Genomic DNA, 111057 nt, shown 5'->3' on the forward strand with positions numbered 1-111057 from the left:
CCGTGCAGGGTTACACAGGAGGCGGCACCACTGCAGAGGTGAGGACCGGCAGCTGTCTGAAAGAGACAAAACAATACACACAAACACACACAACAACAGAGGAGAAACAAACAGAGAGAGGGGAAAAGTGGTTATCACGAACTTGAGGACATTACCTACATATAAATAATTATAAATTTGTTGTTCTTTTTTTTTTTTTAACAATGTCAGAAGGAGCGAGGCACTGAGGCACCGTCTTCCGCCCCCCACGCTCCTGCTGTGCCTTCTCCTTCTGACAGGAAGTGCCTACATAGCAAGTATGAATGATACCTGGTGGGCGTACACAACTCACAAGTTCCTGGCTCTCTCGGCTCCTCTGCAGAGGGTTTCCCTAAGAAGGTGGGCCTAGCAGGGTCACCGGGGGACGAGGGGCTGTGCCTCACTGCCCTGCCCTCGTCGGAGAAACCCTCGTGCAGAGGACTTCAAAAAAGCCAGAAACTTGTGTGTTGAGTATGTCCTGTGAGCCTCCACCATTTACTGGTGGGTGCAGCCTGGACTGTCTAGAGACAGACCAGACCAGCTGCACAACACAGACACTTCAAACCTCATCTGAGGACAAAAACTACAAGAACAACAGAAACAAGAAAGAAAACAGCTTAGGACCGTGCAGGGTTACACAGGAGACGGCACCACTGCAGAGGTGAGGACCGGCAGCTGTCTGAAAGAGACAAAACAATACACACAAACACACACAACAACAGAGGAGAAACAAACAGAGAGGGGGGAAAAAAGTGGTTATCACGAACTTGAGGACATTACCTACATATAAATAATTATAAATTTGTTGTTCTTTTTTTTTTTTTTTTTTTTAAACAATGTCAGAAGGAGGCGAGGCACTGAGGCACCGTCTTCCGCCCCACGCTCCTGCTGTGCCTTCTCCTTCTGACAGGAAGTGCCTACATAGCAAGTATGAATGATACCTGGTGGGCGTACACAACTCACAAGTTCCTGGCTCTCTCGGCTCCTCTGCAGAGGTTTCCCTAAGAAGGTGGGCCTAGCAGGGTCACCGGGGACGGGGGGCTGTGCCTCACTGCCCTGCCCTCGTCGGAGAAACCCTCGTGCAGAGGACTTCAAAAGCCAGAAACTTGTGTGTTGAGTATGTCCTGTGAGCCTCCACCATTTACTGGTGGGTGCAGCCTGGACTGTCTAGAGACAGACCAGACCAGCTGCACAACACAGACACTTCAAACCTCATCTGAGGACAAAAACTACAAGAACAACAGAAACAAGAAAGAAAACAGCTTAGGACCGTGCAGGGTTACACAGGAGGCGGCACCACTGCAGAGGTGAGGACCGGCAGCTGTCTGAAAGAGACAAAACAATACACACAAACACACACAACAACAGAGGAGAAACAAACAGAGAGAGGGGAAAAAGTGGTTATCACGAACTTGAGGACATTACCTACATATAAATAATTATAAATTTGTTGTTCTTTTTTTTTTTTTTTAAACAATGTCAGAAGGAGCGAGGCACTGAGGCACCGTCTTCCGCCCCCGACGCTCCTGCTGTGCCTTCTCCTTCTGACAGGAAGTGCCTACATAGCAAGTATGAATGATACCTGAGTGGGCGTACACAACTCACAAGTTCCTGGCTCTCTCGGCTCCTCTGCAGAGGGTTTCCCTAAGAAGGTGGGCCTAGCAGGGTCACCGGGGGACGGGGGCTGTGCCTCACTGCCCTGCCCTCGTCGGAGAAACCCTCGTGCAGAGGACTTCAAAAGCCAGAAACTTGTGTGTTGAGTATGTCCTGTGAAACCTCCACCATTTACTGGTGGGTGCAGCCTGGACTGTCTAGAGACAGACCAGACCAGCTACACAACACAGACACTTCAAACCTCATCTGAGGACAAAAACTACAAGAACAACAGAAACAAGAAAAGCGAAAACAGCTTAGGACCGTGCAGGGTTACACAGGAGACGGCACCACTGCAGAGGTGAGGACCGGCAGCTGTCTGAAAGAGACAAAACAATACACACAAACACACACAACAACAGAGGAGAAACAAACAGAGAGAGGGAAAAAGTGGTTATCACGAACTTGAGGACATTACCTACATATAAATAATTATAAATTTGTTGTTCTTTTTTTTTTTTTTTTTTAAACAATGTCAGAAGGAGGCGAGGCACTGAGGCACCGTCTTCCGCCCCAGCGCTCCTGCTGTGCCTTCTCCTTCTGACAGGAAGTGCCTACATAGCAAGTATGAATGATACCTGGTGGGCGTACACAACTCACAAGTTCCTGGCTCTCTCGGCTCCTCTGCAGAGGTTTCCCTAAGAAGGTGGGCCTAGCAGGGTCACCGGGGGGACGGGGGCTGTGCCTCACTGCCCTGCCCTCGTCGGAGAAACCCTCGTGCAGAGGACTTCAAAAAGCCAGAAACTTGTGTGTTGAGTATGTCCTTGTGAGCCTCCACCATTTACTGGTGGGTGCAGCCTGGACTGTCTAGAGACAGACCAGACCAGCTGCACAACACAGACACTTCAAACCTCATCTGAGGACAAAAACTACAAGAACAACAGAAACAAGAAAGAAAACAGCTTAGGACCGTGCAGGGTTACACAGGAGACGGCACCACTGCAGAGGTGAGGACCGGCAGCTGTCTGAAAGAGACAAAACAATACACACAAACACACACAACAACAGAGGAGAAACAAACAGAGAGAGGGGAAAAAGTGGTTATCACGAACTTGAGGACATTACCTACATATAAATAATTATAAATTTGTTGTTCTTTTTTTTTTTTTTTAAACAATGTCAGAAGGAGCGAGGCACTGAGGCACCGTCTTCCGCCCCAGCAGCTCCTGCTGTGCCTTCTCCTTCTGACAGGAAGTGCCTACATAGCAAGTATGAATGATACCTGAGTGGGCGTACACAACTCACAAGTTCCTGGCTCTCTCGGCTCCTCTGCAGAGGTTTCCCTAAGAAGGTGGGCCTAGCAGGGTCACCGGGGGGACGGGGGCTGTGCCTCACTGCCCTGCCCTCGTCGGAGAAACCCTCGTGCAGAGGACTTCAAAAAAGCCAGAAACTTGTGTGTTGAGTATGTCCTGTGAGACTCCACCATTTACTGGTGGGTGCAGCCTGGACTGTCTAGAGACAGACCAGACCAGCTGCACAACACAGACACTTCAAACCTCATCTGAGGACAAAAACTACAAGAACAACAGAAACAAGAAAAGCAACAGCTTAGGACCGTGCAGGGTTACACAGGAGACGGCACCACTGCAGAGGTGAGGACCGGCAGCTGTCTGAAAGAGACAAAACAATACACACAAACACACACAACAACAGAGGAGAAACAAACAGAGAGGGGGAAAAAGTGGTTATCACGAACTTGAGGACATTACCTACATATAAATAATTATAAATTTGTTGTTCTTTTTTTTTTTTTTTTTTTAAACAATGTCAGAAGAGCGAGGCACTGAGGCACCGTCTTCCGCCCCCGCGCTCCTGCTGTGCCTTCTCCTTCTGACAGGAAGTGCCTACATAGCAAGTATGAATGATACCTGAGTGGGCGTACACAACTCACAAGTTCCTGGCTCTCTCGGCTCCTCTGCAGAGGTTTCCCTAAGAAGGTGGGCCTAGCAGGGTCACCGGGGGCGGGGGGCTGTGCCTCACTGCCCTGCCCTCGTCGGAGAAACCCTCGTGCAGAGGACTTCAAAAAAGCCAGAAACTTGTGTGTTGAGTATGTCCTGTGAGCCTCCACCATTTACTGGTGGGTGCAGCCTGGACTGTCTAGAGACAGACCAGACCAGCTGCACAACACAGACACTTCAAACCTCATCTGAGGACAAAAACTACAAGAACAACAGAAACAAGAAAGAAAACAGCTTAGGACCGTGCAGGGTTACACAGGAGACGGCACCACTGCAGAGGTGAGGACCGGCAGCTGTCTGAAAGAGACAAAACAATACACACAAACACACACAACAACAGAGGAGAAACAAACAGAGAGGGGGAAAAAGTGGTTATCACGAACTTGAGGACATTACCTACATATAAATAATTATAAATTTGTTGTTCTTTTTTTTTTTTTTAACAATGTCAGAAGGAGCGAGGCACTGAGGCACCGTCTTCCGCCCCAGACGCTCCTGCTGTGCCTTCTCCTTCTGACAGGAAGTGCCTACATAGCAAGTATGAATGATACCTGAGTGGGCGTACACAACTCACAAGTTCCTGGCTCTCTCGGCTCCTCTGCAGAGGGTTTCCCTAAGAAGGTGGGCCTAGCAGGGTCACCGGGGGGACGGGGGCTGTGCCTCACTGCCCTGCCCTCGTCGGAGAAACCCTCGTGCAGAGGACTTCAGAAAGCCAGAAACTTGTGTGTTGAGTATGTCCTGTGAGCTCCACCATTTACTGGTGGGTGCAGCCTGGACTGTCTAGAGACAGACCAGACCAGCTGCACAACACAGACACTTCAAACCTCATCTGAGGACAAAAACTACAAGAACAACAGAAACAAGAAAGAAAACAGCTTAGGACCGTGCAGGGTTACACAGGAGACAGCACCACTGCAGAGGTGAGGACCAGCAGCTGTCTGAAAGAGACAAAACAATACACACAAACACACACAACAACAGAGGAGAAACAAACAGAGAGAGGGGAAAAAGTGGTTATCACGAACTTGAGGACATTACCTACATATAAATAATTATAAATTTGTTGTTCTTTTTTTTTTAAACAATGTCAGAAGGAGCGAGGCACTGAGGCACCGTCTTCCGCCCCCAGCGCTCCTGCTGTGCCTTCTCCTTCTGACAGGAAGTGCCTACATAGCAAGTATGAATGATACCTGGTGGGCGTACACAACTCACAAGTTCCTGGCTCTCTCGGCTCCTCTGCAGAGGTTTCCCTAAGAAGGTGGGCCTAGCAGGGTCACCGGGGGACGGGGGGCTGTGCCTCACTGCCCTGCCCTCGTCGGAGAAACCCTCGTGCAGAGGACTTCAGAAAGCCAGAAACTTGTGTGTTGAGTATGTCATGTGAGCCTCCACCATTTACTGGTGGGTGCAGCCTGGACTGTCTAGAGACAGACCAGACCAGCTGCACAACACAGACACTTCAAACCTCATCTGAGGACAAAAACTACAAGAACAACAGAAACAAGAAAGAAAACAGCTTAGGACCGTGCAGGGTTACACAGGAGACGGCACCACTGCAGAGGTGAGGACCGGCAGCTGTCTGAAAGAGACAAAACAATACACACAAACACACACAACAACAGAGGAGAAACAAACAGAGAGAGGGAAAAAGTGGTTATCACGAACTTGAGGACATTACCTACATATAAATAATTATAAATTTGTTGTTCTTTTTTTTTTTTAAACAATGTCAGAAGGAGCGAGGCACTGAGGCACCGTCTTCCGCCCCCCGACGCTCCTGCTGTGCCTTCTCCTTCTGACAGGAAGTGCCTACATAGCAAGTATGAATGATACCTGAGTGGGCGTACACAACTCACAAGTTCCTGGCTCTCTCGGCTCCTCTGCAGAGGTTTTCCCTAAGAAGGTGGGCCTAGCAGGGTCACCGGGGGCGGGGGGCTGTGCCTCACTGCCCTGCCCTCGTCGGGAGAAACCCTCGTGCAGAGGACTTCAAAAAGCCAGAAACTTGTGTGTTGAGTATGTCCTGTGAGCCTCCACCATTTACTGGTGGGTGCAGCCTGGACTGTCTAGAGACAGACCAGACCAGCTGCACAACACAGACACTTCAAACCTCATCTGAGGACAAAAACTACAAGAACAACAGAAACAAGAAAGAAAACAGCTTAGGACCGTGCAGGGTTACACAGGAGGCGGCACCACTGCAGAGGTGAGGACCGGCAGCTGTCTGAAAGAGACAAAACAATACACACAAACACACACAACAACAGAGGAGAAACAAACAGAGAGGGGAAAAAGTGGTTATCACGAACTTGAGGACATTACCTACATATAAATAATTATAAATTTGTTGTTCTTTTTTTTTTTTTAAACAATGTCAGAAGGAGCGAGGCACTGAGGCACCGTCTTCCGCCCCCCGACGCTCCTGCTGTGCCTTCTCCTTCTGACAGGAAGTGCCTACATAGCAAGTATGAATGATACCTGAGTGGACGTACACAACTCACAAGTTCCTGGCTCTCTCGGCTCCTCTGCAGAGGTTTCCCTAAGAAGGTGGGCCTAGCAGGGTCACCGGGGGACGGGGCTGTGCCTCACTGCCCTGCCCTCGTCGGAGAAACCCTCGTGCAGAGGACTTCAGAAAGCCAGAAACTTGTGTGTTGAGTATGTCCTGTGAGCCTCCACCATTTACTGGTGGGTGCAGCCTGGACTGTCTAGAGACAGACCAGACCAGCTGCACAACACAGACACTTCAAACCTCATCTGAGGACAAAAACTACAAGAACAACAGAAACAAGAAAGAAAACAGCTTAGGACCGTGCAGGGTTACACAGGAGACGGCACCACTGCAGAGGTGAGGACCGGCAGCTGTCTGAAAGAGACAAAACAATACACACAAACACACACAACAACAGAGGAGAAACAAACAGAGAGGGGGGAAAAGTGGTTATCACGAACTTGAGGACATTACCTACATATAAATAATTATAAATTTGTTGTTCTTTTTTTTTTTTTAAACAATGTCAGAAGGAGCGAGGCACTGAGGCACCGTCTTCCGCCCCCCGACGCTCCTGCTGTGCCTTCTCCTTCTGACAGGAAGTGCCTACATAGCAAGTATGAATGATACCTGAGTGGACGTACACAACTCACAAGTTCCTGGCTCTCTCGGCTCCTCTGCAGAGGGTTTCCCTAAGAAGGTGGGCCTAGCAGGGTCACCGGGGACGGGGGCTGTGCCTCACTGCCCTGCCCTCGTCGGAGAAACCCTCGTGCAGAGGACTTCAGAAAGCCAGAAACTTGTGTGTTGAGTATGTCCTGTGAGCCTCCACCATTTACTGGTGGGTGCAGCCTGGACTGTCTAGAGACAGACCAGACCAGCTGCACAAACACAGACAAAACTACAAAACCTCATCTGAGGACAAAAACTACAAGAACAACAGAAACAAGAAAGAAAACAGCTTAGGACCGTGCAGGGATACACAGGAGACGGCACCACCGCAGAGGTGAGCCGAAAGTCACCGCTTTTCACCCCTATTCATGGAGTTAGAGATCAAAAGATCAAAAGATTGTAAGATTCTAAATATATGTGATGTCAACATCCCATTACATTTGTGGACCCTGGTATGTTGTTTACTATGAGAATTTATCAGTAAGTTTCAACCTCTGTCACCCCCCTCGTCCCCCCCCCCAAAATAAAAATAGTGGTATTGCAATAATTAACGTTTTCTACAGTCATTGGTGCTGGCAGATGGCGGCAGTTTAAAGATGGGTCTTACTCTGCCCAGGCTGCTACCTAGAAGAATGTAGACCAATGGCACGTAAACTATCCGCTGATAGTTTTCTTGTAAATCGTAGCATTGCATTAACCGTCAAGCTAATAGTTCAGCTTCACATAGTATTTTTTTTTTTACAATAACGACACATTAAAAAAAAAAAAGTCCCAATTTCAAACCTCACCTGAGGACAATAACTACAAGAAGAACAGAAACAAGAAACAAAACGTACCTTAGGGTTACAGGAGACGCCAGCCGTGTAGAGTGATCCTTTGTGAGTCTTTTTTCTGCTGCGATTAACGAACTAAAGGTCGTTGCTTTTCACTCCTATTTATGGATTTAAGGATCAAAAGATGAAAGGATCACATTTTTTGTAAGATTCTAAATATATGTGACGTCAACACCCGTAAGCCAATTAGGTTGTCATATGACATTTTTGGACCCTGGTATTTTTTTACTTGGAGAATTTATCAGTAAAGTTTCAATTTGTCACCCCCCTCCTCCACCCCAAAATAAAAATACGTGTTATTGCAATAACCGATGTTTTCTACAGTCATTGGTGCTAGCAGATGGCGGCAGTTTAAAGTTGGGTCTTACTCGGCCCAGGCTGCTACCCTAGAAGAATGCCACTTAAATAATATCTAAATGGTCTCTAGGTGACGCTGTGTTGTAGCTGATTGGCTGATGAGGTCGTGCGGCACGTCCTGTACGTCTTCTGCTGACACGTGACAGTACCCGGATTTTGGTGACGTCGCAGAACAACAAAGATGGCAGGAATAGGAAGCAGCACGTACTGGGAAGGTAAGGCAACAATTGAACCAGTTTACAGCAAACAGTATTATAACAGCAGTTTTTACCGTTTTCATAATATCAGCAATTAATTTGCCCCTGTCACACCACGTCTGGCTCTAAGAAACATGGTTTAAAAACATACATGCCACTACAATAACAAGTTAGCTCCCAACAAGCTAGCGAACTAGTCGCGGTGTAAGTTAAGTTAACGCTGTTCCTTATGCGCTTTAAGCCGTGTCGTTGATCTAAACGGCTTATCAGCCTGGCGCATCGAGTGTGTCAGCTGCTTCGTTAATTGTCGGCAGTGAGCAGATAGCGTTTTCATATTTTTCCCCCCCTTGGTTAATGTAGTGTTAAGACAATGAGCTTTGTTGCTATAACGGTCCTGTTGCTTTAGCTTTCGTCAGCACAGGAATTTTTTGTTGTTGATGTTTGATGCAGAAAAAGAAATGGCATATTTTTTTAACCCCCCCCCCCCAATCCAGTGACAACTGTATCAGTTTTGATGCATTCTCAATCATCCAGGAAAGTAAATTTCCAAAAGTTGAATCTGTTCATCTGGACGCTACGTCCAGATGAACAGATTCAACTTTTGGAGAACTGTATCAGTTGTATCAGTTGTCACTGGATTAGAGGCGGGGTACTCCCTGGATAAGTCACAACTAAAACAACTAAATTGCTCATGGGACATTTCACCTTCGTAGTACCGTGTTGGACCCGCGTTTGCCTTCAGAATTATTTTAATTCTTCATGGCATATATTCTGCAAGGTGCTGGAAACATTTCTCAGAGACTTTTGTCTATATTGGCATGAAAACATTACACAGTTGGCGCCAATTTGTGAATCTCCTGTACCACTACATCCCAAAAATGCTCTATTGAGATCTGGAGCTAGTGGTAGCCATTTGAGCACAGTAAAGTCATTATCATGTTCAGGAAACCAGTTTAAGGTGATTTGAGGTTTGTGGAATGGTGTGTTGTACTGCTGGAAACAGCCATCAAAACTGTGGTTATAAAGGGATGGATATGGTCAACAACAAGACTCTAGTAGGCTGCTGCATTTAATTGATGCTCAGTTGGAGATAAGGGACCTGGTAATAGCCAGCACACCATTACAACATCACCATCAGGTTGAGCTGTTGATTCAAGGCCGAATGGAGCCATGTTTTCCTGTTTTTTTAGGATCCTGCTATTTTAATGTTGCAGCAGAAATTAAGACACATGTACCAGGCAACGTTTTTCCAATCTTCTACTGTCCATCTTTGGTGAACCTGTGAACTGTAATCTTACTACCCTGTTTTGTCCTTAGCTGTCAGAAATGACACCCAGTGTGCTGTAGGTTATCTGCTTTAAGGTTTGATGTATAGTGCATTCAGTGACGTTCTTCTCCATACCTTGGTTGTTACAAGTGTTTTTTTTCTATTTAAGTAGTTCTTGTTGCCTTCCTGTCAACTTGAAGCAGTCTGCCCATTCTCCTCTGTCTTCAACAAGGCATTGTCTGCCAGGGAATTGTTGCTCACTTGATATTTTATGTTGATATTTTATGTTTTTTGGACCATTTTCTGTAACCCCTAGAAATGGTCATGTGGGAAAAATCCTGAGTCTGAGTTTGTGAAATACTCAGACCACCCTATCTGCCATCAACAACCATGCCACATTCAAGTCACACAAATAACCTTTCTTGACACTTTGAACAACAGGTTGTCTTGACTATGTCTTGATTTGACTATGTCTTGACTTGACTATGCCTATACACCTAAATGCATTGAATTGCTGCTATTTGATTGTCTGAAAGTCACCATCTACTGGAACCAAATTTCTTGTATGTGTTTGCACATATACTTGACCAATAAACACGATTCTGATTCTGATTCTTATTATTATGATATTTGCTTTAATGAGCATTTGGATGTGTGTATTAAACAAAGTGGCTAGAAATTGTTTAACATAAGTTATTCCTCTGTATAGGTTTCGGTGTTACATTTTTTGGATATCTGATATAAAATATTTTTAATAGAAGATGCACAAAAAGATTTTCCGTTTTGAAAATCTTGTCATGGTGAAATTTTGTTCTGCATAGCTCTCATACTCTACTACACACTCTCTGCACTGTCAGCAACAGACAAAATAGACATCACAGCTGAGCAGTAGAGTCAAGTTGTCTTCATGTTAAGTTGCTAATTAAGAAAATAGCATTACAAGAAAGTTGAATGGACCATCTATCTATCTACCATCTATTTTCTACTCTGGGGTAATACTTAATCAATGGTATTTTAGTTATTTTTAAGTATTTTACTGGGTTGTGTGCTTCTGTTACAGATCTGCGAAAGCAGGCCAGACAGTTGGAGAACGAACTTGACCTGAAGTTGGTCTCTTTCAGTAAATTATGCACCAGCTACAGCAGCTCCAGAGATGGACGTCGAGGAGACACGTAAGATTAAGGCTTCTCACTCAACTGCAGAGTTAATAACTACTAAAAAGCTGAAACAATTAATATTCTTCTAGCAATAAATCTTTATCAAATGTAAAGATGTATTTATTGTATTTTATTGTTGTCATATTTAATCACATATTTAATATTATTCTTATAAACAAAGATATAGTGAAAAGATATAAAGATATAATGAAAGCAGAGATTGGTTCCAACCCTTAAACTGAATGTTTTTGTTTTTGTTTTATTTTATTGGAGTTGAAAATGGGTTAGTAGTCAAAATTTTATTATTTTTTAATTATATCCGTCATTCAGAGTTTGCATATCTAGCCTGAATTGTAATAGTCAAAATGCATATTTGTTAATCAGCAAAAAAAAAAAAAGGATTAAGTCTCCAAAAGCACTCAAAGCGCTTTATACAGCATGCCTCATTCACCCATTCACCAAGCACTTTTCTCTATGCCTAATTACTTTCTGTCTACTAATCACTCACCTATACTCTGATGGATGCGACGGAGAGCAAATTTGTTTAGTATCTTGCTCAAGGATATTTTGCATGCAGACTGGCGCAGCCAGGGATCGAACCACCAACCTTCAGATCAGTGGATGACCTGCTCTCCTAAGCTACAGCCACCCCTAAAGTAGCTTGAATGGAATATTCTAACACAAAAACTACATGTTTCTTTATCGCAGACCTTAAGGATTTTGAGACCAAGTAGACTTTTGAAACATTACCAATCAAGAAAAAAAGCTTGATTACTTAATTCAGGTTGATTACAGTTATTTATTTTTTACTAACAGCTTTAAATTCTTTATTTGATGAATGTGTAATTTCTGCTATGAAATAAAGCACATTTCTTGTCCATTAAACACAAGAAAACATTAAAAGATTTTTTTTTAATGTGAGTTAAAAACCAATTACAAATAAACTGCCTTAAATAAAAATTCTTAATATTCTCCCATCTTATTTTTCCTTTCAGGTCAGACACCACACCTCTGCTAAACAACTCTACCCAGGACAGGATGTTTGACACCATGTCAGTGGAGATTGAACAGTTGCTAGCCAAAGTAAGTAAATTGTCTCAGGTCAGTGGAAAAGGACGGCAAAAAGAATATAATAAGAACAGAAATTGATATATGCCTCGTCCTTCGTGTCCATCCATCCATCCACTCTGTTTCCTTCTCTCTCTCAGCTGACTGCAGTGAATGACAAGATGGCGGAGTACACCAACGCTCCGGGCGCAGCTGCTCTCAACGCTGCTCTCATGCACACGCTCCAGAGGCACAGGGACATCCTACAGGTTTGCTGTCTTGTTCCTTTTTTCCTGTCTGTCTTCTATACTTTGTTTTTTTTGTATTTAAATGAAATCATTTTCTTTCATAGCCACTTCTCAGTTATAGTTACTGAACTCAATGAAGAGCACAAGAACTACTTTCTAAAGCACATACTGAGTCTTAGTGGTTCAGTTTTGTCCCGCTTACCACTTGTTTGTTTCTCTGTCTTTCCTGTATTCCTTTTTTAAAATTTTTTGTATTTATTTTCCTCGAAGGACTACACACATGAATTCCACAAAACCAAAGGCAACTTTTTGGCCATCCGGGAAAGGGAAGACCTTCTAGGGTCTGTCAGGAAAGACATTGAGTGAGTACTCAGTCACAGCACCTTCTAATTTCATTTAGCTTTTATAGCAGCATGGGAATGTTTTTATTTATTAATTAATTATTATTGTTATTAATGTTGTTGTTGTTGTTTATTATATTATAGTAAATGATAAGATCCTATACACGCATGCTTTCTTGTGTTTTGATCTGAAAGGGTGCCAAGCAATAAAAACGGTCAAGGTCTTATGTCATAGACCTTATTCCTGAGAGGAATAATTGAAACTTCACTTCCATTTGGCATGTTCTTGAACAAATAGAAGATTCGTGCTTTCTTTGGCCTTGCATTGAGGAAGTGCGTCCTCCCTTCAGATTTGCACAGTTTGAGGGAATTTATTGAAACGAAGGTCTCCCTAGACCAAGAGTCTTCTTTTTGCAGTGGCTTATTGATCTGTGAAGGCACTGATGATGGCAAACAGTGAGCACTGCAGGATTCTTATTGATCCTTCCCTGTCCATCTAGAGTACAGAGAGAAGAGTTCTCATGCAGAGGCGTCTTGCAGGCAGGCATACATGTTCAATAGGAATACACTCACTTAACTATATATAAATATACAAAATTAGTATTCAATAAGTAATTTATAAAGCTCTTAAGGAGCTTACTATAAATTTAAAATAGTTTACATTCTTTCAGAATGACCTGAATGTGAAAAAACAACAGATTAAACAGCGTTGCCTGCAGTTTTTGAAACTGATTCGAAATTATGAAACTACGGATATCATACAGGATACTAAGTAGACTTTTGTGTAATACTAATTTGTGTCACGAGATGCTGTATCAAGTCATTGGAGCCTCGAGTGTGTCTTGAGTCCAGCACAAGAAGAAGGTAAAATACCGATGGAATGACAGATATTCTGGTGAATCAGACACTGCTAGAAAATGATGCCTTAACCACCAGCAGCAGTAAAGGAGCAGTCAAATGCATGATTTTATTCTCTCTGTGTTTTAACAGAGGACGGGAGAGGTTATCAAATAAAGTATGAGTTTTTACTTAATAAAGTATTAATCAGGGTTTTCATTACATTTGAAATCACTGAAAGTAATATTTTTTTAAGGACGCAAATGTATCTCTTTATATTAGGAGCCACTTCATTACATATGACATCGGTGGAGCTTTTTTTTTTTTTGGCCATTTGTTTTTATTTGGGGTTTTTTCCACTTTAATATTTGTTCTGCTTTGTCACCACTTTAAAAGCACTTTTGTCTGATCTTTTAAGTGCAAAAGATGCATTTTCATACAGTTTTCTAGCATGATGTGCCAACTTATTGCCTAGCAACCGGAAAATGACTTTTAATCAAAGAGACCACTCCTCATCTGAATGATCCTAAGTATCAATACTGGCAAATAATAGACAGAAAGCAATAAGATGTGACTTGAAAATATATGACAAAATTCTGTTGTCGAAAACAGCAAAAACAATTTCCTGATCACAGAATTATGGGCTTTGTGTTTTTACGTTGTCTTCTTGGCAGCACAGTTTAAGCTTTGGCCTATCTGAACACTAACGTAGTTACAAGATGCTTTCATAAAATACAATTTTAGGGTCAGTACAGAAATGTGTAAAATATCATGACATTAATACAGTGATGCAGCTAAGCATTTTCTCTTTTGTCAGGTAGAGGGCAGTAGAGCTCTTGGTTGTGAAGTAAATGGACCAGCACACTTTTCAGAATATGTTTTCCATGTCCATACTGGTAACAAGAAGGAGTCCAAACTATCTAATTGATACAAGCACTCAAATGAAACAGTAAGGCATTTATCAAACACCATATCAATAACTTGCATTGTGCTTACAGACTACTGAAGCACACACACCACATTCATAGTAATAGCACGCTGCAGAGCTGAGCTCAGATGTAACAACCCTTCTTCTCCTGCTTTGATTTTTAAATGTCAGCAACAAAAATGACAGTTTTCTGTGATTTACATTGGTGCCCTTTTAAAAAGCCTCGCCGGAGTGATGAATTGGTCTGTCAGTACAAAGAATTCTGGTCCCACAGAAGCATCAGCCCAGTTGCTAGGGTGGTCAGATTGGGCTCAAGGCAGTCACTCTGGGGTGTACTATATGTGCTCATAGCCTTCCTCCTCCCCTGCTCGACGAGAGGGTGGGGCAGTGTTAAATGACCAGAAACCAAGAAGACATGGGAGTCAGCAGTTCAGGGCTGCTGATAGCTAGAGATTCATCAAACAGAAAAGAATGGGTTTGTTGTGTTTACTTTGTGAGTGGTGCAACGCCCATTCATCACTTCTGACTGCTCAGTCGAGGAGAACACTGTTCCTTTTCTGTTTCTTCATTAACCATAAAAAATCTCTTTTTTCTCCTTTTTTTTTTTTTTTTTAAGGAACACAGTTCTTTGAATTTTGCTTTGTTCACTGCAGCAGCTTTAATTCAAAAGGTCTGACAAAAATGACACATTTAAGGAATCATTATTTTTAAATTTCCCTGCAGTTTCTCAGACTCAGACCTACGTGGGCAGTTGACTAATCATGGCCTATAGTTTTATGGAAACTCAATATTTAGTCTGAAGAATTATTATTGCAAGGGTGACATCCTTGGTGTGAAAACACAAAAAGGAAATGAGTTATTTGATGCAGTGTTAAAAAGAAAGAATGGGTTAGAAACACAAAAAGAGCCATGAAAGACAATCAAGTCGTACAAAAATGTTCCTCAAAGCATCAACATTTTATGTTTAAAAATGCTTACCTTCTCTGTCTGGTTTTTCTGATTAATTAATCATTACGTAATCACTGTATGCAATAGCCACATATGCTACAAATATTAGCAGTTTGTGTGAATTAGTAAAGCGCTACCATACCAGTAAAGCGATTAACACCTTTAACGATGTTATCACATTGCTAATGTGCAGTTTAAGGAACAAGGCCTTTACATTTTTATATTCCTTGTATATGCTGTGTTTTAGTGGGAAGAGTGAGATCTGCAGGATAAAACACGGATCGTCACCTCACTTTGAAAGTTAGCCAGCCTTTGGTACCCTGTGGCAATCTGCTTGTGAAAATTACATTGGCAGCCTTACAGATTGCTCCTGTTTGATTGACTTCTGATTCTGATGTATGCAAAGTTACAGAGACGAGAATTGGGATCAAGGCTGTCGCCTGTTAACTTGGGCTATCATTTTAGATTTATTTCTTATCTACACTTTGAGAACTTGTTTTTGACACACAAGTAATTCTGACATTGCCTAAATGTTGAAAATTACCATTCATTAAAAAAAAAGAAGAAAGTATTATTCACGAGTGTATCTGCCTGCCTTTTTAGGACATACAAGAGCGGTTCTGGGGTCAACAACAGAAGAACAGAGCTGTTCCTAAAGGAGCATGAGCATCTGAGAAAGTAAGTTCCCAAAGCATTTGTATCATTTAACCATAGCAGTTAAAAGTAGAATAAGGTTGCCACCCTAAATGTGGAATAGTCCGATTTTTCTTTTAGGAAAGCAAGCTGGAATAACCTTGATGGCGCAGGTCCACGATTTGGGAAAAACAAATAAAAACATGTCTTTTTCTGACACATTCATTTGTTCTCTTCATGCGTTTACTTCATAGCAGATGTGAAGTTCTTCTGTTAATTCATAACTTAAGGTCTTATATGAGCATGCATGACATAGAAGATCAAATCCTGATCTCTAGCAACCTTAGCATCCCACAGTCTTTTGGCTGACTCTCAACCCCTGCAGAACAGCATGTGGTTCTTTTTTTATGCGTTTCCCTTGTTTGTGCCAGAGGTGTTAGATGCACACTGCATGGAAAGTAAAATTGGATAGCAGCAGGACACACACACAAACACACCCACACAAAGAAACAAAACACAAATTTACCACAGAGCTATTTACATGGCCAATACATAGCAGTGTGACTGATTAGTATTTGCATTTGTTTCCCATATCAAGTTCTCAAAGGAATAATGCCGCAATTATTCGCTCTCAAAGACCTCTCCATTCATTTTCTAACAGGCTTTACCTGCTCCCACAATACATGGCTAATATTTATATACTGAAATTGATGTTTATGTAATGACCCTTTAAAATACGGTGCGGTCTAGTTAAATAACTTTAATCCCATAGCATTTTATGGATTTTTTTATGTCTTTGAAATAAAGCAGTAACACTTTTACTATATGTGCAGTTAAATATAAATTTGCTAATTTACTAATTTAAATTAGTAACTAACACAAAGCAACCTAACTAGGGATGGGTGGAAGCATGACAGTGGATGGATTTGGTTGCATTAAAACCACATTCCTAGCTTGTGTACATTAGATTGGGGGAAAAAAAAGATAACAACATGATAATTGATAATAAAAATTAATGAAAGATTAGAAATTCAATTGAAACAGTATTAGTAACATCAGTGCCATCTTTGCCTCCTCCAGGCTCACAGCCAATAGCCACTAAAGTAGTTAGCAGCAGTAACAACACTAAACAACACTTTTCAAGAAGCAGTCCACTGTTTTTTTTTTGTTGTTTTTTTTTGTTTGTTTGTTTGTTTGTTTTTGAGAGGTCAGTAACGCTCCTGTTTCAACAACATTAAATTGTATTAAACAGGTATCTTAAATGTTAATCTAGCCACCTCCTCCAGCTTGTTTGAGGAAACACCAAGAGATTCCCAGGCCAGCCGAGAGATATTATCTATCCAACGTGTCCTGGATATGAATATGAGAAAGCTCAGTTGCGCCGCTAGCATCCAGAATCTCATTCTTTTGGTCACTACCCAAGGCTCTTGACAATAGTTGAGGTAGGGACGTCGGACGACCAGTAAATCGAGATCTTTGCTTTTTCGCTTTGTCTCCCACTCCCCTTGCCCATCACTCCTAAACAAGACCTTGAAATATTTAAACTCCTCCGTGGGACAATAACGCATTCCCGACCCGGAGTGGGCACTCCATCTTTTTCTAGCTGACGACCATGGCGAAAAACTTGGAGGTGCTGATTCTCATTCCCGTTGCTTCATACTCGGCTGCAAACTGCTCCAGTGTATGCTGGAATCCACCACCCGATGAAGACAACCGAACCACGTAATCAACAAAAAGCAGAGACGAGAGTCTGAGACCGCCGATATGGAAGCCTTCTGCCACTTGGCTATGCATTAATCGTCTGTCCATAAAAATGAACAGAATCTGTCACAAAGGGCAGCACTGGCAAAGCCCAAAACCCACTGGGAACGAGTCCGACTTATTGCTGGCTATGCGGACAAAGCTCTTTCAACAGTTTCTGTGGGATTGAATGGGTCTTAGCAACGGGTCAGACCACGCATACTCCCGAAGCATTTCCCACAGAATATTCAGAGGGTATGGCTTCTCCAAGTCCACAAAACACATGTAGATTGCTTGTGTTACCTCCCATGAACCCTCAATCATTCTCAAGAGGATAAAGAGCTGGTCCAGTGTTCCATGACCAGGGCAGTTATTTGGGACAAAAACCACATTGTTCCTAACCATCTGTTAGTCGAACCTCAGATACTCTACTTTCCAACACCCTGACATAGGCTTTGGGAGGCTGAGGAGTGTGATCACCCTATAGTTGGAGCACAACCTCTGGTCCCCCTTTTTAAAGATGGGAACAACCACCCCAGTTTGCCAATAAGATCTTTGGATTGGCAAAGATCTTCCACCGTCCAACAATATTCTTAGTTAAAGTCAGCAGCGCTCCACCCACACTATACACAGTGCAGGTAGACCACCACTTTCCCCTCCTGAGTCGACTGACTGTTCCAGAAACCATTCGAGGCAGTCAAAAAGTTTTTTTCCATGGCCTCTCCAAACTCCTCCCACAGCCCAGTTTTTGCTTCAGGCACTGCCAGAGATGTGTTCTGCTTGGCCTGTTGGTAACTATCGGCTGCCTTCAAAGTCCCACAGGCTAACCAAGCAAGATAGGACTCCCTCTTTAGCTCGATGAGGCTCTTCACCTTCAGTGTCGACTATTTGGTTCGGGGGTTACACCCATGCCAGACACCAACTACCTTGCGGCCACAGCTCTGTGCAGCAGGTTCAGCAATGGAGGTGCTGAACATGGTCCATTCAGACTCAATGTCCCTAGTCTACCAATGGAATGTTATCGAAGCTCTGCTGGGAGTGGAAGTGGCCTAGGGTGTACCATATGTCTCTGTGTTTTTTGTTTATTTGTTTGTTTGTTTTTTGACGGTATGTCTTTATAGCACCTATTTAATGGTACTGATAAACAGTATCAGTAAATTTAATACTGCAGTGAAAGTGTTCAGGGCTCGCTCATCTCTCACCTGGGTTGTGATTCTGTAGGCCTATTCAGTTCCATTTTTCAAGTCAGTTTTATTTAATACAGTGCCAAATTACAACAGCAGTCACCTCAAGGTGCTTTATATTGTAAGCTAGACCCTACAATAATATAACAAAGAAAACCCCAACAATCATATGACCCCTATGATCAAGCTGTTTGGCGACAGTGAGAAGGAAAAACTCCCTTTTAACAGGAAGAAACCTCCAGCAGAACCAGGCTCAGGGAGGACGGCCATCTGCCGTGACTGGTCGGTGTGCTGTCTATTTTTCTCTTTGTGTTCCCCCAATTCTTTTGTGTTGTCCAAAAGGGCACACATGTACTTCTGAGTTATGGACGAATGCGGTGCTGCAAATGCTGTGACTCTTCTTTACTGAGCTAGAGGTGGCAGCAACATGTCAAGATATACAGCAATGTGCAAATAAAGACGAAGAAGAAGAGGACTGCAGGCCAAAAGAAATGGATGTAAATAATTGAGAGGAAGGAAATGGATTCAACACATTTGTTAGAGCTCAAGGATATAATCAAAGGTATTGCTGAGTTAAACAGAATAAAAAATGAGGAGAGGTATTCTAGCATTCACAAAACACCCAATAGGGCATTTTAAGTGGACTATTTGCTCGTTAATTGCAGTAAAATTCAGCCTGTGTAAGTTCAGTGGTTTTCAAGAATCACATAGGTACTGCTGAACTGTATAACTTAACATTTCATTACCATGAATTGTTCAGGTGGGAAACATTTGGTCCTAGCATTCATATGGATGCTAATCTAACACATTACTGCCCATGTTATTGGACACAGAGCAACCCCCTGATGGTGGTGGCGTCCCACAGAGAACAGTGTATCTTACCACACCACAGAAGCTGCTCAGTGGATGTATCATACAACCCACATAACACAATGGATGCTTTAACAGCATCCCAGTGCTAGACAGTGCTCCGGTGACACAATAGCTACATAATAATATGGAGATGGCTTCAATTTCATGGCTGGTCAGTGAATACTTAGGTATGCTTATTTTGGCACACGAGGGAGACAAGTTAATGCTTTCAGTGCTTGAGTGGGTCGAAGAACATTTTTCTATGAATATTATTTATTCACAGTGGCTCCAAACAGCTTAACTCAATATGCAAGATAAATTATTTCAAATTTAAGATTATTTAAAAAAAACAAAAGACACATTCTGCTAAACATTACTATCTTGAGATGCTTTCTCAGCAGTCGTGCTGTTTTGCCTGTGACTTACATTTGATTAGGATATTGTTAATTAAATTATGTTATTAAACTACAGCCCATACTATCTATAGGGCTTCCCCTTACCATTGGCATAGATGGGAGGGAAAGTGGATATTGGAGATGAGGATTGAGTTACGCTTGATTGATCCTATTAAAGCCATAAAACAGGAAGGGGAAAAGAGAAAAAAGGGATGTAATGTGTTGGTGAGTATTACTGTTATCCACAGATACCCGATAAAGATGAGAGATTTCAGTGAAAATCTTCCTTTCCTGATTCCTGCCACAGTCTGTGATCTCTTATCAAAGTTGACTTTTATAGAAAAGTAGCATGAATAATGAGATCTCTTTTATGTAAAGCTGCATGATCTGTTTTAATTTATTGAGCTTTTTTTGCTTCATCATGCTGCCCCAATAATTTAGTGTGGAAAATGTAAGTAGGAAGTAGGAGGCCTTGTGTAATGACTGTGTTTGAACCAGTTATAAATTGGCAAATGATGGCTTGAGGCTGCCAAACTGGTCAGCTAAGACTAATCAATTCGCAGCCTATAAAACAACTCTCTTGCAGTTAATCTACAAACTACTGCAGTGAGTGAAATGCCTGCAAATCTCTATTGTTTCTTAAGAGAACCTACTGAAACAGATATCAGTGATCACCTTTTATTTATTTCATGACTGCACCTTCAGACTCAAGATATGAAGATACATACCTATGTTTTATCATCAGAGAAGGGGTCCCCTTTACCATAGAAGTGAAAATATATATATAAAAAAAGAGAAAATGTGGCAAGCATCTTAAAAAAATGTCATCCTTTTTCTCCTCACCTCAAGATTCATCACCTAAACTGAAGTCAGGCCTCTAACACATGAAAATGTGTGTAAACATGTTCATGTGTTCTACATATTGTTGCAATTACTTATTTTCAGCAGCTAAAAATGAGCCGGTTTTAACAACAGTAGCTGGATATAAGTTATTATGCTAACGTTAGGCTTCAGTGTCTTATAAATCAAATTTTCTCTCTGACGAACAGTTTGAGACTCGATGAATTAACTCTCATATTTACTCTCATGTAAGAATATAATTTGAGTTATGAGTAATGTTAGATCCACTTAAAAAAAGTTTCATTAATGCCAGCTAAGAGTGGATAACAGTAACTAATAGCGGTGCTTACTGACAGAAAAGTTCAGTGTATCCTCAGCATCTCACCTCAGTATTGCTGTCCTCAGGAAGAAGTGAGCTTCTCTGACTCCATGACTTGTATCGGATTCTTTTCGCAAAGATTTACAGCCTCCTCCAGAGTAAATGGTTACGTAAGCTTGTCATCTGGCATATAAACAGTGGACTGCTTAAACTTTCTTAACCAAATCTAGTTGTTAAGTGATGACGTATGAACCCTGCTTCCAGGTTCCAAACTACTCTGCTTTTATTAAGTGATCACTGTCGGCCTCTCTCGGTTTTTATTACCACTGTTCATTTTAAAGCTTGGTTTTGTAAAACCTTACGATGTAACTACAGCCTAGCCAATACAACAGTATTGTGGATGGATTATTTCAGTTGTTCTCCTGACCTAAGTTTGGTCCATTTACAGCATCCTGCCATGTGATTGCATTTATCCCTAACCATCGGGAAACCTCAGGTTAACTTTTATCGACTTGAAAAAAGTTTGCGTTCATCCTTCAGCTTTACCATGTTTATATTATGCTAACCATAGCTGTGTAGCTAGCCACAATGTAGCACATCATTATATACCAGCGTGCCCAACTTCAGTAACCCTACAAATGTCACTGCTGTTTAGTTTTCTGTCTTTGTTTATGTCAGAAGTGATAGCAGAACTGTACATTTTAATTTCTCAGATATCCCTCAGTCAGAACATCGTATAGCATCTTTAGATGGAAACTAGCGAGCAAACTCTCTGCTAACTTCGAACTCCGTTAAACTTCATTAATTCTGTTTTCGTGGATGCCTGGATGTTAAATTTAATTGTTACACCTGGTAGAACAGCCACACTAGTCATTTTATTTAAGATCAAAGAATTTAGACAGTTTGTAACTCTCAGTGATGCTGTAGCATTCGTTTGACTTTGGGACCTGAAGTGGAGTTTAGACCCAGAAACGGCTAATGATGTCAGACTTAAAGACAGGATAGCAAACCAAATAGTGAAAGACTATTATTTGTTTGTTTGTTTGTGTGTTTGTTTTTTAACACACAAACAGTACCGGTAGTTGAAACACACTGACTGGCCACAACTATTATTGGGTACAGTCTAAATTTAATGTTTTTGATCTCTCTTGGTTGACTACAGCGGTGACTATAGCTAGGATTATGCACTTGAATTGGAAAGGGTAAGAAAAAAAACTTGAATGAAGTTGAATGCTGTCTATAATCTACTGACATCTAGTGGTAAGGTTTTATACAATGTACAGTGGCTTGCAAAAGTATTTGGCCCCCTTGAACTTTTCCACATTTTGTCACATTACAGCCACAAACATGAATCAATTTTATTGGAATTCCACGTGAAAGACCAATACAAAGTGGTGTACACGTGAGAAGTGGAACGAAAATCAGACATGATTCCAAACATTTTTTACAAATAAATAACTGCAAAGTGGGGTGTGCGTAATTATTCAGCCCCCTGAGTCAATACTTTGTAGAACCACCTTTTGCTGCAGTTACAGCTGCCGGTCTTTTAGGGTATGTCTCTACCAGCTTTGCACATCTACAGACTGAAATTCTTGCCCATTCTTCTTTGCAATACAGCTCCAGCTCAGTCAGATTAGATGGACAGCGTTTGTGAACAGCAGTTTTCAGATCTTGCCACAGATTCTTGATTGGATTTAGACACCAGACAGGTCAGGGATAAAGTTATTGAGAAATTTAAAGCAGGCTTAGGCTACAAAAAGATTTCCCAAGCCTTGAACATCCCACGGAGCACTGTTCAAGCCATCATTCAGAAATGGAAGGAGTATGGCACAACTGTAAACCTACCAAGACAAGGCCATCCACCTAAACTCACAGGCCGAACAAGGAGAGCGCTGATCAGAAATGCAGCCAAGAGGCCCATGGTGACTCTGGACGAGCTGCAGAGATCTACAGCTCAGGTGGGGAATCTGTCCATAGGACAACTATTAGTCGTGCACTGCACAAAGTTGGCCTTTATGGAAGAGTGGCAAGAAGAAAGCCATTGTTAACAGAAAACCATAAGAAGTCCCGTTTGCAGTTTGCCACAAGCCATGTGGGGGACACAGCAAACATGTGGAAGAAGGTGCTCTGGTCAGATGAGACCAAAATGGAACTTTTTGGCCAAAATGCAAAATGCTATGTGTGGCGGAAAACTAACACTGCACATCACTCTGAACACACCATCCCCACTGTCACATATGGTGGTGGCAGCATCATGCTCTGGGGGTGCTTCTCTTCACCAGGGACAGGGAAGCTGGTCAGAGTTGATGGGAAGATGGATGGAGCCAAATACAGGGCAATCTTGGAAGAAAAGCTCTTGGAGTCTGCAAAAGACTTGAGGCTGGGGCGGAGGTTCACCTTCCAGCAGGACAACGACCCTAAACATAAAGCCAGGGCAACAATGGAATGGTTTAAAACAAAACATATCCATGTGTTAGAATGGCCCAGTCAAAGTCCAGATCTAAATCAAGAATTTCAGTCTCTAGATGTGCAAAGCTGGTAGAGACATACCCTAAAAGACTGGCAGCTGGAATTGCAGCAAAAGGTGGTTCTACAAAGTATTGACTCAGGGGGCTGAATAATTACGCACACCCCACTTTGCAGTTATTTATTTGTAAAAAATGTTTGGAATCATGTATGATTTTCGTTCCACTTCTCACGTGTACATCACTTTGTATTGGTCTTTCACGTGGAATTCCAATGAAATTGATTCATGTTTGTGGCTGTAATGTGACAAAATGTGGAAAAGTTCAAGGGGGCCGAATACTTTTGCAAGCCACTGTAACTTTAACGTAGCTTTCACTAGTTTTCAAATATGGTTCCACAGCAGTCAGATGTTTCTACATATTAGAGCTCAAAGCTGTTTTCAGTTCTGTCACTGATACTCATTGCTTTAGTTTATAATAGTGTTTGACAAGTGTAACTGGATGCCGTTTAGTTATTAAAGCCACTATAAATGCTGCTGATCCGTTATTTCGCCACATCATTGCTTCTTTCCATCCTTGTACATCTGTTTTTCCATTTCTCTCCACCATAGAGGTTAGTCTTCATAAATAAACAAGAGGGAGGGAGGGGTAAGTCCATTAAACGTTCATGCTGCAACAGTTTTAATGGTAGTGGACACATAAGGACTTATAGTTCAAACTCACAAAGAAATCCAGTGATGATTCTCTGGATGCTTTTCTTGTCACTCACAAAGTTGAGTTATTAAGCTTTAAGATACTCTCTGAGTCTTTATTTCAGTAAATACTGTCAAAACTCATCATTTTCTTTCCATGTGGACTCTATAGTCTGTCTGTTTCCAAATGTATAGGCTCTGTTTGTCAAGCTCATTAGAATTGCATGTGGTGCTTTGCTTCAAATGAAAACCATGTAAATATCACGTACACATCAAACAAGACATTTTAAAATTGTGTATTTTCATAACAAATAAAAAAATGAAAAAGTTATAATGAACAAGGGCATTAAAACCGCACGATCCATGAGCCACTTCCCAACAGCTGCAAAGAACCTGCAATTTGTGAATGTTTCTGTTTGCTAATCATTAAGACCAGCATGGTTGCTGAATAATTGTGTACTTTGCTAAATTACCGCAGTAACGTAGCAAAGTACACAATAGTAATTTGGTGGGAGTTAGCTATTTTACAACTACAGTGCTCAGGCTGTGTGGGTTAGTTATCTTCACAGTTGTCCAGTTCACCTGTTTTCATTTAACTAGGACAATTTATTGCACATTTTAATAATGGAAATACTCAAATAGCCAGGGCTGGCACTTCTAAAACTGTATTGGCCAGTATATCATGCTCATATCTCTTTTTTTAATTTTTTGCAAGGTCTTGATCATGGTGAACTGTCATATGTTATAGAAGCTGCATTGTAAACTGTGGTGGATAGAGTGATACAGAGATGTATGTGCTTCGGGTTTTCCACCCAGCATTTTAAACAAGTGTTCTAACTCTCTCTGTCACTCTGTCCTTTTCAAGATGCCTGCATTTAGTCTGCCTAGCCTGTTGCAGATTTTTAAGTTTGCACCATGGATACACGATAAAGTGCCTGCCTCGTATTCTTTCTATCACATTACAACTTACCATAGAACTAGTTAGATTTACCCAACAAGAGTGTTTGTGGACCAATTTGGGTCAGTTAATTTATGCTTTTTCACACTTTTGTAATGATATGAGGATAATACCACAGCTTATTTTAAGTCTTTCAACCATATTCACTGCATAGCTCACACAAAACAGTCCATTATGATCCATTTCACGTCCATTTCCCTGTAAAAGCAATTTCAACATTAAGATTCTTTACTATTTGGGAAAGAAAACTCATTTCAGTGAGTTGAAAGTGTTTAGCTGTTTACTGGCATGTTCTTATTGTCCTCTGGGTACTTAATGTTGGTAATGTTTTAGTGGGGCTTCTTAGTAGCAAAATGCTTACCATAGCTTCATTGACAAATGTTTCTCCTACCAGAAACGCTACATCCAGATGAATAGAATCAAATTTCTGGGATTTCCTTACCAGGATGATTGAGCGTTCAGTTTATATTATCTGTTGTTGTTCAACTAAAATTTGATGTAAACTTTGGAGGTCATTCAAAGCCCTTCTTTGGATGTTGGCTGCCTTTTCTTCTGTTCTCTGTCAGGATGATCCCACACTGCATCAATAATGTTGTGGTCCAGGCACTGGGGAGGCACACCATGCTGACATAGGCCAGGTTTTTGGCTAAGAGCTCTTTGGAATCATCATGTTGATGCAAAAGTACCATTTTATGTGTATCAAACTTTGTTATCTTTCGCATCTGTCATAGACCCAGCTGAAAAAATGATGTGTATTTGTGACAAGTCGCTAGAAACCAAGTGCTTTGCTAAGTCGACTGTTATGTGTAGACACAACACTGATTCATATTAGGTTAGCTAGGTGCCTATTTATCTTGAGTGGCTTAAAAGACAAAAAAACATTGCTCTGAAAAGGGTGAGGTACAAGGATTTGACTGAAGATGAGTGAAAAAGCAGCCAAACAGAAACTATGAAAGACCTTCAGAAAGCCTGAAGAACTTTTGGCTCGAGACCACTTTAAAGGTCTGGCCCTTTTGAAGCAAAATAGAAAGAAACGAGAGTGGCTCAAGACTTGTGGACAGTACTATGTTAATCCTTGTAGCCATGGTTTTGCCAGTGCATGTAGCATTTTTTAACATACTGTTCAGATGAAACCAAAGTCTGTACATGATTGTCAGTAAGAATTCTGTCTGCGTGGTCATTTGTTTGTGAATCGCAGCAGATCGTGTGGATAGTATGGGTTGATTCATCAAAATGGAAAGGGCAATTAGCTTGAAGCTAATGAGTGACTTAATGACTGCAGGAAATCAACTGACCAAGGGAAACAGAAAGAACCCCACTCAAAGCTGAAACCACAGAAATTCTAATATACATAAATGGCACAATCAACCTCACCACTATAGCTGCAGAATGATTATGGAGGATATAAAGCATAAATCTTTTGCCACATCTCATCTCTGCATATAAAAACTCCATAAATCAAGGCGGATCCTGAGCTTTCTTTTTCCTCTTCAGCTCATGATTTATATGCAGAACAGTGTCAGGTGAAGGACAGTTAAAGGCTTCGTTTTCTATGTTGCACCTCCCCCTTCCATCATTGAAGCAGTCTCTGTCCATATTGCATTCTTCTTAAGTTGCCTTTTTTGGCCTCTTTCAGACATACGGTGTTTGTTTGCACCAAGTAATTTAATATTTTATTAACCAAATACTCATTTCAAGTTTTTATACATTTTAAAATCTCAGATCCCAGAATATAAATTTTGACCTTTTTTATGCTATAAAGTCTTATTCCTACTTCATAATTGCCTAATTGCAGTGTTCTGCCTCCACCCAGCATCTCCCACAATACATTTATTAAGTGAAATGGTAACTGGCATCTAACTAATAATGAAGTTATATGCCAGTTATCATTTCACCTCCTGTAACTGATTCCATTCAGTCAGACAAATCCAGTTACAATCTTACAAACTAGTGCCAAAAAGGCAGATTGGTGCCAGTGTGGGCAGTTGTGATCCAAGAACAGAAGGATGCACAGCCCACACTGTATATATGCATTATAGTGCAATTGGTCCTGCCCACTCGCTGTCTAGAAGACAAAAAGTTAAATAAGACATATTACCTTTGAATACTACAGATTGTAGGGAGCTCTAGTGGAAAAAGGTCCCTTGCTATGTCTGGGCTTGGCTTTCTCTACCACCTTTCCTGTAAACACTCACTGCAAAGCAAAATAAAAGTCAACTGGAACAGAAAAGAGTTATATCAAGTCACAGATATAGAAATGGACTGCTAATTTGTGCCCAGATATCTGAGATTGAGTTTAGCTCACAGCATTCCATAATAATATTCAAATAAAACTGTGCATTTTTCTTTTTATTCTGAGTAAATTCATATGTTTCCTAGGTCAATATATTTAAATTGCTATAGTACAAGATAACAGGGTGATATTTGCAGGTCAGGTACTGGAGCCTAGAACGGGAGGTTTGCCCACAGGAAGCGTAAATAAAAGTTATAAGATAATTGATTATCTACTAGTTAAAGAAAAATTGGCAGATTAGTCAGCTATCAAAACGGTCTTTAGTTGCCCTAATTGCCAGTATCCAGTATGCCAGTAACCTAGAGGAACTATAGTTTTTGCCACATTTTTCAGCTCTTGGTGGTTTTCCCTTATGTTTGCCCACCAAGAGAGAATGAGAGTATCACAAAAACTGTGTTGCAATCAGGAAGATCTTGCCTTCTCTTACTTCATCTTAACATTGTTAAGAGCTTAACGGAAACCACACATTGAGCATGCAGGTGGAGGATGTGGAGCTGCTGAATGGAAGATGAATGATTGTTGAGCTATGAAATACAATCCCTGCAGTTTTGTTTGTTTGGTTGACTTTAGTTCTCTGGAACATTATCCAAATTGATTGCAATTAGAAGATAAACCGCTGAGAGCTTTTTTGCCTATGAGCAATCTGAGACACAAAACAAGTGTTACAGCATAAGAGGTTTGTGTGGGATTGGGAGTGTAGCAGTGCCTTCCACTTTTCCCTCTTTTATGCAGTGATGCAGAATGTTAACCTCCGGGCATCTGAGTTGATTTATCCATGAGGGGAAAATGAACAAAACAAATTAGAAAAAAAAAAAGATTAATATGTGATTAATATCTTTTTTTGTGCAACTCAGTCACTACTACATGGGCCCATTACACTGGCTGTTGTCGCCCCCACAAACAGCATTGGACCTGTTGCACTTGGCGCACAAGTGTACAATTTGCTGGATTTTGCTGCCATTTTAATGACAAATCAGTAAAGAGGTTCAGAGACTCACAGATTATACAGGGGGAGACCTTAAAAGACAATCAAAACTGTGCAGGTTTATTTATGTTTTATTTTTTAATTTAACACAATCTACCACAACTCTTTTTTTAAAGTGAAAAAGTATATCAGTCTTCCAACAGCTTGTCCAGACTAAACCATACTGTAGCATGCCCTTTGGTTTTGTGTCAGGAAGTATAAAAATTCTGCCAAATCAAGCATGCAGAGCTAAACACTGGGGTGACCTTTGTGAAAAGGGAGCAGCTGGAAGTAGCTTTTATGTCATTTGTTTATTACCATTACTTGTTTATTCTGCAGTGCTTGTATCAATATCTAACCAGTGCCCTTCCCCTGCGTTTTTCTCTCCTTCTCACTGTCTATAGCTCAGATCGACTGATGGATGACACAATAAGGTAAGCCCTTCTTTCCCTTATTCATCCGAGTCTGGTTCTAACAGAGATTTCTTCTTGTTTTTTGTTGCCAAGTATGTGCTCACACAGCATTGTTTTCCCCTCTATAATGTGCCAGCCTCTGTTTTTTTAATATAATTTAAAGTCTCTTAAGATGAGTATTGTTCTGGTTTCTGGTTATAGTTGGAAAAAAAATGGGGATGAAAATTTGAATTCTCTCAGGTATGACGGATAACACGTTATCTTTTTAAATATAATGAAATGTAGGTCTAGCCTTTTAAAAAGTTTTGTAGATGTAGTTTAATCTTAATGGCCTCAGTCCAGGGAGAAGAGGCGTTGTGTGCTGCACATATTGTAAAGCATTAAGAGGCACTGTCATAATTTGTGATTTTGGCTTTTATTTACCAGTTTGCTGGACAGTTTAACATTCCTCGTTTAGGTCACCAAAAAGCAAAAACTGACTGATCACAGAGTGCACTTCTGTCCTCCAGCTCTGATTCTCATGAGCCGGTTAACACTGACTAGTCGAGGTTGCTGGTATCAGCAAAGTGGTTCTTCCTGACTGAGGAAAACATGATCCCCAAAACACAGCTCCAGACCAAGACTGCAGACTGTCCCCTCAGCAACCTCCAAACCACAGGAGATGCCAAGACCCCACCCACCCGTGCTCACACATCACACTCTCAACACATTCAGACAAACACAGTGGTCATAGTTTCTCAGTGCTCAGTCGAAACACACGCACCAGGCCTTCAGCTCATCTTCTTTACCAGCCAAAAGAGTAAACAACTGGTGATTTCGTTTGCTTTGTTTTCACCAGCTTCCTCTGGGGATCTTTTACTCTGAGATGGGAGGAGTTGGTCCCCTGTGACTAGTTCTGTTTGTCACCAGTCTGAATGCTAGCATAATCCTATATGTAATGAAAAGTTAGAATAATTGAACATTTTATGCTTGAATCAATGTTTTTCCATTCTAATAATATAATGGCATATGTTCAAATAGTATATTATTCATTATGTCATATATAAGGGGTGTGAATGGGTCTAAAAGCTTTTATAATTGGCTGATGTCACATCATCTTTAAACGGAGCACTGCTTTATTTCTACCAAGTGGATTAAATGAATTAAAATGGACAACCCAGGGAGGCTGTAAAATTATACCTCTCAGCATGCCATGTCTTTTTAAAGTAATTTCTCTCCTTGCATGAAGCAAACCAGTACCACTCACAGCCACTGCTGCTGGCATCTAGCCATTAGTTATTGTTTATAGAACCTGTGTGTGGATCGTTTTTAGTACAGCTGTGAAGAGCTTACTGTAAGAGAAATGATTATTGGGGATTATTTCTTACAAGTAAAAGTTTAACAAAGTGCTTGAAGGTGGGCTCTGTAGCTTTTATTGATTATTTTGTGTAACATAGAACCTGAAACTTTTCCTGCCAGCTGCTCAGCTGCACTTTGCTGCTCTGAAGATTCCCGAAGCCCAAGTTTGAGAACAAGAAGGACAATACCACAGCACTTCTGTACTGCCCTTATAGATGCCTAGTCATCTCATAAAGATACTGCATGTAGGAGGGAGGAATAGATGATCTGTAAATCCTATGATGTTCAGTGTAACATGGTGCAACTATTAGCAGTGTTTGAATGGGCAGGAATTATCACAATTTTAGGTTTTACCCTTTAAATCCTTTTCTGTAGATTTGGCTTACAAAAAAGTTTAGAAACAGTAGTGAATGACACAGGGGCTTTACAGCACCGCGAAGTTAGGTGGAGACGACCAAAGTGAAAAAGAAAAGTTAAAAATTACATTTTCCAACTCGCCTACAGTCAGAGGTACTTTTAAATTACTAATAAAGAGCAAAGACATGAAGGATTGTCCCTTTTCTCCACTCATCTGTCTTGCTACATCTTTCTTTTTCTTCAGCATTGCTATGGCAACCAAGGAGAACATAACCTTCCAAAGGGGCATGCTGAAATCCATACAGAGCAAGGTCAATACTCTGGCCAGTATCCTTTATGCTGCACATGTGCAGTGTTGTGTGCGGGGAACCAAATGGAAGAAATCACTCAGTTATCTTTAAAGGATTTCTAGTGTGAAATCAGTATAGGACATTCAAAAATCAGTGGTCACATATTTGATAGAAAATGGTCTGATTTATAGAAATGTAGCCAGTAATAGTGTTACTGAGGTTTCTATATCCCATACTTGTGTATTTTTCCTTAATTTACACTCTTTCAGACCGTTTCCCAGCTATCAACAACCTCATCCAGCGAATCAACCTGCGAAAGAGAAGGGACTCTCTGATCCTTGGCGCGGTGATTGGCGTTTGCACCATTCTCCTCCTGCTCTATGCCTTTCACTGAAACTCAAGCCCGGTGAAGTCTTTAAAGAGGCAGGATTCATCTGCTCTTTGTAGCACGGAAACTCTCTGGGGGCTGAGCTGAGTGATTGGAGGACCCTGGAGGTTCCCGAGCAGAAGGACATTAAGTTGGTCCAGTTTTGGGACGGGAGCAAATTTTGGCCAACATTTTCTACTGAACCTGTATTTAGCAGCGGGGACAGATGGCAGGTTGGTGGTTGGGTGTTCTTCTGCCAACAAGAGAACGAAGACCAAAACTACAAATAAGACTAGATAAAAATATATATTGATAAATCACTTTGAGAGCAATTCTGTGCCACTGAAAGTGTAAAGAGACTGTGAGATTGTGTGATGGATTTATTATTTTTTTCCACAGGTGAAGGATTTTTAGCTGAATGGTTGTTTTTAATTGGTGGAGTGGGATGGATAGTTAATTGTGGGCTGTACAATGTGAATTAATAAATTATTCATATCAGAATGTACATCAAAGTGTGTGACACTGGAAGATGCTCATTTAAAAACATTTTTGAAACTCTATCATTTGAAACTTCATCAACATACTACATAAATTTAATGCCACCACAAGGCTCCAATAATAATAATAATCTTATGTTAAAATTTATGTGTTTTACTCGTGGAAAGTGAATTTATAAAGTTAATGACAGGTGGGATAGAGATTCAAGAAAGTGATATTGAGGTTCAAAGGAAGAGTCATTTGTATCTTACATTTCTACATTCAGAGGTTCTGAGCAAAAGTTTTAAGCCACACCACATTTCTTCATTTTTGTTTGAAAAATGGAAAATATGTGCAGCAGTTTGTTGAAACATTAGTAAGCCTATTGAAGTATAGTTTATAAGGCAAAAAAGGAGTTTGTACAGTTCCAACAAGCTTGAAAGTCAATATCTCGTGTGACCAGCTTTCTTATAATTTCTTTAGTCTTCGGGAAAGGTTCTCCAGACTTCTTGATAGACCTTCAAAACTCTTCTTTGGATGTTGGATGCCTTTTGTTCTTAGCAGAGTGTTTCGGATCAATATCATGCTGAAGGAACTGCATGGTGGATCAGTCTGATGATACTACAGTGCATTCATAATACCATCAATTTTGACAGGAATCCCAACCCCACTGGCAAAAATACAGCCCGACGATTTGAATAAAAACCTGTGTAATGTGGCCTTTCCTCCCGGTTTCTCTACCTTAAGATTGGCTTCTTGATAGCAAACCTTCCATTGAGACCATTTCTGATGAGGCTTCAGTGAACAGTAGATGGACAGAAAATTAGTGAAGAAGAAGCCAATATCCAAATAAAACCTTTGAAAGACCTTCAGGAAGACTAAAGCACTATTGCTCAAGAGCATGTTAAAACATTCAAGCAAGTCTGACTCCGTGGAAGCAAAACATAAAGAAATGAGGGGTGGCTCAAGACTTTTGGACAGCACTATAAATAAATTAACCCACAGGTTAATCAGCAGCCATTACTTGTTAAAATAAGGCGTTTCTTTCCCTTTTTGTATATGCTGCCACATATTTGACTGTTATTGAAATTGTCATTAAAACAATGATAATACACAGTCATGGGATAGAATGAAAACAATCATTACTTGCACACATCCACATTAATATATGCATTTCAATTACTTCTTACTGTAATCTTTTGAACTTATATTAAAGTTTTTGTAACTTGCTTGATCGTCTAAGTTCAGTCCTAAATCATTGAATATAAGAAAGCATTAAATAAATGGCAGCTTTACTTTTTTGGGACAGTTGATCCACAGGTTTGCCTGATTGGCTGTTTTCAAAGCCATGCAAAAGAAAAAAAACAAACCAAAAACAGGTGAAATATATTCAGTCACAAACCTTTTTAAAATGCACTGCTTCAAGGTTTCCATAGCAAAAAAATGAAAGCCGGGCTTGACGACCAGCCTCTGGAGGAGTTAAACATTTTGCACATTTCACAGCAGCACAGTGTACCTGGCAGAGCCAGAGTCGGACTGACTGCGTCTGGTTTGAATCCACTTGGAACTCAATGAGGCACTAGAGGAGCTGAAGCCTTCAGCTGAGAAGGGAATGACTGCAGACGGGCTTCGACTCATTCGATTAAAGTCTTAGTTTGTTGGTGCCGGTGCTGGAAAGCAAAGCAAAGCAGCTGTGTGAGAAACATCAATGCGCTTTTCTCTCACTACTTCAGGCTATCAGTTGACTGTAATCCAGTAAAAATAAAAAACGTCCACTGGTGTGGACTGAAGAGAGAGAGCATTTGGTTTCTTGTCCTCATCCCCTCTGTTTGATGCCTTCCTCACAAAGAAAACTAAAAGATTTTTTTTTTTTTTTTGTCTGTATCCTGGTTGGGCATTATGAAACGAATAGCCTTTTCTTCATACTACAAAAACCGCCACCTGCTCATTAATATCTTATGTCCTTTAAGGGGTAAATCCTGTGCTGATGTCTAAGTATAGCTCAGAAGTGTGTACGTGCTGTCGGAGGACCGCAGAGGTGCAGCAACTGAATATTTTAGCCACTCGACTAAGTGCTAGATTCTCTCAGAAGAGTCCTGCTACAGTAACTTCTGGCTAGCAGATTTGCTTATTAGAAGGAGCTAAGGTGTAAAGACAGAAATCTTGTCTTTTTTTTTTCTGTGAGCCAAGCGAATATTTAAAAAGCTGTTTAAGCATTTGAAACTAAGCCAGGCCTTTATGTGTGAGTGTGAGTGTGTGTGTGTGGTTGAAGAGAGCCATAAGAGCCATATGTTTAACACCCCCCCACACACACACACACACACACAAACAAATTCTCTCCTACTCTACAGTCTGTAACCGTGGTGACCATGATAAATGGTGTTTGTGTTCCCTGCAGTCGAAGTGTGTATGCCTTACGTACAGGGCTTAGATACAATAAAAGCAACAACAGCTGTGCAGTATAGTGCAATCCAATACAGGACTGCAGACAGCAGCACCAGTGCAGAGTTGAATCAATATCAATATCTTCGTCTGTCAGTCTCAATGAAAACTGAACAATACACAAATATTACATTCACAAATGTGCCACAGTGGATATTTTTTTCTTGTCTGTGGGAAAAGCCTTTTTTTATTTCTTTCTTTAGACATTATCATTTTTCGCCAGTGATGAGACTGAAAAACACAGATGTCACGGACGTGCAAGAAGGTTGTTGGTTGATTCAAAAATGTTGTTTCATAGTCTGGCTGCCTAACTTTGGTTGTTGACTGTCTGACCTGTAGTGCCGCCACTAAAATTAAACTTTTAAAGCAAATGCAATGATTATTAGTAGATAAAGTGGAATATGTTTTGGCTTTGACTGTAAATTCTTGCCAAAATGCAATAGTAAAAGTGTCCCCTTCTAAAACAATCATTGAGCAGATAATACCTGAGTTTACAATCAAATACCTGCAATATTAACGATATTCTGTTCATGCTTTAGCCTTAGCAACCAAATTTAGCAAAGCAAATATCTAATTAGCCAGTCACACGGCAAGTCGAGGCATTTAGGTATTTAGGCATGTAGACACGGTCATAATGACCTGCTGAAGATCTACTTGAGCATCAGAACAAGGAAGAAAGGTGATTTTAGCAACTTTGAGAACTCTGAGTTTTTCAGAAAGGGCTGATCTACTCACACAACCGTCTGTACGGATTACAGAGTGGTCCAAAGGCAGTTCCGTAAATTGGGGTCCGACCCATAAAGATAAGTGACGAACATCAACATGTTTGTTGGTGTTTTTATTGATATAATTATTGTAATATTTACATTTATCTGAAACAGCATGCTATCTATAGACTACAGATTGAGAAAGCTGCTTAGCAACACCAAATCCTTGTGTACTGGAAGTTACCATGAGAAGGCACAACTTGGACCATGCATGGTAATGTTTATTCCTGACATGCAAAATGTACACCACAGAGATGTGAACTGGCACATACAATATACTGGAAAGGAAACACATTAATACATGGAAATGAAGTGGAAAAGTTTGAGCTGTTTTACTGACATTTGGCTTCTGGTCACCAGTGGTTCCAGATGAAAACTATAGATGTAAGAAAAACAGCAGGGCTGTTGCCTGCACTAAGTAAACAGTAGGGCATCTTTGGATTTTGCTGCTTTCGGATATTTTGCTAAAGTGACTTTTTGTACAACCATGAGCACAAACAAGGACGATGAAAGTTTGCTCACTCGACAGTTTGCAGTTGTGCATCCTTACGCTGATGATGTTGAGGACTTGGTAGTATCACTTTAGCAGCATAGTATAGCTATAGGGTTTCACTTGTTTGAACTGTATGAGCAAGCGAAAAGAATACTGTAACTTATCAAAATGAAAATTATACAAAATGTAAATGAACCCTGCCATCCAAATAACATTATTGCCCCAAATGATCTGAATAATGCAGCATAGCTTTACAGTGATTTTATCTCTGCTCACAGTCTCGTATATGTCACTGTAACATACTTGTTTTGTGTATCCACAGGCGGATCAATACACTGCATCTCTTTGATAAAATTATGAATACAGACAATTTGTCAGGCTTGAACTTTAAGGAATGCTTTTGTTTTTTGTTTAAATGCTTTTCATTGTTACTAAGTTAAACTTATAGACCTGCTCGTTGTTTTAAAAAAAAAGAACTTTGTGTCAGCCTGTTTGGCCCATAGCATGCGTACATATTGCATATATATTTTCCTATATAAATACATTTTATACCAATACAACAAGCTGGAAAAACATTCCGTGAAACAATCGGTGACATTTAACAGTCAGTGTATAACAATGCAAAATAGGGAGCTATGGTGTAGAAAGGCAGCAAACACACACGCACACACATGTAAAATTAATTATAAGGGAATATGGTGAGGAGAAACAAAACCTGTTTGTGGTAAATAATTAGACGTACACAAAACAGTCTCACATGTGCAAACCTGCTAGTCTCTCAGACTCCTGGAAAAGGTAAGAAACATGGAAATAACAGTCAAAATGAAGGCAGAGATTCGGTGATCTACATTCAGGCATGCACTTGGTCTTGTTTTTTTTTTGTTTTCAATGAAAAATTATAATAAATAAAAAGAATTATGTCCCCTGCCCACTTTCACAAACCTTTGAGTTTCCACTGAGCATCCAGGTACTGACAAAGCAGCCACTATGACAGCCTTAGCAAACCCAACACCGCTTGGCATACAAACATTATATAAAATGTACATATACAATGTATATATGTAATTTTTTTCTATCCACATTTCAAATATATTTGTAACTGTATATGCTTTGAATGCAAAAGTTTGATAAGGAATATATGAGGATTATATGCAGCTGTCCAAAGTTTGGAGACCAAACCCCAAATCCATTTTTCCAAAGTAGCTCCATCTCATACAGAGAAAGTCGCTCTCTCCTCATACACAGATTATTGTCTTTATTGTGAGAAGTCCATGTTCCACAATGGGAAACACACGGGGTTCCTTCTGACCACAAACAAATCTGCATTTTCTTCCTCTTCTGTTTTAACCTGACAGATTTACATCATGATTTTCATTATTTTTGTCAAGCAATTGCTAACCAGATTCTAATACATGCATCTCTGAAGGGTGTTTTTCTTTTGTTTACTTGCTGAAAGATCATCTCTCACGAGTTCATGTGGAAACTGTAAAAAAAAGGGAAAGAGAAGAAGTATGTCACACACTTAGGATTGTAGCAAAAGTAAGTGTAACACACACACATCACGTCATTCTTTCTGTCTGTAAACAAGATCGCTTGAAAGGTTTTGGATTCTGATTTCACTAAAACTTTGTGGGAGTGTACAGGAGGCTTATCGTCAAGGTCAACTTAATGATTTATTGGTTAAAAATTTACAAAAAGCCTTATAACCTAGAAACTATTATTGCTACAAGTGTGGGGTGTGTTGTCAACTTATAGAAAGTACCTTATAAGAAAGTAAAATGTCTCACATTTGACGTCACTTCAATCTAAATCTCAGTGCAGCACACTGGACACCACCATGATAACATCACTGTCCTCAAAAATGTGTCCTGCTCGATTCATCTAATGTACCTGAAACTGAGACGTAGACTATGATGATGACCACGCCCATGACAATGGAGACGATACTGAGCAGACGAGCCAGTTTACCCAGCCTCCTGGCCCCGTCTATATCCCCTGCCTGGAGACTGTTTCTGGACTGGGGACACACAAAAGCAGAAAAACTATTAAACAAATATAATTTATTAGGTAGCAGAACAAGCAGCGCATTTTTAGGAAGACCTGTTGAACCAGCCAAACCAAGGTTACACTTAGGGTGGAGATTTTAATCTACATATTTATGAATTCCTTTATAAAGATGCAAACAGTGAAGTAGCAGGAACCCTATAAAGTATTAGTTGTAATTAGTCCAGTTCGTCTTCTTTTTCTTTATTTTTCCAGTTTGTGTAGGAAAAACCATGAGACCATGACACCACCCAAAAACCTGAGTTACTGCACCCGCACACATTAGTTCGGCAGCATCAGACGGTAATCTGTAGAACGACTTCGGACACCAAGAAGAAGTAGAAGTCAGTTGAGACAAGCTCTGGGTGGTGGGGAAAAGTTACTAGATGACTGGTGTTTTGTGTATATTCTGGGCAGAGACAGGACAAGGAGACTTGGTGGTTGAATGAGAAAGTGCAAGAAAACATTCAAAGGTTAGTGAAGAAACAGTGGGATAGTCAGGAAGATGAATAAAGTAGACAGGAGTACTGGAGGCTAATAACATAAAAAAGAGAGGTGGCAAAGGCAAAGGAAAGCATTATGAGGTCAGGCAGGGGTCTCTGTGGACTCTGTGGAGCCTGGAGAGGTGGAGGTATGCTCTGGAGAGAAAAGGAATGAAAGCCAATAGAAGCAAAACAGAATACATGTGTGTGAATGAGAGAGCGACAGGTCGAAAGATGAGCATGTAAGGAGTATCAAAAGTCAAAGGGAAGGTTTAAAAGATGGTAGTGAGACCTGCTGGGACATGTGGTCTGGAGATGGTGGCACTGACAAAGACACCATGATGGACAGGGTTAGAAATGATTACATCAGAGGGACATCTCATAGTGTTTTGGAAACAATGTTAGAGGCAAAGCTGAGATGGTTTTGACATGTGCAGAGAAGGGATAGTGGCTTTACTGGACAAATGATGAAGTTCCTGGGAGGAGGAAAATACTGAAGCAGCTCTCCAAGAGTTACACTTTAAAATATTTATCATATAGTTAATCAATACTTATTTTAAAAAGAAATTGATAAACATACAGCGCAGTAATGTTGACTTGTGAAATGCAGAGAGTAATTTATTTCAACTGTAAACGGTCAAATTTCATGCCGGCAGATTGGGACTGATGGAAGAATGTGACTTGCAGAGCCAATTGGATGGAGTCGGTGAGTGCAGCAGCATGAAGGGGTTGTATATCATTTTAATGCTGAACGTATATTGCTTTGCTTGTACACTGCAGATACGGGGACAGGGTGATTCATGCGGATGGGAATCCTCAGCCTTCTGCATTGCTTTACGTGAGTCACCGCAAAGATCAAATCTCCCGTCACTGATGTCTCAGGCTTTTCACTGGATTGGCTATTTGGTGTTTTTATTTTGTAATAGGGAGTCCACATAAAGGAACACGTCACAGTATTGCAGCATGTACATGCACACATCAAAAAAAATCCTATGATGCTGTTTTTCATTTATTCAGTCATATAACAAAATTTCATCATGTGTGTTTTGGCTGTAGTTTACATATTTACTCTATAACTGAACAAATTTCGCTTGAGCGCTAGATAAACAACCTGATCAACCTGAATGCAGATGGAGTATAAATACTTCAGCAGGTGCAGGTGATGAGTCTTTTCAAAGCAGGAGTGATACAACAGAAATTGGACCTCTCACCAAAACTTGTCTGGTATTAGATGAAAGAAAGTGCTGCCCTACTGTCCTAAGACTAAACTACATATAAGCTCTACGCAGGTTGGAGTTACAGATATGACAATATGAAAAGTTAAAAAACAAAAACAACACAAAGCAATTCATCAGTTTGACAGTTACTAAACTATCACATTCCTCAAAAGATCTTTCCCCATTTTACATATGAAAGTTTAAATGCTTTAAATATAAACTGCATTGTGTGTATGAAAGTGTTAATAAAATAAATATCATTAACACTGATTGAAATTAAAAGCATTTTAATCAGATTTAAAAGTAAAAGTTGATTTCCTGGTAGAAGAAGGATCATGTGTGACTGCAGCAATGAAACCTGTTTAGCAGCGATTGAGAACTTCATGCTTCATAAGAGAATTTCAGGAAGTAATACACTATTCTTAATTTTACATTACCCTCACAATTTAGTTTTAAATCGTGCTAGGGTGTCTCTCTTTTCTTGCTTCATTCAGTCACTGAATACTGAAGAAATAGTGTCGGGGGTTAGGCGGGGACTGCCTCAAATTCAGATTGAATTACAGAGTATTTCCCCTGATTACTAACTTGTTACTCCATCCTCTCACTCCTGTGAGATGCTCTGCCTCCAGGCTGTCTGGTAGTAAGATACTACTGTGCACTAGTGCACGTGGGTTTGGGACAGTGCAACCTTAGGGTAGAGTGGAAACCTACTTTTAAATATGGCACTCATCTCTTCTTTTAATGTGCCTGATGTTTGGGAAATAATAACAACAACCGAGCTCATGATATACTTTCAAAGCAGAATGTCTTCACGATCTTGCATGATAAAGGATTTCAGCTGCCCAGTAAATAATGAACTCAATATTAAGAAGATGAGGACGTGGTACTAGGCATGGGTGAAATATGAATGTTTTGGATTATTAAAGATGCAGGAAAAAGAGGAGAAATAAATTAAATACACAGCGGTTAACAAATTTATTAGGTCAACACAGCTGCTCTAAGTTAACAGCTCTGGTAATTATGAAAATTATGTTTTTTTTGTTGTAAATGCAAAGATGAAATACACTGACAGTAGTTTTTTGAGATCTTCCTGAGAAAGGCTCATGTCTGCTTTTAAGGAGGACCTTGGGACCATGTGATGAAAAATGTACATTCTTCAAAATTTTACATTGACAAATATTCTTCTTACCCCTTCAGGTTTGAACCCTTAAATAATTGCAAATAAATTGAGAATTTATTGAACCTTCTGACATTTAAAAAAAGATGAAATTTGCAATAATTTGCAAAAAACAAACAAAAAACCAGTCAGATTTAGCAAATATGATAGCTACAGCTGGCAAAGAATTATTTCTTAAAAGTCTATTATCCAAGATATTTATATTTTTTAGGAAAGAAAAAAAATCACACTGAAAATGCTGAAATCTCAAAAAAACTGTATGTATCAAATGTAATACACTAGTCGTTATGGGGTTAAATTACTGACTGATTTGTCTGTGAAGGTTCTCAGTCATCCAGGTCATCGTAGTCAAAGGAGTTTGCAAAGAAAAGCGTCTGGACTTCTTTAAGTTGCTTGAAGACGTTTCACCTCTCATCCGAGAAGCTTCTTCAGTTCTAAGGTCAAATGGCCGAGAGTCCCAGATTTAAACCCAGTGGGAGTATCCCCCCAAAGAGGGACAAAGGACCCCCTGGTGATCCTCTAATCACATGAGCCAAGGTGTGAAAGCGGGTGTGGGACCTAATCAGCCAGGGTTTCGGGTGTGCCCATTGTGAAACCTGGCCCCACATTGTCATGTGAATTCCTGAGGTCAGATGGCCCAGGATGTGAGTGGGCATTAAGGCGTCTGGGGAGGAACTCAAAACTGGATTATAGATGGCAGACAGTTGGTGTCGTAAACCACCGCCTCTGTTCAAAGATGGTCGCTCACAGTGGACATAGATGGCCTCTTTCACTCCTCTTTCAAACCATCTGTCCTCTCTGTCCAAAATGTGAACATTGGCATCCTCGAAAGAGTGACCTTTATCCTTAAGATGCAGATGGACTGCTGAGTCTTGTCCTGTGGAGGTGGCTCTTCTATGTTGTGCCATGCGCTTGTGAAGTGGCTGTTTGGTCTCTCCAATGTAGAGGTCTGGGCATTCCTCGCTGCACTGTACAGCATACACCACGTTGTTAAGTCTGTGTTTAGGAGTTTTGTCTTTCGGGTGAACCAGTTTCTGTCTGAGTGTGTTGCTGGGTCTGAAGTACACTGGGATGTCGTGCTTGGAGAAAACTCTCCTGAGTTTCTCTGATACGCCGGCTACATAGGGGATGACAACGTTGTTGCCCATAGTGGACCTCATCACAGCCACAGAAACCGCCATACGGATTAATAAATTATCACAGACAGAAGCAGAGCAAATCAGGATGAAAGTCTCAGCCACCCTCTCCAGTGCCAAAGTCCCTCCGTCTAACCTCACATTACAAGAAAAGAAGGCCGTCGCTTCCCTGAGCAAAGACCACAACATCACTATATTACCAGCAGATAAGGGAAGGTGCACCGTGGTCCTAAACACAACAGATTACCACACGAAGATCACTACTCTCCTCAGTGACAACAACACCTACGAAGCTTTAAAGCGAGACCCCACAAGCAGCTACAAAAAGAAAGTTATAGCTTGCCTTCAAGACCTTGAAAAGGACAAAATCATTGACCGCATTACATATCACCGCCTTTATCCAGGGGATGCCATACCCTGCATTTATGGACTTCCAAAAATCCACAAGGAAGGGGTCCCACTCAGACCCATAGTCAGTAGCATAAACTCAGCCACTTATAACATTGCGAAACACCTTGCTACCATCCTTGCACCCCTCGTGGGGAACACCCCACACCACATCAAGAACTCCACTGACTTCACCGACAAGGTCCAGAAACTTACCCTGGATCCAGATGAAACCATCGTGTCCTTTGATGTAGTCTCTCTCTTCACCTGCATACCCACCACGGAGGCAGTGGAGACTGTCAGAAAACGACTACAAGAAGACAGCTCCTTGGAAGACAGGACCAACTTCACACCCGATCAGATCTGCACACTGTTAGACCTCTGCCTTACTACAACATACTTCAAATACAACGAAGGCTTCTACAGACAAAAACATGGCTGTGCCATGGGCTCCCCCGTGTCACCTATTGTAGCCAACCTTTACATGGAGGAAGTAGAAAGGAAGGCTCTTGGCTCTTTCAAAGGAAGAGTACCCAGCCACTGGTACAGATATGTAGACGACACCTGGGTCAAAATCAAGACACAAGAAGTGGAATCCTTCACTGCGCACATTAACGCTGTGGATAAAAACATCAAGTTCACCAGGGAAGACACAAAGGATAACTGTTTGCCTTTCCTGGACTGCGCTGTGCACATTGAAGAGAATGGCAACCTCAACATTGAAGTTTACCGGAAGCCCACACACACGGACCAGTACCTCCTCTTTGACTCCCATCACCCTCTGGAACACAAACTTGGAGTAATTAGGACCCTACACCACCGGGCAGAACATGTTCCCTCTAAGCCTGAGGGAAAAAAGAAGGAACACACACACGTAAAGGAAGCACTCAAAACATGTGGTTATCCTAACTGGGCGTTTATAAAGTCAGCTAAGAGGCACAGAAAAGAAGATCAGACACCAGCGAGGGAGGATAAGAAAGACAGACGCAACAACGTTGTCATCCCCTATGTAGCCGGCGTATCAGAGAAACTCAGGAGAGTTTTCTCCAAGCATGACATCCCAGTGTACTTCAGACCCAGCAACACACTCAGACAGAAACTGGTTCACCCGAAAGACAAAACTCCTAAACACAGACTTAACAACGTGGTGTATGCTGTACAGTGCAGCGAGGAATGCCCAGACCTCTACATTGGAGAGACCAAACAGCCACTTCACAAGCGCATGGCACAACATAGAAGAGCCACCTCCACAGGACAAGACTCAGCAGTCCATCTGCATCTTAAGGATAAAGGTCACTCTTTCGAGGATGCCAATGTTCACATTTTGGACAGAGAGGACAGATGGTTTGAAAGAGGAGTGAAAGAGGCCATCTATGTCCACTGTGAGCGACCATCTTTGAACAGAGGCGGTGGTTTACGACACCAACTGTCTGCCATCTATAATCCAGTTTTGAGTTCCCTCCCCAGACGCCTTAATGCCCACTCACATCCTGGGCCATCTGACCTCAGGAATTCACATGACAATGTGGGGCCAGGTTTCACAATGGGCACACCCGAAACCCTGGCTGATTAGGTCCCACACCCGCTTTCACACCTTGGCTCATGTGATTAGAGGATCACCAGGGGGTCCTTTGTCCCTCTTTGGGGGGATACTCCCACTGGGTTTAAATCTGGGACTCTCGGCCATTTGACCTTAGAACTGAAGAAGCTTCTCGGATGAGAGGTGAAACGTCTTCAAGCAACTTAAAGAAGTCCAGACGCTTTTCTTTGCAAACTCCTTTGACTACTGACTGATTTGCTCACACAGTTTATCGCAGCTTCACAAACACCTCCCAATTTTTTATTCTGAAAGACTCAAACCCAACTTTTGAAAGATGCTGCATCACAATTAAAACAAAGGCATTTCAATAAAATGCAATTGCCTTAAAACAATCACCTAATGTCATGTGCTCCTATATACTGCATGGTAAGAAACGTAATCACAAAAACTATTTAACTGGAGGATTATTTTTAGGACTTATTCAGATTTGATCAAATGTAAATGTCTACTACATGTAATGTCTCCTCCCACAATCCCAGCTCATGACAGTAAAACAAAAACAGGCCTTTTTTTTACTCTCACTCACTCACAGGGACACACTCCATCTTCTTGCTCTGAGGACTGCAATGTGAAGCTATGGTGCAAAGTCCCGCTGGAGCCTGTATTGATCTTTTCTCATAGAGAAAAGCAGCATCAGCACCTTAAATCAATGGAAGTCCCTTTCAGAAAACACAGCCTATTTGGCCAGCTTGGAGAGAAACCATCAATGGAGAATGGAGGTGATTTAAAAAGATGATATTTTACTTGCATAATGATAATAAGAAAGTAAAAAGAAACAAAGGAAGGCAATGTCAGCACTCTCATTTGGACCTAGTCTTGTTTGATGTTACCTTTGAGACCTGCAAGAGGTTTTCATTTGTGTTCGTGAATATCTGTGTGTAGTGAAAGGGAGGCACCCTTTGCTTCACTGAATCACGCCTGTATTGATTCACAGCATGACTACGGGTCATATTTGTTTTCAGAATGGGAAATTCTACCCTAATTGTAGTGTTCATTGTGCTACCTTTGTACACACACACACACACGCACACTCATTCTCTCTAATGTGTTCAAATGTTCAGCAGACAAGTGTGGGTGGTAGTAAGTCAGTAAGTGCTTCTTTTCTCACTTGCCATTAATAATGGAGAACCAACAGCAGCTATGGTGGAACGCAGAAGTGTACAGTGAGAGGATGTTTTCTTCTATGTCGATTTTCATGTTTATACATTATATCTTTCAAAACTTTTAGATTATATTCATTTCATTGCTTAAATTTTTTATCTTTAAACTGTACTTAACTTTTTTTTTAGTTCAAAGATGACAATCATTTATAATTTGGTAGTGACAGACATTTTTAATCCCCAATTGAATTTGTACAAGGCTTTTGCAGTTTCTTTTTGGTATGTTAAGTTAAATCACATTGGTCCAGTCAGGGATAAGGAACATCCCAGTCTCGGAAGTGGCTAGCAAGGCTTTTAGACTTTTTTACAGAAAATTTCCATTAGAATTTCAAACCACCCATGCGACCAAATGATCAAACCTTACACAGCTATGACGGCACACTACCTATTCTAGCTATAAAATGCATTGTAGCTGATGGTTACATACAATTTTACTTGTATTTATATATTCGCTTGTGAATTCAAACAAACTAACAGAGTGCTAATGCTTTAAAAGACTAGACCATCACAGTGTATACCTTTATCCATTGGCAGATCATTCATAACTGAACCACTGCCAGGCATATTTAAATAACTCAGAGTCAGGTTTCATCGTTTAGTTCATAGCACAGTGCACTATAATCGGGATAATGTATGCTATTATTAGCATTCTGTTTGTTAAACCAAACACAGTTTATCGATATACTATACAACTACAAAAACAAAACAAAAATGGGTTATTCTTACCAAAACAGGGCAAACACTAAGAAACGCTTTCACCAGAGGTGAGATTTCTAAAGCTAAGAGTTGTCTAGTTACACCGCTGTCATTATCTAATGTGATGGAAATCACACAATGAAAAGTAAGTTTAGCATCTGTTACTTAGCAACTGGAAAACACAGCTTAAGCTGGTGCAAATGCCATTATTATAATTTTTTTTTTGCAGGTAGTTAATATCAAATTAATGTGCTGAAGCAATTTCTGTTGCATTTGTCCAGTTTTAAAAAGTAGTTTACATATAAAAATTTAATATACAATACTGTGGAAAAGTCTTGAGATGCCCCTCAGTTTTATATTTTGCTAGTAAAATGTGGAATAGGTGCAATGTTTTACTGAAACATTTGTAAGCCCACATACAAATACGGTATATAAGGAAAAAACAGAGTTCCATTGAAAATATTTGGATGTTGGCTGCCTTTTATTCCATTGTCTGTCAATATGATCCCACACTGCTTCAGTAATGTTGCAGTCGGGGCTCTGGGGGAGGCCAGTCCATGACTGATAGAGTTCCAATGTGTGTTTTTCTATCCAGGTATAATTTTACTGCACTGGTGGTGTTTGCGATCATTGTCATGCTGAAAAATGAAGCTATTACCAATCAGGTGATTTGCAGATGGTATTGCATTAGGTATCAAAATCTGATGGCACTTCTCTGCATTTACAATTGTATCAATTAAGCACCTTGAGGCAACTGTTGTTGTCATTTATATAAATAAAGTTAAATCTAATCAATTTTGTCAAGATTTCCAACACCACTGGCTGAAGTGCAGCTCCAAACCATGACAGAGCCTGCGCCACTATCGTATCTCTCTCCTGACCTCTTTTGTACATACTGATTTCACATTTGGATTAATCACTCCACTCAACTGTTGCCACTGACTTTCCAGTCCAGTTTTTGTGTAATTTGGCATACCTCAGCCTTTTCTCCCAGTTTCCCTTCATTAAGAATGCCTTCTTGCCAGAAAAAGATGGTCCCATCCACTAAGACCATCTCATGAGTCTTCAGTGAACATCTGGCATCTGAGATCAACTGGAGGGCCAGATGCATCTCTCAGGTTCTGTCAGGCTGGATTTTTTCCCCTATTAAGGACATGAAATTCGGGTAACTTTCATCTTCTGAAGATTCTTATTCTTTTGTCCTCCACTTCAAAACACAATTTATGTGTTTTGTAGCAGGCTGCTAGTAACAAAGTGCCTGAAGATACAGTTCTTTGCGTAGAGACAACACTGGTTCATTCCTTAACTTATCATGTCTTTTTATGTTTAAATGAGTCATAGGTCAGTGTTAAGTAGCCTAACAAAAAACATTCCTCTGAATATGGTGAGGTAGACGCACTGGAATGAAAATGAATGAAGCTAAAGAAACTTCTGGACCTTCTGGAAGGCTGGAGAGCTATCACACGAGAAAGTCTTGATCTTTGGAGGCAAAATAAAAAGAAAAGAGGGGTGGCTCGAGATTTCTGCACAATATTGTAAATAAAATGTTTTGCTTTGATACAAAACAAGCGAAGTTGCATTAATTTTTAATATTAAATCCTTGAGTAGTGGGATTTGAAGATTTTAAAAGCTCCTATATTATCAAAAAAGCCACTCATATAGCTATGGATGATCACATTGTAGCATTCATTGATTTCAAATGATAAATGAGCTGTAGCACACGGGCTTTTCCTTTCTCTCTGTAACACTCTGATGAGCTCACATTGAGTAAGAACAGTGTAAAATGCTCTCTGATGGTGACTGCAGCACTTGACTGCTAATAAGATCTCATTTACCTAGACGCACACACACGCACACACAAACAAAGCCATCCCTCCAGTGCAGCATTGTGAGACCATATTTTACAGGCAAATCTGCAGCGCATGCAGTAATGCTCTGCAGTTTGGGCATTCCCATTACTGGGATAGGCTAGTGCGCACTGTAAAAACCTATTACCCCAACCTCTCCAGTACCCATAATTGACTGCGTATCTTCCGCGTTTGCCAGCCGCAAGCCTTTCCCACCAAGCATCTGTCAGAGACCTTTGGCGGCAGCCAGCTGGAAGTTGGCTTTTATGTGTTCCTGCTGCTGAAAGTAGTGGGAGATGATGATGGATGTAACTTGTTCCTGTTGTTAGCAATGCACCATCTACAGTGTGGAAAGATGCTGACTCTTTTACAAGGTTAAATGGGACCAACACAGATGGATATTTTTACCTGTTTAAGGGATTAAAAGATGGATATACATCTTATTTAATGTTTGCACTGTCTACATACACAGAAATGTGTATTTGCTCAAATTCTGTGATATAGTTTATGTTCTGCATAATAGCAGAATCTACTGAAGTCTGCATCTACAGTTAGACACAGGCAATTACATGAGTTTTGATTGTATTTAAAGCTGGAGACAGGTGTATGATCTAAAAACACAACACCTGGATATATTTGTATCCACTACTATATTTGTGTTTCTTTCCAGCTCTGTTTGAGTTTTGAAAGATTCCTGGGGTAAATATTTGGGTCTGTTGCAGCTCAGTTTTGTGTGGAACAGGCTGGAATACTGGAATACTGTGTCAAAGCTTTGTTGCTTGAATCTGCTGCTAAAAACAACTGTATTTCTGAAGAACTAAAGCAATGAGCTAAAATAGGCTTAAATGCCACTTAGAGCTACGGGACAGTGCCAGGGATGCTGCTGGTTATCACTCTGATCACATTACACAGCCATTTTTGAGCCATTGCTTAGCTACAAATGTTGATTGCGTACTATACTTATAGAAAAAAAGCTATATGGTTTACATTAGGATTTAATTTAATACACAGTACACAGCACAGTTAATGTTACATAATAGGACGACTGTTAAGCACAAACCCTCTTGGCATGAAATGAAGTCTGAATCCCGGTCACTGGAAGTTAAAGGCTCATCAATAATGCAACCGACCACCTACTGTAGCATTTCATATCAGGCTACCCCTTAAGATACTCTTTTTTGATCTTTCTGTCTTTCTGTGAATGAGTTTCTAAAGTCTGTTCAGTTTCCTCTGAAACCTCCCCATTGATACCATTTTAAAAACTGCTCTTTTTTTATTTGACTTTCCAGCAATATCCATTTCACAGTGGATGATGAGTAGAGAATATTGGCACTTAGCACTAATCTTGCACTCCAAAGCTGTATCGTGTGGTATCAACCACATTACTTTTGATTCATTTTCTCACAAGCGAGCGTTGTACACCTCTGTTTTTCCTGTTCTGACTCACTCACACTTATCTGACTGTGCTATCTGATTCAGCTTCTTTCTAATCAAGTGATAGGAACTACTTTACGGCCATTTGCTGTCTCTCTCACGCCCATCTGCCCTTGTAGTGAATGATGTTTTGATCTTCTTTGGGAGGCCCATATTCCCTTTCCTTACCCCCCAGGAAAGAGAGAGGATGTTGATCGCTGCTACTGAGCTGGCTAACTGCTGCAATCTGCCCTCTGCAGAGAAACTAAATTGACTTCTCTCGCCTTCTATTGAGTTAGTGGCCAGCTCCAGTTTCTTCCTCCTTCACTTTTCTTTCTTCTGCCCTCTGTCTAAACCTCCCTCTGCCACACTTTCTCTCTCTCTCACACACACACACACGTACACACACACCCTCTCTCTCAATGCCATTAGCCAGCAACTGACTTGTGAATGTCAGTGGGTTCGTGATGATGGCTCAGGGAAGTACAGGCTGTCTTGTGGATACCGTCTGATATTCCCCTTGGTGTGTAGTGCCCGCAGGAGTGATATTACAGAACTAATGGCTTACTGCATTGCCTCTGCCTTGTTTCTCTGTAGATCTGAGAATTGGCTACTGGGCAGTGTCAGAAGTAAAGTGCGCTGAAAAACACAAATGGCTGGAAACTAAGGAGCCGTCAGTCACCAGGAGTTAAAATCGTGACACAGGGAAGTTACGACTGATGGCGCTAAAAGAGTTCTGCTGGAATGGTTCCAGATACTTACTGCAAAGGTCCGTCATAGGCTGTTTGTGTCTGTACTGCTCAGCAACAGCAGTTTGCATTTCTCTAAACTTACACCGCAGAACACATTAGATATTATGGCTAACAGCGCACTTTGCTCAGCTCTGTTGTGGCTGTTACAGGGCTTGAAGAGCCTATATACACACGATTTGTAGTTTACAAGCCTTTTTTCTTACTTTAGATGTTTTACTGTAAATGTGGAAAAGAGTAAAATATAGCAACTGTGCTGAATTCTCCGTTGCTGATTGGTGCTGATTGCTCATTGAAGACTATTGTAATTTAGGCTGGAATTTGATACGGTTTCAACATATTGGTAGACAAGAAGATATATATACATAAAATTTTTGGCCTTCACACTATGTTCGTTTATGTATTACTTTATTTCAAAAGTTGTGTGTGTATAATGCATGAAGGCAAATTTACATACGTGATTTAAATATACCAAGCTTTTTGATATGGTCACTTTTTACTATTGTTTTCAGCCTTGCTGTAAAACACTTACTGGTGCTAAAGTGGAGGAAATGTCACCATTAATAGGATGTAGACTTCATGTAAAGTGTCAGAGTTGATTAGTTTGCATGGTGACCCCCCCCCCCAAAAAAAAACAAAACATGTGAATTAACCTAACTAACACAATGGAAATGTATTTTTACTTTAGTCAGGGTGATTCCCGGGTTTGTGGAGTTAAAGCTCTGGTTCTGCTGGCGGTTTCTTCCTGTTCAAAGGACATTTTTCCTTCCCACTGTCACCAAGTACGTGGTTGTTTGATTGTTGTGTGAGTGTCTCTACCGTACCATGATGGTGATATTCAGAGCACATAAGAAAGGTTGTTGGTATAATGGAAAGGAAAAATACTGAGGTTATTTATTCACTTCCCATTTGACAAACTAGATAGCAAACAACCATGAAGACACTTCCTGATCTCACACCTGCTCTGCTGGTGTCCTCAATAGTGTAAACAGTGGACTTGTTGCTGATTGCCAGACAAATTATGTGAATGATGCCATTTTTAAATAAACACGAGCGTCTTTCTTTGCATTATGCTCTAAAGCACTTTTATAAGCTCATATGTGCAGCACACGCTGGTACTGATGTATCTTTGAGAGATATAAGCATAGTATTGTGTAAAAGACAATACTAAAAAACAGGGCCTCAAACAACAGCTCCACCATCTTCGCTCCAGACCTCACTGCAGAGGGAGACAGCAGGAAAGTGCATCCTCAGCATCACAGATCAGTTACATGTGCTGCGTTTTGGAATGCGGCCCATACAAAGACCACATGGTCTATCAGCAAAAACACAACATTTTATTTACAGTTCTGTATCTGACTGAAGTAAAGCAAAGTAAGTAGTGTCTTAGCTGCACCCTTAAATTTCCTGTGAAGGGATACATCAAGTATCAGCCCCTCTGAAGCAGACCATCCGGCAGCTGAGTGGAAGCAGCCAGCGTGAGATCATTTAAAGCAGGGGTCCCCAATCTCGGTCCACGAGGGCCGGTGTCCCTGCAGGTTTTCGATGTGTCCTTGATCCATCACAGCTGATTTAAATGGATAAATTACCTTCTCAACATGTCTTGAAGTTCTCCAGAGGCCTGGTAATGATCTAATCATGTGATTCAGGTGTGTTGACCCAGGGTGAGATCTAAAACCTGCAGGGACACCGGCCCTCGTGGACTGAGATTGGAGACCCCTGATTTAAAGCTTCAGCAATGGTGAAAGATGATGAGGCAGTGAGTGTTCTGTGTGTATATGTCGGCTTTACACATACATTTGCACTTCTGTTCTTTATATATATTCAAAAATTATAAACCTTTAAGTGTAAAAGTGTCAGAAACTGTCTTTTAAATTGTCATCCGAGCTCTGCTAAATGGTCTTTCTGTCTAAAATTAATAGTCGGATGACCATTCACCCAAACGCAAATGTGGTTCTTAGTTAGGGATAATAGCCATACTTTAAAAAAAAAGCTTCCTTCATATATCAAAAGGCTGTAAAGGTAAAGGGCATTCTCAAATATAAAGTGAGCCTTAACTGGAAGAAGCAGTGATGGAACCTCAAGAACTCAATTCAGTCCTCTTTTGTTCCAAGATCTTAATTTACTTAGCCTAATACCACTGACCCATCATGTGCACCAGCAATAACATATTTAGGGTTTTAACACTTTTGATGAGGCAACAAGATGCTCACCATGATGGAGTACACCAGTGCCACGATGCTGATGGGCCAAACGGGGCACAAGCAGGAGATGATGACCAGGATGAGGTAATCCCGGGGCTTCGGGGTCTCCTGGACTGCGTTCCCGGTGGAGGAGCGGCTCAGACTCGCCTTGGAAGGGGAGAGAGGGGCGGAGGCGGCCAGCTGCCCGATGGAGCCCGATCTCACGGAGACGCTGTGGCCGTTCTCCTCGGCTTCCAGACCCTTGTCGCTGCCCACGTTGACCGTGAAGGAGGTGGACATTTTCATCTGGTTTCCTCCAGGCTCAGTGGTCACTGCAAGTAGTTTCTCAGTTTCCTGGAAGTCTGGCGGCGGAGCGCCACCTCCGCCCTCACCCAAACTGGATCTCTGGAAGTTGGCATCCGTGTTGATCGCCATGTTCACCTCTCAGTTAGAAAGATATATATATATTTATAAATTTTGAAAAAAATAAATATCTGTTAAAAATGTCTTAAGATTGATTACAAAACAATGACGGCATCCCGCAACTAGTCAAATTTTAGTTTTTACAACAAATCTCTAAAGCTGGGATCAACTTTGATAACGAAGCAGCTGACACGCCGAGGTGCGGTGGATGGCTTCAAATTAGATTATCTGAAAGGCGGAGAGATTTGATGGAAAAACTTCCTAAAAGCAACGAATAAAATCAGATGAAATCAGCCTGATTTCGGTAAACATCATTTTCCTCCTTCGATCACTTGTCTTCTGTTCACACCCGACACTTGAGTCATTTCAAAAGGAGCTCACAGCACAAACCGTCCCTCCTCTTTGACACATCCAGATCAGTGAGAGGAGCTTTTGTCACCCATCCAGATCTAGATCCAGTCCCACCACTTGAGCCTGTGTTTGTCTGTTCATGCAATAGTAGCTTCAAGGGTTTCCTTGTCCTTTCATAAGAAAGAAAGATCAAGGTGAGACGTGATTTTCGAAGCAGACCTCCCCAAAATCAGACACTTTCTCCTCCTCTGTCTCCAGGAACACAGCCACTGCACTCAACTTGGGACCAGTGTGATGTTATCGCATTTAAACTGGGCACTTCCGGCGACGATGCACAAAATAAAACTAGCGCGTTCTCAACAAAAAGCCAGTAAGGGAAAATAAGTTCGTCCTAACTGGTTGTACTGGCATCATGTAGGTTATTTTTTTTACTACGTGAGTAACAGACAAAAGGCGTTTTTTTTTTCTTTTGTTTTTTGCACACACAGTACTGTGCAAAAGTCTTGAGCCACCCCTAAGACTTTCATTAGCCCATATATCTGTGGAAAAAATAGAAAATAGGTGCAGCGATTTACTGCAAACATAAACGTGCAAACATAAATGAAAGAACAGTATATAAGGAAAAAATATAGTTTACACTATCTTAATGAGAATGAAAGTCAATATTTGAATCCTGGATGGCTTTTGTTCTTTTCTAGGTGGAGGCAAAAATTCATGATTGATAGTGTGTGTGTTATAAGGTCCATGCTTTGAATACATTGTGTTTGTGATCACTGCCATGCTGAGAAATAAAGCTGTCATCAATCACACGCTTCGATAGTATTGCATGTTGAATCAAAAGAATACCAATTCTGACAAGCTCACCAACGCCACTGGTCAAAATCCAACCCCCAAACCATCACACAGCCTCCACCGTGTTTTAAATGGCTGTTCACATTCACTGTTGTACCTCTCTCATTAAAAGAGAGGCCCTGAAGGGCCAGATGCATCTCTCAGATCCTATGTTGGATGTTTGCTGGATTTCTTCCTACTTTGTAACAGTTTGTGTGTTTTTGTTTGCATTTGCTAGTAACACATTGCCTAAAGATAAAATTTAAAATGGGTTCTTTAATAAGATGTCTGGTAAGTGTCAACACTAATTCATCGGTTGAGTTTGAATGACTCATGGTCCGCGTTAAGTGACTTAACAAACAAGCAAGAGCATTTAAAAAAAAAAAAAGGCTCAGGACTTTTGCACAGATCTGTGTAACTCATGCATGGGCATGACCCCAAACTCCAAATAGCTTATAGTGAATGAAATTCCGTGGACACATGCCTTTATCAAGTTACTGCAATATGAGTATAAAAAATAAGAGACAACAACTTTTTTGGATAGGTTAGCTACACAGTATGAAGCAGCCTACGCTCTAAAATAAAATAAAATAAATACAAAGTTGACATTCAATCACAGAGCCTAGTCCATAACAAAGTGACAGAAAATCTCAGAAATCATGCCTTCATGTACTTCTCCTATAATGTGACTTTCGCAGCGTTTTACTTTGCCTAAATGATCGCTGTACTTCCGCCGTGTAACTAGCTCTCTGTGGCTAACTTGGCGCATCCCACTGTTGAAAGCGGGCGAAGCAGAGCTGTCGAGCCCCCTCCCTTCTTCCTCCTTCCACTCCTCCTCCTCCTCCTCCCTTCCCTGCCCTGCTCCCAACATCAGCACCAGCGCTTTATGGAGGAGAGCCAACGGCGGATTGTGCTGCTATGCAGAGTTTGCTGTTGTGGCATGTTTGGGCAGCACTTCAGTGACACAGTTCACCATAAAGCAAATCTTTATAAATCAAAGTTTGGGAACAGATCTAGATACATATATTATTTATTTATTTGGAAAATACGTTGTTAGATGTGTGAAGAGGATCCTCTTGAGATAGACAGTATCCGGTTTCTAATGGGCTCTCTATTAAACCACCATGTTATTCTACTTGTTTACTTGCGTTACACCAGGCAAACCTCCCGAGTAACAAATGCATAAAGGGGGCGTTAATGGCCTGTGTTGAATGTCGTGTGTGTGTGTGTGTGTTTCTTAATACATTTCTATTGATTTTCATCATTCATTGATGGTGCATTAGCATTCAGCAGTGACCTGTTATAGGGATGCTGGGTGGAAAGCACTGATAAACGGGGATTCCCTGAATGAAACCCAGCTCTCAGTATGATGTCATGCTATTGAGCTAGTATATTATCTCAGTGTACACGCAGAAGCACGTCTGCTTTCAGTGTATTTTCTTCTTAAAGCATTTACTTAAAATCAGTGGTGTCAGTCACGAGTGTTTCTCTCCTGTTCCGTTTATGTTCAGCTTACAGTACATTTGTAAATATATGAAGGGAAGGGAGTAAGGAGTAGTTTTCAGTGCCCACACTCTTGGGACAGATGTGAATGCTGCTGAGACAGAGTAATTTCCCAGTCAGGGATCAGGTTGCTGCAGAGGTATAGTTACAGTTAGAGCTCCATCTTGTGGACGTTCAGCGTTTCTGCAAGACTAAGAAAGTAATTTCTCAGTTTTTAACAGGACACAACATTCAAACAACTCAGGTCATTACCACTTATTAAATTACTGGCACATTCATAATGAACATCTGGTCCCGAATCGAGTCATTCGATGGAAAAATTATCAGATGATCGATTTCGATGAGTCAACAACGTCGCAAACAGGAACAGCAGTTTTAAAAATATTTTAATTTGTGGAAAATAAATGTACTCCCTTTCTTTGTGGGCTTTAAAAACTAAGATAACCACAACCGTGTCTCCATAGTATAGAGCAAATGCCAAGTTATTATAACCAGCAAATGGTTGGAATATAAATGACAGGAAAATGGTTAAAAAACAACCAGCTTAGTCCAAAAGTCACAAATTATAACCACAGTTTTTCCGTTTTGCTGTAAAAGAGTTTGGCAAGATGTCTCTTCCTTCCCAGGCTTTGTGCTAAATGGCTTCTGGCTGACTTCTGACTTCTGGCACAAGGTTTTGTAATTTTGTACACCAACACAATGGATTTTAAATCAAATAATCAAGATATGACTAAAGTACAGACTTCCAGCTTTAGTTTAAGAGGTTTAATAAGAGTATTACATCAACTGTTTAAGAGTTAAAGCCAGATATTGTACTCTTTAATCTGACTTATAGCATTTGGGTACATATTTTGGCCATGCTTAACAATGGAGTAGAAATACAAACAAATATTAAATTACAATTTAATCATAATGCAAATCCACAACATATAAACCACAATAAGTCAGGTTTTAACAGTGAAAAGTCCTTCCTTTAATTTTTACACACGTTGTCAGACATAATTTGGAGTTTGATACAACCTTGCAGTGTATAAGATGGATCATTTTATCAGATACTCTCACGTAGGTAAGTATCCTGTGCAGAGGTTTGATATTTAACAGCTGAATTCTTCTTTAGTCGATCAGCTCTCAGTCTAATCAGGTCAAAACATGCCTTTGTATTTGAGCTTGTCTTCTTCGTTCTTCTCTTCCATACGCATGTTAAGTATGGCCAGTTCCTTCTTGACAGCCTTTTTCATGCCCGGGTTCAGGTCCAGCACCCTGCTGAAATCCTGCCGGGCCTCCGCCTCGTTCCACACCTCCACGTGGGCCTTCCCTCGCAGGTAGTAGGCCTTAACTATGCCTGCAGGACAAATATAAGCATGTTCGTTTATGCGTTTGCGAGCAGGCAGTCATGTGATAGAAATATGTAGCTCTACAGTGAGAGAAGACATAACTGACATAAGCGTTTAGGTCTATGAATGATAAAAACACGCACAGGCACCAGGATCAGACTTTAACGGGACTATGCAATGTACAATTACAAGCATCATAAAAAAAAATTCACACGCTCATTCTCAAAGTATGAAAACATGCCCGGCATATAAAAAAGCCTGAATAAACTGTAAACCGTGTGACAGTCTTTCACAACTGGCTGGAAAGTGCGATAATACTCTTGGCAAAGAATTCTCCCCCTGCTTTAAGATCCCTCGCTCGCTCCAGTTAAAAAGCTTGTGATGAGTGACAAACCTGGGTGCTGATTGATAATGTCGGTTGTGTGCTCAATGACCTCGTAGTACTCCTCCATGCGGAGCAAACATTGGCAGTAGTTAAGCGTTAAAGTGTTGGCCATCTTCTCCAGCTTCATCCACGGGACCTCCCATGCTTTCTCCTGATAAGGGAGGAAGAGGTTCAAAGTCATGCCTATAATACTGAAAAATCTGCGCTTTGTAAAGGAATTTCTTTATGGGGGAAAATAAAATTCTGTCTTGGAACAATTTTTTGAAGTATTAACCTTGGTCTGAACATTTTTAATGCAGATGATGGCCTCCTTGTATTTCTGTGTGGCTTCTTGGTAACGTCCCTGTTTGTAGAGTTTGTTTCCCTGGCCGTGCAGCACGGGAACGGCCTTCAGCCTCTCCTCATCACTCAGAGCCCACGACTCCCTGTCATACTCGCTGGGCTGCTGCACCTGTCAGCCACACGTGCACATACACGGACTTCAGTTTTCCATCAATTATACTACAGAGCCGGGATGTCAAACATAAGGCCCGAGGGCCAAAATAGACCTGGCAAAGACTCCAATCCGGGCTACCAGAACTTGTTCCCTAATTTTAAATATTTATTTCTCACAATTCACAAGAGTCATACTGACAGATTTCTTTCATTTACTACAGCAGTGTTTCTTTGTTATGCAGAAAAACTGAGATATACTTTGAAATCTTTTTCTAATACTCAGACATCTCAGGGATTAAGTGTGAAATTAAACTTCTTCATACCGACAGCCCATTTTTGATCAAAGTGTACAGTGAGTTTGACATCCCTGTCTGACATCCCCGTCTGGATATGCTAAACCCCTTTAATGCAAATATATTCCTAATTTAAAGGGCATTTATTTGGTAGGCGAGCTTGCGGGTCGCCTTTCTTCTTTCTCACCTTGAGCAGCTCCAGGACGAAGTAGAGCGGCTTCGGTTCCTTCATCAGCTCATCCAGGTCTTCATAGCCAAGGCTGTGGTAGGCAAACATGTTGGCCATGCCGCACGTATGGATGTGCCAGTCGACTGGGTCTTTGCCCTCAGCGATGCGTCGCATGCTTTTGGACACCAGTGGATAGACACCAGTGTGCTGGAAAGGAGGATCACAAGGTGATACAAGACTTAAAGTGACTGAGGCGGATGATTAGAGAGAGGTACCTCTCTCTAATGCCTGTGCCTTAAATGTTTTTACATTATTTGGTGTCTTTGAAATGGTTTGCTGTTAAATATTTATATGTTTTATGGTGATATGACATCATTCAGCAACCAAAAAAACACTGTTATCGTGCTGACTGAACATTGCTCATACATTACATAATTTACACCAAATGAACAGGTTTAAAGATGCTTAGAAGCTGAACCGTAATCACACTGATATTAATTGTGCCACTATTAATTCTGCTCTAATAATCCAGCACAGAGATGTAATTTTATTGCTTGAAAAGTAACAGGACAACCCAAGCTTTCACAAATGCACTTTGCAACATGCCATACATATTACTTTTAATTGTTTCCCTATTGATCTGTCCAGGGTGTGCCCTGCTTTTCGCCCTGTGGTAGCTGGGATGGGCTCCAGGATGTTGGCCTATTTATTGTATGTTTCTTTTTTAAATCCTGCCTGATTTAAGCTGACATGTGAACACAACGAATTTTATTATGTGAATGCATAATTACAATAAAGAATCTTGAAGCTTTGCACTAAACATTTTACATTGAGTTACTCAGCATTTCCTGCAGCTTGTTTTCTTAACAAGTTATGTTTGCCCTCTGCTGGGTGAAGAGTGGCAGCGCACGACATAGCCAGTGGAGCAGGCTATGTAGACGTGTTGCTCGGAGTGAATAAAAGCTCTAAGCCCCATCAAATCTAATCAGAGTGGAGGGGAGTCAGTAGTGCTGATTCAGCAGGAGTCAGAGCCGATTAGGGAAAAGTGAGGCTGCTTCGGATTAATGACAGTATGCCTCAACCCATCTGTCTCACACACACACACACACACACACACACACACACACACACACACACACACACACACACACACACACACACACACACACACGTACACTAGCATAAAAAGTTATGGATTACATAACATGTGATAACATATTCTGAGGTAGCATGTCTATATTATAAAGCCTGTTGCAGGGATCGATTTGTTTATCCGTTTGTTTTTATCCATCTTTGTTTATCTGTATGAGATGACATTATTCATAACAACAATAATATATTCAGTGAATTAAAAGTAAAACTTTAGCCGGTACCCGACTTGTTATTATTGCTGCATGAATATTTGTTTAAAACCACAAAATGATGATTTTGTTTTTCTTCTAACCACAAGTTATGAAGACTTGTGTGTCACATACTTGTACCTTAACCTTCAACCTCTATATCTGGAACACATCTCATCTTGTGTTATTTTGTTTCCTTGTTATTTAAAGCTTTGTTTATAACTCACACATCTGCAGCATGATGTCATTCTGTCTGCACGGACACACTTTTCAGACTAAGTTTGGATCAACAGGATGTAATCCACTTTGAGGCAGACGAGTGAGAAAATCAGGGAGTGTGCAATCAAATAAAAACAAAACCAAAGCTTTTATTAGCACTTACAACGATGTCACACCAGAACTCCGCCACTTCACCGATCCTCATAGAGGACAACAGGGTCTCCCAGATGTCCAGTTTAAACATGTTGCCAATCACTATCTCCATGGGTGTTCCAACCGCTTTGCTGTCATCTATCACCGTACGCTCGTCGTCACACAGCTGCGTGCGGAAGTGGAAGGTCACCTGGATAAACAGTAAGGAAAAAAGGCCCATGCTGTGTGAATCTGCTACAGTAGAGTCGCCTCTTATTTCTTCATATTTGCTAGGAAAATGGGAAATGATTAAGTGTTTTACTGAAACGTGCAAGCGTAATGGAAAAACACAATATAGAAGGTTTGTGCAGAAATAAAGCCACTGTCAATGAGATGTTTACTGATGGCGCTGTATGGTGGATCAAAATCTGCCTGAACTTATCTGCATTCATAATTTCATCAATTTTAACAAGATCCCCGACACCCTTAAACCACTAAAGAGCCTCTGTGTTCTCCTGAGCTGAACCAGAAATGTCAAATTTGAATTCATCACTCCATCAAACCTGTTGGACCTGATTTTCAGTCCAGTTCTTGTGCAGTTTTGCACCTCTCAGCCCCGTTTCCTTCTTTAAGAATAGTTTCTTAACAGCAACCCTTCCACTGATTTCAGATGAGGCTTCAGATTTTCTCCTATTCTTAAAGACATGAATTTCAGATACTGTTTATTTTGTCCAGTGTCCTTAACGTCTTTCAGGGACACACTGTACACCACGAGGAGATATACCAAGTTTTCAGCTAACAGCTCTTTGCCAATCACCTTGTTGGTGCAAAAATAAAATTTTATGCCTGTCAAACTGTGTTATCTTTGGCATTTTTCATAGACTCAACAAAAGAAATGGGAAAAAATGATTTGCTTTTGCAACAGGCTGCTGGCAAAAAAGTGCCTAAAGACACAACGTAGTCTCTTTGCTACGTTGACTGCTGTGTGTAGCCACAACACTGGTTGATCTCTTGACTTAGGTGCCTTTTAATATGACGAGCACTGGGCTGAAAATGTAAAAGCAGCCAATGTCCAAAGGAACAGTTTTAAAAGATCTTCAGAAAGCCTCAAGACCACTTTAAAAATGACAAAAAAGTCTGTCTCCTTGGAAGCAAAAGATAAAGAAATTAAGGTTGACTCAAGATTTTTACACAGTACTCTACAGAATGGGCAAACTGGAGAAAACATAACATCCATAACATTGCGATAGCATGAGCGTAAATACCAGGAGAATAAAGTGGAAGAGGAAGTGCAGACGTATTCAAACCTCAGTGATGGGAAAACATACCATGGTGAAATATGGGCCTGCATAACAGTGAAATCTGAGCATCTCAACAAAAATGTTACGTCACGAGCTTCACACAGCTCAGTTACTCAACAAAGGAGACAGACAGGAGGAAGGTCACACATGCCAAGGTTGCCTGGTTGTGTAATATCCAAGGAATGGAAACCTTTTAAAAGAACTGTGTGCAAGCTGTGGTAACAAAGAAATACCAGTTCTTTCACATGCAGTACCAGTACAATTCATCAGTGAGTTCATGACCCTTGTGAAAGGCTTCAGTGGCACATGAGAAACGAGTAGTAAACATTATTCGGAAAACACCAGAACAGGGTATGAGACTGTCAGTTATCCTGGATCCGGAGTGACACATAATGTAACTGAGATAAGGAGGAAATGCCAGAACTTCAAACGTCTTTAACGTCCAAGCCATTTTTTCAAATTCAGTTCTCATATGAAGAAGGTTCTTATAATTTATTTTGTCATAAAATAAAATAAAAATCTCATTAAAATGTTATAAACCGCTACATCTTCTATCGACCTCTACTGGCAATAATTTGGGAACTACAATAACTTGAACACGCTCATCCCTCTTTGCCCCTCCTGCGGCTTGTTGAATTATTAAATAATAGGTGCACAGTATGGAGATAAAATCCATAAATTGCAAGCAAGAAGGGCATCATCGTCAGCACCATTATCATCAAAAGCAACAAACCTAAAAAGCTAAATATATGAACTTCTGTACTCTGTTGTTCAACTTTCTGAATTGTGCTCCTTTATTGTTAATTTTGTCTATATTAAAATACACCTTCAAGGAAGTGCAACACACAGTTAGCTCCTAAACTCATTGTGCAGACAGTTATTTTGTTCCTTTGTAATTAAAAAAAGGTACATATGCACTGCTTAAAATTAAAATTAGCCACAGACAGCAGTGTTATAACACAGAGTCGCTGCCTTCCTTCCTCTGCATGGTCTTGTGATGCTGATGACACTATGATAATTAAGTGCACATACTAAAACTGCAGTTTTAGTATGTGTTATATTTTTCGCTTTGTGAGTTATAGTTTTAATTTAACCTATCACATGAAAAATGGTCAAATACGATTAATTTTGGGCTCCGGAGACAATGTGAAGTCAAATGTTTTTTTATGCCTATCGGTGGTAGATTAATTCAAAAGTGTAAATGAAGTCGGCCTACAGTACCTTCACTCCTGTGACAAACTTTGGAATGTCTCCACTCCCTCCATGCAGGATGGTTTTCTTAATTCCTTCTGATCCCAGCAGGAGTGCGTCTTTCATATCCGACATCTTTACCTCACCTTAAATTACCAAGCATATATCTCACACGGAGGTTTGTGTCGGTGTTGTGATGGGTACAATATATGTAAAAGCTTGTTGATGATTTGACGGTATCGATTGTGGTGGATTAGTTTAGGCAGGGATAATGAGATTAGAAACTTCTCCTCCTCTCCTTATGTTCCATCATCCCTCTGTAGCACTCATCCTCAGCACTTTCTCTAAACACCCAGGAAACCTCCAGAAAGAGCGCGATAACAAACGAAATGGAACAAGGTGCATATGTAGCACCACAACAATCCAGGACTAGATTTAATTGGGATGTAATGTCAACATTTGGCTGGATGAGAAGTCCTAATGTGTGTGTTTAATTGTGTGTTTGTGTGTGTGTGTGTGTGCTAGAGATAAAACATGAAAAGAAAACCCTGTATAGGTCTACAAGAGCAAAACTGGAATGGTTTCCATTCCAGAGGAAATTTCCAGGATTTATGTGGATGTGGTGATCCGAACAATGCAGAGAATACTGAGAAATGGTGGAGCAGACAATTACTCTATGGACTCCTTGACCTTGTCTATGAAACATCTGTCTCCCATCTGCGCAGTGCCTGTGTGCGTGTGTGTGTGTGTGTTATCCAAGTGCCCCGTAGTGTTTGCTAACAAAGTCTGCAAGCAGTTTGAGGGGGCAATTATTCTTAAGCATTACCCAGTGTTAACGTCTTATTCCATACTAATAGCACAAATAGAAAACCCAATAACTGCACCTTGGCAACGCTCACAATTGTGTAACTTTATAGGCTTGTGTTTCCTCTGTGCAGCAACATGGAAAAGTCAGTATTTCACATTGAATTATCAAGCGAGGCAGCTGTCTAATCTCTGTTCAAATAAGACCTCTGGAAAATGCTGCAACCTTCTATCAGGTTCACCTTTTTTCCCCCCACTGATGTGACAAACAGGATTGGGCAATAGTTCGGTATGTACTTGGCAGCTGCTCAAGGTAAAGGCAGAGCTCACCCCCTCTTGTGGAAGAGCTGGGCAGTGCAGCAGGAGTTTGCCCGCTTCTAGATCGTATTGCATCTGATTTGAAAGTAAAGCTGTTAGAGGCAATCACGTGTAAAGCTGGGCTTTACAAACAAACTATTTACACAGTCTTGTGGCACAGAGGTGCTTATGTTAACTAAAACCTTCACAAACACATTTAAATGTCAGTTACAAAAAAAATAAATAAATTCCTCCTTCTTCTACATTCTCCCTGCCCTGTCTTCTCTGCTTTTTGAAAGTGAAATGCTGAAAATGCAACATGGGTACATGGCAGAGTGCCTCTCTCGGATGGCAGATTTGTGTTGCTATAGTTACAGCCTTTTGCATCATCATATCTCTGAGTTTAGAGGAACAATCTATCGCTGGACTCCTATAATTACTCATAAACCTGAAAGCACGTCCCAAGAGAGGTTTCAGATTTAAAGTCATGTGTATCACCATTTCTGGTCATTTCTTAAATTAAGAAAAACAACAACAACAAAAAAAACAAACATCTGACCTGCTGGAGAGGTAATACTATCACAGCAGTTTCTGTTGTAACCGCTTTGTGTCAGAGTGACTCATATTTCTTGCGTCACAACGCCTACACCTTGTTCTATTGCTCTGCCTATAGTCCATTTGTGTATATCTGTGTGTGTGCATGCAAGCATGTCGGAATTTTCTGCATGTACATTGTAGCGTGGGAAATTGAATGCGCCACTTGATAAACCACATGCTTGCATAGCTTTGAGAATGGGTTCATCCACAAGTAGTCCTGCCAACAGGCAGCACAACCCAGTCACTGCCATATTTGAGTTCTTCTGGAAACTAATTGGTGATGCAGTAGTTCCACCTTAAGCAAGTAATACTCTATTTCTGGAAAGTACAGTCATGGATTTCCTGGGGTGGAGCTGTTCACTTTGTAAAAAGCCTTTCATTCATATACATAACACACGGGGGAGGACTTCCTCCATGACGCACACTATATACGCACATAGAATAATGTTTATGGATGTGTACACCATTTGTGCTTCTGCTGCTGCTGGGAACAAAGCACAAAGAGTAAACAGGAGAGCGATAGCCGGAGATTACCCTTTCTTTCTCTTTGAGATTGACACTTAGAGCTGATCAGGCAGATGCAAAAGGAGGAGGAACAGACACTGAGGGGAGGTTTGGAGCCAGCACACAAGAGCAGGAGACATCAAACACATGCATGCACGTACGCATATGTTTGATAGAATGGTCACTTTGAAAGTGCACCAAAGTGTTGAAACACAGAACAAAAAATAAAATAAAACATAAAGTGAGTAAAAAATAAAATGGTTCAAAATCGTTTCAAAGCCAAAGGAGTTTAGGAGCAGCTACTGCAAAGACCCAATCTCAACTTAGGTTTTGGACTGGAGGATAGATGGAAGTGTCTGCCCACCGGGCTTTTAAAAGATCAGAGTGGTAAGGAGGAAAGAGCCTATGCAATTCCTTAAAAGACAAAACAAAACAAAGCAATACAATTTTAACCCGTAACACTGATGTTAGAGCTTTTTCACCAACATGAAAGTGATGGTGATGATGTTTCAGAAAAGCACATTAGTGTTCTGGGTTAAAATCAATCCTAAAAACAACTGACACCCAGTGTAAGTAAGTGTAAGGAAGCAAATATGGGGGACATGCAGTCTTGTTTGTATGTGCCATGCTGCTGGGTTTTGGATCTAGTTGAAGTTGACCATGTAAGCAATGACAGACTGATACCTGGACAACTGTTACAATAATGAAGTTGAGATGAATGGATTACCCTCTGAAAGTCTCTGAAGCTCAGAAACAGCTTCACCTTTGCAGGTAGCTGAAAAAAGCAAATTTTAATGAGAGCATTTATGTATTTATTTACATGTTTATTTAAAAAAATATAAATCCTCAAAAGGTAGAAATTGCGGAGGTTAGGAGTTCCAGTCACAATGATTTTGGATTTTTGTTCATTTAAATTAACAAAATTATGTCTTAACATCAGTCTTTTTTTGTCATGGGCCACAACAACCAACTTTGATCTTAACTGGAACGACAGATGAAACTATATGATTACATAAAACGTTCTGGTAGTACGTTACCCAGATCGTACTGTAATTATGAAATATAAAGTTTTTGTTAATTCACAGAAAATGTACTGTAATTTTCGGGCTATAAGCCGCTACTTTTTGCACAAGCTTTGAACCCTGCGGCTTTTAGTCAGGTGCGGCTAATGTATGTACAAAACAGGATTTTCCCCTGATTTTAGCTTGTGCGGCTAATATTCAGGTGCGCTTTGTAGTCCGGAAAATACGGTAATTGTTTATCTATTACTTACTTTGGTGTAGTATGAATGGCAATGGCAGGGTAGGGTCTTTATCAATAGAAAAAGCTTTAAAACTGTGAAAACGCAGGTAAAAATCTATGCAGTCCTTCACATTTTCCAAAGTTGTGGGTTGGATTGGAGTTTTTGCCAGGCCAATTCTGGCCCCCAGGCCGTATATTTGACACCCCTGCTCTACACAGTCCACTCCTTGGAGGAGTCATGGATTTACGTTTCAGTAGCTGGTAAATCAGTGAGTCATCTGCATGACAATGAAACAATGATATGCATGCTGGGTCAAGAATAAATTTAGAAAAAAAAACTTTAAGTAAACTGACCTACTTTACAAATTTAAGAGTAATTTTAATGTCAGACGTCTTCGTTTCACTTTTGAAACAATAGGCTGATTTTGCATAAGATTGTCTCATTTTACTGAAACCTATCATCCTCCCATTTTTCTCCTGCTTACCCAGTTTAGGATGGTGGTGTTGGGGGGGCTGGAGACTACCCCAGCTGTCATGGGTTGAGAGCTGAGGCACAGCCTGGATAGGTTGTCAGTCTGTCGGAGGGCTAACACAGAGACACAGAAAACCACTGAGGCTCACATTCACACCCATGGTCAATACAGCTGGAGAACCCACAGGGAGAAGGTAGAATGGCCTCTGCTGGCCTTTGACACAGCAGACATGAAGCATTAGAAGTTATTTAGTCAGGTTTATTTTCACCTCAGAGTCAGTTCAGTATTCAGTTATTTTAGATCTGTTTTTGCTCTCCATCAGATATTACTGAAGGAGTTATCTGAAGGAAATATCTGAGACTTCTTGAAAAAATATATTTTAAATATTTTTGCTTTGCTTTAAGATTTAGCAACATACAGCAAAAGCAGCACATATACTGTATACATGCAAAACTTGTAATTTTGGGTGAAGGATCAAAATAGTTCTCCCACTGCTGACAATACAGAGCAGGTCCATGGGACCGCGTCACAGACTATCTATCGCTTCTGTGTTTATGCAAGTGCACATCTCTCAGGTTTAGGAGAAGTGACAGAATCGATGGTTACGTGGTGAATCACAGCCTCCCTGGTCACTTCCATAGAAATGCTTCCTCGCCTCGCCAGAGAAAAACTGACTGAGAACGTGTAAACCACTCTGCAAAGCACAGGCAAGCATCCTGTTCAGCCCAGAGTCAGTAACCTCAACTGGAAGTCTTGATCATACACAAATGCAAAGGCTCATGCACACAGTGTTATGAGGTTTAATCTGCTTTGACTTTGAAAGGAAAACTTTCAACCTACTCTTTTTCCTACTTAGTTGAATAGATGAATGTTTTTTTATTTTATTTTGTCTTTTGGAAAGCTAATTGCATAAGAGATGTGTTACATTTAGAATCTAGGTTAGAAAACCTCAACCTTTGTGTTTAGATTAATGATAATTTGAGACCTGCCACTACTTATGTAAAGAATTACTTTGTTCAGGCCAGTGCATTGAACTGTTTGTGGGTTTCTGTAAATTAGCCCCACTTTGACATCATTATTTTTAAAGGATGGTTGTGCTATCAATTGTACATACAGTAAGTGTTCCTTGATGAGTGGTGGCTAATTGGTAATGAAGAGTACTGGTATATATTTAGCTTTCAGACCTCTCTTCTGTGGAACAAGCTCCCAGTTCGGATTTGGGAGACAGACAGCCTCTCTACTAGATTATTGTGTCTTCTGTCCCGTCTTCCTGTTAAAAGGGAGTTTTTCCTTCCTGCTGGCGCCAAGCAGCTTTTTGCTATGATTTGGTACTATATAAATAAAGCTGAGTTGAAATTAAAAAAAAGTATTACTAAATGCAACTGTAATGCTTTTGTAGTATTGTTTCTAAAGATTGAATTCCATTCGAGCTCTTTGAATTTTATTTTGGTGTCAATCTTGAAGGAGGTGATTTTGTGCAGTAAAGATTTTATAAAGTTTAGATCTGTTAAAGGAATGATGGATACTTCTTAAATGGAGGGTGAATGGAGTCAAGGTTGCACTGAGCCAATACTCTGCTTCTGTGACAGTTCAAGCATGAACATAATCTGTCTGAACTTTGGATGAGTCTCTCCCCGTGAGGCCACTGATACCAGTTTTAATCTCAAATTGTCTCTTTCTAGACTGATTAGTTATTAATTCACAACACTTTCAACTCCTATAAAATTGTTATGTCTCTTAAAACCATCCAACATTGTTTCAGTGTTATCCTCTGCATATCTTGGCTACAACAATAAACATCCTTTATTTTTGTACCATTTGTAATACACTATGATGATAAAAGTATCATTACAGTGTATTACACATTACACCTACAGGAGCTTTTATGTCATCAAATTCTAAACTAATCCCTTTTGCCGCTAAAAAGGCTTCCACTCTTCTCAGAAGGCTTTATTCGAGATTTTGGAGTGTGTTTGTGGGGATTTCTGCCCATTCATCCAGCTATAGAGGTCAGACACTGATGTTGGACAGGCTGACTCACAGTCTCCGTTCTAGTTCATCCCACAGGTGTTCGATGGGGTTCAGGTCAGGGCTTTGTGCAGGCCTGTTAAGTTCTTCCACACCAAACTTATCCAACCATGCCTTTATGGAACTTGCTTTGTGCACCGAGGCACAGTCAAGCTGGAACAGAAAAGGGTCTTCTCCAAACTCTTCCCATAAAGTTTGAAGCATAGAATAAAATGTCTTGGTAAGCTGAAGCATTAAGATTTCCCTTCATTAGAACCAAGAAACCTAGGCCAACCCCAGCAAAAACAATGATTAAGAGGTGTGGCTCAATACATCTGTCCATACAGTGTAAGTCAATGTGTTGCCTGAACAGGTAAAGAGGCAAATGTCTGAATAACTGATGGAATAATAGTCTTTGCACCACAATCCGCAATAACACCTTAGGTACAAAGCACATATGTTGCATTAGATCTTCCAAATATGTTGTCCAAACATTTAGCATAAAAAAGAATTATGGTCAATTATATGTTTCAATACCCTTTTAGTTTCCTACTATTTGCAGCCTTTTTAGTGCCTTTGCTTTGTGCTAGCATAACATGGTGCACGTGAATCCACAATGGTACATTTCAGTCTGCGTAAGGTTACTAATCACTCAAGTGCTACTTAAGCAGAATAAACGTGTAGGCTTTCTTGTGTGTGAATTCAAAACTGCTGTTAAAAATAATAGCATATTTCCTTTTTAGCCAGTTAGATTAGAACTGTTAGGATTCCCAATGCATCGCTCATATTTCCTCTAAAGATTTCAAAAGGATAAGCAAGATGGCAGCAGTTCAACCAAGCCAGTCAAATCCTTCAGCCAAAAGGGATTTCATATTTGGATCTCATATTGAATGTTTTGTTTTTTTTAAACTGCGTGTACACTATATTTACCAAATGGAGGAAAGCTGTGGACAGAAATGACATTCATAGATTACAGATGACTGTGGAATTCAAGCACTCATGTTCAGGACTAAAGCTGTGGATAAATTGCTTCCAGTCCTTACTTCCATATATTTTTCCACATATTTCTAAACTCAAAGTTTCTTAAAAAGATTCTAAAGCAAAGTCACAGCTAGCCTTACAAAATGCAGCTTTGAGTCAATAAGAAAGAGAAACAAGAACAAAACAAAAGCTTAAAGTAATATTTGTTTTTCCATATTTAACGAACAGGGAAAGGATGTGAGAGATATGTTTTTGTCTCTTGTTTAAATCCACTCATGCAGCAGAAGATGCTTGTGACTCGGGCGTCTTGTCATGCAGAGAAGACGAGCTCAGAGGTGACTGCTCTCTAAACCACTGAGACAGAGGACTTTTGGCCCTGCAGTACCTTTTCCGACCAACAGGAGGACTTCTAGGTTGCTGGCTGTGTGTGTGTTTGCATGTGTGTAGTAGCTGTCCTGACTTGCAAATTTCTCAGGAACAGCCTGCACTGGAGTCTTGTGAAGTCATGCAGCGGGTAACAAGAGGCGAGAAGTTTCTAGAATATCACATTTGCTCAGATTCGTGAGGTGCACACATCGATACCTGCACTTGGATGACACCTCAGTTTACATGGAGGAAATTAAGTACACAGTGCTCACTAACTGATTATTTCCTCACACGACCTATATTTTGTACATAAATATGTGTATTGTTTTGCTCTGATATTCACGGCTCCATCCTAATCTCTGCTCTCGTCAGTGCAGCTGGACTTCGGCCCTGCAGCTCTTCCCAGCCTCAGCTCCCCCTGAGAGGGCCCCTGCTGTCCTGCTTGCTGCCTGGCCCTGACCTTTAGTTACATACCAGAACACATAGCAGCAAGGACAAAGGGCAAATGCACATGACACATAAATACACACTTACAGTACATGCAGGCTCTCTCTTTCTTCTATAATGCAAAGGTGACTATGTGGCATGGGAAATATTGGATATCACAGTCTGTGATTAGAATCTGTGATAGAAATACACACACACACATATATATAATAAATAATACATGCAATTAAATTCAATCGCTTTATCTATCCATCCTCTTTTGCTGATCTAATTCACCAATGAGGGGGAGGGGGCCTGGTGCCACTCTTACCCAGCTGCCACGTGGGTACAAGGCCGGGTACACACTTGGGCAGGTAACATATCTACCACAGGCCTAACATGTAGAGACAGACACATTTCACGCACGCATTAATACCTGCGGCCAATTTATAAACACTAGTAAACCAAAGATTGATGTCTTTGGACTGTGGGAGGAAGCTGGAGTACCCGGAGAAGTCCCCAAGTGAAAAACACTTTCAGCATGCCACATGCAGTACCTGTCAATACAGGGCCTTAGTCAGACCCTTAGACTCAGTATTTTGGTATTTCTGTGTTTTTCATTGTTTTTTTTTGGCATTTCGTCCACACATTAACAATGTTTTAGGCCACTAAAAGCACTAGAGCTTTTGTAAAATGCTTTTACGTGTGGACACAGAAAACAAATATTTTGCCTTGCAACATCAGAGGTGTGCTGTGTTATTGTTCATAGGCTTTAGGATTGCCAACTTTTTAACTATCAAATAAGGGACACTCTGGCTTGCCAGAGGCACAATATATAACCAGCTGGGCATAGTGTAAATATGCACTGTATGTTCATATTCTTATAATAAAAATGCAGTAAAGTGTTGGGATTCAGTTTAATCAATACCTCATCTAAAACAAAGAAAACTACAATAAATGATAACTGAAATCACATGGGCATTTCCTTTGAAAAATAAGCAAATACTGTAAATATGGGCTTCAATTACCCAGTTTATTAAGCTACACAGACCAAACAGCACCTTATTTTTACAACTTTAACATCTTTTGCACATACTTTATTGTGTAATATGTTATTAGATTATACTTGATGGCTTGGGCACCAGGAAGACTAGCAACCACTATTGTGGAAGCTAATGGGGTTCCTTATATATAAATAAAGAATTCAATAATTGTGGTGAGCATAATGTCAAAAAGTGCAGGTAATAGTCAATATACGGGACATTTAAGGATGTCCCGGATAAAACGGGACAGTTGGCAACCCTAATAGGCTTCAAACTGACCAACCTTTCTAAGGCTGGAGTTATATTACTAGCTGCTGCTTTGGCATGCTATTGATTGCACTTGACACTGTTTTTCCCATTTTCAGTTTGTGTGTACATAGCCCAGAAGGGTACTGAACTAAATATAGAAGAAAGTATGGAACAGCTGCCATTTTGCTTTTAGCTTACTCCAGTGCTTCCAGTCTTCCATAGTGGCATATGCTAGTCTAGCCACAGTGTTGGGTAGGTTACTTTTAAAATGTATTTCACTACAGATTACGGAATACATGGCCCAAAATGTAGTTTGTAACGTATGACATTAAGTAAGTCAGTGTGAGTAACGTATTCTGAATACTCTGGATTACCTGATATATTGTCATGCTTTATACAACTACATCACCGTACAATTGCTGTGTGATTTATTACAATCACTGAAGGCTACTTGCCACCGAGCTAACATTGTTAGCTAGCGTTAGCTGAGGTTAGTTAATAGACTGCAGACTGTTAGACTTGATTGACAGCATTAACAACCTGCTAGCTGCAAATAATCATGTGCAGTTCTAAAAGCAATACCAACTAAATCTTAATATAAATTTAATAACTGTTGGGTGGACATTAGGTAAGGCTGCACTTTTTCCATTGATCTCATATAGAAAATTATTTCTGTATCAGTAATATATTTTTTTCTGTCTGCTTTCAGAACTGCACATGATTATTTGCAGCTAGCAGGTTGTGATGCAGCCTTCAGTAATAAATTACACAGCAATAGTACATCGAAGATACTGAAGTGGCACATAACCCAGGTAGCTATCACTAAAACAAGGTAGTTAGAGTAGGCTAATGTTAGTTTTTTAAAAGAACGTACTTCCAGATGTTTCTTTATGTTGCAGTCTTTTGACACTGAGAGCAGCTTGGTTGCTGGCAAACAGAGTTTGCATTGCATGGTCAGATTTCGCCCATCCCTTTTTTCTTTAAAAGTGAAGTGGTGTTGGAATATACAAGTAAGAAATACATTCCTGCCCGTGCACTGCTGGCTCTGTGGTGCTGGCTCCGGGTCCATTGTGTAACTGACGCCACCAACATTAACAGGACACTTACATTAGAGCCTCTTATTGCATGTTTTGTTTGGGTTTCCAGCAAAATTAGAGAGGGGATAGCCTAACATATGATACAGGAAAAGACCACCGTGTAATCTATTTATTTCAACAATGTAACTGTATTCTAATTATCACCTATTTAATACCAACACTGTCTAGCCACAATAACTGTAAGCAGTGTGGGATATCCTCTAACCTGCATGACAAGAGTGTTAGAACTTTACACAGTATAAAAAAAGAAAAATGGCCCAGAACTACTTTTTCTTCCACTCCTGTCCTCTCCTGTGAGCCGTGACGTGAACCTATGCTAGGTGATTAGCATGCTAAATTTGGTAAATATCAGTGCAACAAACCCCCCCTAGGCATATTGAAAATTATTCATTTAGTTATGTTTTTGATGTTTAAATATAAAAGTTTGACCCCTTTTCCCAGTAAACAAAGAATTATCCTTCTATGCTAAATCTATGCCACAGGTAGATCATAACAGCAAACCCTTCACGTAGGCTACGTCATATTTGCTCCATAGATTTACTGCAGAAGTATAAATTAAGTGTAACTGTGCATTTTCCTTATTATTTAGGTTTCAGTGATTCCTTGCAGTCCAACTACAGAGCATGTTAACATTGATAATGATTTGGAAGAATTGTGGGATTTGCAAGAGACAGAATTATAGCAAAAAAATTTAATTAATGCATCAAAGGCTCTTTTAATCTAATTTCCTATCTCCCTTCATCTTAATTAGTTATCTCAAAAGTCCTCAAAAAACACTGGACCCTGCAGTTTCTTTTGACACAACTTGATTATTTCTACACATGGAATTTTTAAACTCCAGTCTTAGGATTTCCATTAATTAACCAAAGTGTCTTAGTGCAAACCCAGATTATGCCACTGGGTTATTTCTTCCTTTCTTTACCAAGCTCCTTCACAGTCAGCAAAGACGTTACACAACTGAATAGGCTACTCTTCTCTGACTAGTAACTTTAACATTCAACTCAGTGGAGTTTTAATTTAAGAACAAAGCAGATTAAATGAGCCCTATTATGAAATCCTATAATGAACACATCCTTGAGATTAGTGCTTGGTAAAATGAAGTTTAAGCGTCATCTTAAAACTTAAATTAGCTTTAAAATACTCATTTATCGCTGTAATATGATGGTTTTACTGCAAGTTTGTAATTCAAGTGGGTAACTTGTAGATCACACATCTGTACCCTTAACAACGCATAACAAGTTGATTGTAAATTGTCAAAGGTAATTGGCAGTACAGTTTTGATGAGACAAAGACAAAGACATGGAAAATCCTCTTGTGCCATGCTGCGAGCTAATAGAGCTAATTGACCCGACAGATCTATACAGACCTAATCCTATTGCTTACTTTCAACAACAGCTTATTCTACTATTAAGATAAGCCACGCAGATCGCTTTCTCTACCTGCATGACATACAAAATGCAAAAAGAATCCCGTATACAGAGACATATAAGAGCGAAAACAGTAATTACAGGATGTTTCCTGTGACAGAACAAAAGAACAAATAGGTCAGAACATTAGAAATTGTGTCCATACCATATATGTGCGAAGTGCGTCAGCAAAATCGGAGTTCTGGCTTCGCCTGTTGCTACAGTAGCATGGCAACAAACCCTGATTTCACTGACTGTTTTTCATTTAAGAGCACGCAAGGGCAGAAACATTAAAGGCAATAAAACACATTTTTTAATTTAACAACAAAATTCTTTGCTATAAACAGAGTTCTCCAAATGAGGCACATGCTAGATGCATGATGTTACTTTCCTACTTTTTCATTTATGGTACAAACATTTTTGATGCTATTAACGGCTACAAACAAATACAAAACAACAGATAATTAGTTTTCTGCAGAAAACAAGAACAATGTTGCTCATGCACAATACTTTCTCTTTTTCTTTGCATATGTTTCAGATCATAGAATAAAATTTTAGTCTTAGACGAAGGCAACCAGTTTTTAAATGATAAATTTAATTTATTAAGGAAAAAAACAGTTACTTGGCTCTGTGTGAAAAATAATATCCCCCTAAACCTAATATCACTGGCTACGACAGCTTTGCAGCAAGAACTGCAATCAGCTGTTTGTGATAACTGAAATGAGTCTTTTAGTTGCTGTGGAGGAATTTTTGTTTTTGGACTTTTTGCCCACTCTTCACAATTGTTTTATTTCAGCCACACCTTTCACACACACAGATTGATTTTCTGGTGTGTTTTGGATCATTGTCCTGTTGCATAACCCACGTGTGTTTGAGAGTGTTTCAGGATTTTCTGGTAAAGATCAGAATTCATGGTTCCACCAATTACAGGAAGTCATCCAGGTCCTGAAGCAGCAAAGCAGGCCCAGACCATCACACTACCACCACCACGTTTGACTGCTGGTATGATGCTCCTATTCTGAAATGCTGTGTCAGTTTTACATCAGATGTAACGAGACTCAAAGCAAATGTGAGACGATCCTTTGGCTGTTTTTTTGTCAGCAGTGGTTTTGTCCTTGGAACTCTCCCGTGGATGACATTGTTGCCCAGTCTCTTACTGTTGAATCATGAACTCTGCTCTTAACTAAGGCAAGTGAGGCCTGTAGTTCTTTAGATGTTGTTCTGGGATCTTTTATGACCTCTAGGATGAGTCATTGATGCACTTATCCAGGAGGTCATCCATTTTGGTAGGAAGGTTCACGCCTGTTCCAGGTTTTTTCCATTTGTGGAGAATGTCTCTTACTGTGGTTCACTGGAGTCCCAGAGCCTTAGAAACGGCTTTGTAACCCTTTCCAGATTGATAGATGTCAATGACTTTGTTTTTCAGCTGTTTCTTTAGATTGTGGCATCATGTGTTGCTTTTTGAGATCTTTTAGCCTAATTCACTTTGTCAGACAGGTTCTACTTCAGTAATTTCGACAGGTCTGTGAGTAATCAGGCCCGGAGAACTCCAAAGTATGTGGTTAATAGTTAATTCATTAATTGGGGCAGGTATTTACTTTTTTTCAAATTGGGCCAGGCAGTTTTGGATAATGTTTCCCCCTCAGTTAATTAAATAATGATTTAAAAACTACATTTTGTATTTTCTCTGTTCATCTTCGTCTAATATTAAAATTTGTTTCATGATCTAGGACATGTATACATGAAAAATATGCAAAAATTAAGAAGGGGGATAAATACTTTTTCAAAGCACTGTAGTTGTTATAATCACTATAACATCAAGTTTTTAACTGGTAATATTAGCAATCTTTATAATATTAAAAAGGCAAAGCTAATTTTAGAGCTTTTTTTTTTTTAATCTTTTCACTGTGACATTAGTTAGTCTCCTTCTGCAGTCTATCCAAATAGAAACTATAGTTAATTCGAAATCAATTAAACAAAACAAATTATGGCTTATATTTGTGATTCAGCCTCTTGCTATAGCATTATTGTTTTGTTCTGGCTTATGTTTTATTATATCTTTGTGTTGTCTGTGTAAGGTATTGTATGCCCTTTTCTGGTTTAAATTACTTAATGCCATGAAGTCATCCTGTTACCAAACCCTGCCTGTTCTGAGAGCTCTGTGCTGTGATCAAGCTATGCCGTCATGACCTTTCCTTCTGGGTCAGTGAGAACATGGGAGAGAAAAGCAGAATATTGAATGTGATTGAAGTGAATCCAACAGAGAGCGACAGGATCGACCTGAGTATTTTCCCTCAACAAGCTGGTCTAATCTGTTGGTTAGACCAGGTCAAGGGATTAAATGGTTGCTGTCCGGTGGCCAACCTATCTGACCTCAACAAACTTAACCTGGCCCAGTCCTTAAATGTCTGTCTTACTATCCGATAGAAAAGTGTGTTGTTAAAAACAAACAAATCAACCAAACAAATTAAAAAACAGACAATAGGTGGCCATTTGTAACACACCTAGGCTCGATTAAAAGGTCTGTGAATGTGTATAATATTATTATACTGTATGGACAAATAACAGGTAAAAGTAAAAAAAAATGCTACCTCTTTATTTTAAAAAAAAAACCTTTAACCTGTTGTATTCAGACAAATGCTACAAATAAGAAATCTCTAGTCTATTAGGTTTTGAAATGTGCAACCTGTAGATTGACTCCTACTGATTTTTAGTTTGAACAGCTTCAGGCACACTACATATCTTTAAAAGGAGACTGAGCCTTGCTTTTGGAGCTCTGGAGCTAAACCAAGATATGTGAATAATGCATCGATCCCAGCCTTACAGTATCACAGTTCACTGGTACACTCTGCATGACTGAACACAAACCCAGTGAACTTGGAAGTCTCTGCACTGCCGGGAGAGATTATCCACTCAGAAGCTCCGTTTCAAACCCAGAGTCATTTCCTGACCGTGGAAGACCACTGAAATAGCCAGACATTTGACTGGAGAGCCTGATGGCAAGCACGCCCTTGTGGGAGTCTGCAGCATCTGACCGGCTTTAATGTGGACCATGTGCTCTCAGCTGGTCCTGGTCTTTATGAGCAACTATTGACAATTTCCTCAAGTATGCGTGAGATGCACACAAAGAGGGGCACTCCCTGACACACCAACACACACACACGCACAATGTTTTCCATCTCAGTGACGATGCTGCATGCGGCTAGAATAAAAGCTCAGCCTGCTTGCAAATGGATGCTGCATCAAGCAAGCTAGCTAGCTAGCTAGCTAGCTTTACTCCTTCATGGCTGCTGAATTTGCTCACTTCAAACACCTAAAAGCTTCTTCTGGTAATGTGCATGCATCCAGAGGACACTAGAGGTTCTGGTACCTTACTTGCGTAGAATTAGAGGAAGCAAGGAGGTGGCCTATATTCACTACTTACAGTAAGAGGGGAAAAAATGAAGCTACAGGCAGCCAGCTGGCTTAGCATAAACACAGGAAATACACTCATGATATAAGAGTACATCTAGATTCACTCATCAGCACCTCGTATATTATTCACTTAAAGTAGGTTTCGTTAAAAAACAACAAAACCCCAATATAATAAGCACATTTTTCAAAATGTCAAACTATTTATTGCTTTCATCTACTGGCGCTAAAAATATACTCAAGCCAAAAAAACCTATTAATGTGAGTGGAAAAATATAGCAGAACAATGTTCATCTAGCACATAAGTAAATGTGTCAGTGGTTTTCACTCGTGTAACACAAGCTGAGCTGTATCCAAAAAAACAAAAAATGAAACTTTGCTGTTCCTCTCTGAGCGCTAATAAGTAACAGTAGCTTGGAAATCCTAGACGGCCCCCACGTTCACCAATCTTCCTCTGTCTCCCTGTCTCTTACAAGGGATTAAGTTGTCAGGTTACATTGAACTCTGAGCGCCCTCCACCCAGACAAAACCGTCTTAAGGTGCAGGCCGTCCAGTTATTTATAACTCTGCTGGTTAAGCCTCCGCTCTCCACGGCCTACTTCAGCGCATAGACATGTATGGGCGTCTGAGCTCTAATTATGTGGATTCGAGGGTAACACATCATAGTGGTCGTTTTAGCGAGTGTGTTTAAAGTATGTTGGACTATATCTACATGCTTCACGCTGTGGCAATGTGTGTGTGTGTCTGCACATCACAGCTATTTAATAAGATTGTCTAGCCACTACTGGTCAGACTTTCCAAAGAATTACATAATGGGTGCTTCGCTGAAGAGCACCAGACTGACAAGAGCACCGTTCCTTACGTCACTGCACACTAAAACTCACACACACGCTTACATACGGTGAAATAGTAGTGCGGGCAGCAGATTTGAGACACACAATACTGGTCTTTTCTTCTTTTGTTACAATATCCTACGTCTCACTTCCTTTCCCACTTTCTCTCTCTTTTTCCCCCCTCACAGCCCACCTATCTGGAACTACCATCTATTTTCAGAGCTCAGTGCAAGCCAAGTATCTGCTGCAATGTGTAGAACACATCACAAGCAAAGGGGCCCTGTTGAGACAGGATGAGTTCTAGTTTGAGCTATGTGATGAGTGAGTGAGTGAATGATGCTTTCAGAATGTCTGACCTTATACCTTTTTATAACACATTTAATACACTGTGCACTTGATTGATTTACTCTTAAAATATCATTGAAGAATGCAGGATTAAAATCTGACTTCTTCTACACTTATCCTTATATTTTTAATTATCTCTGATTGGATTTACACCTGTTTGCTTCAACATTCCCAACATTCCCCGAAAAAAGTCAAACAACTGCTTTTGCGTCTATATGAAAGGTGAGCTATTTTACTTAGATTGACATTAGTGGTATTCTCCTTGTTCTGAGGGGCTTCAATAATTTATGGCCATCTCCTTTACTGGTACTAAAAGATGACAAAAAAGCTCTAAAGACTGACTGTTTCAATAAGTATTCCCCCATAAAACAGCTGTCTGAGACAAAACAGAGCGCCATCGGGCCACATTCCCTGCATTCAAAAGAAGATGACCCCGAAGAAAGACAGCATGAGTAAAACCAGACCTCGCCACATTTCAGCTGCTGCCATTTCTACAATAATTCTTCAGTGTTTGGCTGACAGTTTATGCACTCATCACAAATTTCACACAAAATTTCATGAATCAAGTTAGAAAATCTTTTAACCAGTGTGGTAATTTCATATCTGCATTTTCTCCCAGATACATTAGATAATTTCTGGAGCATGAGCAGTAGTATAAATTTATAGCTTTAACACTAGAATTACTGAGCCTTTTTTTTCCTGGTGCAAGTCCCTACTACTACATTTACTAGCTCTGCGCAAATTTGCGAAAAAACACCTCCTAGCACCCTACTGAGATTTTCACAGGCCTTCAGCTCCATTGTTCTCCTGGTTTTGTTGTGCAAACACACCCTCCCCTAAAGCCCAACCAGGAGAGATTCATGTCTTTCCTTACCTGCAAAGCTACTTTCCTTCCTTACCTGCAGCCTACAACACACCATGGTAGTTTATATGAGAAGTATTTCTCATATGCAATATTAATTCTTGTCAATCCTTGTCACTACATTGTGTGCCTGTCCATAAAGATATATACACAGTGTTGTACATATAATTATATATCCACTCTGTACATAATATACATACAGTCTATTTATACATACATACATAATACACACACACCAATATTTTTCAATACACGTGTCCATATTTACGTTTCCAGATAGTTTGTGTAGTGCACTTTCTATACTGTGCTCTTGGTACAGTTTTTATTTTTGCATTTTCCACTTGTGGGACTAATAAATGCAGATTTGCTGTGTGTGTGTGTGTGTGTGTGTGTGTGTGTGTGTGTGTGTGTGTGTGTGTGTGTGTGTGTGTGTGTGTGCAACATTGGCATTTGTTTACTCAGATCCAAGGCAGGCCAAACCTCTGTGTTACAACCTTCAGAAATTCCTGCCATATCGATAGAAAGACACACATTCAAAGTATATTGATACACAAGTCTGTTTTATTTCAAAGTGTTTCAAACTTTACAGCGTTTGCAGAACCAGTGTTCATCATCCCTGCATTTGGCGCAGGTGAATTTCTTACATGTTGCACAGGTAAACCTGCTGCGATTCCTGTTGCAGCTCTCTTGCACCTGGCACTGCGTTGTCTTTACAGTCCCTGGCACAGCTGCAGCAGCTTCAGCAGCCTGTGCCAATATTTCCTTGTGCTGCATGAATCGGCAACGAAGTTCCTGAGCTAGAATACTCAGAAACAATCTTCTTTGCCTGTCCACCCTGTACATGCCTTGTACAAAATGTAGGCATTCCCCGCTGCCAGGTCCAGCATATTGTAGAAAACCGCTACTGGCCACCTGCGTGTTGCTGCTCTTACGGAATACATCCGTGCAAGTTGAGGAAGCTCACGCTGAACTTTATTCACCCTGCCCAGTAACGTTGTTTTGCGCTGCAGCAGTCTGTGCGACAGTGACAGGGAAGTAAAGAAATTGTCCGTTGTGACGTTTCTCCCATCATCCAAAAACGTCTCCATCAGTTTCATGACCACGTTCTCTGCCAGCCTCTCTCCTTCTGACGACTGGGGTCCTTTCCCAAGTAAGGAGATGCACTGCAGATATATTTGGTGTCCAAGTCCGTGGCCATCCAGAACTTGATCCCAAATTTGTCTGGCTTGGTTGCAATATACTGGGTGAATGGACAACGAACCTTGGTAGGGAACAGCTGTTCATCTATGGTCATGTGTTCTCCTGGAGTGAAACTCTTAGCACAGTTCTCGTTGAAGCGTGTCCAGATGTCGGAGAACGCCGCAAATTTGTCTGTTTTCACCCGTTCTGCCCGCGTGTCCTTGTCATCAAATCGAAGGTGTTGCATAATTGAAATGAATCTATCTCGGGCATTGTCTCTTTGATTACTGGCACCAGAAATCTTTCTGACCAGCAATCCACAATGGCACCAACGGGACACATGATTGCTCTTACAAACAGAATTGAAATGAATGCCATCAGTTCATGAACTGACAAATTCCAGTGCGGCTCTGTTCTGCGGGCTTGATTGACCGTACAATCCCTGATGGTGTGCAGCATTCCCACGCCTAACAGGCAAAGGAAGCTTTGGAGCGCACTTGTAATCTTGCGCTGTCGGAAGAGAAACAAATAGAGAATGGTAAATTTACATGAACCTCACTCTAAATAGGTTTATATAAATATCATATGTACTATGGCAATGACAAACCTTAGCAGACTCTGTGGGTCCAGCTTGCGCAGTGAAGCACGAGCGATTTGCTTCTGCACTGGGCATTCCAATGTCCTCCTCAACCCACACAGTGCCGCCTTTGGCCGTGTGGCTCTGGCTGGGCTTTCCAGTACCACGGGCCTCTTCCGTGGAGGCATGTTGGGTTTTGTTCCGTCTCCTTTTCAGATTCTTCTGAGGAGGCATCAGTGGCCTGCTGGACAAATGAAACCTCTCCTCCATCAGAATCTGCTTCGTCCATTTCCTGAAGCAAGGCCAAAGTCTGTTGCATGGAGAGGTTCTTCCCGCGTGGCAGTGATACGGAGGCCATCCTGATGTGCGTTCTCAGAAAAGCGAAGAAGAAATGATTCTCCCTCCTGGTCAGTCTGCTTTTATGCACAGCACTGTGCTGTAGTCATGCAATGCCACTCCTACACATACACAAATCTCTCCTGGTTGGGGGAGGGTGTGTTTGCACAACAAAAGCAGGAGAACAAAGGAGCTGAAGGCCTGTGAAAATCTCAGTGGGGTGCTAGCAGGCATTTCTGAAAGTTGTAACACAGAGGTTTGGCCTGCCTTGGATCTGAGCAACTCTGAGTGAGCAAATGCAAATGTGCCAGGCCTCAAGGATAATGGGTGGTTTGCACAACAAAAGCTGGAGGAGAAACAAGCTGACGACCTGTGAAAATCTCAGCAGGGGTGATTAACACCTCGGGACTTGCACCAGAAAATAAAAAAGCCAGTAATTCTAGGGGGTGTTGGGTTTAGGGAGGTTACGCAAATTTGCGCAGGATAGTAAACCTAGTGTTAAAGTAGACAACTGACACTTTTAAAATGATTATTTTATTAGCAGTCTATAGCCTGTGATCTAGACTCTGAGGTTATCACTTCATGCAAATGTTACATATAAAATTACACAAAAAAATGAGGAGCAATGCACCCGTGTCGAAAAAAAAAAATCAAGGTCCTTTCACACATATTTCAAATTTAATGTTAATAATGAGTAATTTATTAATGTCTGACCCAGCTCCACAAACATCAAAGAAACAGCGATACAGCGATACAGGAGTGGAAATATGGACATTACTTTTATTTTTATTGCACAAAAGGACAAAAGCACAATGATAATGTGCAAACTGGATCTAGGAAAGAAACAACTGCATTATACTGCCAACACAACTTCAGCTTTTTGCAAGCCTCTGCACAGACAGCATGCTAATGCAAAGCTAGTAAAGAACCCAGAGTGATTTTAAAGCTAATTGTATCTGGACCCTACCTCAGGAGCCAGAGCCTGATCTTCAACAGGTAAAAAAACGGAGATGAGAAGTCAGGCTTGTAGCCTCGGTTTCTACTGTTTGATGTTTCTACAGCAGAATGACTGTGGCGATCACTTTGAAGTCTCCTGGGGCTGTTTTTTATCTGCTTTTTGGGGCCTTTGTGTTCATTCATAAAAGCTAAAATAAAAATCATAAATGAATGAGCGTCCTCATTAGCATAGGGATTAGTGTTGTTTTGTGGGACTATAGCCTAAGGTTTATATTGTTAACTGGTAATTATATGACAAGGTGTTTCAGGTCATCAAAGTCATTCAGCAAGTACAATAACAAATTACTTTCTCCAGGGTAGTTATTAAGTAACCTGTAATGGCACTGCCTTATATGAGACCTTTACTTTAAAATACTCAGCATCAGAAAAATGTGTAATGAACATGTACGGTATACTAGCTGGATGTAAGAATACGGGTCTCGGTATCTAAAAAATAGTTGACGTAAAACAATGTGGACCTGGATTTATTGAATGAACTGGAGGTCATATGAGGTCATATCATAACCTACATCATTACTTAAAATAACAAGTGATATCTAATATGTTACTTTTCTGGAGAATTGACTGTCTGTCTTCCTCCCTCACCCCCAACTGTTTTGTGGAAGATTGCTGCTGCTACCCTGAGCTTGGTTCTGCTGGAGGTTTCTTCCTGTTAAAAGAGTTTTTCTTTCCCACTGTCGCCAAGTGTTAGCACCTAAAGGGTTATCTGAATATTATGGATTTCTCTGTATTATTGTAGGGTCATTACCTTAGAATATAAAGTGCCTTGAGGCATTGTTATGATTTGGGGCTTTACGGTGCTATACAGAGAACTTGTACAGCTGATGTCTAAAACTGTCAATTTGTAAATTTGATCTTAAGGAAAGACGATATGTGCACAGAAGGTTTTCAGAGAGCTAACAAAAATAAACTTGAAATTTGAGTGTTTTACCTAACAGCCTGCTACTTTTTATTGTCCATCATCTCATCCGGCAGGAATCAGCCAGAAATTTCCCATTTCTTCGCTTTTATGTGATTCCCTGCAGAAAATCTATATTTTTGTTTTCAAATCATAAACTACAGCTGTGGTCTAGACAGCCTGATGGTTTATTTAGCTGCGGGTTGTGTAATCGACCCTGAAATTGTAGTTTTTCAAGAATGAAAAGTATTTCAGCAGCTTCAAGGTTTACCTCTGAATCAGCTGAAAGCGAAAATACGTTTTCCACTTTAGCATTGCTCTGCCACTGGACATTGTGTTGGCTTCAACCTGCAAAGGCTTCTGTGTGAAGCTCAAGAAAACTGAAGTCCCTTCACTGTTAAGGAAAGTTGCCTTGGTGGCTGAGTGTGATAGGATGTGGATTTTATTGGAGCATTGTGTTTGCAGGAGGTGACAGCGCACCTGGGACCTCATTAAAATATACTTGGAGGGAGACCATTCTTCTACTAATGCCTAGACCTAATTTAGAAAAATGACTTTCCAGTACCTGACAAACATAAGCACACAAGACAAGCTTCACTCTTTAAGCAGATACCTACTCAATCAAAAGTTTTCATATACCGACATTATAGACTAAATATAGAGTATTGCTGGCTTGCTGTACAACAATGTCCAGCATTAAAAATTAAGTGACAGAAACTGTCGGAGCTGAAGACTATTATATTCTGCTAATAATACATATTTAGATAGTGTCAACTGAATGTGACTAAGAAGACAACAAAATTTGTTGTTGTAATATTAAAGTTTAATGTAGTAGTCAGTAGTGGTTACTACTGACTTTGTGAATGTGCACGTTCAATCTGAACTAACCACACCAAAAACAACCAAACACACCAAATGGGCCATTTATCAGCAAGAACCGCCAGGGAACCCTGCTGAGTATTGACCATGATAGATTTATGAAAGCGGCTAAAAAATAAAATTTCTTTATAGAATATTTGTTACTGTTACTGGGTTTTTGCTAGAAAATGAATGCCTTTCTTCTTTTCCATAAAAATTGGATTGGATGAACATCTGGTGCACTAGAATGACATTTTTATAGCACTTTTCTGTTTTTACTGATCACTCAAAGTCCAGAAAATTTGAATTCTATCCCTTACCATTTATATTAAGTTAATATAAGGTAAATGTTTAACATGGCACCACTCGATGACAAGATTTCAACCCTTTTTTTTCTTTTTACTAATCATGCAATCTAGTTGCTTAGAGCATATTCCTATACAATCCAATTAAATTATTGACCTGCTTTATTTGGGGCAGATTAAATATGGCTAGATTTTGGATAATCAGATGACTTGTGTGCTGATTATGGCATTAGTCTGCTTTCTGCCACAAGATACGATTCTCCCTTGGGGCTAAAGGTCATGGGGGATTGTTGGAACTCGCTGCGCCACAGGCTGTGGTTGCGTCACCACGAGTATTGAGTCAGGTGTACTCCCAAGGATCTCACTGCCAGCTGCCATCGAGGCAGGGATAATCTGCCTAAGCAGCTTTCACATGATTTCACCCACAGGGAAGAATTTAGGAGAGGTTTGTAAACCTCTTCAGACCTGGCCTTGGATCTTCTTCCTGCTTTGACTTAAGAGGTGATCCAAGGCTGCACAGCAGACACTACAACAGAGTACTTAGTGTAAAAAATACTCGGCTCATTTGTAATTTATACACGTGGACTTCAGTGACTTATCTTCCCTTATCTAAAAAAATCCATATGAGCATCTTTTCTGTTAATGCTTTTTACCCCAACTTTATATATAGGTCTGCTAAAACACGTCATTCCATTAGCCATTACACTGACATCATTACAATGAGAAGTGATAAGGAACACAGATCAGATTTTACAGAGATGTCCTGAGAGGCGATATCTCTACAGAAAGATAGAGAGCAGAATCAGATTTGATCCCCGGAGAACTCTTGAGTTTCCGGAAGTTTCTGTGACCTTTTCTGTTAGCAGCAAATGAACTGACGTTAATCTGCAAACAGCCAGGGGTCAAAGTCAATGCCCTGAAGTCTATACATGCTCTGCAAAAAGGATACATCTCTCAAAGTGCAGGGCTAACTTCATGCTTGAAGGAAAAACAAAACATTTCCTCTGTTTCCATGCACACAAGGCAATTACACAGGTCGCCGAAAGAAACTTGTCCTTACTGGACTCAGATTGACTGCAGTCACTCTCACACAGATTAGGGAAACTGATTTGCTCCATCAAATAATGAAAAATAGTGATTATCTGTACAGTGAAGGAGGCGTGCTAGTGCTAAGAGTTGAAAATATGTGAAAATGATTGAGCTCTGTAACGTGTTTTACAGCATCATGGACAAGTTTTGTGAGTTTTGCAGTGAATGACAGTCAGGTTCTGGTTGAGTTTTTCAGTCAGGGCTGGTGCTGTTCCTCTCCATCAGTCCATCACAGATGCTGCACCATCAGCTGCAAAGCCAGCAAAGCGTGTGTGGAACATTTCTTCAGAGATGCCCTTACCCTAACTGTAGGGTGTGAGGCAAAGACCCAGTCTATAATTCCAATTTAGTTTCACACTGCGGAAAAACCAAGAGGTTCATGGATTTACGCACATGGCATAGGAACAGCATCTTCACTGAAGCAGTGATGGCTGAGATGTGACAGTAAATAATGTTTTGTAATCTTCTACTCATTATATGTGTCAGCTGTTTCAGGTTTACATGGAGGAAGAGTTTGCAATGTAGTCCCTTTCACTAGATAAATCCTGGGCTCCACCTGAGTCTAAGTTCTCAAGACCAGGAGGTTGCCAGGAGGACACGGTCAGTTTCTAGGCCTTAATGACTGAGGCCTAAGGAGCAAAATTCACCGGTTATACAGCAAAACTGTCATGGCCGGGCGGCTAGTGCATGGTGTGAACCGGAAAGCAACAGCTCGAGGCAAGAAAAAGAGTTAACGTAAAGCAAGTCATTTATTTGAGGCTAATAAAAACATACAAAACAAAGGGCAGAAGGGAATAAGACAGAGCTAACAATAAATTAAACTGGGAAAATAAAAACTAAATGCAGAACCCAGACATGAAATACTTGAAAAGGAAAAATCTGAGCATAAATACCTGGTCCATGGCACAAGATGAGCACAAACCTGGGAAGGAACAAAGGGACTCACACAATATAAACACACGAGGGTGATTGGGGAGAGAGGAAACACATGGAAACACAGCTGAGGCGAATAGACAAAAAGACACAGGGGAAGCAAAACCAAACACACTGAACTCGGGACGAGAGACTGTCAAAATAAAACAGGAAACACGCTAAGATGCAGACTAAGACACATGGCTTGACACGGGGGCCAGAAGAAAGAAACAGACATGGGGACAAGAGGGTCTAAGGAGGCAGAGAGATAAATCACAAGGAGAGGAACGTGGGGACAGTTAAAAGGAGATGAGACACGGAGGGAGAAAGAGGGAGCAAGAGACACAGAAGGAGACCAGACACAGACATGACTGAGGAAACATAGAATGAAAGACAAGGACATGACTAGGACACACAGAGGGCGAGGGAGACATAAACACAGACACGACAGACTCACGCAGTGTGTAACACAGCGGTGAGACAAGAGCAACTTCACAGCCAATAAACCATAAACTTAATCTTCATATTCATCACAAAATAGAGAAATTAAAAGTATTAATAAACCATTTATCATTAATTCTGTCGCATTCAGTTTTGGGTTTAAACATAATTGCATATAATATAAAACAAGAGTACAACTGATTAGCGGAACATCCCATATAATTCATAATAAAACAGTAAAAACGGAGGGTTAAGGTACTACATAATATGACCTGTTCTCCTAAAAGTACAGGGTGCTTACAATCCAAGGTGTAAGTTTGTTTGTTTTTATGCTAAAATAACGAGTGATTACCCACTATTTCAAACTTCTTACAGTATAATTTGTGACTCCTTTCCTGTAAAAGAGCTGTTTCTTCATTCCTTTAAAAATTTGAATTATTAGCCCTTTATTCTGGTGTATTTAATTTAAGTATTTGTAGGTAAATATAATTACAATGTAATTACATGGTAAGATAAAATATATGAGAATTTAGTTTTAGATTACACCGTCAGTTGGAGGCCAGTAAAAAGATGTAATCAATAACATTAATTCTAGCTGTATTCAGTGGAGGTGTCGATTGAATAGATTCTGTGGTATCATCAATACTCAACTCACTGACATCAAATCAAGCCAGTGTTAAAGTTATTAGTTTCATTTCTGCTCCTCTATATTATCAGTCAAAGTAAGCTAAGCTTGCTTTATGCTGTTGAAGCTAAGTGACAGAACTGTGCAGGAATCTGCGCAGGTGTGGACAAAAGAATGAAATCCAAACCAAGTTATTGTTGATTTTAGCTCGTGCGCCAGCTGACTGAGCATTTTTCACCACTGTGAGACCACACTATGCTATATTGATAGTCAGTCTTCGGATACAGTAAATTGCTTGAGTAAGAGCTTGCTTTTACTGCTCATGGAGCAGCTCACACCTTAAGAAGATTATTGTTTATGTTCCCTCTGGCAGTATAATGTATGTCTACAGCAGGAAGTCTGCTAGCTAAGTCCATAAGCTTGGAGACGGGAACACTAATGTCCTGTGGTTCAGCTCCCAACATGTGAATCTGGCTCCCGGGCTTTGTGAGAGATAAAGTTAAAAACAAAGCACTTACACAATATTAAAGTTTAATGTTAGAAATCTTAGTGAGAAGCTTGTAAGATACTTTTCAGGGAACGTGTGAGACCCAGAACCTTAATGCCAATAATGGGTGTTAATGGATGTTTTTTTAACTACTACTTTTTGTGGTATTACTTGTCGACTTGAGCTTTGTTTTTTTATTGCCCTCAGATTTGTACTATTATGCACCCTTGAGAAAAACAAACAACAAGCTGAATTCCTTCATATGTTCTTTAATCAAGCTGCAGAATGCTAAATGTCAGGGGTAGCAGTTTGTTTTATCTTCATCTGATTATGTAAAACTCCACGTTTGGGGTCCTTAACGCTGAGCTGCTCACTGACGAGCTGAATGTGGTATGTTAGATTTGCAAAGTATTTATTTACTTGAGTTTCTATTTTTATTTGTTTATAACGACGGTGGACTGTCAAACTGAATTGCCCACTGTGGAATAAATAAGGTTTTCTGAACCTGAACACAGATAAACACAAGACACACAAATTCTGCACTCAGGTTTCCTGCAGTGCACAAATTATACAACCTTAATTCACTTAGAACATAATGGCTTACATGCTGTAAATGACTATGAGCTAATAAAATAATATGATTGATGTTGTCTCCACTGATTCAGCTCTCTTTGGATGATGTTCCTCCATGTCTCTGTTTGCAGCAGCTGTCTGTTCATCTCTTTGGGCGATGCTGTTCTGCTTTCTCGACCCGCACAGCTGGCAAAACAGCTGGCACAGGTACCAGGCCACCCAGGTCTTGTGACACAGCTAAGATTCATCTGAATTAGAAGGAAAGAGGAAGGAGGAGGATTCACACACGTACAAGTTTCAAACTCGTACCAGATAGCATAAAGTCACACCCTGTATGGGTGAGGTGGATTGATCTTAGAGCAGCTGTTCCTCCATTACGTGATAATGCACTCAAAGGACAATTTCCCAGGCGTGGCTCAAGCGGCCGTTGACCTGAAAGAGACCTAGACAGCACGGAAGGTCAAGGTGTGGCTCTTATAGGCAGCGTTATGACGCAGGATAATGACAGTGTTACCTGAAGAGGATGTACAGAAGGGAGAGTGGAATAATCCCGTGTTAGTGTTTCCTGTGTTTGTGTCTGTCACTTAAGTGAAGGAGGATTGTGGGGGTGGTGGGGATGAAGAAAATGTCTGCCAAGAACGAGGACAAGAAGATAAGGAGATTGGGGCACAGACCGGGAAGAACAAGCTCGACTACTCTAAAGGCATTTGATAGAGATGATGATGCACTTCAGACAGGCTGACGAATGAGTCTGCCCAGCTCGTGGTTCCATCTGTGGTGTTAAGTAAGAGCTCGAGGAGTGAGAGAAGGCAGCACTGAGCATGTGTGCAAGCGAGAGCAAGCTCGGGCATCTGGTTCTGTTAAGGCCCCAGAACATTCCTTTCCTCTGTTCGACTCCGGCTGGCAGCTTTTAAAGGGACACATTTGGTCTTACATCCTGCTCTGGGCATTGCCCTTTCTCTTGTAGTTTGATTTATCGCTGCTGAAGGTCGCAGGCAAGATGTCGGGCTGCCTGTTTAAATGTGGGTTCTTTTCTCGACACTTACGGCTGTTAGAGAGGAAACACTTTACAGCAGCAAACTTTAGCTGTCACACTTTTTTAATACATTTCTGTTTTTAGTGTTGGCAGTTTCCGTTTTCCTGTCACTAGCCTACTGCAAACTGTGATTTTACTACAATATCAATACAAAGACATAAAGTAGGACCGCTGTGTAACTGCTTATTATACTCAAGCCTTCAGTTTTATTAGCATCAGCTGCTGATACGCTGGTCAGCTTTTCACACAGGAGTCTGTTTAAACACTCAAAGTTAAACTGAAATAAGTGGAAGAAAACGACTCGTCTAAAATGTGTCTTTGGGCTGATGCAAGCCAGGAGAAACTTACAGCTGTGCCAATACTGTACAACAACTTTACAATAACATGTCATTAAAAACAAACGCTGAGCTGCAGAGCCATCACGAAGACTAACCCGGAGTGACAGATGACTTCCATGATGCAATATTATTGTTACATGATACAGCAGGTGTCACGGTGTGAATCCAGTCACATGAACGTGCTGCATAAGTAACAGGATTTTCAGACCCTGAGTGACTATCCTGGTTTTTTGGTTTTTTTTTTAAATGTGTATGATGGTCAGAGCCTGGATTTTTAGTCTCGTTATCCTCATGTCACTCCTGGGAGGGGGTGGAAGTGTCTTCGGTGCAGGGAATAGCCAACCACAACAGTTCTTCAGCTGGCAGCTTTAGCTGGTACATGAGGACATAAAGCTTGCCAGTGAAGAACTGCTGTAGGTTAGCCAGTGAGCACCTTATATCCAACATGCGGATACACAGCACAACCTGAAGGGAAATATATGCAGAGCATCAGTGAAGTCAGCTATAGTTCCTTCTGAAAGACATTTTAAGCCTTTGAATTGTCCTAAATTTTTAAAAATAGCTAAAATTATTTTACTTATTGTCAATCTTCTGCCAACTTTGAGAGAAAATAAGGCTAACAGTATGAAATACCTCTCAGTCAACCAAATGCAATAATGACTTTGTATGGTTTTTTTTAGGTGCCTGCATCTAGTAACCTCTATTTGTACTCCATCTTAAGGCCCATCCACGCTGGCTTTAGCTTTCAGTCGTGGTGGTTGCTGCTTGGCACACCACCACACAACTACTTCTTTCTGTGCTGGCTTCAAGAGGATCTTGTGGGAGAAAGGTGAAGAGGTAGAGAGAAAGATACCAGAGAGAAAGAAGGAGAAATAGAAAAAAAGCATGTTTTCTTCTTTTTTTGGTGAAAATTGCGGTGCGGTGAGTTAAAATGTCCACGCACACGTAAACGACGGCGCTGTGTGTGTAACTGCCCGAAGCTATCCTGCATCAGGAGTACCAGCCTACTGTTTTAGCCTTCTCTCTGCTTTTTGCTATAATTGAGTACAGAAGTCTTTGCTAGCTAGATAGCTCAGCCTCTGGTTACAGCCTGGAACTCCTGATAGAAAACAGCTCTCGTCCTGTGGGGCAGTTCAGTTTACAGCAGCCATACAGGGCTGAGCGAAGGAATTTTTCCTCGCAGTTCAGGCAATTCTACTCCCCTGGGTGTGTGACTGCTTCACCAACATGTCAAGTATGTTGTTATTTCACCTTGAGATCTCCCCACAAATTTTCATCCAAAAACGCGAGTTTAGGATTGAATGAATTGACTGCACAGAGCCGATTTGAACCGGCATTTTTTCCCGTTTCTTTGTTTTTGCTATGAAGTAATTTTTTAAAGTTAAACTTTATTGAGTGTTAGAGATTTAAAGTGACAGGAAAACCATTTATGGGATGTTCCCCTTTAAACATCCACATTCAGCCGGCGACTGTGTAATACTTAGGAGTAGCCCAGGATTTGTCTTGCCTGGCTTCTGTTCAGCTGGCCTGACTTCAACTATTGCAGTCAGTCAGTCTGAAAAGCCTTTCCCTAGCAGCATATTCTTTCACAGTTCAAGGACAGGACTTTGGGCAAACTAGCCCTCAGCGGCACTGCGAACCCAGCAACCCCTAGAAACTCAGCGAACCCCACGCTGCTCTGAGCAACACTGGAAAGCTCTGGACTTCACACACAAAACACACACACTCACTCTGTGTGACCAGATTGTCCTCTTCCACCGAGACTAGTTCGAGAGAGAATTCTGAATGGGCTGTGGGCCTTGAACTTGCACTAAATCCAGAGGGATCCACTGTGACTATGTAATATTGGAGATGAGATCCAGCGCAAAGGCTTCCTCTTTTGTACTCGGTGAGCGTATTTACAGAAAGGCACCTGATGCCACCACTGGACTTTGTTAACAGTGAGAAGATTAGTTTCTCCTGGTGTCCTACGGAGTGCTTTTGAACTGGTAAGAAGATTAGAGTTTTACGCAAGGACGGACAGAGATGTAAACAAATGAAATAATGAAAACAGGATGGAGAAAAGATGGCAGCAAATGGCGACAAGGTCAGAGATCATCGCTGCTACAAGAAATCAGACTGGTGACCATGCAGTAACCCTGATGTGACACAGAATGAAACAAGTCTCCCTCTGGCAATATACTAGGCTCTAGCAGCTTGTCAGTTCAGATATAAGCATAACGTGCAAAGGATTAAGTGCAAAAGAAGCATATATGGTAATAATACTCTTTTTTTCAGAATTGTAGCATTTGCTTTAAATGCAGCACTTTAGTGGGGAAGATGAAGAGTGCTGTTTAATATTTCTCCCTGTGAAATACATACAGGAAAGAAAGAAGTCTGGAAGAAGAAAATAAGTGCAAAAAAGAAAGAGAAGAAAAAAATCCTCATTATTTATCAATTGCATGCAATAAAAAAATGAAGTTGAGCCTGTTGTGACAGAGAGCTGCAGCTTCTTTGTTCTTCATGTAGTTTTCAAACCGCATTATTTCTTAGCTGTGCTTTTTTCCCTCTACTCATGAAATGCTAAGTATGCGCACTACACGTGCAAGCAGAGGCCATCCCGTACACCAGAGTGGAGAACACAGTGTACCAGAGGACTGATTTATTACCCAGAGCTGACGATTCCCAGGACAATTACAGCAAGCCTAAGCAACAGGGTGAAAATGGCTCCTCGGAGTGTGTAGGAAGAAACAAGCAAATACACACAAGCGGCACACAGCGCATGTGTGCATGAGTGATACAAGCAGTGAGTTGGCAGTTAGCTAGTGATAGCTTAAACTTCTGAGATCAAGACCCATTGTCCCCAAATCGTGACATTACTCTGAGGCTGACGTGCACAGAGAAACACCCCATGTGTTTTTGGTTATTAATGAGGCAGCACAGAGATGGACAGACTAAATACCTGTTAGGTTAAAAATGCAAACAAAACCATGGAGAACACAAACTAGGCGAAAAGGGTATTTACTAGTGATGGCATGATTGTTAACTTTGCCTTAGAGCAAATATGAAGCTGTCCAGAGGCTCGACAAAAGTAACACATTAGCCAATGTGCTTTAAATTGCAAAGTCACTGTAAAAACGTTTAAAAATAACTCATAGCCAACTGCCAAGTAGACATGATCTTACAAAAGTGACCTGATATTAAAGGGTGCGCTCACCCTCGTTTGTTCCCAGTACAATCCCACTTATTTGGATTTGACTGTGGGTATGGTTTGGGCTATAATGGTCTTTTTTGGTAAATTGGAATGATATCTAATTGCGGAAGTATGACTAAGAGGAAAGAGACTAGATTCAATCTATGAAAGCAAGCCAACAACAACATATCCCAGAAGGCAATACGGGATGATGATACTGCCAAGACCAAAGAATGGGAAGCCCCATGAATCATTCCAGAAATGCCATTTCTTATCCAAGATGAATTGCAAAAACGAATCCAGTCCATATTGTGGTATTTGAACAGTTTTACTGTCAGGGGTACGAGTGGGAATTGATGCTAAATGGTTCTCCTGCAAGACGAAACAGCAAAAAGCTAAAACAAGGATACAAAAAACCACCACACAAGCATTTAAGGCAGGTTTTGTGTCCAATGTAGGTGGAAGCCTAATGCTACAGCTAAGTATACCATGAAGGCTTCCTATATAGGAAGCAAGAGAATCTTATACAGGTGCTTCCTGTGTTAAGAGGACATGAGCAGCTGTGCAACAGATTCTGGCAAGCCTCTTATCTGTCCTCCAAAAGCATCAACTATATCCATTTTACAAGCAGGATCAAGCCCTCGTCTTTTTTTTGGAATCGTAGTCATCTAAAATATTTTCTCTTGAAAGCCGCAGTCCTGGCAGAAACTCAAATGCTAGTTTTATTACAGCAAACTTACGGCACACCCCAGAACAATTAGTTCATTGCCAGTATAACAATTGCACACATTCAAGTCCAGTTTTTTCCTCTCCAAATAACAATGTAATACTTGGAAAAAAAAGTCACAATACTGCTTGTGGTCTTTATTACAGGGAGCCTGTCCTCTACAATTAACCATAGTTTTGAGAGGAATGCTCTGCAGGTTGCTTTAAAAGAAGAAGTTACCATTTCTACTGCAGCAAACATTGGAAATGTCAGCGTAGGCCACAAAAATGATCTGAAACATGTGTTTACTGGTATCCACTGAAGAATTTCCTCATACTCTATCATATAAATGACAGCAGGTAATGCACAGTCTGGCATTTCTCAATCAGCCCACCTTGAGCTCATTCTTGTAAGATACAGTCAGTCACATGTACTACACCCAGGCATTCAAACACAGTCCATGTTTGTAACCGTCATCTGAGAGTTTAAAATTTGCATTTAAGGTAATAGGCCAACCCATTAGGAACAAAAGGTGTTTGAAGATATTTTGCATTCCCCAGTGTGCACGCTAACATCCTATACGTGCACACCCCGTTGGCCTATTGTATCACTGTCACCGTTTGGACCGGTCTGCACTCGATCATATGTGCGCCCCCACCTCCCTTAATCCTTCTCTGAAGGCCATGACAAATTGCTTTCAAGTGAATAGTGGATCAATATATTTGCCAGTGCTTTCCTCCTACAGCTCTGAATTGGATTAGTGAAGGGGGAAAGAATTTCAAAAGCCATGAACAAGCACGCACATACACAAATGCCACTGAAGCGTAATTCCGGAAGAGATGCAAGCTAACACTAGCACCCTGTCGGAAAAGGGTTCTCCTTCGTGCTCCTGGGTTATCAAAATCACCACGAAAGACTGGAATATTCTTTGGTGAGTACAGGAGGAGGATAACCTATATGTATAATGCATTTTAGTAAGTAAACATATACATGCATGAGGCTAGGTGGGTGAGGGCGGGGTGGGATCCATGGAAGTCTAACCAGCTTGTACTCTCCCTATGTGCAGAAACACACACACACACTTTAAATTATGAGATGCAACTAGATACTGCAGTGTGTGAGTGAATTGCATGTGCATGTGGATCTATATTGTATAATGACTCTTTGTGCACATGGCTGATGTTTATCTGAATATGAATTAATGATTCAAAATGAAACTAGTTACAGCTGTGGGTGGAGGAACACCTTCCGCTGGTAGAAAACAGGCATTCTTTAAAAGTGAACTGAAGCCCCATAAAAGGCTAACATGTTCCTCATAGGTTCTATCTGGTTCAGCTGCATAGCATTAACAGTATGTCCCATGAAACAATAGGTGTAACACGCACAAGCACGCACACACACACTAAAAGGACCAAAAAGACCCCACAGATTCAACAACCTGACAGCAATTATACCACAGTCATTATCCACGTGGCTGTAAAATTTTGCCACCCTCATTCATCCAGTGAGCACAGCTTGGAAATGCGCTGACTTCCTTCAAACGGAGTAAGGTATTTATTTAAGGAAGAGGTGATGTCAACTGACAGGAAGTCCGCAGGTGGGAAAGAGGAAGAGGAAGCGGCCCTTCCAGTGAAGTCCCGCTGTGTGTCTTACAGGATTTAATGGAGAGCATCTGGAGCCAGGAATGCATGTGAACACGGCAGTCTGCGAGCAAGAACAGAGGTATGCGTCACAGAGTATATACACAGAATATGGCGTCTCTACCATGCGCGGATAAGACGGTGATGCAGCGTGACTTCAAATCTGCGTGCGCACATCTGATGCAAGATCCCTGTGAAGGACACCGAGGGTCAAATTGAATCACCCTTTGGAAAAAAAAGTAAATAAATAAAAAAAGAAATAGAACGGGAGACACAGAGTCGAGTGAAAGATCCTCACACAGTGAGACACAGAAACAGAGGGGTGGAAGTCGGGGTGTGAACACTGGGCAAAGACAGCCAACATAAAGAAAAGATTTGTGTGCTTCCTCTGGCTGTCATCTCGCTTCCTACAACTGGGACGAAGTATGTCAAAGACTACATTGTTTCTCCCTATGTTTCGGTTTGTGCCCATCCTTTATTCTGTAGTCCCCATGAATTCACCCCTTCTCCGTGTGTCTCTCTCCGTATATACATATATATCCTTTATCACCCTCCCCCTCCAACTAGCAGTTTAGTTAGCGCGCTGAAAGACAGGAAATGTCTGTCGGGCAAATGAATAAGAAGTGGCAGCTGCCCATGCACGGTGTGAATCCAGAGAATCTCCTCAGTATCATCGCTTCATCCCAACCATCCTCTCTAAAGAGGAGCAGAAAAGGGCTCAGAAGACTGAAATATGCCATATAACATCTCGGTAACGATTCTATGAGATTTACTTTGACAAGCAGACGCACGGTGCTCTGCAGCTTACAAAAATGTCACGTTAAATGGTCAGACCTGTGACCCTGCACTCTTGAACCTGCGAGACTTACCGGTGTTATATTACTAGGTTGTTCTGCAAGGTGATTGCTTCATCCTTCAAGCTAAAACTTTGCATCACAAGATATTTATAACTTGCATCAAGTTAATAAGGAAGCTACACAGCAGGGATGACCCGATGGCTCAGGGGGCTAGGGTTTAAACCACATGGGCGAAAATGCTGTGAGCAGGAGGGACCGTTTTTTTTTACGTTTCATATTTCAAGATCACTTCTTCAGCAGCTTTACAATAAAGGCAGAAATAATCTATTAAGAAGATAAAAGAAGATGAAAAGCTGAAGTTGTAAAAGGCACCAAACATGGAGACTGATGTGTTGAACACAAATAAGGAAAAGAAAGAAAGAAAGTTCTGGTATTAGTATTTACACATGATTATACTCTGAAACATGAAGTAGTCCTGAAAAAGAAAATCATTATTTAAATATAGAGCACCAATAGCTTTAATTTGGAGAACTGTTTATGGTAAGCTTTTGGGTGCAAGTCTGATATTCTTTCTGCTCCGGGCTTCTGACTTGCCACCTAAGGTTTCCAAGTTTTGTGCACGTTCACATTTGCCGTAGTTAGCTGTAAGACTGGTTCAGAGAATTAAAAATGAACTGGGTTACATTTAATTGTCATGTGTTTTTTAAAAAAAATCTGCTTGGAGCTTTTTCAGGAGAACATCCTCCTACCATCATCACAGCCTCCAATTGTCACAAATTCATAAACTAAATGAATTACTGTGTACCGTCTCACACAGCAGCACTTTAGTAACTTTTGAGGCTTCGGCTCATTGTCTTACTCATTGGCAATGACTTCTTGTTATCATTTACTTGCAGATATTTCCCAAGACAGGCCAGGTGGTTCAATTCAGAACCGCTGGGTGCTGCGTTGACTTAACCGCCGCTAGCAGTAGCCATGCCAACAAGCTGCATTGCTTACAGCCTGTCGTTAATTTGTTAATTCTCATAAGGAACGAGTGGCGTTAATGTCATGATTTTTTTATGTTAGCTCACATGGTTTCTAATGTGCTGATGTGAAACACTGAGGGTTATTAAGGGAGTATTAAGGAAAAGCCATTCACGTGGACACTTCTCTATTAAGTCATTTATACATTTTAAAAAGTCACGGGGTCAATTTGATTGGCCATTCATGTGATGATAGCTTGACCTTTAACCCTACAGCTCACATTTGTGCAGAGATGAAAATGTACTAACTGTCTAATGTTTTGTCTCGAGCTACAGATTAGCGCAACAAAGGCTTTTAGTACTAATGTTGTACAAGGTAGATGTCATAAGGAAAAATCTAAGTCCTGATATCATAACTTTAATTTTTCATTAGATGAAAATAGATAAAAACATTAGATTAAAACCATTTAACCACTAGCTCATCACACTCTATCAAGCAGGGTGTGTGTGCATATGTGTGACAGTGTGTGTGTGTGTGTTTGAGAGAGAGAGAGAGGGGGCATGACCGGGGTGTGCCAGACTCAAAAAAATGAGAATGTTTGTATAAGTGTGTGTATCTGTGTGTGAGTGTGTTTCCTGCCATTCTGGCCCCAGCTGTACCCAAATAGCCTAAGAGCACAGTGTGCTAAGCTAACAGAGACTAGAAAGAGACATTCACCCTGGGTTAGTGAGCTGGAAGATCACGGTGCTCGGACACCACAGAAAGAAGGAACCACAGCTCTGAACCTGCATGATAACACCCATCCACGTTTCATTTGCAAGAGTCACCCATCCCCTATTGCTCTGTACAGGTGTTTACTACAGACATTAGACATGACATTAGTATTCAGCAGCTTTAAGTCTTAAATGAGGGCTCTACTAATGGGGTAGGCTGCCTCGCTAGACTGTAATTACTGACACATTTACTCAAAAACGACCATTTAGTTTCAGGCTGGTTGGTTTTTATCCAAGTTACATGCATCATGGCATTTTGAGGCATTTAATAAGCAAGACACTGTTACGTTTCCAGCTCCCTGACTCTCCTATCAGTTCTTCCTCCTGTCTACATTTCAAATGAAAAAGAGCAAAAATTCACAAGTTACAAGTTCCTTACAGTGTTTTCCTTAATCCCCACAAACAACACACCACGCATGGGGTGTGACTGAGACGCAAAGAAATGATTAGATTTCTAAATATAGTCACACTCTATAAATAAATAAAATCTATATTCATTAATTATCTGACCATAACTGTGTTATTAGGCAAAGCAAATTGCTAAAAGAGCCATTTACATATCCGAAAACTTGAGATGGTTTTGTCTGACCAAAATGCAAAATTTGAGAAATAAACTAAAATGGCAAAAAAATAAATAATGACCTTTAGAAATGGTTTGTTCCTAGTTAGTTTTCTTCTTCTTTTTGCACCACAGCAAGTAACTCATTTTCAAATGCATTGTGGTGCCATCTTATACACCCCAATTTTTTTGTATTGAATGTGATTTAAAGTAACCTTTTGCCTAATAAATAACATGCAGCACATTTTTCCTGAAGCTTTTCTTCTTCGCATCCTTCGCCTCTCGTCGTCTATCTACTGAGCTTTCATTTCTATCGTGCTTTCCTTGCTCCATCCTCATTTTCTACCTCCTTATCCTGCTCCGCTCTCACAGCGTCTTTAGGTTGGTCAGTTCAGCGAGGCCGAGTTGCATTCTTGGGATGCCTCTTACATATGGTTCACATTCCAGCCGGTCTGCCGAGAGGCCCACCGCTCCTCATTGCTGGCCCTGCATAGACGGGCCCAAAGCTAGGCGTGCTACTGCGTTTCTTCAACCTAAAATAATCTCAACCCAGCTTTAGGTTAGCCTAGCCTACGCTAGCATGAGGGTGGAATTTATTAAGCCTCTTCAATCAAAATATGAGATATATATGGGCCAACCCAAGCACACACTGGTGTTTCGTTTAGCTCTCTGCACAAAGGCGGCTGTAGTTTCTTTTGCAGTTTATCTAATCCCTCGGGCTACTACATCCGCCTCTATGTGTGCTAAAGCTATATAGCACAATGGTCATATTCTTTAATTAGGTCACCTACAGAAAAGTGTGACAAACTGAACCTAGAAACGATTTATGCAAGAAATCCCTATGTGAAGAAACACACACACATCATGGATGAGCATCCATTTTAAGCTTAAAAAGATTGAGCTTAGTATTTCTAACTTACTAGGTGAACTAAAGTAAGTTCGCATATTTCTGCACACACAGACAAAACTACTAGTTTTATGAATTTTGTAGAGATCCAGTGAGCAGGTACTTGTGTTTGTGTATGTGTCGTACATGTAAGTCTAGGCCCCATCAGGTAAACCACACACCGAAGAGCAGTGAACATCTCTCCATATGAGGCAGTTAAAATATTATTCTGGGACATGTTTGGAATACTGGTAAAGCTGCATCATCAACTACTCTATGCCAGACTTCAGCATGCTGCATACACCCACTCATCCTGGGGCAGTGCATGTGTGCACATGCAATCAGAGAAAGAGAGTGCATCTGTCCTTCAATCAGACCATACATACCCGCACCTACGTACAGCATGGCAACACCTGTTCTCTTAAATATCCCCAGACACTCACTCTTTCAACCCACTTACAATTTCTACACTTGTTACCCTCTTAAAATTGCATATGCGACATTTACCATAAGGTCTGTCATAAATTGCTCTGAGCTAGTAACAGTTAGCCCGCTGAGGTTGTCTGGGCGTGGCCATAAAAATGCGCAACCTTACTGCAGCTACCACAAATCCACCGCAGATCCTCCCCTCTTTGATCGGCCTTCAGCGACAGAAAAAAGTCAGACCTGCCCAGTTACACAAGTCACTTGACGGGCCGGTCACTCATAAGATTAAGTAAGCAGAGGACGAGTGACTCATCAAATAACACTTTTATTATTCGTTTTCGCGTCAAGAACGCGGGTGATGCAAAGCGTTTATAGATCTGTCTGTGGGCATTTTGGAAAGTAAAGGCCTTGTTGTCAGGCAAACCCCTCCCAGTTTACCAAACCACAAGCATACACACAGTTTCATAAAATATGATAAATATGCAAAGATAAATGCTTTCATATGCGCCCAAAGTACTGACTTTCACATTGACCTATCATTTGACTCTAGATTAAAGATCGCAAAAAAAAAAATTTACTGGCACACACATCAGATCCTGTCTGTCTCCCTGTTACGTGTCGTTTCTGAGGAGTGGAGTAACAGACGTCATGGCTGGACGGCTGTATTAATCAAATCTAGGAAATAATGACTGTGCTGGCTAACCACTAAGGCACACAGACATAGGTAAATCCAAAGCGGCTAAACGATCAGAGCCCAGACAAAGCAAACATTCATACAGGATGGCAAAGGGGAGAAAAAGGAGAAAGAGGGCAGAAAAACAAGGTTGTCATCGAAACAACAGTTTAATTCTTCACAAATATTCCTCAAAATGATTATTTACTGACTACAGAGGCTGTCAGGTAAGCTACTTTCATGTGAACTTTGAGTCTGGGCCATACTTTATGCAGTCTCCTGACTTCAGTGTGACTCTTCTAACAATAACAACATTTTCACATCCTTTTTGGGTACTAATGTTAAAAACACTCACAATGAGTCATTGTAACTCAGGTCACTGAGGCCTTGTAAATACATTATCACGCTCCTATATGTGAAACTAGTTCTAGCACGGCACTTCCTGCCCAGAGTGTGGGTGGGACATGCACTGGAACTATTACAGTAAAGGATAAGTCTCTTAAAATTTTGCCCTAAGTCTTGGCATTCAAATGGTTGCGTCCTTAAATCAAGATGTGTCCAGTGGCACTGGACTCTGGCCCTGCCTGCAGCTTCATGTATAATTCACTGTTCATAGGCAAAGGGAGGATAGTTACAGCAGGACTGGCTACTCCTGGGGAAAAGGCAGGCTGACGCAACTAACAAGCATTTCCAGAGCATCTCCACCCTGATAAAAACATTTTCTCTAAGACACAGTATATAACTGGATGAATAACATTCTTATAATATGCAATTCGGCTATATGAGCTTGTCAGCATTGGAGCAGGCCTTTGTAACATAAGCAGCGGAAAAAAAAAAAAAAAAGAGGCATGCCATCCGCCATCAGAAATGGCCGTGATTTGCACGAGGTCAAGTGATGCATCGGGAGTTCTAAGCCTCGCAAAGATCAGGGACGACGAGGTCTGAGCTGTCGCATAGCCGGCACAGATTGGATGCAGGTGGAAAAAGCCACTGGCTCGTGGATTACAGCTCAGTACCCAGTCTTTATCAAATTATAACCAGACACCGCAGTTTTCCACTGAAGAATATGAGGTTTGAAAGGACAGTTCTTTAACCACGCTGCCATCCTGAATGCTCAAATGTTTAAGATTGGATTAACCAAAAGTAGGACTGTGAAGACTGCCTTTAAGATTACATAATCCCCGCCACTAGAATTCTTTGAAAATGCAGGTCAGAGTACAGAGAATGGCTAAACTTGCAACAGGTTGATGGTCACAGGGTGAGAGTCAGAGATGCCAGGAAAAAAAAGGGAAGCGAGCAACAAGAAAGAAGGAAAGAAAGAAAAAAGTCTTGACAGATAAAAACCTCCTTACGCCCAGACATGTCACAATGGATAAGCTACATGACTTCATGACAAACTCGAGAATTCCACAGGTTGACTCTCAAACAGTCCAGTCTTACCTCAATTTATTAAAACCTCTGGAGAATCCTGGAAGAAGAACCAACCGCGATGCTCAAAAAGTCGATTTAAAACAAGAAGATCTACCGTGGACACCTGGAGATACTGAAGAGGGGGGGAAAACAGCATAATACAAGCTTGAACGGGGAAATGAATGACGCTCAGGGAGGGAGGGAGGGAGGGAGAGAGGTGGTGGTGGTGGGGTTACTCTTCACATCCATGTTGAGCTGCAAAGGGTGGGGCCTTGAGGAATTCACTCTTTCCCCTGGACTTAAAGCTTATCTTAATTAGACTACACGGGGTCAGACTGCCTGTGCACTCAATTACGATCGCGTTATTGTGATATAAACGCATTACAATACCGAGGAATGACTCCTCGGTTGTCTTTGACAAGTCAAACAGACTACTGTAACATAAAGAGCAACTCGTATATTTCCTCTCCTCTCCAGCAAGAGATCTGTCTATTCAGCGGGCAAACGTCAGGCTTGGCAAAGACACACCCGCTCCATCGCAGTCTATCCTCGGGCTGTGTCACGAACAACTACAGTAAATATATATTTATATATATTTATATATATATTTAAATGTACACAGGCGTCACCAACCGAGAAACCACCGTCAGTGGCTGCTGGATAGTTACGTGTCTTCATTTCCTACTGACAAGACAATAAAACCCGATGAAATGCCTTTAATGGTTGTAGCCTCTAAATGTCACCTCCGCCTGAAAAAAAAGTTTGCAAAAAACGTATCTGACAGTCGCACTTACTTTAGTTCAGCTCAATCCTCTGGTTCCGCCGAGGTGCGCGTCAATGTGGCCGTAATGTGACAAATATGCGCAATTTGCGCCGTGCTTGGGGGAGATTTGAGGATTATTAGACTCTGTTCGGACTGTTCCCTCACCCCCCCCTCCTCCTCCTCGCCCTTCCACCTCATCCTCCTCCCCACACGCCCAGTTCGCCTGTGGCATTTAGCGGGGCTGGCTACTGTAAAGTTGCCACGTCCGTTACGTTTCTCAGACTTATGAAACCAGAACGACCCGCTCGGAAAAAAACCCCTAAACCCTCCAAAAAAAACTCCTTAACTGCGCAACGGTCTGCAAATCAATCGCGGCCACCGTGGGAGATTTAAGCGGAAAGGTGTGCAAATCAAATGGCATTACATTTGTTATGTAATATAATCCTTAATGAAAATGACTGGTAGATGTGGTAGATGTGTACTCTCAGCCCTCCCCACCTCCTGACTGAATACTCTCGAGTGGAATCACTCGGTTTTTTTGCTTTTCTGTCAGCGCAGGAGCCTTACAGAAACCATCAGCCACACCTTAACTCTCAATCAATTTTGTGACACTTCCAGAGGTTTCGACGTGACGCGAAAGCCCTCAACTTTAACCTGATTAAACGGTCGCTTTTTGCACTCCTGCGTTAACGTTTAAACCTTTACCAAAAAAATAAAACACCAAAAAACCCGATCCAATCTGTGTATCCGGTTGTCCGGTCCCACCCCATGCTTCTCGCTGCTCCTCGAGGTTCCTCCCCGGTCTCTCTCTCCGGTCCAACTCCGTTCTTCAAACCGGCTTCTCACTCCGATCAGCTGGCAGGGCCGTGACGTCAACACCCGCCAGCGACCAATCAGACAAGAACCGGAAAACTCACCTCTGATGACCACAGTGTACGTACGATGACGGTCAGGCTCTTCGACCAATAGCAACACAAATCTCTGTGAGAACTAAGGCGGGCGCTAGAGATAGCGGCCAATGACATTACAGCCGCCCATGGGAGGCGTTTTATCCCCGGACCTATTAGGTGTTGGTAAGTATTATGTGTGAACTGCGAGGAACTTTTTTTACGCCACTAAGCCATAGATGAAATTGAAATTATAGACAAGCGGAGAAACAAAATGTTCTCACTTACTTCTTTCTGTAGCTGATGACAGGTTACCAATCCGCACTTCATAAAGTCAAGTGGTAATTACTGTTATTTTCAGCATGTGTGTCACACCAAGTGTCAGAGTCACGGTTGTTTATACAAGTCAGATATCTTTCCATCATATAGCATTATTCGTATGTATACATGTGCATACCTCTCAGGCTGTCACGTGTCCGATTCAAGGTTAATAGGGTCATGCATCAGGTCTGTTGCATGAAGACACTTATTACTATAGCGTGATAAGCTGATTTGAGTGGAGAATGACAATTTCACCATGTAGTTAACGCTGGTTTCTGCAACTGAAAGCGTTGTACTTGCTTATGCATTTAAAATGCCTTTAGATTTTGGGTTTTATTGTGCAATGTGTTATTTTATGTGTTCCCATAAGGCACCAGAATTACCACTTGAGTTTATTGGCTTGAACTCCTGGCAGTTATTGCGGTGTTGATATAATGTCCCTTAAATAAATGAGGCAGTGAAATGGTACTCGCCACCCTTCCCCCCACCCCCCACTGCCCAACCCCTTTCCTTATGTTTCATATCCGGGCAGTCCTATAAGAAGTCTCTGTACAGAAAATGCGTAAAACTGACATTGAAACAAACGAAACCTCCAAAGAAAATGTTGTCCAGTGTTCTCTTTTTTTTAAGCAAACACAGCATTCCTGTGGTTTTGAATTGAGCAGGAATCGGGCTCTACTGCCAAATAAGTGATTGCACTTCTCGTGGACAAAAAACCTCAATTGGAGGCTTGCTTGTTGAAGTCACAATTCCACATTTGGAAAAGAGAATGGAATGTGCAACATTTTCCCTTCAAATGGGATAAAAAAAGAAAGAAAAAAAGAAACATTTGTGTGGCAGCTGTGGAAGCAACTCTCTCTCTCGAGGGCTGAAGGTGAAATTAAAATGCAGATGATGTAATTTACGTAAGTTTGTTGAGAGCCTTAGCTACTGTCCGGGTACAGTATGAAAGGCTTATTCGTTCCTTAAATACAAAAGAGGGTATAGAGAGTCTTTGATACGAACAAGCCGTGGACATGCATAATTGAAGATACCTGAAGTCTTTCAAGCCACTGCAGTGCACGCATGAGAAGAACCAAATCTTAAGTGAATTCGCTCTTGACTTTTTAATGCACTGGGGCTTGTGTGCTCATGCTGCACCGGCATCCTGTCCTATGTTATCATTGGATTTTAGGAGTGAGCCTTTACCTGGTTTTATCTGTCACTGAATAAACAGAGGAATGCTCATGTTTACAGTCATGTCAGAAATCTTCTTTGTGCTGAGGCTCAGAGAAGTGGGGTTATGCAGATCGAAGGCAACAACCTGCCGACCCTTTTGCTGTAACAGTGGAGCAGCACAGTGCCGCTTCAGTGACACAGCTTTTTACCCCTTGACTGAATTTATGTTGGTGCATTCACAAAGCTGGACAGAAACGCTCCACAGCCACACATCACTCAGGAAACCAATCCTTCCTGCCCTCAGTCTTTTCACATGGTCTCAGTCCACACTGTGAAGTGGCTCTTACCTCTGGGAGCAAGCACAGTTTTTCTTTTTGCCTTTTCTTCATATTTTGCCAGTTTATTTAAACCCATCACGGCAGGTCGTGCCTTCGAGTCCGTATTCAGACACACAAACACATCTTGGCTGCTAAGCCATGAAACCGGTGTGAAAACGTTACCTGTAAGTAAACACGGAACCGCACGTAAAGCCACACCACAGGTACCAATCATGACTGTTTACCTGAGCTGAGCTGATTGTGTTTTATGTGGATAAATATATTTTGCTCAGTCTGTTAACACTTGAAATGGATGGAATACTTTGAACACTTTGATTTTCTCGAGTATTGCACTTTGTTTTCTCATTACACAGAGTGATGAATATAACTGAGGAAGCTTTTCTTACATGGTACAAAAAACGGTGGAATACCTTGGTCCACATAGCGGTTACATTTGTAGAATTTTATACTAATCACATAAAAGCACTTCGGTGCTTTTATGTGATTAGTAGAAGAAGAAGAATATGAACACTTATGTCATTTTTATGTCATATCCTTCCTTCATCCTGCCATTCTTTAATAACTTGTTGCATGTAACCTAAATCAAATAAATATTATCTATCTACTTTATAACTTATATATTTTTATATATTATACACATTTGCATATATTTTTCTTGCTTATTTATTCAGTGTTCTGTATTTTCTATGACCTCAACATACTGTACCTTTGTTGCACTACTCTGACAAACAATGACAAACATAATCTATTTGTCTATCAAGCTCTAGCATATTCTCTGTTACTTTATGAATTTTGAGCCTGACTGAATCAGCATTGTTTGTGACAATGGAAAAAAAGGACCTGCATCATCTGACTAACCTCTGACGTCTTTAAGTAAAAAAAGAAAAAAATAATAATAATGCTGCTTCCTGTTTCTCAGAACTACACAGCACAGACGTGAGAACAATACTGTGATTTGCTGTGACGATATCGCCTTTCTCATATGAATAATCTACGTCCTCCTGTCTACTGTCTCTGACCGCCCTCCTCTTTTCTTTAGTTGTGGCCTTGCAAGGGAAGTACATAAACACCTGTGTTAAACAGATTTCAAGAAGAAATTGGCACCTCTGCCAGACAAGGAGGCAATCTGGGGACTCTTCAAGCCAAGTAATTGCTTTTCAAAGCAGAACACTGCGTATAGTCACTCACATCAACAGGTGGAGGGGAGGGACTTTTCTGCTTTGGGCGAGCAAGACTGTCTTGCAGATGAAATTGAGAGCCTGAATCCATGAGTCAGAGGGTTTAAAGAGAGAGGGACTGCAGAGAAACAAGCAATCGCTCTCATTCAGAATCAAAGCATTATTGTTCACAAAACTGTGCATCAGTTATATAGCAGAGTGATCCAGGTAACTATAGCATGATGATGTTATTATTTCACTGATTTATGTTTGTATTATTGCTCAGTTGTTACATAATAGTGTGACTGATGTTAAAATCCTTTAAGTCAGTAGCAATGGAAGACTTTAAAGTCACGATGTCGGTTCCATTAGCAGGAACAGTGCTGTCCATGTTTGCCATCTGTGCTAATCATGGTAGTATGCTAACATTTGGTCATGCAACTAAATGTAATGCAAATGGCATCACCTTAGCTGGGTTTTGGGTTTGTACAAATAAATATGTGACTTGGTGATGGTGCTAAAATATGGTAGAATTTATCTGGCCAGCATGAATTTCCTCCACAGATTTAATGGCAACCGATCTAACAGATCTCTGCTGCAAACCAAAAATACCACTATTAGAGTGGCTCTAGATGAAAATACAGGAGATTGCTGTAATCAGTAGGTATCGCTCTGTGGAGAACATGGAGTTAGAATGGTAAATGGTACCTTCGTGTTCTTCACCTGTCTCGTCAGCCATTCATTTGATCCACTTAAAACTTGGAGCGTGTATAGCTGAGCCCTAAGTGCTGAGTTTGAGGTTACTGCTTTACAGTATTGCCAAAAGGCAGTATTTCTTTGCGCATACGGTACAGACATTAGCACGTGAAAGGTTCTGTCATGAACAAACCAAGTACCGTTTAACTGTTAATACATTTGGCTTTGTTTAATATTTTCTCATGTCGTTATACTGTTGTAGACAGTAGATTCAAAGGTTGGTTTGCATGTTCTGCACATTAAATCCCATAGAAATGACAACACTGGCCTACTGTACATTTCTCTTTTCAAGGTCCCATTGACAGATCATGTGTCTTAGAGCCAGCAAAGTGTCATGAAAATGTGACACACTGTCATATTTTAAATCAGTTGGTTACCAATATAAAATAATTTGTTCCACGTCCATATCAGCAGTACAGTTTATTCTTTGAATCAAAGTGTCAGCAGAGCTGAAACACCAGGTATCACTTTTACAGGTGTTGCATCCCTTTTTTAGTTTTATATTATATATAATGACTCAATAAAACTATTTTAGTGGTCATTGACCTCACTGTTAGTTGGTTAAATGTCAAAGGTGTCATGTATTAATCTGTCTTTACGCCACGATGCTGACTCCTCCCCAGTCCCTGATTTTTTTTCTCCCAGTGCTCCGCCACCTAATCCCTCATCTTTACCACACAGCTTCCCTCTTCCCAAGTTTCCCAAAGCTAAATTCCTATGGAGTTCTGGGATCTGTTTCTCTCAAACAGATGTCAGTTATGCATCAGTCACAGGGGAACGAGGGGAGTACCTCTGCCGCTTTAAGAAAGGCTTCTGGCGAAAAGAAACTGATTAGTAGTGCTGGCAGCCAACCACGTGGAGTGCCGTGTGGAGACTGAAGCCAATGAGAAGCCCTGCTGGGTGGAGGTTACAAAAGCAGTCTGAACCCAATGACTCAGCAAAGTTGGGTGCGTGTGAGATGACACTTTGCAGTGCTTTAAAGGGCCAGCATGCAGACTTCAGGCCCTCCAAAGGAAGGTGAAAAATGCACTTAAATTCTGTCCAAGTGTTCACTCCCTCTGGTACAGATCCTGAAAGTATGTGGCCCGTGCTGTTCTGCAAGGTTGTTATTAAAGAAAAACATTACACTGGAGGCGTACACCCACCTTTCTGAAAAAGCACCGAATGCCAGAATCCACAACTAATAAAACTGAATTATGGAAAATGCCTACTGTATATTTACATGTGATTTATATATTACCAAGTATTCCTTGATTTTTTTTTTTAAAAAAAGGCAGTGCCTGTAACATGGTAATCGATTATAAAAGTAAGAAGTCTCCTAAATTGTCAGGAAAATCTATACTGTTGTATTTCTTTTAAAGCAGGAATAAAGAAGGAGACTTTACCGCATAAACTTGTTGTTCACCTAATTTCACTGTGTTACAGTTGCATTAATAATTCCTATGAATGGACCACATGTCATGAAATTTGTTAATTTAGTTTTGACCTAGTTTGTATTTTAAGTCACTCTCTGGAGCATTACTCTCTAAAGGTGGTTTTCATTTCCCACAGTAAGAATCTAATTCATCTGCTTCCCTATAATCTGTTTCCTCAAATATGACCAGGCAAGTCATCCTCACGCTCGCATAAAGATTCACAGCTGATAATGAGTTGGCTCTTTCAACTCTGTTATAGATTGAATGACCCACATTATGATTCAGTCAGGCACTGTTCCTTCTTCCTCTCTGCTCTGTAACAGGGAGAAGTATTGTGCAGTATTCAGATCAGTGAGCAGTAGTGGAAACTTCCATTAGGCCAGAGGAGAAGAATACTCCTGAGTATTGTTCTGGTCAGGCCTGTATTTGTTGGCGTGGCAGGGCACACCTCAGTGACAAGACAGGGGGTCAAATTTATATATATTTGTGTGTGTATGTGTGAACTGTGGAACAGTTTCTTACAGTAATTCAGTAAGTGTAGTCACTTCCAGTATCCCAGCTATAACTGCAAAAGGACAATGGGCCTCTTAAAGGCATAGTTAACAACTTCATGTTATATAGTTTTACTCTGACAATACAAGACATAATACTTTGCTGACAGAGATCACAATTAAGATCAGGAAGTACTTTTGCAGTTCAAAGCACAAATCTCTCAAATGGGACACAAATGGCATACTCCAGGGTGACAAACTTGTGACTAACAGGGAATTTATACTTCTGTGTTAAATCTACACTGTAAACTGTAACTGCAAACCCCTCTGAGGCCCATTCCAGTCTTCAAGTCTGATGCCATTAGCCATTTCCAGGTCCAAACAAACAATGCAGCATCACTGAGAGTTAAAAACTGTCTAAATTCTTTCATCTTTAATAAAATGATCAACGTGGCTGCTCTACCAGGTGAAACCATGAATGTTAACATCCAGGCATCCATGAGAAACAGGATTTATGAAGTTTAATGGAGTTAGAAGTTAACAGGGAGTTAGCTTGCTAGTTTTCGTCTAAAGATGATATACCATGTTCTGACTGAGAGATTTCTAAAAAATTGAACTCTACAGCTCTGGTATCACTTTCATAAATGATGACAGAAAACTAAACAGCAGTGGCGTTTGTAGGGTTACTGAAGTTGGGCTAGCTGGTATGAAACGATGTGCTAGGTGGTGGCTAGCTACAGAGTTATGGTTAGCATAATATAAACACATTAGCACAATGAAGCTGGGGGATAAATGCTAACTTTTAACATAACCTGACGTCCACCTCCCTGGAAATGTGTTATATTTGGTAACAGAATGTGATTGGCCTGTTTAGTACTCTTAATTATGCAATTCTGGCCTTTTTCTGTTGTAGTTTTTTAATTTAACAGTGAGAGAAAAAAAATTGCAGTCTCAATTTAAGGAATCACAGATATCAGCAAATTCCTGTAGGTAATTTGAGGGAATGTACAAAGAAGTAGAAACACTTTAGAGACAAATATGTTGGTCATGGCACTGGCCAGTTAGGTTTTGCTGTGGGCTCTACAAAACATCACCGCAGAAGTCTAAATCAGCTGTCACTCCACCACCACTTGCATTAAATCGGTCGAATGAAACTTTAGAAGACGACCCTTCCATCGCAGCAGGTGCATCATGGAAAGGCTGCCAAAAGACAACTGGTGCATACAGCTCCAGCAGCATCTGACAGAATGGCTGTTTCTGATGTGAATCATAGAGAGAGTAAAAAGTTGGTGCATACTGTGACATCACTCATTGGTTTCTGAAATAACATTTTGAAGCCTTGAGGTGAACATTTCAATGGTCATCAGTTTGGTTGCCAAAAAAAGCCTATCCAAGGAGTGTGATTGCATGTGTTTCATACCCAGATAATCCTCCGTTTAGAAGCAAAGTATTACCAAGATTTTAAAAACAGACTAAATTTTTTATTCAGTATGATCCAAATTTTTGTGAAATTAGTCCACCACAAGATGATGAGGCAATGAAGTTCACTTCTGTCTGATGACTCAATACTGAGGTTAGGTGTTGCGGATTGAGGATATCCTTTCTGCGAGTAAGCTCTGCTGCATCTGTTAGCTGCTGTGTTTGCTATTGTTAGCCTATTGTTAGCCTTTGTTAGCTGCTACTACCCAGCGCTAACTTTCTAACACTGTAAGTGTGATAATAGACCTCTCTGCACTGAATCATACGTGGCAGATGGCCACTCCTCCCTGAGTCTGGTTCTTCCGGAGGTTTCTTCCTGTTAAAAGGGAGTTTTTCCTTCCCACTGTCGCCAAAGTGCTTGCTCATAGGGGGTCATATGATTCTTGGGTTTTTCTCTGTAGGTATTATTGTAGGGTTTACCTTACAATAAAAAGTGCCTTGAGGCGACTGTTGTTGTGATTTGGCGTTGAATAAATAAAATTGAATTAAATTGAACTGTAGGACTCAGACACTTAGCGAATAAACTCTCATACGATGTGAGAATGTATTCAAACTGTTTATCAGAGGGAAAGCTAACATTACCTGGCATAATGTTAGCTTGCAAGCAGCTGCTGTTGTTTAGCTGGCTCATTGTGAGCTGTCCAGAGAGGAGAGGGTCGCATATCTAATCTGTTGGCAGCCTGTTTATACACATTTTCGTATATTAAAGACAGAACTGTTCAGAAGATGAGGCTTGAGATGAGAAGGAAAGGGTGACGTTTTAATCAGATGCCTTTTCGGTTCTTTGGTGAAGAGGACCCCTCTTCATACATATGATACTTCATTCTTGAATCCTATCTTGTAGACAGGAATTAAAATTTGCCTCCATTGCACACGACACCTACGGGTTCACTTGGCTATGTATGTGGGCAGTCTTTAGTCATATACATAAAATGTGATTAGGCAGAACAGTGATGTCTATCTCAGTGACTGTGTGAGGGACCGTGTGTTGGAAGAGGTAATCACATCAATCATTGTATATTTATAAGTACAACGTGATTCCCACTCATAGAGAATCATAGCTCTTTGATTCTCATGAAATACTTGGTTGGTGGGGTCAGTGCATTTACAATGGGCAGGCTAAAGTAATGCTAAAGAGGTAATACATGTTAAACCTATATTCACAGAATATTTATTTTTTACTCGTCCTACCAGGTGAACATACAGTCTCTGCATTAAAATCATGAGAACTGTAGATAAAGCGATTCCTCTCCCAGTAGATTAGACATTGGACCAAAGTGTCATGTTCCTTGAGCACCCCTATCTTTAGTTGTTGTGCTCTGTGCTGTCAGTGTACTGTGAACACTGCCCTCTCCACCTCTCCACATTAAACTTGTTTGTTCCAGGAAATGTTCTCACTTGAACCCTGAACCCTTTTCGGAATCACCTACTCAAGCCAGAAACAGGAATCAGCT

The 111057-nt window shown here is 40.8% G+C and overlaps 3 protein-coding genes across 4 annotated transcripts; 1 reads left to right on the forward strand and 2 right to left on the reverse strand.

Moving 5' to 3' along the window:
* Window positions 1-7029: 7029 nt before the first annotated feature.
* gosr1 (golgi SNAP receptor complex member 1) lies at window positions 7030-32759 on the forward strand. Its single transcript, XM_039622898.1, has 10 exons — window positions 7030-7114; window positions 8041-8185; window positions 10495-10606; window positions 11587-11674; window positions 11800-11907; window positions 12157-12248; window positions 15544-15618; window positions 28680-28709; window positions 30628-30710; window positions 30943-32759. The coding sequence occupies exons 2-10, from the start codon at window positions 8152-8154 to the stop codon at window positions 31065-31067; spliced, it is 747 nt and encodes a 248-aa protein (XP_039478832.1). The 5' UTR covers window positions 7030-7114; window positions 8041-8151; the 3' UTR covers window positions 31068-32759.
* A 2030-nt stretch (window positions 32760-34789) lies between these two features.
* On the reverse strand, window positions 34790-52334 carry trarg1a (trafficking regulator of GLUT4 (SLC2A4) 1a). The gene is made up of 3 exons (XM_031743098.2): window positions 51340-52334; window positions 37110-37236; window positions 34790-36702 (listed from the first exon to the last, which is right to left on the reverse strand). The coding sequence occupies exons 1-3, from the start codon at window positions 51742-51744 to the stop codon at window positions 36692-36694; spliced, it is 543 nt and encodes a 180-aa protein (XP_031598958.1). The 5' UTR covers window positions 51745-52334; the 3' UTR covers window positions 34790-36691.
* Window positions 52335-55247: 2913 nt separating this feature from the next.
* On the reverse strand, window positions 55248-101805 carry aipl1 (aryl hydrocarbon receptor interacting protein-like 1). Of its 2 annotated transcripts, none has more exons than XM_039598243.1 (6): window positions 101633-101805; window positions 58756-58935; window positions 57052-57240; window positions 56411-56587; window positions 56146-56287; window positions 55248-55759 (listed from the first exon to the last, which is right to left on the reverse strand). In XM_039598243.1, the coding sequence occupies exons 2-6, from the start codon at window positions 58855-58857 to the stop codon at window positions 55560-55562; spliced, it is 810 nt and encodes a 269-aa protein (XP_039454177.1). In that variant the 5' UTR covers window positions 58858-58935; window positions 101633-101805; the 3' UTR covers window positions 55248-55559. The 2 variants fall into 2 exon arrangements, with proteins under 2 accessions (XP_039454177.1, XP_031598957.2); XM_031743097.2 differs by lacking the exon at window positions 101633-101805 and adding an exon at window positions 61247-61401.
* Window positions 101806-111057: the final 9252 nt, after the last annotated feature.

Source organism: Oreochromis aureus, linkage group 14 (assembly GCF_013358895.1).
Source record: "Oreochromis aureus strain Israel breed Guangdong linkage group 14, ZZ_aureus, whole genome shotgun sequence".
In the NCBI taxonomy this organism is placed as follows: Eukaryota; Metazoa; Chordata; class Actinopteri; order Cichliformes; family Cichlidae; genus Oreochromis; species Oreochromis aureus.

Excerpts from the sequence above, each read along its gene's own strand:
- gosr1 (XM_039622898.1), top strand. The coding sequence starts at position 8,152 with ATGGCAGGAATAGGAAGCAGCACGTACTGGGAAG. Across the intron at positions 8,186-10,494 it reads AAGCAGCACGTACTGGGAAG|ATCTGCGAAAGCAGGCCAGA; the intron begins GTAAGGCAACAA and ends CTTCTGTTACAG. Across the intron at positions 10,607-11,586 it reads GATGGACGTCGAGGAGACAC|GTCAGACACCACACCTCTGC; the intron begins GTAAGATTAAGG and ends TTTTCCTTTCAG.
- trarg1a (XM_031743098.2), bottom strand. The coding sequence starts at position 51,744 with ATGGCGATCAACACGGATGCCAACTTCCAGAGATCCAGTTTGGGTGAG. Across the intron at positions 37,237-51,339 it reads CACTGGTGTACTCCATCATG|TCCAGAAACAGTCTCCAGGC; the intron begins GTGAGCATCTTG and ends GTGTGTCCCCAG.
- aipl1 (XM_031743097.2), bottom strand. The coding sequence starts at position 61,351 with ATGTCGGATATGAAAGACGCACTCCTGCTGGGATCAGAAGGAATTAAG. Across the intron at positions 56,588-57,051 it reads TCGTCCTGGAGCTGCTCAAG|GTGCAGCAGCCCAGCGAGTA; the intron begins GTGAGAAAGAAG and ends TGTGGCTGACAG. Across the intron at positions 55,760-56,145 it reads CATTATCAATCAGCACCCAG|GCATAGTTAAGGCCTACTAC; the intron begins GTTTGTCACTCA and ends TTTGTCCTGCAG.